At 41.1% G+C, this 139,354-nt stretch overlaps 14 protein-coding genes, 1 long non-coding RNA gene, 1 other non-coding gene and 2 pseudogenes across 31 annotated transcripts; 13 read left to right on the top strand and 5 right to left on the bottom strand.

The window, feature by feature from the left end:
• Window positions 1-15,148: 15,148 nt before the first annotated feature.
• Window positions 15,149-15,914, top strand: LOC115672046 (basic leucine zipper 8-like). The gene has a single exon (XM_030593799.2). It carries the CDS (start codon window positions 15,238-15,240, stop codon window positions 15,724-15,726), a length of 489 nt encoding a protein of 162 aa, XP_030449659.1. The 5' UTR covers window positions 15,149-15,237; the 3' UTR covers window positions 15,727-15,914.
• A 2,535-nt stretch (window positions 15,915-18,449) lies between these two features.
• On the top strand, window positions 18,450-20,214 carry LOC115672112 (uncharacterized). Of its 2 annotated transcripts, none has more exons than XM_056309501.1 (2): window positions 18,450-18,696; window positions 19,925-20,214. In XM_056309501.1, exon 1 carries the CDS (start codon window positions 18,504-18,506, stop codon window positions 18,648-18,650), a length of 147 nt encoding a protein of 48 aa, XP_056165476.1. In that variant the 5' UTR covers window positions 18,450-18,503; the 3' UTR covers window positions 18,651-18,696; window positions 19,925-20,214. The 2 variants fall into 2 exon arrangements, with proteins under 2 accessions (XP_056165476.1, XP_030449745.1); XM_030593885.2 differs by having other exon boundaries at window positions 18,454-18,668.
• A 630-nt stretch (window positions 20,215-20,844) lies between these two features.
• LOC115672111 (serotonin N-acetyltransferase 2, chloroplastic) lies at window positions 20,845-21,796 on the bottom strand. The gene has a single exon (XM_030593884.2). The coding sequence runs from the start codon at window positions 21,687-21,689 to the stop codon at window positions 21,063-21,065; it is 627 nt and encodes a 208-aa protein (XP_030449744.1). The 5' UTR covers window positions 21,690-21,796; the 3' UTR covers window positions 20,845-21,062.
• Window positions 21,797-39,780: 17,984 nt separating this feature from the next.
• Window positions 39,781-40,587, top strand: LOC130137668 (uncharacterized). Its single transcript, XR_008816032.1, has 3 exons — window positions 39,781-40,090; window positions 40,176-40,246; window positions 40,334-40,587. It is a non-coding gene; the product is annotated as an uncharacterized LOC130137668 (long non-coding RNA).
• A 5,227-nt stretch (window positions 40,588-45,814) lies between these two features.
• On the top strand, window positions 45,815-51,316 carry LOC115671944 (ASC1-like protein). Of its 2 annotated transcripts, XM_030593644.2 has the most exons (7): window positions 45,815-45,962; window positions 46,829-47,055; window positions 47,159-47,314; window positions 47,633-47,818; window positions 48,875-49,059; window positions 50,196-50,237; window positions 50,993-51,316. In XM_030593644.2, exons 1-6 carry the CDS (start codon window positions 45,825-45,827, stop codon window positions 50,225-50,227), a joined length of 924 nt encoding a protein of 307 aa, XP_030449504.1. In that variant the 5' UTR covers window positions 45,815-45,824; the 3' UTR covers window positions 50,228-50,237; window positions 50,993-51,316. The 2 variants fall into 2 exon arrangements, 1 of the variants encoding a protein (XP_030449504.1); XR_004004662.2 differs by lacking the exons at window positions 50,196-50,237; window positions 50,993-51,316 and adding an exon at window positions 48,297-48,430 and having other exon boundaries at window positions 48,875-49,008.
• Window positions 51,317-53,097: 1,781 nt separating this feature from the next.
• LOC115672057 (uncharacterized) lies at window positions 53,098-55,528 on the top strand. Of its 2 annotated transcripts, none has more exons than XM_030593815.2 (2): window positions 53,098-53,253; window positions 54,320-55,528. In XM_030593815.2, exon 2 carries the CDS (start codon window positions 54,328-54,330, stop codon window positions 55,141-55,143), a length of 816 nt encoding a protein of 271 aa, XP_030449675.1. In that variant the 5' UTR covers window positions 53,098-53,253; window positions 54,320-54,327; the 3' UTR covers window positions 55,144-55,528. The 2 variants fall into 2 exon arrangements, with proteins under 2 accessions (XP_030449675.1, XP_030449674.1); XM_030593814.2 differs by having other exon boundaries at window positions 54,302-55,528.
• Window positions 55,529-57,353: 1,825 nt separating this feature from the next.
• On the top strand, window positions 57,354-60,691 carry LOC115671768 (peroxidase 11-like). The gene is made up of 4 exons (XM_030593404.2): window positions 57,354-57,654; window positions 58,092-58,283; window positions 58,849-59,014; window positions 60,065-60,691. The coding sequence occupies exons 1-4, from the start codon at window positions 57,415-57,417 to the stop codon at window positions 60,502-60,504; spliced, it is 1,038 nt and encodes a 345-aa protein (XP_030449264.1). The 5' UTR covers window positions 57,354-57,414; the 3' UTR covers window positions 60,505-60,691.
• Window positions 60,692-74,507: 13,816 nt separating this feature from the next.
• Window positions 74,508-82,003, top strand: LOC115671929 (inorganic pyrophosphatase TTM2). The gene is made up of 12 exons (XM_056309499.1): window positions 74,508-74,669; window positions 75,785-76,145; window positions 77,174-77,288; window positions 77,749-77,944; window positions 78,031-78,144; window positions 78,283-78,456; window positions 78,786-78,980; window positions 79,553-79,675; window positions 79,742-79,863; window positions 80,724-80,847; window positions 80,936-81,208; window positions 81,413-82,003. The coding sequence occupies exons 2-12, from the start codon at window positions 75,809-75,811 to the stop codon at window positions 81,626-81,628; spliced, it is 1,989 nt and encodes a 662-aa protein (XP_056165474.1). The 5' UTR covers window positions 74,508-74,669; window positions 75,785-75,808; the 3' UTR covers window positions 81,629-82,003.
• A 2,879-nt stretch (window positions 82,004-84,882) lies between these two features.
• Window positions 84,883-87,380, top strand: LOC115671949 (F-box/FBD/LRR-repeat protein At1g13570). 4 transcript variants are annotated; one of them, XM_030593652.2, is made up of 4 exons: window positions 84,883-85,031; window positions 85,642-86,483; window positions 86,650-86,808; window positions 86,894-87,380. In XM_030593652.2, the coding sequence occupies exons 2-4, from the start codon at window positions 85,674-85,676 to the stop codon at window positions 87,185-87,187; spliced, it is 1,263 nt and encodes a 420-aa protein (XP_030449512.1). In that variant the 5' UTR covers window positions 84,883-85,031; window positions 85,642-85,673; the 3' UTR covers window positions 87,188-87,380. The 4 variants fall into 4 exon arrangements, with proteins under 4 accessions (XP_030449512.1, XP_030449517.1, XP_030449518.1 ...); XM_030593657.2 differs by lacking the exon at window positions 84,883-85,031 and adding an exon at window positions 85,038-85,296; XM_030593658.2 differs by lacking the exon at window positions 84,883-85,031 and adding an exon at window positions 85,038-85,375.
• Window positions 87,381-87,516: 136 nt separating this feature from the next.
• On the bottom strand, window positions 87,517-91,183 carry LOC115671948 (protein NSP-INTERACTING KINASE 2-like). The gene is made up of 11 exons (XM_030593651.2): window positions 90,806-91,183; window positions 90,582-90,711; window positions 90,368-90,439; window positions 90,121-90,264; window positions 89,913-89,984; window positions 89,741-89,800; window positions 89,562-89,653; window positions 89,198-89,347; window positions 88,750-89,091; window positions 88,248-88,627; window positions 87,517-88,020 (listed from the first exon to the last, which is right to left on the bottom strand). The coding sequence occupies exons 1-11, from the start codon at window positions 90,906-90,908 to the stop codon at window positions 87,697-87,699; spliced, it is 1,869 nt and encodes a 622-aa protein (XP_030449511.1). The 5' UTR covers window positions 90,909-91,183; the 3' UTR covers window positions 87,517-87,696.
• Window positions 91,184-94,623: 3,440 nt separating this feature from the next.
• On the bottom strand, window positions 94,624-94,695 carry TRNAH-GUG (transfer RNA histidin (anticodon GUG)). Its single transcript has one exon. It is a non-coding gene; the product is annotated as a tRNA-His (tRNA).
• An 827-nt stretch (window positions 94,696-95,522) lies between these two features.
• Window positions 95,523-98,603, bottom strand: LOC115671951 (S-adenosylmethionine decarboxylase proenzyme). Of its 6 annotated transcripts, none has more exons than XM_056309972.1 (3): window positions 98,465-98,603; window positions 97,075-97,224; window positions 95,523-96,916 (listed from the first exon to the last, which is right to left on the bottom strand). In XM_056309972.1, exon 3 carries the CDS (start codon window positions 96,733-96,735, stop codon window positions 95,689-95,691), a length of 1,047 nt encoding a protein of 348 aa, XP_056165947.1. In that variant the 5' UTR covers window positions 96,736-96,916; window positions 97,075-97,224; window positions 98,465-98,603; the 3' UTR covers window positions 95,523-95,688. The 6 variants fall into 6 exon arrangements, with proteins under 6 accessions (XP_056165947.1, XP_030449520.1, XP_030449521.1 ...); XM_030593660.2 differs by having other exon boundaries at window positions 98,300-98,591; XM_030593661.2 differs by having other exon boundaries at window positions 97,075-97,219; window positions 98,300-98,591.
• Window positions 98,604-102,059: 3,456 nt separating this feature from the next.
• LOC115672125 (pentatricopeptide repeat-containing protein At2g01390) lies at window positions 102,060-107,746 on the top strand. 5 transcript variants are annotated; one of them, XM_056310203.1, is made up of 4 exons: window positions 102,060-102,901; window positions 103,409-104,427; window positions 104,551-104,832; window positions 107,607-107,746. In XM_056310203.1, the coding sequence occupies exons 1-2, from the start codon at window positions 102,124-102,126 to the stop codon at window positions 104,410-104,412; spliced, it is 1,782 nt and encodes a 593-aa protein (XP_056166178.1). In that variant the 5' UTR covers window positions 102,060-102,123; the 3' UTR covers window positions 104,413-104,427; window positions 104,551-104,832; window positions 107,607-107,746. The 5 variants fall into 5 exon arrangements, with proteins under 5 accessions (XP_056166178.1, XP_056166181.1, XP_056166180.1 ...); XM_056310206.1 differs by lacking the exon at window positions 107,607-107,746 and adding an exon at window positions 107,007-107,055; XM_056310205.1 differs by lacking the exon at window positions 107,607-107,746 and adding an exon at window positions 106,077-107,055.
• On the top strand, window positions 107,476-109,182 carry LOC115672126 (uncharacterized). Its single transcript, XM_030593905.2, has 2 exons — window positions 107,476-107,906; window positions 108,231-109,182. Exons 1-2 carry the CDS (start codon window positions 107,575-107,577, stop codon window positions 109,084-109,086), a joined length of 1,188 nt encoding a protein of 395 aa, XP_030449765.1. The 5' UTR covers window positions 107,476-107,574; the 3' UTR covers window positions 109,087-109,182.
• Window positions 109,183-110,284: 1,102 nt separating this feature from the next.
• On the top strand, window positions 110,285-112,041 carry LOC115672101 (uncharacterized). The gene is made up of 2 exons (XM_030593870.2): window positions 110,285-110,678; window positions 110,968-112,041. The coding sequence occupies exons 1-2, from the start codon at window positions 110,359-110,361 to the stop codon at window positions 111,818-111,820; spliced, it is 1,173 nt and encodes a 390-aa protein (XP_030449730.1). The 5' UTR covers window positions 110,285-110,358; the 3' UTR covers window positions 111,821-112,041.
• A 96-nt stretch (window positions 112,042-112,137) lies between these two features.
• Window positions 112,138-114,020, bottom strand: LOC115671847 (uncharacterized mitochondrial protein AtMg00810-like). Its single transcript, XM_030593499.1, has 3 exons — window positions 113,716-114,020; window positions 112,273-112,433; window positions 112,138-112,154 (listed from the first exon to the last, which is right to left on the bottom strand). Exons 1-3 carry the CDS (start codon window positions 114,018-114,020, stop codon window positions 112,138-112,140), a joined length of 483 nt encoding a protein of 160 aa, XP_030449359.1.
• A 942-nt stretch (window positions 114,021-114,962) lies between these two features.
• Window positions 114,963-116,942, top strand: LOC115671848 (uncharacterized; annotated as a pseudogene).
• Window positions 116,943-124,024: 7,082 nt separating this feature from the next.
• Window positions 124,025-126,925, top strand: LOC115672102 (uncharacterized; annotated as a pseudogene).
• The last annotated feature ends 12,429 nt before the right edge of the window (window positions 126,926-139,354 follow it).

Raw genomic sequence — 139,354 nt, 5'->3', positions numbered from 1 at the left:
GACAGAGAGAGAGAAAATACTAGAGAACTTCAAGGAACGTGAAGGGGTTCGCAATGAATCTTTTGATGTAGTAAGGTGGTAGTCTTTTGGCTCTGCCTTCGGGCACGCGGTTTGGCATCTTGGTTCTCGTTTTGCCGTGCCTAAAGCGTCCATAATCTCTCTCTCTCTCTCTCTCTCTCTCTCTCTCTCTCTCTCTCTCTCTCTCTCTCTCTCTCTCTCTCTCTCTCAGAAGCTCTCACAGAAGCATCGTAGCAATTTTTCTATTTCTCAATTTGTGGTTAGTTTTCTGTGAAATGGGTCTGGCTATAGTTTTTTATTTCATTTTTCCCTTTTATTTACCTCCTTCGCTGTATTTTCTCTCCCCGCGTTGAGACGAAAGCGAGACACACAACACGAATTTGTGAATCGCACATTCACACATGAAGCGATATATCATCTAAAGAGGAAGCAATTTCTTCGTATCTGAGCTAGATGAGGCACGAAATTTCTGATTACCTTAAATGCATATAAAAAACCACGTAGATCATCTTCTAGATTTTATGTTGACATTATCGCACGATACATTGTGGCATCATCTTGTCAATTACAGCTTAAGATTGAAAGAAATGTACTTAGGTCAAATTAAACGAAAGTTTATTACATTATTTATGAGATTCTCAGCTAAAGTTTTACATGTTCAGTGTAATTATATTTAGCGTGGAATAAGTTATAATCGAGAATGAACTAGCATACCGTAAATTTCATGATCATTTTAGTATGATAATGAAAGAATGGAATTTAGGTTATGTGAGGAAGAGTAAACGGTGCGGCTCTCTTATTGGTGTATTCATAATAAAAAATGATGAAGTGATATTTAAACATGAGTTATATTGGTGTACTAACTTGTTTGTTTGGCTATAAAGATCACAAGAAAAAGAATAATAGCATCACCCAACATATACTTTTATGTCCGAAAAGGAAACTTTCCTAATTCAAATAGGTTACCTAATTTGAGTTGGTTTCTACTTCAAGTGGTTTTCTAGTTTGAATAGGTTGGGGTAGGGTAGGGTCGAGCCGGGCCGAGCATTTTGACACCCCTAGTACTCACGTTAGCAGGAGTAGCGTGAATCTGAATGGGCGTAATCAATCTAGCACTGGTATTGTTGTCTATTGGAGTTTTGACAAGAGGGGGCATCTTAAAAAGGATTGTCTTGAACCGAAGAACAAAAAGGGTAAGAAAATATGAATTAAGTCTAAAGATGATGTTGCAGCTATATTTAACTATAATTCGAATTGTGCTGATTATGTCTTATTTGTCACTGAGGATTTGTTGTTTGATGGATAGATAATGGATTCTAGTTTTTCATGCTATACCAAATAATAACTAGTTTATTACTTATCAGTGCATGGAAAATGGTAAAGTGCAGTTGGGGAATAATGCTGAGTGTGATGTTGTGGGTGTTGACAATATTAGAATCCTAATGCATAATGGTATCGTGAGGACATTAACTAGAGTGAGTCATGTTTCAGAGTTGAAGAAGAACCTTATTTCCAGGAGTGTAATGGATTCAGCTGGATGTTGATATACTTCAAAAGGTGGAAATCTGAAGGTCGTTCAAGGTGCTCTAATGATAATAAGAGGAACCAAGCACAATGGCCTATATGAACTTCCAGGGAAGACAACAACAGATTTCGCCACGAAGACGTTGGATGCATCTACCACAGTTTGAATTGTAGTATGTGCGTTTGGGGCACATTGCCAAGAGAAGCCTGAAGATTTTGAGTGAAAGGAACTTGTTGTGTGTGATGTGGTTGAGGAACTGAATGTATGCCGGTGTTGTGATTTAGATCAACTGCGGAAATTGCAGTTTAGTTCGACTGTTGGAGAAACAATGGGGATTACAGAGTTGATTCATTTGGATGATTGTAGGTTGTCACGATTTTTTTGGAGGAAGAGTGTTCGATTTATGCTAAAAATTGTAAATCACTACTCGAGAAAAACCTAGGTATTTGTGTTGAGGCACAAATATGATGTTGTTGTTGAGATCAAGCAGTTGAGGTCTTTGATTCAAAAGGAAGACTGGTAAAACGATCAAGCATGTGCTAACTGACAGTAGTATGGAGTTCTGCTCGAAGCTGTTAAACAAATTCTGCATGAAGGAACGTATATTGAAACACTGGACTAATGCTTGTGAACCACAGTGAGTTGTAGAGTTGATGAGCAGAATATTACTAGAGACGGCCCATAAAATGCCATGTAGTGCCAGTATAGCGAGGACATTCCTGACGGATGCATTTAGTATGGTGAGCCTGATTAATAGATCCCCATCAACTGAATTGGATGTCGGACTGTCGAGGAAGTATAGTCAGATAACGTTGCTGAAAATTCTGTTATTAAAACATTTGGTTACCCGTGTTATATTCGAGTGAGTGATGGTAAGCTCAATAGGAGGGTAGGAAAGTACATATTCTTAGGCTATGCACAAGGTGAGAGAGGCAATAGATTGTGGTTTCCAAAATTAAATTCACATATTATCAGCAGAGAAGTTACATATGACGAGTCTCCAATACTTCTAGATAAGAATGCTTATGGTAGTATTTATACAGATTTAAAGGGTGTTTAGCTCAAGGTGGAGTTGCAACTAGAAACTCATAAGGTAGTTAGTATTAGCAGAGTAACCGAAATGGATGATACTTACAACGAAGTGGAGCCTGTAGAGCCAACGGTTGCTGTAGTTACTGAGTTTGACAGATATGAATACAAGGATGATATTATTTTATTTATGGTTAAGGAGGTTGTGTCGAAAAAATTTTATGGAGTAGCTAAAAGTATAGGTAGAATTGTTATTCTGATGATGTCCACAATTATGGCAGAGTTCAAGCGAGCTTTGAAGACTTCTGTGGTGGTTGAATCCATGAGGAGGGGGGGGGGGGGGGGGTGCTGCTATTGGAGAATAGTAAAAAAGCAAAACAATTGTGACTCGACTCAAATGTTGAGCCAAGGTGGAAATTGTTGAGAATATATCTCGAGTTTGAGCTCGAAAGTTAACTTTCCTAGTTCAAATACGTTTCCTAATTTTAGTTGGTTTATACTTTAAGTGGTTTCCTAGTTTGAATAGAATTCCTAATTTAAGGTCTTCATGACTTGAGTGTGATTACAATCTCTGTTGTATCGCTTGATTTATAATGAAATTCAGTGCTGCTTTCCCCATAAATGTAGGTTACACGGACAGAACTACGTAAATATGGTGTTCGATTAATTTCTTTGTTCAATTTACTTTATTGTTCGATCGCTTATTTTCCATAACACAACTAATATTATCATTTTCAACTTTTCAAATAGGAACATAAATTCATAATTTCTAAGGCGACCACATCTAGACATGGCCACGATTCAGGAACCGCCGATTCCGATTCGGAACCGGCGGTTCCGGTTCGTGGCCATGTATGAACCGGCGGTTCCGGGCTGATTCCGGTTCCGGCCGGTTCCGGTTAGTAATTTAAAAATTAATAAAATAAATTGTAAAATAAAAATTGCAGGCCTGGTCCTCCGTCGGTCGTCGCTCGGGCTTCGCGGCCTCGGCCACGGTGGCGGAGGCGGGGTTCAAGGCGGCGAGGAGATGAAGCGGGAGACGGGGCGGCAGCTAGGGGGAGAAGGAGGGGGCCGAGAGGGGGACGGGGACGGGGACGGGGAGGAGGAGCGAGGGGTCCTCCTCCTCCGGGGGCTGGGTGGAGTCGGGAGGAGGGGAGGAGGAGGGGGCGTCAGCGTCGGCAGCTGCGGCCATGGGTGGTGGCGGCAGCGGCGGGGGTCAGATCTGGGGAGACGGGGGGCGGGCGGAGGAGAAAAGGGAAGGAGGCGCAGGGTAGCGAGGGGGGAGGAGGAGGGGGCATCGGCGTTGGCGGCTGCGGCCATGGGCGGGGGCGACGGCGGCAGGGGTCAGATCTGGGAAGACGGGGGGCGGGTGGAGGAGAAAAGGGGAGGACTGGAGGAGGCGCAGGAGAGAGGGGGGAAGGAGGGATTTGGAGGAGGACTGGAGGAGGTGGGCGTGGATGGGGGTGGGGGTGGGAACGTGGGGCTTCAGTAGCAATTTTTTTTTGTTTTTTTGAACCGGGCCCGGAACCGCCAGTTCCGGGCCAGTTCCAAAATTATTGGAACCGGAACCAGGCCCGTAGGTCATGGGCCGATTTTGGTTCCGAACCGCGGGCCTGGTCAACGAGCCGGTCCCGGGCCGGTTCCGGGCCAAAACCGGCGCGTGGCCATGTCTAACCACGTCACCCTATTGCTATAGTATTCTCATTGTCTTTTGATATATAGATACAGTGTTGCGATATATATTGCAATTGGAATACAAATTAAAAATATTATTCAAATCATCTAATATAAAAATATAATTTAAAGTAAAATATTTAATAGTACATTTAAAACTAAGAATGTAATTAGTAAAGTGTGAAATTAGAAATAAATCGAAACAATTAAATAAAGCCTCTTCTTCATTGTTTAATTCCACTTAATTTAATATATTCTTTAATATTTTCCTAGAGAAAATAGTTATCTTTGATTAAATTAAAATTAGTAAAGTATAGATTCGAGAACAAAAAAATCATAATTATAAATTCCTCGAGAAACCACATCACCAATGTACTATTGACTTCCCTTTCATCTTAATATATAGAAGAGAAAAGTGCACTGAAAGTCATAAAATTTATCACGAAAGTGCAATTGAGTTTTAAGACTTTCAAGAAGTGTAATTAAGTCCTAAAATTTGTCACAAAAGTGCAATCGAGTCTTAAAACTTTCAAAAAGTGTAATTAAGTCCTAAAACTTGTCACAAAAGTGCAATCGGGTCTTAAAACTTTCAAAAAGTATAGTCAATGGAATAATTTGATTGCACCAATTCGACAAGTTTTAGAACTTGATTATACTTTGAAAGTTTAGGACTTGATTGCATATTTTGAAAAATTTAAGACTAAATTGCACTTTCGTGACAAGTTTTAGAACTTCGAATGCACTTATCCCAATATAGAATGTGACAATTTGACAGTTTGATAAAGATAGTGTGGAAAAACATGTGTATCATAGTGAAGTTGTGCAGTAATTGAAGACAACACCACCAACAACAATAATTATTGTTATTTACAAAAATCGTCATCATACTAATACTTGAATTCTGACCATGTATTACATTCCGTTACAATTGGGCCCTCCAAACTTATCTCCGACAACAATTTAGGGACAAAAGTCAATTTTTCGTCCAAAAATACAAAAAAGAATATGCATCACCTGTAAATCGACACGTGGTGCCTACGTGTACCATTTTCTAACAAAATACACTTTTGGTGCTAGTACTTGGTGAGCCATATAAGATGATGTGTGGCGATTTAATAGTGAGAATGGAAGAAATTTGTAACAGGTGTCGTTTTTGTTCTACGGGTGAACAGATGGAATTTTTTGGAAATTTGAAGCATTGTGTTATTCTTGTAAAAGGTGCAAAAGGTCGGGTTTTTTTTAGAACGTTTAATAGGTTACATTATTTTTATCCCAGGTGTAAAAGGGTGGACTTTTTTTATAAATTTTTTTGCTACTTTTTTATATACATTAAGGTACACTTTATTGTTCCAAATTGTGAGATTTACGAACTCAACAAATCTCCTTAGCACGAAACACAATTATCATAGTTTTTTTTTTTCGTCCTACTTTAACTTTCCTCTCTCATTCTCATTCTCTCTCCCACATTTTTACTCTGCCTCTAAGTGTAAGAGTCAAACTTCACACTTAAAATTAAATGTCCATAGATTACCACTAGGCCGTGTGTCCAGTGAGTGATCAAACAGAGTTAAAAGGAAGTATAAATCCTCTTGTTTATAAACTCATGCTCGGTCATTTTGGTATATAGCAATTAATGACATGCTTCGTGAGCAAATCTGTTAACTAGTTTGTATTTTGTGCATTTGCTTCCTTATGTGGCATGCTCGTGGGCTCGCGGTGATTGGCTCATTTATCAATCGGTGGATTGAGCAGTTGTGACTCAAATTGAATATTCCGTCGCAAGTATGAGACCCTTATGATAAAGCCAATAGGGGTAATTACGTTGATCAATCCTCCCCCACCTTGTTTTTTTAATGACTCCGTTTGTTTCACTGAAAATAAATATTTTAGAAAAATATTTTTTTTAAAATGATTGATTGTATCATTTGAAATAATTAATTTATGAAAAATATTTTTATTATGAAAAATAATTTATATCTAAATATTTTCATTGGCGATAGATATATTTCTTCGTTTATTCATTTTTATAGCGATACAAGCGATCACTTTTATAAAAATATTTTCTAAATAATTCATTATTGTGAAACAACCGCATCTTAGAAAGAGAGAGAGAGAGAGAAAATGATATACTTTTCCAAGGTTGGGCCGGACTTCCCTTGCCATATGTAGACATGCTTTTGTCGGCCCACACTCCCCAATTGACAAGTTAATTTTTTTTTTGGTCGAAATTGACAAGTTAATTTGAGTGCCATATATATAGGGTAGGTCATTTAGAACAAATGAAACTTAATTAGCACATTTGACATAAGCATATCGAATTCGACCAATATCATTAGGTTGCAACAATAATATGGGCTAAAAAACGTTTGGATGCAAAGATTTTGACCATGAAAAATAACTAGGGCAGGCCATTAAAAAGCTCCGCAAAATGATTTTTGATGTATCCCTCAGTAAATAATTCGCGACTGCTCATGATGTCACTGCAATCTACAAAATCAATTAGCAAAATCTAACTCCCGCCACAACGATCATCTTTCTGATATATACAAGATAGGTCATGATAAGGTCCAGACCCGCTTGATTTGTGCTTTGGCTCGTACATACCCTGCATGCCGCGAAGGCCGTGACCAGGTCGAGTGGCGCGTCTGTTAAAAAAAAAGTCGTTAACCAATTGCAAGCTCGCTTTGTTCCGAGTGTGAGATCAATTTAGGGCACTAGGAATCGAAGAGAAGACAACCACGACAACTTTTTGATGACCGAACCAACCTTAATAATCAAACAAGCGCAACGGGACGAGGTGATGAGAGAGACGTGGACGTTCATTTTGTCCTGAATTATTCAAACTGATGGGGACTGATCGGTATGGGCACTTCCGCTTGGTTTCATTGCTCATCAGCGATCTTACAGTATGGATCCGTTCCACGCATGCTCAGTCTAAAGCATCAAATCATTTTATTAATGAGTTCTTACTTTGCAAAAGTTACCTGGGTTCTGCTCTTTGTAGCGATTTTCTGCGAGTAAACAATACTTAGGGTGCGCATGAATACCATTCTGTGCCCGGGCGCTATTTCTGAACAGAAATGATTTTTTTTGATTCTGTGCCCGGAAACAATTTCTGAGTATTTGAAGGCGTTTGATAAATGTCCAAAATTTCTATTCCTAGAGTAGAAAAGAACAGAAATGCGTTTGGTAACTACACAAAATTTCTGTTCCCAAATAATATTTTGAATTGTTTAAATTTTTTTTTTTTTTTACTTTCTTCTTTGGCCATGGCCGGTCGCCGGTCGCCGGCGACCGGCCACAGCCCCGGGCCGGCGAGGGCGTCACGGACCTCGCCGGCCGCCGGGAGGCGAGGGTCGCCCTCGCCGCCCGGGCGAGGCGGCCTCGCCCGGAGACGGCGAGGCTCGGCCTCGCCCGGATCCGGCGAGGCCGAGCCTCGCCGTCGCGACCCACGGCGAAGCCGACCTCGCCGTAGGTTGCGACGGCGAGGCTCGGCCTCGCCGATCCGGGCGAGGCCGAGCCTCGCCGTCTCGGGCGAGGCCGACCTCGCCGTCGCGACCGACGGCGAGGCTCGGCCTCGCCAGGATCCGGGCGAGGCCGAGCCTCGCCAGCCTCGGGCGAGGCCGACCTCGCCGTCGCGACCGACGGCGAGGCTCGGCCTCGCTCGATCCGGGCGAGGCCGCCTCGCCCGAGCCGCGAGGGTCCAGCCTCGCCCTCGCCGGCGAGGGCGACCCTCGCCTCCGCCGGCGGCCCGGCGAGGGCCGTGACGCCCTCGCCGGCCCTGGGCTGTGGCCGGACGCCGGTCGCCGGCGGCCGGCTCAGCCAAGAACAACACCACAAAATAAGAAAAGAAAAAAAAGAAAAAGAAGAAAAAAACTGATTCTCAAAATTGTGCCGAGAAACAAGAAGCAACTTTTTTTTACTTCTTGTTTCTCTTCCAAAACCGTTTCTCGGCACAAATTTTTGCAAAAATGTGCCGAGGAACAAAAAGTTTACCAAACGCATTTCTGTTCCCAAACTATTTCTGGTAACAAAAGAACAGAAATTTTCACTATTTGGCACGTTACCAAACGGGCCCTTAATTGCTTGCAGTTCTATCATGATGACCAAATCGAGACAGTGTAAAAAGAGTGCTTGTATTATATTAGCTCGTGGATTAGATTACAATCTGAGAAGTGCAACGGAAAATCAAGTTTGGAAGGAATGAAATTTAAGTACCTAAGATTTCAAGTTTGGATCTTGAAAAAAACATGACCAAATGAAACTAAACTAAACAAATCTTATTTGAAACTACCTCATGTTCTCATTAGATAAGTAAGTTTGTGAGATTAGGCTTCGAAAAGATGAAGGACAGAGATGAGAACGGAGTCGTCTAGACTTCAAATTAGCTTGCTGGCCTTCAAGCATTTACTTAATCAAGAAAAACGATACGAATATATACTGTTAACGCGTTTCGTAACCAGTTAAATAACTAGAAAAACCGGCTAGTCTAGTTCGGAGCACTGGTCAAAGGTTCAAGTCCTTGAACTCCCTCTCAAACTCACTAATTGCTCGTGGCATCTGGTTCACACAACTTTCTAACACAAGAACAAGAGCTATGTCCATCACCACGTAGAGCCGAGTCTCACGTGCGAAACGAACCGACTTACTTCCAAACGGTTTAAATTGTTAGAAGAAACAGATAATTCAATTTCATCGAGAGATCTTTGAGTCTTTTGGTGATATGGCTTAGCTCATGCATGTAGCTAGAGAACTCACACACAGGATACAGCCATAGCCGCAGCCGCAGCCACACATGCATGCATGGTAGCAAGAGGCGAGTCGTCTACAAGATAAACAAAAAGACTTTTGAATGCACAAAAGGCAACTTTAACATCCACATCGTGAGTGGACGCCGTTCTTTATCAACCAAAGTAAGCTTATGCAAACATGCGTGCAACCCGAATATGCTAAACAAATCGAACCACCCACCTAGAATATTTAACTGAATGATTATCTGCATTGACATAAGCCAAAAAGGTAAAGGCTATCTTGATACCTATCCTATGATACAACCAAACATCATATATTCCTCGCATCTTCGAGGAAAAAATTATTTTCATGTATAAATGTGAGGTATCAACATGTCAGCAGTGATTATTAACACATAAATCGCATGAAGGATTTTGTGTGTGTTAGACTTGATAAGTACATATATATATATTTACACTATTTCTCGACGTGTTTTTCTAGTGACGGATGACGGAATGAATATTTTATTATAGTATTTAACAGATCCCATAAAAAATGCTTTTCGCATCACAAATCATAATATAAACATTGGAAAACAAGAATGGTGGTGGTATGCCTATCCTCTTCGAGCCATTGGCTGCACGATGCGACGGCATCATGGAATATAAAGTCTAATAATGACCGGAGAAAAAGGAAGAAGAAAGTTGTTTGTGTATGCGTGGGTGTAGCTCAGTGGGACGCATGAAGTGGAGACACCGCTCACATGGTACGGACACTACAGTTCGATGCATACCCATGTTGGGGCTAATTCCGATCGTGGGAAAGCTCGGGAAGTGGCGTGAATGGAGACGGCATTGTGGGGGTCAGCGAGCGTCAATGATTCTTAGAATGCTTGTGGCAACCTAAGACGAAACTAAACTGAGCAGGAACAGGTGATGAAGCAAAAGCTTCCATGGTTTTCGCAAGTTACTGTTTTGATCTTAGAAACCCAATGACTTTGACTTGTTTTGGGACGTATATATGTGTGTACATTAGAGTTCGATATCATTCTACTAGCATTGCAAATGCATCGGTTAGCGATAGAGATGCTAGCCCGGTTTGCCATGCCTGTTTTGAGCCTTTCCCGGCCCCCAAAACATACGGCATTAGTCACACCTAAAAAATTATATAGGGTTCCGTTGCAAACGTTGAGATTAAATAAAAGTCAAATTGTAAGTGCGGTATGATTTGGAACAAAGTAAACTCGAGTTACTCTAAACTTAATGCTATTAGTACTCGTTATTTTGGAGTCGATTATAAGACAAAATTTATACATGACGAGGTCCCCGATCTGAGCTAAAGAAAAAGCGGTCACTTTCAAATGTATTGTGCATAATCAGTGAAATGTTGACTTGTTTTTGAAAGGACTAGTCCGAGTAGTGACTGAGAGATGGATTACTCCTGAATATGCTCATCATGTCGTAAATTGAATGTATCTATAGTCAAAAGATCGATGAATGTGGCCAAAAAGAAAGAAATAGATTTAGCAAATAGTGTTGTCCAATGTCCATATGCATATATATACATTATAGAAGTTATATGATCTGTGCTATGTACAATCAAAACCCATGTATACTTCACTCACTTGTCGGAAAAAGTGTCAAAAAAGTCATAAACCTATTGCATTTGTGTCAATTTAGTCCTAAATTTTTTAATGGTGTCAATTTAGTTATAAACTTTTAATCAATTTGCCAATTCAATCCTTCCGGCTAATTTTAGCCGGATATTGCTAACATGGACGCCGCCCGGCTTACGTGGCACGACCGGCGCTGACATTGACAGCTTTTAATAATATTTTAATAATTTTCTATTTTTATTTATTTATTTTCTTTTTCCTTTTCTTTTTTGTTTCCATTCCCTTCCTCCTTCCCGCCGATCACCGAGCCTCGCCAGCCATAGGCGAGACTCACCCTTGCCGAATGGCCACGAGGGTGGCCTCGTGCTTGGCTGGCAAGGTTGGCCTTCACCGTCCCTAGCGAGGCCAGTGACCAGCGAGGTCACCTCATTTGCCCTGATCTCTGGCCGGTCCCCGAGGTTCGGCGACCGGTTGGAGGAAGGAGGAATGGAATGGAAAAAAAAGAAAAAAATTAATTCCAAAAAAATATTAAAATATTATTAAAAGTTATCTGCGTCAGTGCCGATCGTGCCACGTAGGCCGGCTGGCGTTCACGTCAACAATATCCGATCAAAATTAGTTGGAAAGATTGAATTGGCTCTAGGTCAACATATTTAGCATTAAAATGACAACATTAAAAGATTTAAAATTAAATTAGTACCAATATAATAAATTTTAAATTTTTTTTGACACTTTTCACCTGTCTCGTCTTAAAGGCAATACATAAATGGAGGCTCGTACAATTTTCCAGTATTTGAAGTCAGCGTTTCAAGCAATTACGTCTATCAGATCATGTTTCTCTCCTCACGTGTGGCTGCTAAATTCAGTCTCCCTCCGTACTCATATGTCGCCGCGCCATTTCCATGCTGCTTCTTTCCTGTCTGACTGGAGCATGGTGGTCTTTGCATATATTGGGGGAAAAAGTGGTGGGATAGTACCCCAAAGAACAGTGTCTCCCATAAAACTTATCTTCCGCGACATTGGAAATTCCATTAATTCCCATCGAGTGTACAGATATCGGTTCAACGAATGCCGCGTGATCGATGGAAAAGCAGAGACTCATGCTTCTGGAAGTGACGTCGAAAGGGCACTTGGTTAAGGGATAAGTAGAAGGACTTGTTTCTTGAAGACGAAGTTGATTGTGAATTAAGATATGGACTCCTATTGAATCAAAAGTTATCAATTCCGAGTATGTTCAGTGCAGCTCACCATTAGTCAATCATGTCGCCCATAAGTGTCTAAAGTAGGATGGATATTGCGATAAGAATCTTACAAATTTTCTTTCTTTATTTGGACTTTTGACTCATCTAATATTCATAAATAAGATATACTCCTGCGCAATTTTTAATCCCCTCTCTCTCTCTCTTTGTTGGAGCCAAATCTAGCTCGTTGACATGGGCGAGCTTGATCTAGCATCGTGATCAACGCCGATGAGTTCTAAAGCGAGAAACTAAGAGAGATATAGAGAGGGAGATGATGGGGGATCGTCGGCTTATACTTGATAAATGATTAAGATGAACTTGATCTACATAATTTATAGGTGGTGCAATATTTATTCTCATTATATGATGTTGAATGAGTCCAAATCCACCCGACATCTTTCTCTTCTTTTGAGAGTCCATCTCTATGAACTCATATTAGAGTTGCTTCACATGTGAGAAAACGTGAGACCAGTGCAAAGTGGGGGAGGCTGAAAATGTCACCAACTTCGACATCTTACACTCACCTAAAAGAAATACTAGTAATAATATAATTATATTAAATAGAATAGGATACCATCCTGGTGCGCACGTCTCCAAGACGTTTTGTCCTCCACCTAATAATTAATTTAGCATATTGGATTTATAGGAATTTTCTTTTCTCCTTTTCCTTTTCCTCTTATTGCATGCATGTATGCATATAATCTCATCTCATCTCAAAAATTAAAAAAATGGGAATTGAATTATTTTTGCGCTTTTCATAATAGGTTGTCATAGCTCATCTCGATCAGATGAGGAAAATATATAAAAAAAAATAGAAAACTTGCCACATCCGTCAATTTGACATAGGCATAAGTGGTTACATACTGTCCAATGAGAAAATATGCCTGAAGTAAATTCATCGAGCTCTGCTAGCATAATAGTCTTTGGGCCACTGTGAAAGTAATAGCATATTGTAAGCTACAAATTTTTGAAGTAGTGGACCTCATAACAATTTATAATTATTTGTTTTCTTGTGACCCAAAACAGGCTGTTAAACTCACAGTGGAATAAGGATAGTCACTTAATCATCTCTCAAATCCCACATGACTATAACGTGCTTACAATCTAAGTCCATTACGAAAAGCATTTTGGATGCCGCCATTGAAATACCCTTTATGGCTATATTTTCAGCTATTCCGTCCATTTCATAAAGTATTCTGCCTAGTTTAACGACAGCTACCCATTATTCGGGAGATCCATTACTCTAGATGTACTCGGAAAAAGAACTATCTCAAACATCCTATTACTTTCCGTGAGAATTTCTGGTGGAGCGGTGAAATGCATGGATATCAATAAAACTCATTTGACAGAATAATCTCTTTGTAAAGTCATCAATTGCCTAGATTAAACTAAACCGCAATGATTACATCAAACTATGTAATGTCTAATAAAACTATAAAATAATGGTCATGTGTATATATCATTTTTAATCCTAGTAATATTAGTATTTAAGGAGATTGCGCTCGACGGCGAAGGCACGGTGGAGAGTGACCTAAACTCCCGCTTTGTTAGTGCGGGACTGCTCATCAATCTCTTCATAATTAAATTTGGTGCGACATATGCGTTTGCAAGTTGCTGCGTGCCCTTCTGCAAGCTCCATGGTTGGTGAGATACATTAAAGTAACATCCTATGGATCTTAATGAGGGAAAAGGGTAGACAAATTGCTCAATAATTTAATTGAAATCAAGAGATTAGTGATTTTAATCGATAGTGTCGCCCAACATTAATATCGACCGAGGGCAATGAAAAAACGACATGTTTAAAATATGCATGGAAGTTAGGTATGTGATGGAAACAATTGAATCTACCGAGGTCAATATGCACCTTCACTTTTGCCCTAGTAGTCTTAACTGAAGTGCCCCGTGACTAGGCTTGTAGTTATAAATCAACGATGTTACCATCAAATGCGAATTCTATATTGCAAGAGTCGCCCTTCAAGCTGACCTAGCTTCATTGTGTCGTCATGGTTCGCTCCTGTTACTAGTTCTACATCAAAGTTCTACATCTCTCTCTCTCTCTCTCTCTCTCTCTCTCTCTCTCTCTCTCTCTCTCTCTCTCTCTCTAGATATTAATAATTTATACAAAGCAAACCGCATGCACAAGGAGCATCATATGTACGAAGAAATGGTGATGGAAGTGGCTGGGCCCGTGTCTCGGCATGACCAGATTCAATTGGCAAAAATCCTGAAAATACTAGACTTGGTTACATATAAAACGATCACAAGGGCATGACCCTATTGTCAGTGTCAGTTATTTGTCCGGGCCAGAGTAATGCCAGGTGCACAAATTTACTAAGTGGTGCTCTATAGTTTGATTGTTTTATAGATTTTGGTTTCACTGTATATAGAACTAAACTGTTTGGGATTTGTCGTTTGCTCCGTCATACAATACTCCTTTTTATGAATTGTATGAATTTTACGTTGTACATCAGAACGTAACTCATGCCAATTAGTGTTAAAGATACCAAAATTAAATGTACAAAAGCTTACATGCCACTAATTTGATGTATATTTACACAAACCCCGAAAAAAACCCTAATTTACTCTCCCCCTTCACCTCCATTGCTCGTTACGCCTTAGTCTAACTCCCGAGTTCCGAAATTGGCACAAATGATCGCGGGTATGGCGTCATTTTCCATGGACAACCTTAAGTTTGTGGTCGGACACCATGGGACCTCGACGCTGTGGTTGGTGACCCCGAGTCTAAGGTTTAGTTGTCCTGCAAGAGAGGAGGAGCTGCAACGGGGAGGCGGTGGCTGGAGGAGGTGACGCTGACGGTGGTTCTAGACATGCCGCGGTGGTGGATATTACGGTGGGCATTAGAAAGAGGAAGAGGGAAATGATAGATGGAGAAAGATAACATAAATATAAGTACTTAAAAAAATCCCAACCCTTCAAAATTATTGAGACCGATGTGTCCACCTTATGGAAGGGTTAAATTTATACTAATTTACTCCCTAAATTTAGAGAATCTATATCCACCATTGATACGGTCATCGAGGATACTCTTTTGTAATGCAAAAGCAAATGAGTGATCAAAGGGCTACATATATTCTTGTGCCCTATTCTTTATGAAGATTTTGAATATCTACATATCCATATACATCACTTCAAAACGAACTTTTAGAAATCCTTTCTTATACTATACCAAGCATTATTGCTAGATTTTAGTATCAGCTCACGTAAGCGCATGATACACAGTTTCTCCATGTCCGAAACTTGTCCGCTCTCTCCACTTTGATTGCCTTCTCATCTTCATCTTCATCCTATAAAAAGCCTTCATTTCTCGTCCTATTCTCCCCCTACACTTCACCATCCTCGATCTCGTGCACCTTCTAAAACCATAAAAGAAAAGATCCGTCGATATGGTTCCACGTGAAGCAATCACCGAAATGACACATAACCCTAATCACGCTCCTTTCACCATCATGCAAAACAACGCACCATCGTCAGTATCGCCCTTCGACTTCGGTAGACTCTTCGCCGAAATACCAAACCCTCAGCGGATCCTCCAACAAGTGACGCTATCCGCCAAGACGGCGGCCACCTCATGCCTCAGCAGCACCTCCGACGAGGCTGACAACCGCCAGCTCCGGCTCATCGACGAGAGGCGGCGGCGGCGGATGATATCAAACCGGGAGTCGGCACGGCGGTCACGCATGCGGAAGCAGAGGCACCTGGACGAGCTGTGGTCGCAGGTCTTGAGGCTCCGTGGCGAGAACCAGAGCCTCGTCGAGCGACTGAACGAGGCCACGGAGCGCCACGAGAGGGCCGTCCGGGAGAACGCGAGGCTCCGGGAGGAGGTGTCTGATCTGCGGCAGCTGCTGAGGGATGTGAGGTTCGATAGCCCTTGAGACGACGCCAGTGGTGGCAGTAGAGATCTGGAAGAGGTCGTGTGCAATAACGAGAGTTAGTCCATGTGAGGGATGAATTATCCTCAAAATAAACTGATGAGCGCAACAACGTGTTCCTTGAGTTGCTTCGCTGAGAGTCATGGATTTTGATTAGCTTTTCAACGCTAAGAATGATCTTATGTGAGTTATATTATATTGTCGGGAAAAATCGCCATATGAAAAATAATGGGGTTAATACTATGAAAAACCCCAAACTGGTACACCTGTGATAATTTTATCCCAAATTAATTTTTTGATCACGAAAAACCCCAAACTGGTACACTTATGACAAATTTACTCTAAACTAATTTTTTGATCACCAAAAATCCCGAACTGGTACGTATATGACAAATTTACCCTTTGGTAGTTTCCATTAAATTGAATTAATATCACAAAAAATTATAAACTGGTAAGCCTGTAACAAACGGAGGATAAAACATAAAATTGGTACATCCGTCAATTGCCGCGTGTTATCTAATAAAGCAATTTGACAGTAGAATTTAACGGAAATAAACTGAAGGTAAATTTGTAACAGGTGTAATAATTTGAGGTTTTTAGTGGTCAAAAAATTAATGTAGGGTAAAATTGTCACGGACGTATAAGTTTGGGATTTTTGGTGGTATTAACCCAAAATAAAATTCAGGGTATTACATACGAGAATCATTTACCTTTGAAGTGTTTATTACAAGTTTTACTTGTCCTGTTTAGCAAATGAATTTGTATGAAGTTGATAAAATCTTGATTGCCTTTGGACATTTCCTTATATCACCTCGTCATTCGTTCATATTTTAGAGCAACCCTTTTCTAGCTCTCTTCGCCGCGTCAAATGAAGAGAAGAAAATGCGCAAGAAGATAACGATATTCCAACACAACATGTTTAAGAACACATTTGTTGTTGACCTAATTATGTGCGTCCGATGGCTACACATCCTTGTTAATCATCATGAGACCCACCGGGCATATGCCTATGATAGCACATCATATCCACATGGAATATGCATGGATGATGCAAACATCGGATCATGATCGAGAACATCCACATTTTCTAAAAACGGAAGCGAATGCGAATGATGACAACATATCCATCCATGAAATCCATAAGAGGGACTAATCAATATGGCCATCATCGCCAAGAGTCGAGTAGTGAGAGAGAGCAGCAGCAGCAGGTGGTGGTGGAGGTGCTGTTGGTAGTGGCTCATCATTCAATAATTTCTACTGCTGGAAATTGTGTCTCTATCCACTAAAACACTCAGAGAGAGAGAGAGAGAGAGAGAGAGAGAGAGTCTCTGTTGCTGTGTTCTTTTGGCTTTCTGCGAGAAAACGAAGGCCTGCCAAACTTGGTCCAGCCATTGTTCTTTCTGAGGTGGTGTTGTTGTTGTTGTCACCTTGTCCAGATATTGCGCAGCACAATACACTTATGCTTCAGGTGTTGCTTGAACAGTAAGTACCTAAGCTCTCTCTTTTCAGGAAACATCAGCACCACCACCACCACCACTTCTTTTTTCCTTTCATGATGCAACTGCAACCTGCAATAGCAACAGGAAACGCATGGCATCCTACGTACAGTTCCCTGTACATAGGACAATATCGGGATTATCTACTGGAGCTAGTGTGTTCGAAAAATTAGGTCTAGAATACATAGCTCATCTTATCTAGATGGCTCAATATTTTCAGACAAGCAAGGTATCGTGATTTTAAGTCAAAAGTTTAGGAAAATGAACTACTGATAACTATATATATATTTTAAATTTAATTTGGGTTATCCTTTTTTTCACTTCTCATTTGGCTAAAACACTCTCTTCAACAGTGTAACTGGCCGTATTATCTCTCGCTTTTTCCTCCTTAGAATGTTATATCCCACACAGTCAAATGTGGGGCCCATTTGGGATCCTTTTTTTAGGGATATTATAAAACTTGTTAGCAATTGAGTCTTAAAACTTTTAAAAGGTGCAATCGAGTCCTAAAACTTTCAAAAAGTATAACCAAGTTCTAAAACTTGTCGTGAAAGTGAAATCGAGTTCCAAAACTTTGAAAAAGTGTGATTAACGGAAGAACTTGATTGAACCAATTTGACAAGTTTTGAGTCTTAATTACTTTTTTTTTTAAAGTTTTAGGACTCAATTACACTTTCGTGATAAGTTTTAGAATTTCCAATGCACTTATCCCTTTTTTATTTGTGTCTTCTTTTTCTTCCATTTTCCTTCTTCTTGTTCTCGCTTGTGTCGAAGCCTATCGCCGGCACTTCTTCATCTTCGTCCTCTGAGACCTCCATGCACACCAACGCTCGGGTGGTTTCACAAAACCTCACGAATTTGCTCTCTACCTCGTCGTCGCCTCTCACGAAACCTCGGCACGTCTGGCAGAAACCACTCCCTATGTCGGCACGAGCTTCCTCGACATGGATAGCTTGATCTCGTCCCTCAGCTTCTCATCCGGCACGGTCCACGACATCTGTTACCGGCACTCCTCCTCACACGCCGCGTTGAACTCTGGAGACACACCCTTACAGCCTCCGGGGACCGTATGAAACTTTATAACAGCATTTAAAAAATAATAATAATAAACAGTCGGGCTTTGTCCGAACCGTTTCTACTCGGGCCAGGCCCAAAAGAGCCAGGTCCATCTGTTCGGGTCGGACCGGGCCCAATCCGCAATCTGCTGCCATCGATCGATCCTCCTTCCTGCTTTGACATTCGTTGCAGAACACCCCTTCCGTCGTCATCCTTCCAAATTCCCCGATGCCGATGATGGGCGTGAGCTTTCAGTGCGTGATGGATTTGGCGGTCGCGGGGATCTCCCTGGTGGTCGGCCTGGGTTTCTTCGCGTTCGTCGCCGCCGTTCTCTGCTCCGCCGCGTTCTTGAACAACGTCAAGGACGTCTCCTGACCCGATGAATTGTCCCAGGTTCGCATAATTCCGCTCGAAACTCGCGGTGAATTGGGCTCGAGGCATGTGCTGTAGTTTTGGGTTCTTTCCGTCTTCTGGGTCTGCAATTGTGGTGCTTCTCCCTCACAGAGCGCTTGAAATTATCCGGAAATTTGTCTTCTTTCTTTTCTCAGAGAGAGAGAGAGAGATGCTATAAGTGATGATGATCTGTGGGGAAAGAAAAAGGGACTGCTTTAGGTAGTTCATACTCTCAATGGAGCATACTTGAAACTAGATGATCCAATTAGCATTTGAGAAATGAGAAATCTGTGGTTTGCTGACCTACGTTTGCTTTCATTAGCTGCATCTTGGTACTGGTTTTACTGCAAATTCCAGTGATCCTAGCACCGTGTCACCGGCCTGACCCGCCCTGAATCCTTTTTCTTTTCTCCTTCGCCTACGCGAGCTGGTTCGACGAGGTAATTTTCTGGTTCTGTGAACATGTAGGCTCCTTGAGGCATCTCTAGATTGGTTGACCACTCTCTAGACTAAATTAAGACAGCTAATTTTCCGGGTCCTGCGAACCTCAATTAAAGGAGTGTGCATACACCGGATAGTATTGTTTCCGAGAACCGAGCAGAAGGGTCCTCTAAATTCATCTTCAGATGCAGTGGGTGGCTCCGGAAGCCATCTCCCCTTTTGAGAGAATAAGAACGGATTACGAGTTTTGATGTGAAATCAAAGGAACACACTTCTATTTTGGCACTATAAGTGGCATCAGCTTGAATGGGGCATATGCATCAAAAGTGAAGATTGTTGGGAACCTCGAATTATTGCTCTGTTTTCACCAAATTTGCTGCATTTTTATTGCTTACCGGGTAAATTATTGTGTCATCATATGACAAGTGGAGAAGCTATTTAGATCAATTCAACCGCACATAAATTCAATGTCTTCGATTGGACGCCATTGTATGTCATTTCAGATCCATTGTTAGGTTTCTCTTTCTCTTTCTTTTTAACGTATACAGGTGCGAGTAGCTTGAGGAAAGGGTTGATTTAAGCGACATCTGAAACATGCTTTTGTTAAAAACTAAAAAAGGCCTGTTAATTGGGTTCGACCTCATTTCTTGATGGCATGCATAACTTGTGTCAACATTATGAAGTCCCTTATCCTTTTCTTTCTGTGTGATTGACTGCTGAAGTCTTCAAGTTATGCTAAAATTATAGCATATATACTTAAAGTCAGCCATACTGATGCAAGAAACTAACTCTTTCTCCGATTTGATTATGTTTAGATATTTGAATGGAGCCACGTGGGAACAACATCCAAAGAGATTTCCTGTGCTTCAAATTGGAAGCAGTAGGCTATTTTGATATCAAGCCTCATGTGTTCGGATAGCTCATGGACAATGGACGCTCTTTTCATGCATCCAACGTAGAAAAGCTTGTGAGAAACTGAGTTTTGAGTTTCTGATGAAGTTTTGTTGATTATGCTGAACAAAATAGCCTTGCCAGCAAACCCTCTCGTGTTGTATTATATCAGTTGGAAAAAAATTCGTACTTCATCATTCTTTTTTTCCTCAAAGAGATTGCAGAGAGTATTTCCGGTTGTTTACATTGCAGTGAGTTGGTCGGCTCGGACACCTCCGTCTTCATAGCTTAGGACTTCAAGAAGTCCAGCTACACGAATGGTTGTGCGGCTAGTCCAGGTTCTTGAGTCATTGGTTCAAGGCGACCAAAACTTCATTAGGGGTTCAGGGATTGAAATCATTCATATGATTTGCACATTTGGTTTTCCTTGCTCATAACCTGCCTCGGTGATTGGCACTAGCTTATGTTGCAGAGTGTCGAGGATTGTCTTTCTTCATCTACCAGTTACCTCTTATTCCATAATGGTCAAACTCGAGACCATGCAAATCTAAATGAGTCCTCTCATATTTAGAGCAGCCTCTTCTCCTGAAAGTAAGATCATTCGGATTCTCAGTTGCTGTTTTCTCTGCTGAAACGCCAGAGTGATCGTATCCTCACATATTTTTACCAAGTGATCCTTTATACCTCAATTCTATGATCTTGCGTACTTCCCGTCTTCGGGCCAGAACAAGAGAAGACAGTACCTTTCAGAATGGACCGGGAAGCGAGATCGATACTTCTCGAATTCTCGAATCAGTCTAGGTACGGTTTGCTGCGAGCAATGCGACGGATCAATAGAGTTCACTTAAAATCAATGTCAAGGAATACGTTGTTTCATCTTGCATAAGGAAGGATGTAACTACCTTAGCCCGGTCAGTTACAGTTTCTCAAAAACGGGAAAGAAAAAAAACAACGGTCCTAAACTAAATTAACGGTAACATAAACAAAAACGAAAAGTCATTCTCGGACCGTTTTACTTTCAATAATGTTTGGTATCAATCACGTTCCCTTTGATTCTGAAGACTACTTTTTCTTCTTCTGCTTCCGCGAGTACACCATCCCTCGGATCCCATCCGGATCCGCCACAAAGCCCAGCGGCCGGTAGAACCCGAGCACTCGGGGCTCCGAGTACAGGGCGATGTTGCCGATCCCTCGGTCCAGCAGGTCGCCAACCAGCCTCTCCATGACGGCCTTCCCGAGCCCGATCCCCTGGAACGACGGGTCCACCACCACGTCCCATATAATGGCGTTGAACACGCCGTCGCCGGTCGCCCTCGCGAAGGCCACCGGCTTCTCCGTCCTCCGGTGCTGCACCCACACCAGGGCGTCCGTGTGCTCCAGCGCCACCCTGATCTTCCCCGGATCGCGCCGCGGGAACCCGACGGCCACGAACACCGCGTTGAGCCGGTCCAGGTCGAGGGACGCAGGGTCGCGGTGGAGGGCGAAGCCCCAGGACTCGAGCTCGGCGTCGGAGATGGAGAGGGTGGTGGCGGGGAAGGTGGCCGAGGAGGAGGAGGAGGAGGAGGCGGAGGAGGCCGTTATGGAGAGGGAGTGGGGGTGGTGGTGGCGGGAGGTGGTGGCGGTGCGGAGGTGGAGGGAGGTGGGGAGAGGGGCGGAGGTGGTGCCACGTAGGAGCATCTTGAGAGACATTGGATGTGGGAAGTTGTTGGGGAGTATTGTGATGTTGTGATTTTTGTGAAATGTGTGTGGCTGACACTACATCCAGGTGAGGGATACCCAGTGCAGTGTCCTTCCATCTTTTCTAGTTTAGGAGCCAAACATCTACTGGAAACCATTTTAAAGAGTCAAATTGCAATGATATGGAAGTGCGAATACAAATATTAAAAATAAATTAGGTTAATATCACGAAAAATCTCAAACTAGTACATCTGTGATAGTTTTACTAAAAACTAATTTTTTGACTACCAAAAACCCCAAACTTATACATTTGTGACTAATTTACTCCCAATTTATTTCCGTTAAATTTTACTATCAAATTGCTTTGTTAAATGACACGCAATAGTTAACTGATGTATCAGTTTTATGTTTTACCCTCCATTTATCACAGGTTTATCAGTTTGTGATTTTTTGTTGTATTGATTCAATTTAACGGAAACCAAAGGAGGGTAAATTTATCACAAATGTATCAGTTTAGGGTTTTTAGTGGTCAAAATATTAGTTTTGGGTAAATTTGTCACAGATATACCAGTTTGGGGTTTTTGGTGGTATTAACCCAATAAAATTTAGACTCCGTTTGTTTCATGAAAGATTAATAATTATTCTCAAACTTTTATCGTTGTCATCGCTTACAAAAATGAGTCAATAAGAAATATTTCCGTTATTAACAACTCATACTTAAACTTTTTGTTTCTGATAATGAGCATATTTTCCATTATCTCTTTTCTTAAGAAATATAAATGATAAAAATTAGGATATATTTTTCCAAAACGTTAATTTTCTGTTAAACAAATGGAGCGTTAGATTATCGTGAAAATTTTATGATATTTAATCATATATATTTTGAATGTGATATTTTTGCGATTTTGTAGGTTTTCTAACTAGAGGTCTGCATTGCATTAATTTGGAATAAAGGTTGTGTTACAAACTTAATGTGATTATCATTTAATTAGGCTCCATTTGTTTAGTGAAAAACATTTTCCTCATATTCAGGTGTTTGGTTCGTTTAGGAAAATAAGTCAACGGAAAATATTTTCCAACCAAAACTTAAATTCAAGAAAATGATTTCCTTTCTAAAAAATCAGAAATCATTTTCCAAAATATGACTAAAAATCAGCGCTAGGACCAGAAACTCTGTGCTTGAGCACAAGAACCTCAACCCTTGTCTTAGGCCGCCCTTGGCAATGGGGCTGGGTCCCTAGCTTAGGTCCAGGTCCATCGAGGCCGAACCCAGGACTCCGGCACCCTGGCTCGGGGCCATCTAAGTTGCGCCCGAGTCCATTGAAGCTAAGATTGGGACACCGAAGCCCGTGCCCGGTAGTATCGAGGCCAAGCCTAGGTCCTTGACACCCATGCCCGTGTCCATCGAATCTAAAAAGTTTTACAAAAATTTCGTATTTTTTTATTTTTTCTTTCTTTTTCTGTTTCCTTTTTCCTCAGCTGATCGCCTGGCCTCAGCGACTAGCCATAGGCGCGAGCCGGCCTTGGGCAAGACTCGAGCTCGCCAAGTCTCGGCGAGGTCGAGCTCAAGCCTCGAGCAAGGCTCCACCTCGCTAGCGACCTCGAGCTCGCCAAATCCCGGCGAGGCTCAACCTTGCCCAAGGTTGGCCCTCACCAATGGCCTATCGCTGGCTATCACTGAGGCTCGACAACCAGCGAGGGAGGAAGAAGGACAAAGAAAAAGAAAAAGAAAATAAAATAATTATTAAAAAATTATAAATTTTATCCACATCGGACGGTTGGCGTCAATGTCAGCAATTTCCAATCAAATGAGATTTTCCTTACCAAACAATGGAAAAAAAATTTCAGTTCATTTTCAGGTCTTAGCCGAACATCGAAAAATATTGTCATTATGCTGAAAAATGACTTTTCGAAAAATATTTTCTACAAATGTTACATTTCCCGCGGAGCCTTAGTGTTTGGTATTTTTTTACTAACGAAACTATTTTGGCAGGTTGTGAGTACCTTACGGGTATTCGACTATTTTAGTCGTTTTAGTGAGCCGAGACTGCGATTTCGTATTAAAATCAGTGGTAGGTTGCGGATCGATTTGGGGAATAACAGAAAGTCAAGGGAACGGGCTCGGGACTAGGTCAGCCGTCCCAGACCAGTCCCCACTTCCATCCCTAAGAAGGCGTGATATCATGGTTTTACTCACTTGAGATGGTGCTCATTTTTTATAAGCTTTCTTTGCCGTTTAGGCTCGTGTACTTAGCCTATATTATATGGAAACTCATGGTTTGATCTTGTGCTATACAACTAGACACCTTCTCAAGAAGTCATCCAACTCGATAATGCTCCTAAATACACTCATTGAGGTCTGATTCTAAATTTTGTCTTTACACCGAAAGTTGCAACTTATGAGTTACTTTCGGTTTCACATATGTGATGTAAAGTTATTCCCTTCATATTTAATGTGTTATTCAGCTCATTCTTATCCCTTGGCATTTTATAAACCTATTAAGACTTATACCTTGTCCAACCCCTTTTATCCCAATGATATTTTCGCACCCTCATCGGATAGTTGAACAAGCCACTCAACTCCGCATGGTTCATTTCCAAACCACACAAAAGGTGGTCCTACTTGAGTACCTTACCGTGGCAATCTCTAATCTAACTCTCTGAGGTATTATATAGTAGCTTTAGTCAATCCTGTGCTAAGATTTATGATAATCACTTTTCCTAGAGGCACTGTTCTTACTTGAACACGTTTAATATTGAAGTTCCACCTTTGCATATATAACCTTTGGACATTGGATAGGTACATGAAACGTAATCTTATATTGAATAATCAGAAGTATCTACATGAGGCATATGCTGCCTCAAGGATCGAACATATATATTGAATAAATCAGCATTAGGTAAGCATGTTTTGTCCTTAGTAACTATAAAACAGAAGTATACACATCTGGCAAAACACATGAGCGTCGTAACTTGTCAGCCCTAGAAAAGGACAATAAAAAAGCAATAATTTGTGTCAATATCATAGGGGAGCTCATAGATATCAAATCCTAGTCTTAGTTTTCAACATGTCACCCACATCGTTTACTAATCGAATTATGGTAAGATTTCTTAATGTATCTAACTCTGTTCAGTCAGTTATTATAAAATATATTAAACAAGCACACACGGTTTCGTATTTATACGCAATTATGCATTTCGCTCCAATATTTAACATGAATGATGTAAAGTGTAATAAATTGGCAACTTAAACTTTGGTCTTCCTCTTTGGTTTTTCTCCTAATTTTGACCAACGAGTTTCTTTTCTTCCTCCTATGGAGTCGGGCCTTCGGTTAAATCACGTAAATCTCTCGTGTTGTTTCTCTGTATTTATATGTTATCGATTTGGCATGACACTATAAGGTACCAAATGGTCCAAAAAGAGCAATAGAAGTCGAAAACATAGCTAGCAGTTCCTCTCTAGTTGGTTGTTTATTTCCCGATATAATCTCATATGTGATCATGAAAGATTAGGGTCCTCTCGATTTAGGCAGCAAACTATTAATATATTCAAATTATCCCATTGAAAAATTGAGATTTACAACTTTAAATTCAAGGGCTGACATGTATCTTTTTTCTAATCGTTATTTCTCTTTTTCTTCCTTTTCCCCCTTTTCTTCCTTTATTTTTACCCTAATCGAGCTGCGCTAGGTCATCTCTCACGTCAGCGCATCGGAGTATCACACCTCGGCTCCTCTAATTGATGGGCTAAAACAAAACCGGTCCTTTCACATGTATCTAATCGATGGCCGGGGGGCACAACCACCATCATTTGCTTCAAATGCACGGCGTAGTGAGTCAAATAAAGATACACGACATTCAAATCAAACGTTTGATCAATAAGCCAAATGAAAATATTGACATTAACAAGCTAAAATAATCATGTTTTTCAAGGGTGCAACATGACTATAATTAATTAGGAAAAAATTGTCATTTTTTTAAGGGAAAAATCCACAAAAAATCCCAAACTATGCTTATTGTGACATATTAAGATAAAAAAACCTCAAACTATGTCCATTATGACACATTTACCCTAAACTTTTTTTTGTAACATAAAAAATCCCAAACTTATACCAATGCGACCCATTTACCCTCAATTAAGATTCCATCGAACGATTTTTGAATCAAAATGACGTCATTTTATTTCACTTAAATCATGTGAGCGCCATGTCATCAATGTTTGCTTTCCGGCGTCAATGTAGACAGATTTTTAACTATCCTTGTTGGTGGAATTTTGACAGAGAATAAATGTATCACACATGTATAAATTTAGATTTTTGGTGTCGTTGAAAAAAGTTTAAGATAAATGCCTCGTAATGGGTATAGTTGGGGATTTTCAGTGTCTTCTATCTTTTTTCTTTTTTTTTGTAATTCCATGTACTCGGGGTCCTTTCCACGTGGGCCACGGGCAAGTATTCACTATTCATATGAATTATTATAGGTGCTCTCAGAGTGCTACGTCAATGTGCGCCAATACCATTATAATCGCGACACCTGGATAGGAAAAAAAAAACAAGACGACAGTAATTGCGACAGTAAGTGCTACGTCTGCTCTTCTCCCGCATTCGTTCTTCTCATTCCTCTCGGCTCGTGAAGTTCATGGTCATGGGGGAGAGGGTCTCAACCTGGAGGACGCACTCCCGTTACTCTCTACTCTCTCCTTTTTTGCCTTCTCTCCATCCTCATCTTCAAAATAATCCCAGAAAGCTAAACCAGAAACAGATTATCTATTCACAAATTCACCTGTTGTCCGCTGAATCGAAGTCATGGCGCACAGCAGCCTCTCTCTTTCTCTCTAGCCCACTTCCCTCACCGCAACCCCTTCTTTTCCCTCCTTGTTCTTCCTTTCCCTCCAGATGGGTCTCTTCGTCGCTTGATTCACTTACGGCCCTTTTCTTTTGTTGCCTTTTTCATACCGTTTTCATTAACTCCGTCCAATTTGACTAACGGAAAATGTTGACGTGGCTTTTTTATTATAATTTTCTCTATCCTACGTGGCAATGATGTGGCTAAAACGACGTTATTTTGGTCCAAATATAGTTTTAATAAAAAATTTATCTAAATTCAATTTAAAAAATAAGCTAGATTTAAAAATATAATTTAAAAAAAAGGAAAGGGGGAGAGACTAGGCAGGGAGGGCTTCAAGCCCTTGCCACCATCGCTGAAAGGGCCGGCGAGGGCCTGTACGCCCAGGGTCAGCCCTCGCCTAGACCTGGCCAAGGGCCGCCATTGGCGGGTATCTTGTCGACGCTTGAAAGATTGAGATAGAAGTTTTAATAACAAGGAGGTGGGACCCTCGCTTTGGCTAGTAAGATTTGAAAATGAAGGTAGAAGAAAAAAGTTGGAAATCATAAGTTAATAAAGTAAGGATTCCCACTTTGAAGCTTGAAGGCTTTTAAAGATTCGATGTTCAGCCAAGAGAAAGGGGAACGCATTTAGTAAACTACACACGAGTTACCAAGAGATAATGTTGATTAACCAAGGTTAAAATAATGATGACTTTGAGTTTAAAAGACAAATGGTGAAGATCGGAGGGGGATATGACCAAAAAAATCACACGTGGCCATATTTGATTTGCTTGAAAAAATAACCAAGGTTAAAGTAATAAATCACCTTAGGTTAAAAACATTAGGTGTCAAGGAGAGATATAGGTGTTCCAACTGTTATGTTACAAATGGCTCTAATAAGAGTAGTTAGGATACAAGTAGCAGAATAAGAATAACTAAAAAGGAGATATTTTGACGAAATGAAAGAGAGCTTATTTTCGACCAAGTAAAATGAATGAGTCATCAAAGTATTAATCGGCAAAAGTTAAAAGAGATGATGCAATATATGATATCATTGTTAGCTAAACTTGGTAAAATGGGTCTTAAACCCATATACGACCCATTTAAAAAATAAATTGGTCATATATGGATCACTTCAATTTTTAAGAGCTTACATTAAATGGGTTTTAAAATTTTAACCCTAAAATAAATGGATCTAATTGGGTTGAGTTTAGAACCCACTTCCAACCCACTTGGCCCACACACACTCTCTCCCTCTTTAGCCTTATAATAATAATTTTTAAAAAAATCGAAATTATAATTATTTTTCTTTTTATTGTTTTCTTTTCTTTTATTTTCTTTTCTTTTTCCTTAATTTTCGGCCGGCGACCGGCCACAGGCAAGGAATGAGCTCGCCAGCCTCGCCTGTGGCCAGTTGCTGACCGTAACCGTGGCCGGCAACGGTCGAAAATGAAGGAAAGGGAAAATAAAAAATAATTAAAAATTCGATTTTTTGAAAAATAAAATATAAAAATAAAAAATATTAAAAGGAGTGCAAGGAGAAAAATAAAATAAGATTTTTTATACCAAATGGCAGAAATATTTTCTTGTTCATTTCAAGTTTCAACTAAACACCGGAAAATATTGTTATTTTCCAAGAAAATGACTTCATGGAAAACATTTTCTAGAAATGTCACATTTTTTGCGAAATAAATGGAGCCTCAATTTTTTATAAAAATTATAAAAATTGTCCACTAAATTTAGTATTGCATGGAAATGTTTTAGTAATATAAGATTTTTTTAAAAAGATCATAAGTAACAAGTTTTCCTAGATTGGATAAAATACAGAAGTGTTTTAGCAATATGAGTAAAATGGGGTATGAGTTGAGAAATTACATTACAAATAAAATAGTCATAAACGGGTTAATGAGTCAATTTGGGTCGGACCATTTATGACTCGACCCAAACCTGACCTACACCCATTTGACAGGTTTATAGTTAGCCATGTTCAACGTCACAAATTAAAGGCTTGTGGTTTAAAATACTTGGTAGAAATCGAAAAAAGGCGAGTACCAAACTTGAAGAGAGACCAAAGGTTCATTCCAAAGTAGATATTTTGTTAAATTACCAAGATATCTAGGAAAATGGTACGTAAACATGGAAACTGGTGTCCGTTCTAAATACCGATAAGTCCGAAAATATTTTGAACCCACTAAAATTATTAGGGAATAACATTGAAGAGTAAAAAAATCTCAATTTAGTAAATTTGAAACTTGAAAATCATCAAATAAGTAATTTGGAGCATACAGCCCTTTTCTACAATTATTATGGCGGTGAATTAATTATCGTCATCACACGATTAACATCTATCAATTTAATTCTAACACATTGGAGGGTGATTTCAATCGCAGAAATCATCCTTCGCACCTTCTGTATCTCACAAAATTAACAACCTATATGCCATTCAAAATTCCAAGCTAAATAATGCTTAACTTTATATCCTAAATATTATTATGAAAATGCCGAATGTGACTTGTTTCGCCTCCAATTATCAACCTTTAACTCGTCATTTCGAGAAGCCAACACCACCACCGAACTCGCCGCCCTCAGACCAGCTAGATCCGGAAGTTTCGCCACGAACAGCCATCAAATGCCTCCTCATCTGCCACATCTCAGCTTCATCCGCCATGTGTAAGCTACTGGACGCTATTTGACTTGATTTTGAAACTCAAGCTGGTCACCTTGAGTTTAGGGGATGTTAGAGACAATTAGGGATTTCTGTAAGATAATTTTCTTTGTTAGAGATATTTTGATAATTCTGTTAATTATCCATATCTCTCAAAATTGGGGAAAATTACTAAAAAAGTTATAAACTCATTGCAATTGTACCAATTTATCCGTAAACTTTTTTTTTTTCAATTAAGTCTGAAACCTTTTGCACTTGTGCCAATTCAGTCCATCCGGCTAATTTTGGCCGGCTGGCACTGACGTGGATAATTTTTAATAATATTTTTTTTTCTGAATTTTTATATTAATTTTTATATTTTCCTTTTTCCTTTTCTTTTTTTCCCCATGATGGCCGGTGAGGCCTGAGGGTCGCGAGCGAGGTCAACCTCGCCCGCGGCCATGCCTCATGATTTGGGCGCGAGGCCACCCTTGCCATGGCCTCCGTAGGCGAGGCCGACTTCGCCCGTGGCTGGCGAGGCCCTGGCTACGCGAGCGAAGGTGGCTATGGCCTTGCCCAGATCTGGGCGAGGCCGGGTGAGGGCCGCGACCCTCATCGGCCACCATTTGAAAAAAAGAAAAGAAAAGAATGACAACTTTAAGTCTGGGAAAATGAATGTAAGACGGTGTATGGTTGCTATCCACAAAAATAAACAAAGCATCTTCTGTGGAGGACAACTTTAAGTCCAAAGCATGGTTTTAGACACGATAGACCATTTGGTAATGGAGAGTAGTTGAGATAGAATCAAGAGTTTAAGGAGCATAAGTTATTTGCAATTGGACTTTGAGGGCGTTCAACAGATGGGGATCAAAGAGCGCCATGTTGAAATTGAGGAAAAGAGTTGCAAACATTGTGCCGGCATTGAGGATGATTTCCACTGTTCCTATGCAGGCATGCTGATACTCGACAAATCTGGTATTAAGGAGGGTCATACGGGCTGCTACGGGAGGACCCTTCCTGCCATGGATAGGTAGAGCAAGATGAACTGCTCTAAAATGAAGATGTGTATAACCTCGAGAATGCCACTATTGCACAAACTTAGGAGGTATCTGAAGCTTTACAAAATGCTCTTGTTGGGTAGCAGGAATTGGATGCTGATCAAAGTGGGTGGATTGAACATATTCCTTGACATCCTTGAGAGTATGCTGAATAAGCTTCTCAATAGAATGGATAGGTGAAAAGGAGAGTGATTTGGCAAAAGCAGAATATGGATTTATCAAAGGAAGCTGAGTGCTTGAAATCTTGTCATCTTCACTGAGGTAGGTAACCTCATAAAGATAATCAAGCTTAGAAGCATTGGACTTGCGGAAAGCAGGCAGGGAGATCTAGTGAAAAAGGGGCATCAACAATAATAGGCTGGTGTTCAGTCATGGTAGAAATTTAAATCTTCTCCTAACAACTATAACTCATCATGGAATGATGATCTTGGTCGGATCTCAGTGATAAATGGCTCTGATACCAAAATGGATTGGTTAAGAAGAACAAGTGAGACAAGTATGCTATCCCCAAACTATCGACTTGCTTCGCCATTTAGGGGGACTGCCTTTTAGTCCCCAAACTTACTTCTCAAACTGAACATTTAAGTTTCAGATTTTCTAATCCACAGTTTCCACATTGTGGCAAGTGAAGAGCATACTTAACCATATCACCTTATCGAACCAACAACAAGATCCTAATCAGAAGAGATCATTCTAAGAGAAGATGAGGAGAATTTAGAAAGTCATGGCTTTAGAACACAACCTGATTTTATTTATGGGCCTAGGTCTGCCCTCTTATTACACAATACATTACCTTATATAGGCCCAGACTGATGTGGTCACCAAAGCATTGGATTCCCACTTACATAGTACGAGCATCTTTTAAAGTAGATGCATTGACACACATATAATTAACGCCACTTGCATAGTACACACATATAATCCATGCCACATACATTGCATACACACTTTTCACATGCCTACTTTATTGCGGAATCCCTCTTCCATGTTGTCAGCAAAGTTGTCTGAGCTGTCTCCATTATTTTACTGCCGATAAGCTCGAATAAGGCTATCAATTACCCACTGGGATAGGAATTGATCAGCAACTGGATCATCAGGGATTCCTGACATGGATGTAGACGGGCCATCGGTTCTTTGTCTCTTGGGTGGTGAATGGTAGGTCATTTGTGGCTGTGGCCAAAAAGACCAGTCCTGGAAAGTAGTAGAGGCTAGCTATAACCTATGTAGCAGCGACACGCTCCGACACTCGGTCAATGCCTCTAACATGTGAATCCGGAATCTCGACATGTGATTCCGACACACATGGGGTCAATTTTATAAATTTTAAAAAAATTAGGGGTCAAAATGTAAATTTATAAAAAAAAATAAAAAAAAGAAAGAAAGAAAAAAGTGGACGAAAAAGGGGTCAAACACGCATGGGTCTTTCTGTTCTTTTTACAACTTCTTCGCTTGACTCGACAACCTCCCCCTCTCAAATTCTCTTCTTCATGTTTCTTTCCGTTGACTGACGACCACCACGAGGCTCTCTCCACGCCGCTTGCCACCGCAGCCAGGTACATCTCTCTCTGTTTCTTCCCCTAATCATATTACTCTTCTTCGTTCAACCTCTGGTTCTTCGCTGTCTGCCCTAGGGCTCCGTGACTTGTTTTGCTTGTTGTTGGGTTGCCTCGGTGAGATCCGTTGGAAATTTTCTTAGTGATTTTTTCTGACTTCCCTAAGATCGTGTGGCTTCTCTTGGCCGTGTTTCATGAAAACCCTTATGGCCCTCTGAGATTCGATCGTCTCAGCTTAGCTAGCGAAAATTGAATTCTTTGTGTCGTATCACGTGTGCACGGGGATGCGATTGTTATGTTGGCTAAGAGTTTAAGAATCTTTGAGAGAGCTTTACTGCTAAGGTCCTTCCTTTATATTTTATGTTAAACTGGCGACTAGATTGTTATCGTTGTTGAATTATTCCTGATCAAGAGAAGGTAATTGTCATCTTGTCAGCTAACTGGAACTATGTGTTTGTATCGTCTCATATTCCCATTAATACTTTTCCCATTGTTATTAGTGCTTGCAAACGCATCCTAGCATAAATCGTCAACTTGCTTACAGAGCTGGTTTATGCTTTGCTTTTCCCTCCTCAACTTTCGGTCAATTAGATTGTGTTTTGGGCAAGCAACACAAACCTTTTCACAATTATACAAGCTTAAATGCACATTATGATCCTTGGATGGTGCATGAAACACATTACATTGTGGCTGATTATGTGATCTGCAATTGGGCTAGTTATCACCAAACTTCTATAAATTGTGGAGGTTTGGGATACTTAATGTGGATGACTTCAAATGAGAAAGGATGGATGGTGGTTCCCTTGTGGAGAAATTTATATGGCATGAAATTTTTAACTTAATTGTATCGGCTGTTTTTAGAGACCTAGCCTACTTATCTCAACTTGCTTTGTTTGTGTTCATGCCTGCTGTTGAGAAGAAGTGGAACATGGTAGAAATATTTCATCTCTATGTGGTGTACATATTAAATTTATAGTTATTGTGATTGTATTTTTTGTAGAATGACTTCAAGCATGGGTAGTAGCACTTCTTGTACACAAGTGCCTACATCTACCAATGAAGATTTAAATAAACCACTATTAAGGTATATCACTAAGCTAGCTACTCATAGCGATGCGGGGGAAATTTTGTATTGGAAATGCAATTTTGCAAAAAAGATTTTAGGAGTTCATATACGAAAGTGAGAACCCATTTATTGATGATAAGTGGAAAAGGAATTGGAAAATACGGAAAAGTAGAAAAAAAAAGATCTTTTGGAGATGGAAAGATTAGATGAAGAGGTCAATACTAGATTAGCGAGTCTTGCGCCTAAAAATGTAGCTTTGCCCCCTTCTAGTTTTTCAATTAGTGGTGGTAGTAATGGTAGTGGTGGGATGGATTCATACTCCAAAAAAAGGAAGATTGGAAGTAGGAGTGGGGGATCTCTTGAAAAGGCATTCAACATGACTCAATGGGAATATTTAGATTATGAGATTGTCAGGATGTTTTATTCGACGGGCTTGCCGTTTAACCTAACAATAAACCCTTACTTTCAATTCGCTTTTACTTATGCTATTAATCATAATATTGCGGGGTATGTACCACCGAAATAAAATTTGCTGAGGACCACTTTGTTGCAAAAAGAGAAGGCAAATATTGATAGATTGTGTGCACCTATTAGAGACATATGGAGGGAGAAGGGTGTAAGTATTGTGAGTGATGGATGGAGTGACTCACAAAGGAGATCACTTATTAATTTTATGGCGGTGTCAGATGGAGAACCTATGTTTATAAAGTCGGTTGATTGTTCGGGAGAAACAAAGGATATGCATTTCATTTTTAACTTATTCAAAGAAGTAATCAATGAAATTAGGCATGAGAATGTGGGCCAAGTAATTACGGATAATGCTTTGAATTGTAAGGTCGCGGGACAACTCATTGAGCAAGAATTTCCATCTATTATTTGGACGCTTTGTGTGGTGCACACTCTTAATCTAGTTTTGAAGAATATTTGTGCCGCAAAGAATACGGAGACCAATCATGAAGTTTATGAGGAATGTAGTTGGATTTTCGAGATTGTTTCGGAAGTTCTGCAAATCAAACATTTCATCATGAATCATTCCATACGGTTAGTAATATACAATGAGTTTGTTAACTTGAAGTTGTTTTCTGTAGCGGATACACGTTTTGCTTCGATGATTGTGATGCTTAGGAGGTTTAAGTTAATAAAAAGTGGTCTTCAAAGCATGATTATTTGTGACAAATGGAATATCTATCGACATGATAATCAAGGGAGGGCTAAGTTTGTCAAGGAGAAAGTGTTAGATGATTTTTTGTGGATTCAATTGATTATATACTTTCTTTCACGGCTCCTATTTATGACATGCTTAGAATTTGTGACACCGACAAGCCTTGTCTTCACTTAGTTTATGACATGTGGGATTCAATGATTGAAAAAGTGAAGAGAGTTAGATATAAGCACAAAGTGAAAAGGCTAGATGAGGAGTCTACATTTTATGAGGCGGTCCATTCAATTCTTGTGAATCGTTGGACTAAAAACAACACTCCACTTCATTACTTGACACATGCCTTGAATCCTAGGTAAGTTCTAAAATTGTATGAGATTACTACTTTATTAGTTTTTCTTTCTTTGACATGATAATATAATACTCCTCTTACTTATTATGATTTTCTATTTTTATTTTATTTTATTTTTTAAAATAAGGTACTATAGTGATAAATGGCTCAATGAAGATCCTTCTCGAGTTTATCCATACAAGGATAATGAGATCATCCAAGAAAGAAAAAAATGCATTAGGAAATACTTTCCTAACTTGGATGAGTGCAACAAGATGAATTTGGAGTATGTAGATTTTGCATGCAAAAATAGGGAGTTTAGAGAATTTGATTTCATTCAAAATCGGTATTCTATGAATCCTAAGGCTTGGTGGGTTCTTCATGGTGGAAGTGCGCCTATACTTCAAAGCATAGCCTTAAAGCTTCTTGCACAACCTTCTTCTTCATCATGTGCCGAGAGGAATTGAAGTACTTACTCCTTCGTGCACTCGGTGAGGAGAAATAAAATGACTTCAAAACGTGTAGAAGACTTGGTTTTTATTCATAGCAACCTACGTCTTCTATCAAGAAAAAGCCCACAATATGCAGAATGAGAGACCAAGATGTGGGATATTGGTGGAGATGCATTTGACACGTTTGAAGATGTTTGAGTGCTTGAAGTTGTGAGTCTTTCACTTGATGAGCTGGAGATGGAGTCTGTTATTTTTTCATAAGTGGATAATGTAGATGAATGACTTGTTATATTTGATGGTGAAATGTGGATTGTTTTTTATTTTTTGACTTATTGTTAAATGTTAAATTTAATGGTGGAATGTGGATTGCTTGTTTTTTCTCTCTCCAAGTTTTATGGATTATTGGAATGGAATGTAGTTGAATTTGTCAAATTGAAACAATGAATGATATTAACAAATGGTGGATTAATGTTATTAGTATAAATTCATTCTATGCTCTTTTTGTATTATTTATTTATTTGTGGATTTGAATCAAATTAATTTGATTAAAATAATCATAAAAATGATAATTTAGCATGTATATATAAAAATATATATTTAATTTACAACGTGTCGGAATTCTCTATTTTTTGAGAAATGATGTGTCGCATGTCACGTGTCGGTGCTACATAGGCTATAACTGTGTGGGAGGACATGAGGAATATGGGTCCTGAGCTAGTGGTCTACCCCGTTGGTCTTGGGAAGAAGAGGGAATATCTTGGAAATATGCGGCAGGTTCGTCATCTTCATCATCAACGAGATCATCTTCATGATATTCTTTGAGGGCTTGTCAAATTTTAAAACTTTGTCCAGGGAATTGTGGGTTTCAGTGGTGACATATGATACTATCGTGGGGCCATATCTCTGGAGGGATTATCCTGTTGTGTCGGCATAGAATTCTCTGAAGCTCCTGATATTCTTGTGAAAGCTGGCGAACACGAGCATGGAGAGTCTTGTGTGTTTCATCTAGAGCTGGTTGTGGTTTAAAAGTCGAAACACCTACTTGCGCCGGTGTTTTGTGGAGGTCTCCATTGGGCCTTAAGAACATCCATGGTCTATGAAATAAAACAATGGTATATAATTCTAGATTGGGTCTGGAAGCCCTGAATTGTCCCTGAAAAAATGTTTTCCAAGCTTCCAAAGGTTTGAACCATGCAAGCAATTCACCCAGATGTTGAAAAGGGGAGTCCCCTTGAATGATGTTGCCAATAATGAGGGGCATCTTTGTTGTGGGAAATTCAAAGGCTATGGTATGCAAATTTAACAAATATCAGAAAAACCATTTGAGTTCCTCAAGAAATGGATCATCTAGGGAAATAGTAAGAAAATATAAGAATAGGTACTTTGGATGCAATCCTAAAGGTCTTAAACATAATCTTTCATACATGTTGAAAACCTTCCGTTGATATACCCACAAAATATCGATCATGCTTTCAGCAAAAACATTTCCTTGGATCAAGTCTGGAATTTCAGGGGGAGGTATTCTCGACTTGGCCATGTAGGCAACATTGGTTGGGCCTTGATGCATCCACTAGTTATCCTTAGGGGTGAGCATGATGGACCGCCCAAACCGGGACCAGACCGGACTGGCCGGTTTGGTCCGGTTCTCGGGAGTATCGGTCCGATTCCCGGTTCCTAAAAGTGGAACCGGTTTCCGAGCGGTCCGGTTCCCGGTTCTAGGGTGGGAACCGGACCGGACCGGACCCATAAATATATATTTATATTTTTGGTCAGAAAATATAGATTTATTTACTTTTTAAAAATTTTGAAAAAATAAAAAGCCTAAATATATTTAGGCTTTTACCAGTTACCTCTGCGGCAAAAGACTAAAAGTCCCTTCTGCTTCCCATATAGAAAATACACGATCTAATGCTCTGAGATTCAAAACTAGAAGCCCTAATCTATTATCCCCAATTTACTCTCACCTTTACCTCTGAGGCTTTGCCAAATTCCTCACTCAGTTTGCCTCTCTCGCTTCGTCACTTGAAGCCTAGAACGTCTTTCTCTCTCGTGACCTCGCTCACGCCTCGCTCGACGCCTCGCTCGACGCCTTTCCCTCTTGCGGCCTCGCTAGTCACCTCAAGCCTCGCTCGATGTTGACGCCTTTCCTTTTTACCTTAAGCCTCGTTCGACGTCAACGCCTTTCCCTCTTGCTGCCTCGCCTCATGCCTCGCTCAACATCTACGCCTTTCCCTCTTGCCTGACGCCTCGCTCTACGTCGACAGCGCTTAGTCTCCGACGGACAGCCCTTGATTTCCTATAATCGGTAAGTTTTTCTCGCTCGACTTTCTATTGAAGTGAGGGTTTGCGTATAATTATTCTTGGGGTCAAGCTGTGGCATTCTTCTTTAAGATTTGCTCATTTAAATTCTACGAATGTGATTGAATTTGTTTTTTTATATGGAAAAGTGAAGTCCCATGGATTTTTTGGTCTGTTTGCTTTGCTTGTGCTCTGTGACTTTGTTTTGCATAAATTTGGTTATCAATGGCTCAGACCTAGTTCAGGAGGTTTTCTTGTATAGAGACAGAAGAAGATAGAAAAACAGGACACGATCGAGAATATACACTAAAAATCTAGTTTTTTTTCCCACTGTATCCATTTATTATGGAAAGCTTTACCCCACAACAATTGTTTTCAAATATGCAACGGTGTATAACATGAACTTATGCGTTCTACCAAAAAAAAAGAAGAATTTTATGGTACTTTTGAAATGAAATTAAGAAACAATACATGCCCTTACATCGACATATGCGACTCCAATCCGCAAACTGGGATGTGTTGAGTCAAGTCAATCCATCCTCTATTAGAGATCAAGTTAAGAACCTTAGATACGGCAAAGATTTATAAACTCTGTGATTTACCTACATATTTAGCAATCGCCCTGCTGAGGACATGCCTTATGCGCAAACATAGGAATAGATGTAATAGCGCTCTCTATTCTAAGGCAAAGTAGCTAAGGATTGAACCTAAAAATATGAAAAAGTACAGCTAAAAATTGTGTAAACCGACCTTATCTCTAACACGAGCAAAGGCCTCTTCAGCCTGTTTCTTGAAGATATGTGGACTTGTTGTGTATCTAATGGTACAATTATTACTGAATTTGGTGGGTGTTCTGGTTTGATGGCTCCAATTATGTTTTACTTGATTCAGGAAATCTATTTAAATGTCAATGGAAGTGGACAAATCCAATGATTTTATGAAGCCAGTAATTGACTCACTAGAAGATGAAGGTGAAGAAGACTTCGTAGAGGGATCCGACACAAACAAGGTATCTAATACTTGTCCTTCTGGTAAACAAAAATCAGTAGCCTGGCTTCATTTTCGTAAAGGAAAAACTGAAAATGGGAAAACTGAGATGTTTTGCAATTATTGTGGGGCACACTATACGTACAGTGTTGCTAATGGTACTTCTGCTATGTTGAAGCACTTGAAACGGTGCAACAAGTATCCTTGCAATATAGATAAGAAGCAAAAATTGTTTGTTGCATGTAGAGTAGATAGGACTCAAATGACAAGGGGGCATACCAGTACCGGTAGTGCTAATGTCTTATCGACATGGACATTTGATCAGGATCGTTGTAGGCAAATGCTTGTTCAGATGATCATAATGGATGAACAACCTTTTTCGATGGTTGAGCGTGTCGGATTTCGTGATTTTATTAATCAGTTACAACTTCTCTTCAATCACATCTCACGATTTACGGTGGCTAGAGATTGCATGAAGTTGTATCTTTGTGAAAAAACAAGTTTGAAGACTTACTTTCGCAAGCTTAAGTCTAGGGTCGCACTCACAACCGATACAAGGAGTTCCATTCAGAATTTGAACTATCTATGTCTCGCTGCACATTTTATTGATGACGATTGGAAATTGCACAAAAGAATCATCAATTTTGTGGTGATGCCTAGTCATAAGGGGAAGGATATTGGGAAAATGGTTGAGAAATGCATCTACTAGTGGGGAATAGAGAAAAAAGTATCCACAATCACTGTGGATAATGCTAGTTCGAATGATGTTGCCATTGGTTTTTTGAAAGAAAAATTATCAAGAGATAGGCTATTGATCTTAGATGATGATGTTCTACACATGAGATGCACGGCTCATATTTTAAACTTGATTGTGAGGGATGGATTGACCGAGGTACGTGATTCTATTGCACGTATTCGAAACGTGGTTAGGTATGTGAGAGATTCTCCCATGAGAGCTAAAACATTCCAAGATTGCATTGAAAGTGCAAGAATCACTTACAAGGGTTCAGTTTGTCTTGATATTATAACTAGGTGGAACTCCACTTACCTCATGTTAGACACCACCTTAAAGTTCAGAAAAGCTTTTGAAAGAATGGAAGAGGAAGATTTTTCTTTCTTAACCGAGCTTGATTATGAAACTCCTAAACATGAAGATTGGGAAAATGCCAAAATTCTTTCCATATTTTTGAAGAAGTTTTATGATGCCACCAACAAGATGTCCGGGACTTTGTATGTCACTTCGAATGATTATTTCAACGAGATAGCTACTTTATATAAAACTCTGAAACAAGCGGAGAAGGCTTTGGATCCTAGGGTGAAAGCTATGGGTGCGAAGATGAAGGATAAGTTTGACAAATATTATGAGAGTTTCGAAAAAGTAAATATGATGGTGTTGATTGTGGTAATATTGGATCTAAGAAAAAAGATGAATTATGTGCGGTATTGTTTTAGACTAATCTATGATGATAGTGCGAAAGTTGATGAGATGTCTGATAAGGTGAGGATTGCCCTGGAACGTTTGTTTCATTTTTATGAAAAATCTTTTCTTGGTTCTAGCGACGGAAATTTGGGTGGTCAACTTTCCATTGATACTGTTAGTAGTTGGGATCCTGATAGTCACGAGGAGGGTGACAAGGATGAGCTTGATTTGGTTGTGGATTTTGATTCGGAAAAGGCATACGAATTCTTTCTTTACGAGGAGAAAAAAGTGTCCGCAGGTAATTTATCTGAGCTTGATAAGTATCTTAAAGCCGAACGTGACGAAGGTCGTGATCTTGACCTTTTGGTGTGGTGGAAAACTGCTGGCCAAAAGTTTAAAATCCTCTCTTTGATGGCTCGGGATATTTTGTCTATTCCTGTGACAACCGTTGCTTCGGAGTCAACTTTCAGTACATCCGGTTGTGTGCTTGATGGCTTTCGAAGTTCCTTGACTCCTAAAGTGGTAGAAGCTTTGATTTGCACTCAAGATTGGTTGAGAGTGGCTACCATGCAGATTAATGTTGAAGAGTGCATCGAGAATGCAGAAAGGTTTGAGTGGGGTAAGTCTAAATATATCTTTTTATCTTGTAATTCTTTCGTATATCTAACAAGTGAATGCTTTATTTAATATTTTGTTTTTGTTAGATATGGACAATGTTCACTTGGAGCTTACCGGTAAATAGAGTTTGCAAGTTGAAGTGGAAGAAATATATGTGGTGAGTTTTCCATTAATTATTTGAGTTCGATTACTGATAATTCTAGTTTAAAACTAATGTTCAGTAATCATATCCAATATATTGCAGGACTATCAACAAGTTTAGTCGTGGTTTTTTGGGCTCTTGGCTTTGATCATATTTTGCTTACTTAATCAAAGAATCTGTTCTTCCAAGGGTATACAACCGTGAGTGATTCAGTGAGATTTGTGGAGTTTGGCAGTTTAATGTTGAACGTCTTTCCCTTGCTCTTATTGTAGAATTTGATTTCGTTTTTTACTCCTCAGAGAGTTTGTTCTAGATTAGTTATGACTATGTTTTCTTTATTGTTTGTATTGGTGATATGGTGATTAGGCTGATGCTTTAAGCGTGTTGGGAGGAGTTCCAATTGGGATAATTGTTCAACGTTCCTCTGGTTATGTATCTAATTCACCTGCATCTAGTTCTGTTAGGCTAAGTTCCGGCATCAACCTTGGATACTAGCCGTCAAAGCTTTACTACATAAAGTTTCAATTCATTCAAATAAGTGATTGGTTTCATTGGAACCGGATCGGACCGGACCGATGGCCCGGTCCGGTCCACGGTCCCAGGACTAGTTGGTGTCCTAAAAATTGGGAACCGGTCCTCTCGGTCCGGTTCCCGGTTCTTGGGTGGGACCGGATCGGATCGGGAACCGCACACCCCTAGCTATCCTGGAGACATACATATTGAAGGAAGCTACTGCAGGATTTGGTCTGGATAAAAAATTAGTAAGCACGTTCTTTTTCCCCGCAATGTGCTTGATTTCAAAAGAATATTTTGAAAACCATTCCACCCAATCTGAGAAGTTGAGGATGTTGAACTATCTTCTACTTGAATTTTAACATTTGAGGAAAGGAAGACATGTCCATTTCCACAAGGAAATAATGAGATGGAATTCGAATTTCTTAATTCCATACTTAACGGACAAAATTTCTTTGAAGGTGGAGTGATAATGAATTTTTGCTTGAGAAAATCTTTCCACTTTTGTGTCCATAGATTCTTCTTTTGCCATCTGCCTATTCTTCAAAGAGAATTGCCCGCATCAATTTGAAGAATTCTCTTGCCATCAGACGGAATTTGTAGCGGGAGCAGAGATTGTAACTTCTATTTAAGTGACTGAGCTGCCTTGGTTTGTGAGGATCCTAAGGAGGTGGATCTTTCTATAACATTTTCTGTAAAGGATGCATATACCTAGTAATTTTTTGAACAAAATCTCTCGGATAATTGACGATTCCAAGGAATTGCTAGACTTGTTTGTGAGAAAGATTCTCACCTGGAAATTTGAGTAGTTCCTTGGCAATATGGTCACTTGGTTGAACAGCACCATCTTTGAGCTGCATGCCTAAGAATTCTATCTCTATTTGGGCAATCTTCATCTTTTTTTGAGAGAGCATGATGCCATGTTGCTTAACTATGTCAGCAAACTGAGAGAGAAGATAGCAGTAAGATGTCTCATCCTCACTGTAAAATAGGACGTCGTCAATGTAAATTAGAGAATTCGAACTGATATGATGGAAAATTCTGCACATGACCTTTTGGAAGATTGAAGGGGTTGTCTTTAATCCAAATGGAAGGACTTTCCACTTGAAGTGTTGTCTTCGGATGCAAAAATATATTTTATGTCTATCTTCCGGATGAATCCCTAGTTGCCAGAATCCTACCTTCAAGTCGAACTTGGAGTAGACCTTTCCATTGGACAGACTATAGAATAGAGTTTTCCTGTTAGGCAAAGGGAACTTGTTATCTAGAAGGAACAGGTTTAAAGGCTGGTAATTGATGACCAGCCTCTTTTTTCCCATGAACTTGTTCAGCACATTTTTCCACATAAAAAGCTTCGCATGCCCATTGGGAATTTGTGGGCTCAATTAGACCTTGCTGGACTAAGTTTGTGCATTCCGTCCAAGCGAGCTGAAGACCTACAGGGTTCATCCCTTTGTGGCTCACTTTAGTAAGATTAATATTTTCATTCTTCTTGAAAGGCAACTTAATGAAGAAGTCTTCATTTTTTCACAAATGATGCTGACATTTGGTGAGAAACTCTGTATGAGTTTCAGCTCATGATTCCAGGAGAAGCTGAAGGATGGGGTCTAAATGTTCTGGCTGGATGAGATAGAGTCTTATAGTTTCCACAAACTCTCGAAATTGAGAGTGAAATTTAATCCATTTGGCATGATTTTAAGACTAGGAAGTCAAGTCAAAATGTCCCAACCAATGATGAGGTCTTGGTCAGGAGATGGAGAACCGAGGACCCTAGAAACAATGGAGCAATGTGGGAAGAATTGGATTTTGATAGGTTTACTCCTCACCCTGGTGGCAAATGTGTTTCCTGATGCAAAGGTAAAATATTGTGTGTGGGGTTGCCAATATTTATCAAGGAGAAGCATGGGATCAAGGATGTGTGAATCTGCACCGGTATCCATGAGTGCTATTAGGGAAATAGGTTTAGCATATTTAGACGGAAAGATCTGAAGAGGAACATATGGTTTGAAAGAAATGGAGCTTTTCTTGGACATCTGGATTGATGGGGTTGTTCGTAGTTGGGATGGAGATGAATCTTCAAAGAAAAACATGCCGTCCGGAGTCTGATTCTTCATCGCCGCTGGTGTCTGAAAGAGTTTGGATGACACAAATTGTTTTTACTGAAGGTTCATCTTCAAGGGAGAAGAGAGATTCGAGATCATCTTCTTCAATAGAGATTCCAATCTTGTGGCGGATGGAATCCACAAGATTTATGCTTTTCTTCTTTGCCTGAGGACAATTCTTTGCAAAATGTCATTTACCTCCACGTATAGGGTCCGTTTGGTTCAACTTTGCAAATGAGACTTGGGGGAATACAAATACCTTTAGGTTAAAACTCCTTGGGAAAATGTAAATGGAGTTTGGTAAAAAATCCTTTATAAAGCTACTTTAGGCCAAGTATTGTTTGGCAAATTTTTTTTGTAAAGGGCTTTGGGAATTTCCTTTTTTATTAGAAAAAAACTTACCCTACCTCTCGCCGGAGCCGACGAAGGCCTACGGCCGCCAGCGAGCTAGATCTGGCGCTGGCAGCTGTCACCCGAGGTCTGGCGACCCTCGGCGACCCAGATCTGCTGCAGGCGGCCATCACCTGGGTCGCTCGACCTCAGGCGGCGCGACCCAGGTCTGTGGTGCCTGGGCGGTCGCGCGACCTCAGGCAGCCGTCGACTGGGTCGTGCGACCTCGCCGGCCCCATCCGGTGTTGGCCACCCTCGCACAAAAGATGAACAGTAACAAGATAGGCGAAACCGGAATAAGTCAAAATAAATGAGGGTAGTTTGGGGGCAAAAAAGTTGGTTTCAGCATTTCCAATGCTGGCTTTCGGTCGAATGCCCATTGGGAATGCTTGCCAATCGGTTCAGCTTTTCCCCAAGGAGCCATAAAACATCTATCTTTCTTCTTTCTTTTTCCATCTCGTCTGCTGCCTTTGTGCCACTTACTCTTGCTGAAGAATTTCCATTTGCCCTTCCTTTTCTGATGGATGGAATATCTTTTGAAATGTTTCTTTTTCTTGGTTGAGCAGTCATAAGAGTCCTTATGGCCGCATTTGATTTGGCGTCCTGATTTCTTGCAAGCCTTATCGAGCATCCGATTGTTTTCTATGAATTCCTTGAATGCCTTTCTACGGAGGCACAGTTCATCTAAGGCAATATGGATAGCCTGCTGAATTTCACTGAGGAAGGCATCTGAAGTGCACCGATTACGGTTTTGGAAGTATTTGTCCACCGTGTTAGAGATCTGTGAATGGATGGATCCTAGGAATACCGGCTTAAGGGCTGGATCTCCACCAAGTGCACATTGGAAGTGTTGATTGAGATCATTTCTCTGGTAAGAGCAGCATTTGCGCTCAGAGAACTCCTTTCGCTTTTGTTCCAGGAGATCTTCGACACTTCCTATAAAAAAATAGGTGCATTATGCGGATGACTTGGTCAAAGTCTTGAGCTAGAAAAGTGTTTTGATTTTCTGGAGGAAGATTTAGCTACCAATATAGTAAACTGCCCGTAAATCTGGCAATAACCTCTAAAAGTATGTGGAACTGATCATTATTTGGATCGGTCGCTTTTGCACTCATCCATGCATGAAACTCTTGTAATCTACCATGTCACTTGTGATAAGGAATATCATCAAGTGTAAAGGTGAGACCACCAGTAGTCTTGTTTTCCGAGGCTACATCCGGGAAAGTAGCCTCAGGGACATCATCATCTTCTGTGGTTGCATCATGAAGCTGATCGGAGCTTCTCGTATCATAGGAACATTCTTACAATTAACAACTTCTCCGGAAGATGTTGTTCCTGTGTCCTATTTCTCGATTAATTTTATAAAATTTATGGAGTAAGTTTACGTTAAAATAGAAAACCCTCGCATTTTCCTAAACGCTTTTATTATGTACAACTTATTGAACGTAAAATTCAACCGATCAACTAGGTTAGATAGTCAATTCGAAAACAAAAGGGAAGCGAGATGCGTATAAAGCGGGACACGCTAGCCAAATTGTCGCGGCCTCTTCTTCCCGTGTTCCGACTTGAGAGCAGCAGGCTCGAGCTCAATGGCGTTGCGCAAATCTCGACTTAGTCTCGTGTCCGCACTAATTTGAAAATGAAAGGGGAGAGAGATGCATATAAAGCGCGACATGATACCCAGCTAGTTTTTTCTATTTACATTTTCTGGATAAGTTTCTGAGCAGAAAAACACGTTTGGTAATTACACAAAATTTCTAATCTCGGGATAGAAAAAGAACAGAAAAGCATATGATACAACCCTAAAAATTATGACGTGAAACTTTTTTTAGTTTTTTAATAATTTTCTAATATTTTTTGAATTTTTCTTTTTTTTCTCTTTTATTTTTTCCTTCCTTCTTCTTTCTCCTTTAGTCGGTCACCGGGCCTTGGCGATGGCCGAAGACAAGGGCTGATGAGGTCGATGTCACCGGCCCCCCGGTGAGGCCGAGATGGGCAAGGCTCGACCTCGCCTAGCCACAGTGAGGCTTGACCTCGCCACATTGCCAAGGCCCAACAACAACCGGCTAGAGGCAAGGACCGTAATCTATTTCCTCTTATTTCCGTAATCTATTTCCCGGCCAATTTTTTTTTTGTTTTTTATTTTGGAGAATATAAAAATTAACTTGAGACTCCAAAGCAGTGGCAGTTTCGAGATAAGCGCGGCGATTCGGGGGCAATTTCTCCGAACCCGAATAAAAACAATGGGGGAATTCCAACTTCCACTTCTTGATCCCCATCCAATGGATCCGCCCCCCGCTCTTTCTCTCTCTCTCTTTCTCTTTCTCTGATCCATTGACCGGAAAAGAGTTCTCAGATTTCAACGCAGCACGCACGCACGCAGGGAGAAGCCATCGCCCATCTCCGCCGCCACCACCACCACCACCATCACCGTCTCCGAAACGCATTGCCTCTGCGTCGTGATTCGTCGTTGTCGGAGTTGACTCAGTGACACGGCGGCGGGGCGGCTGGAAGTTTTTTTTTTTTTTCTTTTCCTTTGCCGGAATTGAATCGGGTGGGGGGTGGGGGTGCTGGGGTGGGGGAGAGGCATGGAGTACGTGGAGCAGCTGAGGCGGGGTGATTGGGAGGGAGAGTCGTATCCCGAGTACGGCGATTTCGCCGTCCTCCCCTTCTTCGCTCTCTTCTTCCCCTTCGTCAGGTTCTTCCTCGACCGGTTCGTCTTCGAGGTGAGGTTCTCCTCCTCCTCCTCTCTTTTGCGTATGGTTCGATTGATTCGGCTCTGCTGGATTAATGCCGTTCTTCGGCCGGCCTCGCGTGATCGCGAGCCCTGTGACTTCGAGTCGAGCTGGTGAGTGGCTTGTTTTTGGGGTTGGAGTACGGAGTAGTAGCGTGTGTTGTGGATGGTTCGTGTGGGGAGGGCATCACCGGGGGGGTCGAGCTCCTCTGTGCGATCCGTTAATCATGCCTCGACTAGGCCTCGGCTGGAAGAGCGTTAGATAACATCAACGGATGTGTCACGTGCTTTTGTGCGGCGCAGAGATGGCTGCTTGTAATGTTTGATTGCTGCTACTTGTTGTCGTCCTTGCTGTGTTCCGACTTGGGCGTTGACTCGCTCAAGAGGCTGAATTTCATGAGTCGACTTTTTGTTGGGATGCTGGGTTGTACCTGAAAGTTGGTAGCAGTTCTCGGAGGCTGCTGTGTTATTTTCCTCTTGCAACTGACGTACACTTGCTCTGGCATTGCTGTTTTGTGGCTCCTGGGTGGGAATTGGATTTATGTGATTGCTGATAATCGCTTCGGTTGTGCAAACTGAACCATTCTTTGGACACCATTTGACTTGAGTTTGCTTTTTTTTTTTTTTTGTGGTCTGTAGAGAGGGGTTTGGGGGTTGGAGGAATCCGGCATTAGTTTGTTAAATGAATAATGAGTATATCAGTCTCTCTACTAAATTGGGTTTTTTTAGCATTTTACATGCTGAAAATGCTATTAACTGATGCTCTCGATGGCATTATAGCCTTCTTTTCTGCGCTTTGATAAGTTAGCCTGCTTTCTAAATCTCTGTGCTTCATCTGAAAAATTGATGATGTTGCAGACAGTTGGTAGACGGTTGATTTTGTTGAAGGGGCAGCAAATGAAGGATATAGAGTCGGATGGCAGAAAGAAGATACGAAAATTCAAGGAGTCGGCATGGAAATGTGTTTACTTTCTTTCAGCCGAGATTCTGGCTCTATACGTAACCTATGATGAACCTTGGTTCACTAATACTAGATACTTTTGGGTAGGACCAGGAGATCAGGTTTGGCCTGACCAGAAGATTAAGTGAGTTCCATGTGTGTCATACTGAAATGCTAATGGGTTTAATCTTGTTTTCCTCCAGAAAGTACGCTTATTGGTTTAATGACCTTTCTTTTTGAAATTTCAGATTGAAATTGAAGGGGGTGTACATGTATGCTGCTGGATTTTACACATACTCCATATTTGCTTTGGTTTTCTGGGAAACACGAAGATCCGACTTTGGAGTGTCAATGAGTCATCATGTCGCGACTGTGATTCTAATTGTGCTATCTTACATATTTAGGTATGTTTTAAGATTTGCTGCAGAGTTCACTCTTTATTTTGTGTAAATTGACAGAAAGAGAGTAGTAGAAGGCTTGTCTTATTTGGTAATTTAGATGCATTGGGTACCCGTGGATAGCAAGGCGAGGTTCTTGCTTCAGGAGAACATTTCATAGTTTTTTTCTAAAAATTTTCTTTCTTAGTTCTTTAGATGCATTAGGCACCTGTTACAGAGAGCATGCTTCTTGGTTCATTCTATAAGAAAGCCATTTCTACGCTTTATTGAAATTAAGCTCTCATGTGACAGTTCTCTCTTTTTCTCCATATTTATCCCATGCAGGTTTGCCCGAGTGGGTTCGGTTGTATTAGCTCTTCACGATGCCAGTGATATTTTTCTGGAAGTAGGGAAGATGTCCAAGTACAGTGGGGCAGAGATGATTGCCAGTGGCGCATTTATACTCTTTGTTTTGTCTTGGATCATTTTGCGTCTTATTTATTACCCATTTTGGATCATTTGGAGTACAAGGTAAACATTTATCACCTAGCGTGCTCATGGTTTGCTTTATCTTTTGCAAGATCTTAGCGTGTTCCATCATTTTCCATACCCACAATTCATGAGTCTTTTGAATCTGAGACGTAAGTAACAAATTGGATTAGTCACCTATAGAGTGATCATGTTTATATGTATGGTTGATTGTTTTCAGGTTTGATTTTGAAGTTCTGTAGAATAATCGATACATATCCTTCCCTGTTGTGAAAATTTTATAAGCCAAATAGAAATAATCAGTGAGTGCGGATGTAAGTCCTGTTGTAAAGTTGCACTCGCACTTGCTAGAAAGAAACACACGCTGGTCATTTGACTCAATAGAATACTCAGCAACTCTAATTCACTGACTAAATTCCTAGCTTGTACTACTAGAATGACAAGCTAAGAGCTATGTCCAATTACTTGGGGCAATGAGCTATTCTATTGCAAGAATATTTCATAGTTCAAAATCTTTCAGAGACTACAGGATAAGGGGGGAGGCACATGATGGGACGTGCTGACAATGAAACTTATTGCACATGATTACTCAACCACTCGACTTTGATCCCTGCTGACGTTGTTTGTTATGCTATTCCTAGTTTCTTCTAAAAGGTACCAACTTTGTATATTCTTAAAGTGCAAAGCTTTCAGTATCTTCCTTCTTGAAAATTCTCATGGTCTTGACTCCCACCATATACTTGCCATCTTTCTTTAGAAGATGGCTACACTCCAATGCTGCATGGTCCAAACTTCAAAATCTGTGTGCATCTTATCAAAGCGGAACAATGGTTCTGATGTCCTTTTTTCTGTCTAACATAGAAGAAAATGAAGGCTGCTTCATGGTAATCGTGCTAATCTCAGTGAATCTTTGGCATTCTTAGATGGTGATCGACATACATCGTAGTGGAAAACCATCACTTCTTAGCGTAGAATTTAGCTTTCCTAGGTATAATCAATTATAAGCTTTTAGCCATTCACGAGACTGCCTTTTGATATGCTGCTACCTCCTGTACAGGAGTTAATATCTGACTTTTTGTTTTCTTTTGTAAATGACAGCTACGAGGTTCTCTTGACATTGGATAAAGAGAAACACCCGGTGGATGGCCCAATCTATTATTATGTGTTCAATAGTCTTCTAATTTGCTTGCTTGTTCTTCATGTCTATTGGTGGGTATTGATATTCCGGATGCTTGTGAAGCAAATTCAAGCCAGAGGGCAGGTCACTGATGATGTCAGATCTGGTGAGTCGAAGTGTGGGCCTTTTTAACGATTTCAATAATGAATATGCTTTATAATCATTTCCTCAGTGGAACTCCTGATTTCTGCCTTCTGTTTCACAACTTTCACAACTTTTAGTCTTCCTTGGTCTAATATTAAAAATGCCACTGATGGAAGAAAGAGAATAACCTGCTTTACCGTATCATCTCCTCCGTGAACTTTCAAGAATATTATCCCAAAGTCTCTCTCTGGAGAAATATCTCCACACTACCCCTTGTTTCATTTTCTGTTTCATTATGACAAAATTACCAATCTGATGGAAAACTAATAATCAGTATGTATTGATAGAGTTTGAAATGGAAGCCATGATCTTCAAAGGCAATTTTATGGAAAACATTGTCATAATTCAATGCATGAGATTCATAATTAAGATATTAGAGTGCATGAAATGATAAGAGCGCATTGGGGAATTGGAGGACAAAAAAGGATGGGCTTTTCTATGTCAGTTTTGATCTTCAAAAAGCATCATAATTTTGTGTTTTCTATGCTAAAAATTTTCTTTTGACGAAAAGTAAATCTAAGTTTTCTCAGGGTAAAAGGCACATAAAGCATATCTGGAAAATTCTCAAGCCAAAATTACTTATTCCATGGGAAAAGTTTTATTTTCTCAAAAGATTGCATTAATTGAATATTCATTAGTCCAAGCAAAATTTTGGGGCAGCTACAGACCCATAACATCCTTATGGCACACTGAGTGGATTTCCATCTTTTCACCAGTTGTCATAATTGATTTATACACCGTAAGGGTCTTGTTTATCAGGAAAACTTTTACAGAGATCTACTTAGGTGGTATCACGACACATTGCCACTCCCTTCTTGATGCAATCAAACGGAACTTTCATTAGATTTCCTTTTCTTTCTCCTTGTCTTTGGTTACTGTTAGCTGATTTGGAACTTGTAAATTGACACCATTACAAGTTGTGGAAATGCTGTAGGCGCAACGGGGGGTCATCTTCCTTAATTTCACTGCAGAGTGTTTTAGTATGATATGAAGTTTAAGGAACCATTATTTGCAAAGCCTATGCTTCTTATTTTTGTGGCTCTTACAAAAGGCTTAGGTGCTTATGCTGCCTCTCTCAAAAGTTTTCATTCTTTGCAGATTCTGAAGATGAAGATGGACATGAAGATTGATTAAGTAACGGTAAGCTGCCGCAGCATCCAAAGATCACTGCAAAAACCATTTGGATGCTTAGTGTGCAAGTTAAAATCACATAAAAATTATGAACTTGTATATGCGTTGGAATGGTCATAAATGTCAAATTTGTGGACTACAACAACTTGGTTTGACGTTTGGGACGACTGGATTTTCTTTCTAGAAGCATTAAGCTCTAATGTGAGTGGGAATGCTGTAGACCCTCTTTTCTTATTTTGGCCACTGAATGCTATAGACATTAGCTGCATGTGGTTATAGGATATGACGACTGGAGAATAGGATAAAATAGGTGAAGAAATCTCCATGTTTCTTATGTCACGTGCACTGATTGAGAAATCTTGGATAAGAGACAGGGTATCAGTATTTACTATCCTATGTTATGTTTGGTTGGTTAGATATGACTGAGTTTAAAATAAAAGAAATTGACATAATATAACTTGTAAAAAAAAAGTCCCCAAAGAAATATTCAGCAGAACATATTAGTCTCAGATTTCAGATTTATGAAAGTGTCTCTACATGTTAAGTTGCTGCTAAATACAGGCACATGATGAGCTCATAGGATTTCCTTTTGAAATTCTATATAACATCAAATGGGACGATTTGTTCTTGAAATGTATAGTTTTTTTCTGGGGTAAGCCCTCGTACGATAATGGCTCGGTCTGTTTCTAGAATGTGAATTGTTTCAGGGCATTGTGTTTACCAGTCATTCAGGAATGGTGGCTAATGATTTTCTTGTTTCACAGATGGGAAACAGCAGCCTAGTTTAGGTACTTGATATGTTCATTTGCTGATACCAGGCGCCTCTGCGTAAAGTTGATTTTTGCAACCCGAAGGGATGCACGAATTCATTTAGGCCTGACACAGAAGCATTTTTTCAGAGAATTTATTTGAATTGTCCACCAGAGAGCTTGATTCTTGGCCATTTCTCTCTTTTAACCAAAACTTGATTCTTGACTTGGATACAACTCTCTCATCTGTATCATTGAATAAAGTGGATTCTTGAGGAACTGAATTCTTGTTGATGCAATTCCAGCAATAGAAAAAGGAAGAATTACTTGTTGATACAATTTGTCTAGCTGTTCATTGCTTTGAAACCTTGTATGGAATCTAGGCTGAGATGTTCCCTGAAGAATCTCTCTCTCTCTGAGCTTTTGGTTTTGAACTTATTGAGTAATCTCTTTTAGAGATGATCATTGGACGGTCTCGGGATAGATCTAAATATTTGCGCAAGGCTGCTCGTAAGAATTTCTACATGCGGATCTTCGGGTCATGGGTTTTCACTAAATGCCCTTGTCCACGCCCGCTCAAAAAGCCCTTGCGCCCGTACGACTCGACTCGGGTCGAGCCTAGAGCAGCACGATCATGCAGTGCGCTTTTTTCCATTGAAAGTTTTGGTTGACTGTAATTCCCTTGGAACTGAAATGAATGTGCATTTGCGACCGCGCATGACCCCGGTTAAGTATGCAAAAGGAGAGTCGCAAATTTCTCCAAAACCATCCATGTGAAATCTTTCACTCAATGAATCCGAACCCTATTATTTCCCCCAACTTATGTCGCGCTCTAGCCCTCTCCAATTAGATCTGGCAATTTTTAGCAAGACCTATCTGCATGATTATACATCCGACACATCGCACGCGATTTAAGCATGTTCTTGTCAAGCCTAATTATGTGCCTTCATAAACGAGTAATAGATACACCGTGCGCGGATCCATGCTTTTGATTCGTTCACGACACATTCAAACGAATTTTTATATAGAATAATATGTCATTTGTGTCGATGCTCCGCAAATACATTTTCTCACGTTAACGATAAACCTATTGTGTTGATACCATCAACGAACGTGTCGTGTCCGTGCCAAGCCAAAGCCTGAGACGACTTGATTACGAGACGACACGACTATGACCCGACATAGAGACATGAATTAGATAGAGGATCAATGTATATCGAGACTAGAGTAGAGCAAGAACCGTTGAATCGGGGGCAAGTCGGATCGGGTCAGATCCGGGTCGATCGAGTACCAAATTGTGGGCTTTTCACTTTCAACTATGGACTGGGCTTTAACCCAGCCCATGATTGTACGATAACGGTAGAGAAAAGAAAGGGGTGAATTCCTTAAAAAACCTCAAACTTTATGGTCAGTCCCAAATCTGTCACGAACTTTTTTTTATCTAAAAAAAAACCCCAAACTTTAAGTTCAGTCCCAAATCTGTCCCGAATTTTGTTTTGTGTAAAAAAATAAGCAAATTTCAATTTATTTTAAAAAATATACCCCCGTGATTTAATCCCAACTTGATGTGGCACTTCTACGTCGATAACAAATCCACATCGGCAAAGTAATGGGGCAATAGGTACAGACCAATATCCAATTTCCATTTCGATAACAAATCCAACCTAATAAAAATTGACAAAACCGTTTTAGTAGATGAAAGTTAAGGACGATAACAAATCCACCCCATTTTTTTTTTAATTTAAAGAAAAATCCAATTTTTTGGTTCAATCCAAATTTGTCCCGAACTTTTCTTTGTCTTAAAAAAAGCCCCATTACTTTATTAATGTAGATTCTTTATTGACGTGAAAGTACCACGTCAAGTTGGAATCGGATCACGGGAGTATATTTTTGAAAATAAATTGAATTTTGATGATTTTTTTTACACAAAAAAAAATTTTGGGGCAGATTTAGGTTAGACTTAAAGTTTGGGACTTTTTCTGAGATAAAAAAAAGTTTGGATAGATTTTGGATTGGACCTAAAGTTTGAGATTTTTTGTGAGATAAAAAGAATTCGGGACAGATTTTGGGACTTTAACTAAAGTTGGGTTTTTTTGTGGGATTAAGCCGAAAAGAAAGTTGTCTTCTTTCTGAGTTTTTCGTGACCAAGAAGACAACTTTAACGTTTGCGATTTGCATCCCAGTCGCCATTTGAGAGCTTCTGGGGACGACACTCCAAGCTCAAGCAAATTCCTCTCTCGCTCACTGACTTTGCTTGCTTTCTTCAACTGTCGGAGGTACCTTCAACCCCTCTCTCGTGTTCGACTTCTGTTTTGGGTTGTTCTCCGTTTCCTGCGAAATTGCTTAGCTTGGGCGGTGCTTCCATGGTAGAACTAGTTTCGGCTGGTGGCGGGTTTGTACGAATTTGGTTTGGTTTAGCTCGAGCATCGCAAATTTGTCTCCCCATACTGTAATATCATTTGGGTCGACCCTGCATTTGCTGCCGGCTTTCGCTGATGCTGTTGACTGTGGCGGCTTTCGTTAATGGGTCTAGTTCTTCTGGTCTGCCTTGATGTTGTTGTGGATGTGTGAATGAACGAGGAATCTTCGAGTTAATCGGTCTCTTGGATGTTCCTCTCATTCTCTGTAATTCGTCTTCTGTGGTTATTATCTGTTCAAGAGAAGATGTCATTTATAATGTATATTTCTTTCTTTTGCCCATAGTTAAGTAGGCGAAAATGAGAAAAAGAAGAAGAGAGGTTATAGTTTTTCTTGTATGCATGATGCACCGCACGGTTTTGCTCCCATGGTATGATTCATTCTTTGCCCAAGAATGATGTTGCTCGCTGACGATTCTAGCAAGTGCCGTAAAACTTGAATTGCTTTAGAAGTCCCTCGTTTTTTGCTCTCTTTCATGTAGGAATTGGTGCTGCTGTCTCCTACTCTGTTATGTTGGGATAAGTACTTCCTTTCGTTGCCTAAATGACTTGCAAGTTGCGACCATGGATGGATATTGCATGATTCGCACACAATAATAGGTGATGTTGTTTGAAGTTTGTGATTTTTTGTGGTTTATGACACTGCATTCAAGGGCATTGGTGAGCATTGAATTGATTGATTGATGACATTGACATTATATGGTCCCCAGGTTAAGAAGAATGTTTAAGTCAAGCATAATCAAACATATAGACTCAGGATATAGGTGTAGGAACTCTAATTTGGTAAATTTGATGTTTGGTATGGTGACTATGGCCTGACATTTTGTTGTGGTCTTCTTCTCTTTACTATAGAGAACCCACAAATTGGGGTAAGACTTGAGAATGTGATTATGTGGTAATTGTTCAGGTTGCGCAACTTGGGCAGGTATAACCATGGAAGATGTCCTTACTGAGATACCTCCACCATCAAGGTTTTTCCAGGAAGACCTCAACAACTTTATATCTCCATCGCCACCCCTTCCTACTCCTTTCTTCGTGTTCTCAAATCCTAAACTTGATGGACCTCTTCGCCCATCTCTCCTGATTGTTGCCTTATCTTCTCCATCTCTCTTCATCTTTGACCAAATACCTTCGAAAAATCTAATTGGAACTGTTATCATCCCCGAGATTGCCTTGTCTGGCATCTCAGTTGAACCTTCTCGTGGAGATAAGTCCTGCAACATCTATGCTATCAGTGATGATGCTGATAATTCAATACTACTGGTCACTGTTCAGTGTCCTGTAGCTGCAGAAAGATGTCACCTCGTTGCAAAGATGTTGATCGGTCAATCTATTATTGCTGAGAGGGTTCTAATTTTTGCTTCAATTCAAAGCCAGAACTTCAGAGGGAAGCTCTCACCGGATGAAACCTTTGCATTCAAGCTGGAGACATCACCTGAAAGAAGTAGTGCAGATCATGGTTCTGGAGATTCATCTTTGCTAAAGGGCTTAGACTACTTTCCATCAGGAAGTATGATAGATGGCTTGGCTGCTGCTCTGTTGGGACGATGTGAGATGATGAATATCAGAGGGGCGCTCTGTGTTTCATGGCCTGAATTTGATGGCTCTGTCATTGCCATGATAAAATCTATCCTGCACAGGAGTGTGTTGCCTCACTTTAGATTCCGCTTAAATTGTGATGGAGTGGAGCTGTTATCAAGGTCTACTCTTTACAAAGACCAGCCATGTGATCCTGAATTGTATACCTGACACCTTCTCACTATAAAATTGAAGTAGAGATCAAAAAAGGAGGAAAGGAAAATCCAAGCGACAGCCAAACACGAGCAATGAAAACTACAAAAAATGCTACTATGGTAGGCTGGTTCCTCTCTCTTTACTTCCAAAAAAGTACAGTTGTAATGTTAATTGTCTTTGGCATTGGAATGTTGTGTCAAGTGCTTTAATATTTGACCGATGTGTCAAGTTGTGTTTCTTTCTTGTATGGCCTACAGAAGTTAGAAGGGGTAATACTACGGGGTTAGACTTTATGCTAGAGGATGCCTCTTAGCAGGAAACTCTTCCTACACTTTTATAACTTGAATGTGTTCTCTTTCCTTCAACAGATATATCAAAGTTGAATCTGTTAACTTTTGCATCTGTTGGAATTGGTTTTGGTTCTTTTATTTCAGAAGGATGAGGTTTCTGATGTGATATCGCTTGGTAAAGGATAGCTGTCTCATATAATCTATTCTCGATCATTTGGAGTTCATAATTTTCATTTCTTGGGAACATATCGTGTGGGTTCATATTCATTCTATTACTGACACGGTAGACAGAATCAACCCCAATACAAAAACATGCAAAGTCCATGTCTTTTCAAGTGCAGCCCAATGCAGTGTTTAGGCTTCATGTTTCTTAAAATTGCTATTAGTTCATTAGAATGGGTTAGATTATATCTACTTGTCTTGCACATGGCCTTTGAAATGTAAAGCTAGGCTTTGCGGGAGGCGACTGTAAATTAGATTTGCGTGTGCTTTGGAGTGTACTTCTCTTTTTTATTTCGACCAAAGCATTTGGATTTTTTTTTTACCTGCTTTAGGTTCATGTCAATGTGAGTATTGGTTCATGTCCAAAAAAAAACGAGAAGAAGAACTTCGCTCTCAAAGGAAAGGGTGGAAATTAGATGATTGAACTTTATTTTGTGAGATTCTTAAGCATCGCTTTGATGCCCAGTCACTCCAGTTTTCTGCGATAAAAGATATAGATGACTTAAAACCCTTTGACTATGCGGAGGATGGGTTGGGGTCTGATCATCTCTACCTCTTGTGTTACTTAGCCCCCATGTTTTACCTTCATCTCGTGAATTTTGTGTACTGTTGTTGTGTTAATGTTAATCTTCATGTTCAAAATGGTCGTTCATCTAGATATGAGTCATTCCTACTTGGTTTCTTGTTTCTTCCATATTTGTGTGATAGCCTTGCTTTATGTCAAGCCAAAATGAACAAGAGTGTTGCATCCACCATTGTTTAATCAGTCGGTCAAACAATATCCCCTGTTGATATTGCTTGGAGAACACACAAACATATGTGAATTCTACCAGCTTCAAGTTTCTTAACTGCACACCTGAATCCTGCTATGTGTCACGGAAAATGTTGACAGGTGATATTACTTCTTAGGGCGTTGTAACTTGGTACGCTTTTGAGACCATCTGATTCCCATTTTCCCCTCAGCAATGACTTTCGCGCTTGAAAACAGCTAGAATCGGTTTAGACAATATACTCTCTTTTTTTCAAATGGATACTTCGAATCATGAAGTCGAAACTGCTTGCGGGTGTAGTGCATGTATTTAGCATCGTGCAGATCGGGCTGTAGGGGTGGGCTGGCCAACATCAGATGGAACGTCGGATGTGAGTGTCCTTTTGGTTAGCATTTAGAGGGATGGACTCGTTGGTTGTCCTTGTACCTCCGGCCTGCATTAGTTTGAGAAGTTGTCACGTTGATTTATTTTAATAGGCAGTGTCGAAAAGAACAACCCCCATTGCGCACTTGAATCCATCAAACACAAATTATTTACATATTGCTATTCATCTCTTATATGTTTTATATTGACGATCACATTGAATCATCTCGATACCTATTGGTCGAATTATGGAAATAACCCGCAATCCAATGTGCCCCAAATCGAAGGGTTTTCGATGATCGTGTGTAAAGCTCGGTGCTATGAGCAGATTCTTACAAGCATTTGCTTATGTTCTTTGGTGGCTTGCCTACATTTATCTTTTCAAGTAACATGTATGCAGAGACCACTCTCTCTTTCTCTCTCTCTCTCTCTCTCTCTGCATGGTTTTTGGGTCACAACCAACCGGGCCAAATATTAGTTGCATCCTCTCTTGACTCGAAACATTTTCTCAAATGGTTACTCAACGCACAAACGCGGAGTCCAACATGCTTTTCGCTTATATATCTCTCATAGCCACACCCATCGTCCTCCACCCTCTCTACTAAAAGTCCCCACCGCGAAGTACCAGACCATTACAGACGATGGCAACTTCATCGCCTCGTTCGATACCCCGATTTTCCCAGTTCGTGGCCCTCTTTCTCTTACTTGGCTTCGGCAAAACATCTCGCGCCGGTGACCCTCCGTTGACGCTGGACTACTACAAGTCGTCATGTCCGTCGGTGCTCGAGATCGTGAGGAAGGAGATGGAATGCGCCGTGCTCTCCAATCCTCGCAACGCCGCGTTCATCATTCTGTTGCATTTCCATGACTGCTTCGTTCAGGTTCATTTTCATTTTGTATGGTACCTTCACGTATGCTGTACTAGCCAGTAGCCATCTTTGCAAGCTTGCTAAGATTTGAACTTTGAAGACACAATTGGGATATCTAAATTAGATTTCGTGGGGACCGATGTGTCTATATATCTTCGTAAATATATCTCTGATTCTGCCCCATGAATGGTTAATTTTCAAGAAGGGCTGCTACCAATTTCATTTCCACAAATCAAATTCACCATGCACATGCAAAAATGTGTTAGTACTAATTGTGCACCGAGAAGAAAGATTTGAATCGGTGACACACGATCAATAAGTCTAGAACTCGAGCTAGGAACCACAATTAGAATCACATGAAGCTAAACAAAAGTTAAACTAGTGGATTAGAACCTGTAAACTCATGATCGATCCTTCTTTTTCCCTAACGATTAAGATGACAAGCGCAGGGATGCGACGGGTCGGTTTTGCTGGACGACACTATCACACTCCAAGGAGAGAAGAAAGCTCCCACCAACATACACTCTCTCGGAGGGTTCAGGATCATCGACCGCATCAAGAACATGCTCGAATCCGAGTGCCCCGGAGTCGTCTCCTGCGCCGACATACTCACTGTTGCCGCGAGAGATGCGACGCTTCTGGTATGTCCACGAACTTCGTCTCTTTTAAAGCATAAAAGCATAGACTACTCGTTTTCTTCTTTCATGTCCTTGTGCCATCGCTGGTCGTGGTGTTAAAACTTACGACAGAGACCAGAGTACTTACATGCACTTTTTTCTGTTGGGTTGGATTTATCATGACCTTCGAAATACCATTCATTCGATCTATGATGTAACTAGCCATAGAGACCGGAAAATTCTCCAAAAAGTCCTGAGCCTATTATATGTAAGTCAATTCGGTTTTAAACCTTTCAATTGTGTCAATTTAATTCTAAATATTTTAACGATTTGCCAATGTAGTTATTCCGGCCAAATATCCAAATAATAGGTTTATGACTAAATTGACAAATTTTCAAAGAGTTTAAATCTCAATTGACACAATTGGCAAATCGTCAAAAGGTTTAGGACTCAATTAGCACAATTGAAAGGTTTAAAACTGAATTGACTGTCGTACAATAGGTTTATGACTTTTTGGATAATTATCTCATATGAGGAGACTAAGTTCTAACGCGATCAGTAACGTGGTAAACTTTCGAATTCCGCCCAGGTCGGTGGACCTTATTGGGATGTTCCCTTGGGAAGAAAGGACTCGAGGACGGCGAGCTACGACCTCGCCGCCACCAACCTCCCGACAGCCGATGAGAGCCTTCCGTCCATTGTCACCAAGTTCCTCTACCAAGGCCTCTCCGTCACCGACATGGTCGCTCTCGCCGGTAAATTAACTAAGCTGATGAATGTCCTTATCATACGATTAAATTACGTGCTCTTTTAACAATTTTAATGTGCCATGATATTGGTAACTTCTCATGTTTCGGATGAATATGCTCACACCTAAATAATAGATTCCAACTCCAAACTGCAGAGCGATGTTGTTATTGAATGCGACAATCGTGCAAGCTAAAATTGCCTAGAACGTCTTATTCTCTTGTCAAAATCAAATTCTGAAAAAGAATAATGTCCCCTTATAATTATAATGTAATTTTAACATTTTCATTTGGCCACGCCCACGAAAGAACAGAAATATCAATTGTACATAAACTGTTGAATTTGTTTGGTCCTAATTGAATTCTAGCTTCCTCCGGGTAATAAAATATTAAAAAGAATCACGACAAGTGGAAGCTTGAGGATAAGCTTTAGTGGTGATCGGTCCCCGGTTGGTTGGTCTTAGGACCGGATTACCGTTCCGGTCCGGTCCAATGAAACTGACCACTTAGGATTTAGTTTACATTTTACTAATTTTTGTTAATGAAGTTCACGTAGAGTTTAGTTCACATTTTATTAATTTTTGTTAATGAATTTATTGTCAATGAAGTTTACTTAGGATTTAGTTCACATTTTATTAATTTTTTTTGAAAAAAAATATATATGTAGTCGGTCCGGTTTGGTCCGATTCTAGGAACCAGACCGTCCGGATACCGGTTCCACTTTTAGAAACCGGACCCAACCTGCAAGTTCGGTCCGGTCCAGTTCGGGCGGTTCGTTTTGTACACCCATAATAAGCTTGCCTTAGGTAGTGTGTGGATCTATTCAAAATTAAATTTTCATTTTATTATCTAAAATTGTATCATCATACAAAAGGGGAAGCTAAAAGGCGATATGAGGTTATTTCTCCTGTTCATGTTTTTGGATAGACGAAAAGAAAGATGAATTATCACGCAACTTCTTTGACATGCTCTTAACCTAATTTAACACACCACACCAATCAAGTACGAATGATAAATTTCAGCCACTTTCCCAAATTGATGGATGTGTATAATCGATAGGGGCTCACACGGTCGGGATGGCGCGGTGCGAGAATTTCCGGGCGCGGATCTACGGGGACTTCGAAGCCACGTCCGAGAAGAGTCCAGCCTCGGAGGCGTACCTCGGCCACTTGAAGTCGATCTGCCCCCCGGTAGGGGGAGGGAATAACACCGTCGCGCCCCTGGATTACGTCACCCCCAACCTGTTCGACAATTCCATCTACCACTTGCTCCTGCAGGGGGAGGGCCTGCTCAACTCAGACCAGGAGATGTACTCGAGCATCCTGGCGGTGCAGACGAGGGACATCGTGAGGAAGTACGCGGCCGACCCGATCGCCTTCTTTGTGCAGTTCTCGGAGTCGATGGTGAGGCTGGGGAACATCACGAACCCGGAGAGCTTCGCCAATGGGGAAGTGAGGAAGAACTGTAGATTCATCAATACATGGGCTCCGGAGATTTGAGGAATCGATTGTTACTTGTTCTCCCTCTATTCTATTCCAATCACAACAATGATCATGCAATAGTGAAAAAGGAAAGGCAAACGGAAGGCCTTGTGTCAATGTGGGAAATCATGGGAATCGCACCGTTTTGGATTTCCTTCCTTTTGTTTTTTTGGATTTATCGAATTGATGCTTGAAAAGTCGTCAATTGTGGCTTTGACGTTTCCACGTCAATTAGAGAAAAGGGTCCATGCGAAGAACATGTGTTTTTTTTTGGATGTGGGGCTGCTTGGAAAAAAGGGTCATGAATGTGTTGACTAAGATTCTCCGTGAATTATTTCGTGGAGGATCGGTCGGTGATTGGTTGGTGATGATAAGGTTGTCCAAAACATGATAACTTCACCGGAAAGGGCAAAAGAGTTTCCAGGGAAATTTCGTTGACAGATTGATTGTCAGTTAACTATTGCTTTTTCTGGATATTTGTTAAATCGAGAAAATTATCTAAAAAGTATTAAATTTATCATATTTTTGTCAATCCAATTCTAAATTTTTTAATTTTTTTAATTAAGTTATAAACATTTTCACATTTTATCAATTGAATCCATCCGGTCAATTTTAGTCAGAAATCGCTGATGTGGACGCCAACCGTCCTACGTGGCACTGCCAGCGCCAACGTGGATAATTTTTAATAATATTTTAAAATATTTTTTTTCGAGTTTTTCTCTTTCTCTTTCTCTTTCTTTTGCTTCCTTCTTCCTCCTCTATCCGATTACTCGGTGACCAACCAAAGGCGAGGCCCGGCAAAGTGGCCGGCCTTTGGCGAAGCACACCACCGCCAGTGATGGACAAGGGCAACCTAACCGGCCTTTGACTCTGGCCGATCGTCGGCCATCAACAACGGTTGGCAATCGGCTAGAGGAGGAAGATGAAAGAAACAAAAAAAGAGAGAGAAAAGAAAAAGAAAAAAAGGGAAATAATAATAAATTCAAAAATATTAAAATATTATTAAAAATTCTCCACGTCAGCGCCGACCGTCCTACGTGGCACGGTCGATGTCCCCATCAGCAATTTCCGGCCAAAATTAGCCGGATAAATTCAATTGGCAAAATGTGAACATATTTAAGACTCAATTGGCAAAATTGAAAGGTTTAAGACTGAATTGGCAAAAGTGAATAGGTTTAGGACTTTTTGGATTAATAAGTAATATTTTGATTTCATAGTATGTATTTCAAATATATAAGCAACAAAAATCAATCCTTGATTACACATAACATAATCATATTGCATTAGAAACTGCAAACTTTCCTTAATCAATTGATTAACAAATATCCAAGGGGCATTTTTTTTAACATTTCACTTTATTATTGAAACCTATTTATAAGGCAACGAGATAAGAGACATCTAAGCAGATATATTTGTACATATGGATCACACTTATTTATATACTCAGAGCCTATCTGGTATGTCTGTTTTAAAACCAAGAAACTAGTTTTCGCCTTTTTCATCATAGTAAAAAAGAAAAAAGCTATTGAGGTTTACAAAATTATGAAAAGGATTTCTTCAAAAAATGCTGTCGGAACACTTGTTAAGCAATTAAAGAAGGAAATATTGCAATTTCCCGATGTATTGACTGCCCTCGTGCTATGGACTATTATTACTTTGAAAATTGAATACTTTCTCATTAACCTTATTAAATAGGACAGTTATTAGATATACTTTTTTAATTAGCTACTTATCAAGTGTCTTTAAGCAATTGTTAACAAATTCCGTGCATATTGAATGGTTCTTGATAATTTTCCTAATGAAAAGATAATGCTCTCAATATCTGGTTGGTGGTAAATCCTAGACCGACCCTAGACCGGCAATGTGGGGCCTAGTTCCCTCGAGAAACGGTCCGGTCCTCGGTCCCGAAAAGTGGGAACCGGCCAATATGAGCCTCCATAAATAATTTGTAATTTTTTTTAATTTCAACCATCAACTAAAGCTAAAAACTATAGAGTTTCATTCATGATATTCTATTCTATAGCTCTACTAGAGGGACGGATTTGCTATTATCATCTCATGGCTTTTGTCGCATGCCAATTAAGTGGCCGAATCAAAAGGTATCCATCAATTGAATTTTGATACTTTGTTCATATATTGTGCCACTCATGATGCCACACAACACACGAAGCACACTTCATCCACAATTTATTACTTTCAATGTTGAATTTCTTAAATAATGTATAAATTTCTGCTTCCTCTTTGTCTCACTCCTCACTATAAGTGCTATCTTCTTGCTCCAACAAACGAATCTCTTCATTAATAATGCACCTATATTGATTTTAATCATCTTCACCAATCACTAATTTATCGCTTCTTTAATTCTGTTCTCTTGGTTTTTGGTCAATGCAAGGGGATCTCGCCATAATTGATTTGAGTGGAGAACATTTAACATCGAAGCCGATCTTGTCGACTAAGGTTAATTGGCATCAGCTTTAAAGTGAATTGCTTACGAGGAAATAGAATATGACAATGAATTATGTACGTCGCTTAGATGCTTATCTTTACATTACACGAGTAGCTTTTTTGGTACGAATCACCCTTTTAGATAGCAGCAGCATCCCATGACTCGTGATTGCAAATTTCTCATTTGCTTTTGGCTTCCCACTTGGTGTGTAACTTTGTCTCTCAAAGATTACGGATGAGCACCGGTTCAGGGTCTACTCGAGAACAGAACTGAACCGTCCTGGTAGGTTCTGATCCAATTCCATCGGTCCCTTGTTCCAATGGAATTGGTATTGTGCGGGTGGGTTTTCGATTATGGGTGTTGAAGCCACTCACCCATCCGAGAACCAGCAGTTTAGGCTGCGAATGGTAACCATTCTGTTTCAGAAATCAATTTCTAGCCAGAAATTGATTTTTCTATTTCTGTTTCTGGAGGAGTTTCTTAGCAAAAAAAAACGTTTGATAACGACACAAAATTTCTGTTCCAGAAACAGAAATTTATTTGATAACGGCACAAAATTTCTTCTTCTCGGGTGGTCGACGGGCGGTGGATGGTGGCGGGAGGAGGGTGGGTGGCGGCGGGAGACGGTGGCCGTTGGTGGGAGGCGGGCGGCGGCGGGAAGACGATGGCCGACGGTGGGAGATGGTGGCCGATGGACGGCGAGCGGCAGCCAACGGTGGCCGGCGGTGGGAGGTGGGTGGCGGCCAAAAGAGGGCGATCGGCGGCGAGAGACGGTGGCCGGTGGACGGCAGCCCACGGCGGCTGGCGAGAGATCGTGGTCGGTGGACGGCGGGCGGCGGCTGGCGATGGGAGGAGGGCGACCGATGGTGGGAGATGGTGGCCGGTGGACGGCAGCTGGCGGTGGGAGGTGGGCGGCGGTGGCGAGAGGAGAGAGGCCGGGGGTGGAAGGAGGGTGGCGGCGGGAGGCAATGGCGGCCGGCGGCCAACGGCGGCCGGCGGTGGGAGGTGGGCGGCGGCGGTGGCCGGAGGAGGGAGGTCGGGGGTGGGAGGAGAGTGGCGGCGGGAGATGGTGGTTGGTGGTGGGTGGCGGCCGTAGGCCACCGGTAGGGGGAGGAGGGTAGACGGCGGCAGGAGACGGTGACCGGCGGCGGCGGCCAGCGACGGGTAGCGGCGGTATGTGGGCGGCGGCAGCCGGCGAAGGGCGGCGGGTGAGCGACCGGCTAATAGTGAGGGAAAGTGATGAGAAGAACAAAAAAACTTTGTTTCTCATTTTTGTTCCAGAAATAAAGAAGCTAAAAATTTTAACTTCTGATTTCTGTTCCAAACCTATTTCTGGAACAAAAATTTGTTCCAGAAATAGAAATTGGAATTTTGTTACCAAACAGATTTCTGTTCCAAACCTATTTCTGGAACATAAATAGAGAAACAGAATGGTTACCATTCGCAGCCTTAGAACCTATTTTTTTAAAACCAAAACCTATTACTTTCTTATTTGTCAGATCCGAGCCTCTCTTTTCTCATTTCTCACCCTCGCACTCTACTCTCTAACATCAAATAGAGCAGATATATAGCACATCATTCTTTCAAAAAATATATGAAGTAACATTTGGCATCATTTTTTTTTTAAATACTCCATTGTAGGAAGATTCCCCTTAAATTTTTATTTAAACTATCGTCAAGTGATTAACTATGTTATTTGTTTTACTTTCAAGTGGCTAGAATTTAGAGCAATTTTTTTTATGGATGAATGAGGAATGAAGTTTTATAATTCATGTTTTATATTACGTGTTTTGAAATTTTTATTGTTTTTTTTTAATTGTGCATGTTCATCTTTTTTGGATTGTTGCTTTTAATGTATAGGGATTTCTGTTGTTCAGTTTTTAATTTGAACAGTTTTATTGCTTATACTATTTAGCTGTGACCGCTATTTGTCTCGGTTGTAAAAAAAATGGAACTTAAAAAAATTGGAACTGGACCGAACCGACACGGTCGGTTGTAGGACTAACAAGGTAGGTTCCATTGTTCCAAAAACTGAAAATCGATCCTATTAGGATAGGTTATAAGTTCAAGGTCCAGAGTCTATCAACTTTAGAACTGATCACCCTTAATTGGCAGTGTCCTCCTTGTCCGGGCAATGGCCTTTATTGTGGGTCTGACCAAAAATATACAAATGACTGTCGTCGATACTAAATTTGAGGAAAAGCGCACGAATTAATGTCTGACTCTTTTGACTAGCTCTTTTCCGACATAGCGTCGTGGACATCTGGTAGCGTTCAAGTGCATTAAACCTTTAAGATAATTTAATGCACATGTAGATCTTTCAAATTGCACTAACCAAGTGGACCCAACTCGTGATACTTTTCAAGGAAAATCTCTATATACCTCGTTCATGGGATTTAATGCACATGTAGATCTTTCAAATTGCACTAACGTAGGGTAAATTTGTCGTGACAAAATTACCCTACGTTAGTTTCCATTAAATTACGTGCTCTTTTAACAATTGTAATGTACCATGATATTGGTAACTTCTCATGTTTCGGATGAATATGTTGACACCTAAATAATAGATTCCACCTCCAAACTGCAGAACGATGTTGTTATTGAATGCGACAATCGTGCAAGCTAAAATTGCCTAGAACGTCTTATTCTCTTGTCAAAATCAAATTCTGAAAAAGAATAATGTCCCCTTATAATTATAATGTAATTTTAATATTTTCATTTAGCCACGCCCACGAAAGAACAGAAATATCGATTGTACATAAACTGTTGAATTTGTTTGGTCCTAATTGAATTCTAGCTTCCTCCGGGTAATAAAATATTAAAAAGAATCACGACAAGTGGAAGCTTGAGGATAAGCTTTAGTGGTGATCGGTCCCCGGTTGGTTGGTCCTAGGACTGGAATACCGATCTGGTCCAGTTCCGGTCCGGTCCAATGGAACCGGTCATTTAGGATTTAGTTTACATTTTACTAATTTTTGTTAATGAAGTTCACGTAGAGTTTAGTTCACATTTTATTAATTTTTGTTAATGAATTTATTGTCAATGAAGTTCACTTAGGGTTTAGTTCACATTTTACTAATTTTTTTTAAGAAAAAAATATGTAGTCAGTCCGGTTTGGTACGATTCTAGGAACCGGACCGCCCGGACATTGGTTCCACTTTTAGGAACCGGACCAAATCGGCAAGTTCGGTCCGGTCTGGGCGATTTTGGGTTTGGGCAGTTCGTTTTGCACACCCATAATAAGCTTGCCTTAGGTAGTGTGTGGATTTATTCAAAATTAAATTTTCATTTTATTATCTAAAATTGTATCATTATACAAAAGGGGAAGCTAAAAGGCGATATGAGGTTATTTCTCCTGTTCATGTTTTTGGATAGACGAAAAGAAAGATGAATTATCACGCAACTTCTTTGACATGCTCTAACCTAATTTAACACACCACACCAATCATGTACAAATGATAAATTTCAGCCACTTTCCCAAATTGATGGATGTGTATAATCGATAGGGGCTCACACGGTTGGGATAGCACGATGCGAGAATTTCCGGGCGCAGATCTACAGGGACTTTGAAGCCTCGTCTGAGAAGAGTCTGGCCTTGGAGGCGTAGCTCGGCCACTTGAAGTTGATCTGCCCCCAATAGGGGAGGGAATAACACCGTCGCACCCCTGGATTACGTCACCCCCAACCTATTCGACAATTCCATCTACCGCTTGCTCCTGCAGGGGGAGGGCCTGCTCAACTCGGACCAGGAGATGTACTCGAGCATCCTGGCAGTGCAGACAAGGGAAATCGTGAGGAAGTACGCGGCCGACCCGATCGCCTTCTTTGTGCAGTTCTCGGAGTCGATGGTGAGGATGGGGAACATCACGAACCCGGAGAGCTTCGCCAATGGGGAAGTGAGGAAGAACTGTAGATTCATCAATACATGGGCACCGGAGATTTGAGGAATCCTCCCTCTATTCTATTCCAATCAATCGCAACAATGGTCATGCAAATAATGAAAAGGAAAGGCAAATGGGAGGCCTTGTGTGAATGTGGGAAATCATGGGAATCGCACCTTTTTGGATTTCCTTCCTATCTTCTTTTGGATTTGCCGACTTGATGCTTTGGAAAGTTGTCAATTGTGGCTTGACCTTTCGACATCAATTAGAGAAAAGGGCCCATGACAAGAACATTTTTTGTTTTGTATGTGGGGTTGCTGGAAAAAGGTCGTGAATGTGTTGACTAAGATTCTTCGTGGATGATTTCGTGGAGGAATGGCATTGCTCGGTCGGTGATTGGTTGGTGATGATAAGGTTGTCCAAACGTGATAACTTCACCCCGGAAAGGGCAGAAGAGTTTCCAGGGAAATTTCGTTGACAGATCGATTGTCAGTTAACTGTTGCTTTTTCTGGATATTTGTTAAATCAAGAAAATTATCTAAAATGTATTAAATTTATTATATTTTTATCAATTCAGTTCTAAATTTTTTAATTTTTTCAATTGAGTCATAATCCTTTTCACATTTTATCAATTGAATCAATCCAGCCAATTTTAGTCAGAAATCGCTGATGTAGACGCCAATCGTCCTACGTGGCACGGCCAGCGCTGACGTAGACAATTTTTAATAATATTTTTAAAAAAAAATTTCGAGTTTTTCTCTTTCTCTTTCTCTTTCTTTTCCTTCCTTCTTCCTCCTCTATCCGATTACTCGGTGACCAACCAGAGGCGAGGCCCGACAAAGTCGCTAGCCTTTGGCGAAAATCACCCCCGCCAGCGATGGGCGAAGGCAACCTCACCGGCCTTCGCCTCTGGCCGATCGTCGGCCATCAGCAACGGTTGGCAACCGGCTAGAGGAGGAAGATGAAAGAAACAAAAAAAGAGAGAAAAGAAAAAGAAAAAAGGGAAATAATAATAATAAATTCAAAAATATTAAAATATTATTAAAAATTCTCCACGTCAGCGCCGACCGTCCTACGTGGCACGGTCGATGTCCCCATCAGCAATTTCCGGCCAAAATTAGCCAGATAAATTCAATTGGCAAAATGTGAAGATTTTTAAGACTCAATTGATAAAATTGAAAGGTTTAAAACTGAATTGGCAAAAATGAATAGGTTTAGAACTTTTTGGATTAATAAGTAATATTTTGATTTCATAGTATGTATTTCAAATATATAAGCAACAAAAATCGATCCTTGATTACACATAACATAATCATATTGCATTAGAAACTGCAAACTTTCCTTAATCAATTGATTAACAAATATCCAAGGGGCATTTTTTTTTAACATTTCACTTTATTATTGAAACCTATTTATAAGGCAACGAGATAAGAGACATCTAAGCAGATATATTTGTACATATGGATCACACTTATTTATATACTCAGAGCCAATCCGGTATGTCTGTTTTAAAACCAAGAAACTAGTTTTCGCCTTTTCATCATAGTAAAAAAGAAAAAAGCTATTGAGGTTCACAAAATTATGAAAAGGATTTCTTCAAAAAATGCTATCGGAACACTTGTTAAGCAATTAAAGAAGGAAATATTGCAATTCCCCGATGTATTGACTGCCCTTGTGCTATGGACTATTATCACTTTGAAAATCGAATATTTTCTCATTAACCATATTAAATAGGACAGTTATTAGATATACTTTTTTAATTAGCTACTTATCAAGTGTCTTTAAGCAATTGTTAACAAATTCCGTGAATATTGAATGGTTCTTGATAATTTTCCTAATGAAAAGATAATGCTCTCAATATCTGGTTGGTGGTAAATCCTAAACCGACCCTAGACCGGCAATGTGGGGCCTAGTTCCCTCGAGAAACGGTCCGGTCCTCAGTCCCGAAAAGTGGGAACCGGTCAATATGAGCCTCTATAAATAATTTGTAATTTTTTTTAATTTCAACCATCAACTAAAGCTAAAAACTTTAGAGTTTCATTCATGATATTCTATTCTATAGCTCTACTAAAGGGACGGATTTGCTATTATCATCTCATGGCTTTTGTCGCATGCCAATTAAGTGGCCGAATCAAAAGGTATCCATCAATTGAATTTTGATACTTTGTTCATATATTGTGCCACTCATGATGCCACACAACACACGAAGCACACTTCATCCACAATTTATTACTTTCAATGTTAAATTTCTTAAATAATGTATAAATTTCTGCTTCCTCTTTGTCTCACTCCTCACTATAAGTGCTATCTTCTTGCTCCAACAAACGAATCTCTTCATTAATAATGCACCTATGTTGATTTTAATCATCTTCACCAATCACTGATTTATTGCTTCTTTAATTGTGTCCTTTTCGTTTTTGGTCAATGCAAGTGGATCTCGCCATAATTGATTTGAGTGGAGAACATTTAACATCGACGCCAATCTTGTAAACTAAGGTTAATTGGCATCGGCTTTAAAAGTGAATTGCTCACGAGGAAATAGAATATGACAATGAATTATGTACGTCGCTTAGATGCTGATCTTTACATTACATGAGTAGCTTTTTTGGTACGAATCACCCTTTCGGATAGCAGCAGCATCCTCGTGACTAGCGGTTGCAAATTTCTCATTTGCTTTTGGCTTCCCACTTGGTGTGTAACTTTGTCTCTCAAAGATTACGGATGAGCACCGGTTCAGGGTCTACTCGGGAACAGGAATTGAACCGTCCTGGTAGGTTCTAATCCAATTCCATCGGTCCCTTGTTCCAACGGAATTGGTACTGTGCAGGTGGGTTTTCGATTATGGGTGTTGAAGCCACTCACCCATCCGAGAACCGGCAGTTTACAACCTGTTTAAAAACCAAAACCTGTTACTTTCTTATTTGTCAGATCCGAGCCTCTCTTTTCTCATTTCTCACCCTCGCACTCTACTCTCTGACATCAAATAGAGCAGATATATAGCACATCATTCTTTCAAAAAATATATGAAGTGACATTTGGCATCATTTTTTTTTGAAATACTCCATTGTAGGAAGATTCCCCTTAAATTTTTATTTAAACTATCGTCAAGTGATTAACTATGTTATTTGTTTTGCTTTCAAGTGGCTAGAATTTAGAGCAATTTTTTTTTATGGATGAATGAGGAATGAAGTTTTATAATTCATGTTTTATATTACGTGTTTTGAAATTTTTTATTGTTTTTTTTTAATTGTGCATGTTCATCTTTTTTGGATTGTTGCTTTTAATGTATGGGGATTTCTGTTGTTCAGTTTTTAATTTGAACAGTTTTATTGCTTATACTATTTAGCTGTGACCGCTATTTGTCTCGGTTGTAAAAAAAATGGAACTTAAAAAAATTGGAACTGGACCGAACCGACATGGTCGGTTTTAGGACTAACAAGGTAGGTTCCATTGTTCCAAAAACTGAAAATCGATCCTATTAGGATAGGTTATAAGTTCAAGGTCTAGAATCTATCAACTTTAGAACTGATCACCCTTAATTGGCGGTGTTCTCCTTGTTCGGGCAATGGCCTTTATTGTGGGTCTGACAAAAAATATACAAATGACTGTTGTCGATACTAAATTTGAGGAAAAGCGCACGAATTAATGTCCGACTCTTTTGACGGGCTCTTTTCCGACATAGCGTCGTGGATACGAGCGTTGAGGACATCTGGTAGCGTTCAAGTGCAATAAACCTTTAAGATAATTTAATGCACATGTAGATCTTTCAAATTGCACTAACCAAGTGGACCCAACTCGTGATACTTTTCAAGGCAAATCTCTCTATACCTCGTTCGTGGGATTTATTTGCTAATTAAGAAGTTCTACGGATAGATAGAATCGTTCTAGTTGCACGAGATATCCTGATAATTTTACGAAGCAGATTAAGATGCGAGTCGAAACTCTCGTGATGAGTGGCTCACACATGGAGCTATTCGAACTTGAGGGTGTCGTGAGGAATCAAACTTGTGTCTTGAGCTTGTGAAGGAGAGGACAGGTTTAACATGATATGCAACAGACAATTCTCTTTTGGATCTGTACGTTTTGGCGCATTCGGGCGTTCGTTTGCCTTGCCCGTCCACGAATATGGGATTGAATGAAGAAAGCATGATGATGCATATGCACGCAATTGGCCTCACTTCATTCTTTTTTCACGTGGTTGATGCATTTGTAAGCCTATGTCAATGCGTTTCTCGAGCAATGTCTTGCTAATATTTGTTGGGATGTAGTTCATATTCCCCATAAAAAAGAAGGCACATGGGTTCCCGCTAATTATTGTAGAATCCTCTATTGGATGTAACTTTATTTTTAGAGTGAATCGGGATAAAATCTCGCATCTCGATTTCTCTTTTTAGCATTTATTCTTTATTTCGTTATGTTTGTGCGCCTAATCCTAATATCTTAGTGCGTTGCCCATGTCAAAACCACACAATCTTCTTTGTCCGGTAAAGATCGGATAAGATTAGTGCATGTAAGGGTTTGGGATTCATGTGAGGATGCACGTAGATAGTCTCGATGTGATCAAAGTGTATCGTTACAGATGTCAGTCATGTGCGACTGATCATTGAATTCGCGATACACATATGACATGTTTGCATTACATGCGTTTAATGCGACAAAACGACTCTAAAGTGACTATCTAGCATAAGTACACGTCTTATGCATTCATTGGGAATGCTTTGCCATCCATGCGATGCTATAGGATCGGCTCCTTTACATATATATACACGCATCGCGTGATTGAAACCGCATATCCATGTGCATGGGCCACGTCACGTGAGATGCACACGAATGCTCTCGGATCGCGTGTGATCTTTCATATCGAAATTCGAACAACAAATTTAATCATCTTTTCGTGTCGCCGTGCATGTCGATCCAGGGGTATGCGACAAGGTCAAGTCACGGGACATGTTTTGCTATCAAACGATGCCATATCCCTCCGGAAAAAGATCGATCCGAACACTGGTTCAGGATTCAAAACGCTAGATCAGAAGAAGAAAGTATAGTTGAGGGAGGATGATTTGTGATAGAGAATGGGACAAATACCGGGACACATAAAAAAAAAAATTTCCCCCCGTACCAAAGTCAGTGAATACCACGGGTTTAAAAGATCTTATAGTGAATTTAGAGATTGCCTACTAAAAGTAATTAATGGCGGTGGGATTCGAACTCAGGCACGATGCGGGGACACAAAAGATTTTACTTGGGCCAAATCCTCGTCCCTGAGTGTGCTCCTTCTAGGAATGACATTTTAACAACGATTTTTAATAATTATTTTGGTACTTGCGATCCGTGCGGGACAAGTACGCGCCGTGGACTTATGCGACCTCTCAACGATAGTCCAATTGAATTTTCCAAGAAATTTTTTTTTAAAAAAATCACACTAACAATTGCCACTTCACATTTATCAAGAACATCCATCGTTCAATTTTGAGTTAACGTTACAAAAAATCTCAAATTGATATATTTATGATAAATTTATCATTAATTAATTTTTGGGAAAAAACCACCAAAAATCCCAAACTTTCCCACTTGTGACACATTTACCCCGAACTTTTTTTTGTGATACCAAAAACCCCAAACTTTGTTATTTGTGACACATTTACCCCGATATACATTGTCCATGGGCATTTTCGTCTTTTTAGCTTTTTCTTTTTCTTTTTACTTTTTTTTTCTTTCCGGCGAGGGCCCCTCGCCGGATCCGGCGAGGGGGGCCCTCGCCGGCGTCGGCGAGGCGAGCCTCGCCCTCGCCCGGGCGAGCGAGGGCGAGGAGGGCGAGGCTCGCCCGACGCCGGCGAGCCTCGCCTCGCCCGGGCGAGCGAGGGCGAGGCTCGCCGCTGCCGGGCGAGCCTCGCCCGGCCCGGGCGAGGAGGCGAGGCTCGCCGGCGCCGGGCGAGCCTCGCCCGGCCCGGGCGAGGAGGGCGAGGCTCGCCCTCGCCCGGGCGAGCGAGGGCGAGGCTCGCCGCGTCGGCGAGCCTCGCCTCGCCCGGGCGAGGAGGCGAGGCTCGCCTCGCCCGGGCGAGCGAGGGCGAGGCTCGCCGGCGTCGGCGAGCCTCGCCCTCGCCCCGGGCGAGGAGGGCGAGGCTCGCCTCGCCCGGGCGAGCGAGGGCGAGGCTCGCCGGCGCGGGCGAGGCTCGCCTCGCGGGCGAGGCGAGGGCGAGCCTCGCCCGACGCCGGCGAGCCTCGCCCGTCGCTCGCCGCGAGGGCGAGCCTCGCCCTCCTCGCCCGTGCGAGGGCGAGGCTCGCCCGACGCCGGCGAGGCTCGCCCGCTCGCTCGCGGAGGGCGAGCCTCGCCGGCGTCGGGCGGGCTCGCCTCGCCTGGGCGAGCGAGGGCGAGCCTCGCCGAGCCGGCGAGGGCGGCGGCCTCGCCGGATCGGCGAGGGCGGCCTCGCCCGACGCCAAGGGCCCCTCGCCGGGATCCGCGAGGGCCCTCGCCGGAAAGAAAAAAAAAGTAAAAAGAAAAAGAAAAAGCTAAAAAGACGAAAATGCCCATGGACAATGTATATCGGGGTAAATGTGTCACAAATAACAAAGTTTTGGGTTTTTGATGTCACAAAAAAAAGTTCGGGGTAAATGTGTCACAAGTGGGAAAGTTTGGGGTTTTTGGTGGTTTTTTCCCTTAATTTTTTGATCACTAAAAATCTCAAATTGGTACACCTATAACAAATACCAAAAACTTTCAAACTGACACATTTGTGATAAATTTACCCTCTGTTAGTTTCCGTTAAATTGGATTAATGCCCCGAAAAATAATAAACCGGTACACCTGTGACAAACGGAGGTAAAACGCACAAATCGGTTGACCTGTCAACCGCCACGTGTCATTCAACTCAGCAATTTGACGGTAAAATTTAACGAAAACTAATGAGATGGTAAATTCGTCACAGATATACCGATTTGAAGGTTTTTTGTGGTCAAAAAATTGATTTGGGTAAATTTCTCACATATGTATCGGTTTGGGGTGGAATTAACCCTTTAACTTCTCTATAATTTATTACACGAACTTTATATATTGGGGTTTTGTAGATTATTCCCACGACCACTGCTTCGAGGTACACGTTAAATAAAATATAAATAAACTTCAAATAAATAAAATAAAATATGGATAATACCACGAAAAATCCTAAACTTGTACACCTTTGATAACTTTAAGCAAAATTAATTTTTTGACCACAGAAAACTCTAAATTGGTACACATGTAATAAATTTACCCAAAACTAATATTTTGACCAGTAAAAATCTCAAACCGGTACATTTGTGACAAATTTACCCTCCATTAATTTTCGTTAAATTAAATTGATACCACAAGAAATCACAAATAAATACACATGTGACATGTGACAAATGGAGAGTAAAACATAAAACTTATACATCAGTTAACTGTCACGTGTTATTTAACAAAATAATTTTAATAGTAAAATTTAACGAAAATAAATCGAGGGTAAATTTATTATAATTGTATTAGTTTGGGGTTTGAAGTTTTTTGTGATATTAATTTAATAAAATATGTATGATTACGCGGAATTTGTTTTTCAAAAACCGACCTGCTTTTGCCTTCTCTCCTCTCTCTCTCCACAGGCTCTCTCTAGAGAGAGAGAGAGAGAGAGAGTATGTCCGAGTGAGCTTGCGAAATCCTCTGGAAATCAAATCCCCCACAAAAAATCTCCCTTCTCCTTCCCAAAGCGAGGGCGGAAATCATCACAGCCACCGTCGCCGCCGCCGCCGCCGCCGCCATTGTGGTCCGAGTCGGAGCTCGGTTCGCCGGGAATTGCCATCGACTCGTTCCTCCTCCTCCCCGGCTTGGCTCGGCTCGCTCGGTGAGTGGCCGGCGTACCCGCGAGCTTCCCCCCGGCGACTCGGTAACCGGGCTGCTCCCCTGGTTTATCCGGAATCGCGCGGCGCATTGGGGTCGGCTTTGCGATCGGTTTTGTTTCCGTTCGGTGATCGATGTTGGAGCGAGTTCTTTCTTCGTGTGTTGTGGCGATCCGATTCGATATCTGCCGGGTCGGTTGCCCGCGTCTCGTTGGGCGGCGGATCGGACCGAGTGGTTGCGTCGGAGGTTGCGACCTCGGTTTCGGTGGATTCCGTGTGTGCGTGTGTGAATGTTGCCCTGCTGAGGTTTCTTTCGGTTTGGAGTAGTTCTCGCGGCAGTGATCGTCAGCTGGTGTCGAGCGTTTTTAGCCACTCGGAGTCTCGGAGGAGCTGATCGTGTTTTTTTTTTTTTTCTTTTGTTAGACCGTGTTAGATGTTCGGATTGTGCTCTGTTTTCTTAGACCTGTTTTGTTGTTTGATTCTATTGAGAAAGTTGAAAATTACCGCTTTGGACAAGTTGCATTAAGTGTTTGTGCCGTCTCGTCAACTCTCTGAACCTCTCTTTTCCTTACATCTATGTTCGCTTATGTCCCCAATGTCTCCATTGACTTGTTTGGTCTGCGAACTACCACTGCTAAAGGTGAAACATAGGCGTCTTTTGCGGTTGGTGCTTGCAAGATGACTTTTTTTTAGTACAACTCAATCTAATTTAACAGAATCTGACTTAAATCAACATTTTTGCGGTAGTCTGCTGATGTTTTTCCTTTTTTTTTTGTTTTTTTGTAGTTAATGAAGTGCTTGGTGATCACATCTTTGTACCGCATGTAGTGGTCTCTGCAACCGATATTCTTTCCTCCATTTTCATCTGTTGTACTTTAAGATTTGTGCTATGCAACAGCAACCTTTGCTGAAATTTTGTAGGAAATTTATGTTGCTCTGACCTGCCTTTCAGATGATTTGTTTTCCCTCTCGTCATAACTTTCATTCCATCAGCTTTTTCTTCGATTGAACATATGGCGTTTGATAAGCATTCTCTTGTAGATTCTTGTTGAGAAGCATAATTTTGTGCCATTCCACGACTATAAATATTTTCACTGTACTTATTAATGGCTTTTTTCAGTTGTGGAGTTAGGATAATTGCAAAATGACTCAAGATGGTTCTAGTGTTGAATCACACCAACGAAAGCAAGGACTATTGAAAGATCAGGTCAGATTAGTTAAGAGGAAGGACTGTGATCGCCACGGGATAGTTCCAATCCAAGATCCTTTGTCATTTGAGAAAGGTTTCTTCATAGTAGTTCGTGCATGCCAATTACTAGCTCAGAAGAATGAAGGAATTATATTGGTGGGCTTGGCTGGTCCCTCTGGTGCTGGAAAGACTGTATTTACAGAAAAGATTCTGAACTTTATGCCAAGCATATCTGTTATATCATTGGACAACTACAATGACTCTAGTCGAATTGTTGATGGCAATTTCGATGGTAAATAAAATTTTTCCTTTCTTTTTCCCTTCTTCTGCAGCTTTTGAGTAGGGCATGTTTTCACTCTGTGCATGGCCACTATTATGACCAGTGATCTCAGTCACTACAACATCTTTGACACTTATAATCCAGTGTGTGAAATTCTACTCCCTATTGGCTTACATTAATGGATTTTAAGTAATTCCTCAAATTGATATAGAAGATGGGAGTCACGCACAGTTTTTGAAATTGTTGACTGGTAAATGTACCTCAGCATCATGCTTTATGTTGCTTCATATTGCTCATCATCTTGAGATTTGTGTGAAAGGAAATTACAGTCATCATGCATTATGCTTGAAGAGTTTTGGCGAATTGGTTTATTTATGCAGTTAACGAGATTATTTTGACAATATCTGTCCTCAGTGGAGAAAATCTGAGAACAAACTAAGTATTTAAAAGACAATAGTTTTGAAGAAGCACATTAGTTGACCCAGAATTATTTAGTTATTCCTAGTATGTTTTCAAACCGACGACTGGGCAATATGGTTTGGGAAAACTGATAGCAATCACTTTGAAGCACTATGTTTGAGCATTCTTAGAGATGAAAAGGGGAATCCCCAGTGCATGAGGCTTCTTGCTTTGTGAGGGCTGGGGGAGGGTCATCTATTATGACCTATCACTTAAACAACACCCCCCCCTCCCAAAAAAAAAAAAGAGAAACAAAAAAATCAAAAAAAGAAAGAAATCTACGTGCACAAATTTCTTTGATCATTGACTTCAATAAACTCATGATTTGAATTGAGTGATTACTAGCTTTTGGTGTACAGGACATTTTACTATAATAAGGAGACTAAGAAGAAGGGTAATGGTAAGGCTGATCAAAGGGGGTGCTGCTTGCTTGTATAAGCTGTCAATTGTTATTGGAGTTTTTTAGTTTTCTCAAAGCTGTGAACAACCCAACATCTCTATTGTGACTTGAAATTGTAACACACTAGTCTGTTCATTATAGCTCCCTTTCTAAAGATGAATAGTGCATTCTTTTTGTACAGATCCACGCATAACAGACTATGAGACTCTGCTCAGGAATGTCGACGAGTTAAAAGCAGGGAAACCAATCCAAGTACCTATTTATGACTTCAAGAGTAGCTCCCGCACGGGATACAGGTGGAGTGATCCTCACTACTAATTAAGATGGCTTCTGAGTTTATATATGCCATTCCATAGAAGAAACTTTGGGGAATCAGTTCTTCTAAGCATTCATGTTTTGTGCAAGTGCTTAACATGGCCAATGACTGACGGAGCTCTGAATTTTTGGTGCATGACATAGTTATATCTTCATATTGATGCTTTCACTTGTAGTCCACAATGCATTTTCTCTCTTGATTCATTGCCTTCTAGGTGAAAAAGTAGATATCCCTTGCTGTCGTCATGGTCTGATGATGATAAAATGTCGTTTCTGTAGTTCTGCTTTCTTTCAGCTGCGGCGTCTTGTTGTAGCACTTTATTTCATAACTTTTTATTGTTTGCGTTTCCTTTAATCATTTCTTCCTCTTCTATGCAAACCTTCTCAAACACAACCTACACCTACTTTATAAGTCATTCTCATATGGAGTAATTTTGACAGGACTCTTGAAGTTCCGAGTTCCAGAATTGTTATTATTGAGGGAATCTACGCACTGAATGAAAAATTGAGACCTTTACTGGATCTTCATATATCAGTCACTGGTGGAGTTCATTTTGACCTTGTCAAGCGGGTTTTGAGGGATATACAGCGGGCTGGTCAAGAACCAGAAGAGATAATCCACCAAATATCTGAAACGGTTTGCTTTTTCCATGTCGTTATAGACTTGGGTATTTGACCACATACACGTCTGCAACACTTCTTGATGATATTTGTGATTGACAGGTATATCCAATGTACAAAGCCTTCATTGAGCCTGACCTTCAAACAGCACACATTAAAATAATCAACAAGTTCAACCCATTCACGGGATTCCAGAATCCTACTTACATATTGAAGGTATGGCATCTTACTTATTTGTTTGTTATTTGACGACAGGTTTGTTGGCTACTCTTTGCTTCTCCTTGTTCTGGAGGTGGTCACTACTGGTAATTTTCAAATTTGAGATACCATATCATGTATATGCTGCTGTTATAGTCATCGAGGGATGTAGCGGTTGATCAAATCAAGCCTGTGATGTCTGAAGAACATGCTGAAACTTCCGAGCAGACATACGATATCTATCTTCTACCCCCAGGTGAAGATCCAGAATCTTGCCAATCATATTTGAGGATGCGGAATAAAGATGGAAAGTACAGTCTCATGTTTGAGGTTTGTATTTAAGGTTGAGAGCTCTACTTTCATTATTATATTATTGAGCTTCAGCTACTGGTACCATCAGCAAGAGAATATGTTTCGTGACTGTTTGTTTACTTATATGAAATAGAAAGTTTAAGTTGAGTCATTGGATGACTCCAGTGTCATTTGGGGCATCTGCTTTGAGCTCTGGGGCTTGTGAATTTCAGGCATTGAGCTTTCAAAACATGACTGCTTCTGTCTCTTTGATATTAATTTTTCTTTGAGATATGTACTAATTAAAGTTCACTCCTCATTGGCAGCTATATTGACATGGTACTTTATCTGATAATTTTTTTTTTCAGGAATGGGTGACTGACAACCCTTTTGTGATATCACCTAGAATAACGTTTGAAGTGAGTGTCCGCCTCCTAGGTGGGTTGATGGCCTTGGGATACACAATAGCAACAATTCTCAAGAGAAGCAGCCATGTGTTCTCTGATGATAGGGTGACTGTGAAGATTGATTGGCTAGAACAATTGAACCGTCAGTATATTCAGGTAACTTTGTATATCCTGACACGAGCCATTGTTCTCTTTGAGTGCTTTCGCACGTACAACATTGTGCAAGCTTGTATGTGCTCTAATTGTTTGTCTTGTCCTTTGTCCTTTCTCACAATGTTGATTATTGGATGAGAGTTTCAATATCTTTTTTTTTTCCGACTGAGTTATGGTATCTTTTTTGGAGAGTCCTTGGTTTAAATGTCCACTTGCGGCAGTTTGTTTGATGCGATTGTGTATTCTTTTCCAGAATTGTAATTATGAGTACTCACAGACGAAGCCATTAAAATTGAACAGTTGTACAAAAAAAGTTGCTTGAGATTTTCCTTGGAACGAAACTGAAGTATTCAATCTGATTTAACAGTATCTCTAGATCACTATACCCGCCAAGAACTTAGATATCTACTAGTGAAATTTTCAAGACAAGTAGAATGTTCTAGGGCTCTATGCGGATCTGGCGAATTTAAGAGATGGGGTCATGTGGAGTGTTCATATTCAATAGATTGTCTGCATCTGTCGAATTTTTTTTTTCCTTTTGATATTCGGACTGATACTGTAGGCATTTGTAAAAGGTACAAGGAAGAGATCGCCAAGTTGTTCAAAGTGTTGCCGAGCAGCTTGGGTTGGAAGGGTCATATGTTGCCCGCACGTATATTGAACAAATACAACTGGAAAAGCTTGTTAATGAGGTCATGGTATGGCAGCTTCCCAAGTTCACAATATTGTTTCATGTAAATGTCTGCTAACCTAGGCATTTATAGGCACTGCCAGAAGACTTAAAGACAAAACTTAGCCTAGATGAGGATCTTGTTGCAAGTCCAAAAGAAGCCCTTTCTCGAGCATCTGCTGATAGGGTAGCTATGAGAAGTAAGCATCTGAAGAGGTGCAATAGTCTGATCCTTTAATTTTTTTAACTTTTAATCTTTTAATCTTCTCCAGTATAAGCTCCTTGCGTCCTCAGAAATGGTTGCGTTTTAAAGTCATATAATCTTCTGAGTAAACTCGTGCTTGACAAATTCTCCTTGTATGCATTTCCACGTGATTAAAGATCTGGGTAGTGCTTCGTAAAGAGGCATCCTGGATAACCCCGTTGATAGTAAACTCTTTATCCAAATATCACATATCTATCTGATTGATAGCTGAATGCTTTTCTGATTGTTGTCCAATGTGTATTACAAGTTTAGGAGTTAAGGAATAATTTCATGTGCATGCTCAGGGCTCCAGTTTGATAGGACAGTATAACGTTTCCCGAATTTTTGGATTGATTATCAGGAAACGTGTAACAGAGAAAGAGGGAAAGATTGCAGATCGCAATGTGATACGATAGGATGTGCGCGATAGATGTAATTTCTTTCATTGACCAATTTCATTGATCGTCCATCTTAGATTAGTAAATTAGTACATAATTCCACGTTAAGTGGGTGTTGCTGCTGTATTTAAATTAAGTAACATCTTTAAGCTTTCTTTTCCAAAGGAAGAGACTTGAGTAATAGCGTTGTGCGACAGTTTTTGCCTAATTATCTTTTCGGACATCATATTTACATGAAGTACTCCGGAATCAGATGCAATGATTTACATGACATTCCCATACATTCTGCACAAATTGGTTAGATCAGCTGAGATCTGTTTTCAAGGAGGAGAAACATGGTTGAATTTATGTGGCATGGATAAAGTAGACATTTACAAAATTGCCCTTCCGTTATCCTTTGTAAATATTGGAATGACGTAAAATTCTATGGGCAGCGGTATGTCACACTCATATTCAACCCAAAGGGACAAGAATTTGTCGAAGCTTGCTGGCTTTGCTATCAGCAATCCAAGATATGATGATAGAATCTCGGGTGCATCCACAACACTACCTAACCAGGTGACTTGTCTGGAAATGTTGTTCTCTTTTGATTGTTGTAAAGCCTTAATTTATACTGATCTCGTTGATTTGCCTTGTCTCCTTACAGGGTATCATTACTCAGCTTTCAGATCAAATTTCCTGCCTGAATGACAGAATGGATGATTTTACCACCCGTATTGAAGAATTGAATTCCAAGTTGACAATAAAGAAGAGTTCCTTGAGCCAACAAAATATGGCCCTCAATCCTGAGGGTTGCAATGGATCAGCTCCAACTTCTTATTTTATTTCTGGTTTGGGAAACGGTTCTTTGACTGGATCCATGATGCCCAATTCCTCGTCATCCTCCCAACTTGCTAAGGAGTCTCCTTTGATGGAAGAGGTAGACTTTATCTTGTCTATGTGTCTTCTGCTATAGTTTACTGTCTCTTTCTTTGTTGGTATTTTGACCGTTACTATATTACTGAATGAACAAGCATGTGCAAGTTTTCTGCCATCCACTATATCCTAGAATTTGAGATGGAGAGTTAGTTAATCTTCTTCTTCATCATGTTTTCTGATTATGCCCCTGTTATGCCTTGATTAGATATCAACAGTTGCACGTGGGCAGAGACAAATCATGCATCAGCTCGACAACCTCAGTAATCTTCTCCGCGAGACCTTAGGGGAGAGATCCCAGCATCTAACCACGAGCAGGAAAAGTGTGCTTGACACAGACCGGGTGAAAATTCCTCTTATTTGCACCCTGGCTTTCGGCGGTTTAGGAATCCTTGTGTTCAAGGGTCTTTCAAATAGAATTTGATCTTCATTTTTGCATCTCTAATTGATTCTTTCCTATAGAAAATTTCAAAGTCCTGTTCTAACGTAGAGTTCAAGTGGCCATGCAGCCCGTCCTTCTGTTCTGTCCTGGAAAGCAGTCGCTCTGGGAACGGAGGGTGTCCTGATCTTGAAGTTCCTTGTTGCAAAAACAGAAGGTTGGTCTAGCAAATTTTTGTGTCCATCTGGCGGGAGTTTTTCATTCTCTCTCTTCTTCCCCCTTTCAGGAGAAGTAGCGATAGTTTACTTGCTATTTAAGTTGACATTCTGAAAGCGATCAATACAACAAGTGATAGTCCATAAATTCCTTGAATTGTTCTATGAGATGATAGCTGGAATATACAGGGAGTCCATTGTGCAATCTCATGCCTGACCGATTGAGCTATATCATCTTACATAATGTGAAGGTTCCAATTTTGCTATCATGAATTGCTGTTAGTTCAAGAGTGAATTTCTAAACAATGAAAGCTTTTCATTCATGGTGACTTTTAGATCTTTTTTGCCTTCATGTTATAAAGCTGAAAGAAGGCAAGGAGTGGGCATGAGGATCGCACATGATATAAGAAACTATAATTTTCCATTGTTTTATAGAGATAAGAATCACGTTCAAATGTAAGCCATAAATCTTCATATGCCATTTCATATATTATTGCAATGTGAAGTCCAAACTGTACTTTCGATCATTTTGAAACTATCAAAATATAGCGTATCTATTCAAAGAACTCCAAAATGCATCATTTGATAGATAAATATTAAAAAAAATGATTAAGTCGATCAATACATGTCAAATGGCAGATTTGTTAATGAATCGATATATTCCCCTAGAAATGTTAGAGATTAGTGATTCACTTAATAAGCACGTATTGTTTAGACCTCAAATTGATCGTACGAATCGAAAATTGATCAATTCTAATAATTATGATTTTGGACTTCAGTTTGTTTTTAGGGACTGGCTTCTCCATCAAGCTCGTCCATCAATAGTTAAAAGGGATAAGTGTATTGGAATTCGTAAAACTCATCACAAAAGTGTAATTGAATTCTAAATCTTTTGAAAAGTGCAATCAAGTCCTAAAATTTGTTAAATTGGTCTAATCAAGTCGTTCCGTTGATTACATTTTGTGAATATTTTAGGACTTGATGGCACTTTTGTGATAAGTTATAAGACTTGATTACACTTTTTAAAATTTTTAGGACTTGGTTGCACGTTCATGATAAATTTTAAGATTTGATTGCACTTTTTTAAAATTTTAGAACTCAATTATACTTTCATAACAAGTTTTAGAACTTTCAGTGCACTTATTCCTAATTAAAATAATGAAATATATAACTACTTAGCCGTTATTCTCATATATAACATATTATTGTAACAATATAATTGATCAAAGTTGTGAAATTGTAATACAGTTGGTTGATAATATCCAATTACTAAAGGCAAACAACTAAGTGATAATCTTGACTAAAAGCTAGGAAAAGATAGAATATCAAGATGAAATTCAACAAAAAAATGAGACAGACGGGAAAAACATCTCTCTCTTCTCTTTTCTTTTCTTTTCTTCGTTTTCAAAATAATAACGAGTTAAGCGCTCTTTTGGTCTCATAACTCATGACAAAATTGCAAGTGAATCTTCCAACCTTTTTCTCTACAATCAACATTTCTAATTTACTTGATTTATGCAATAGAGTGTTTTAGGAACAGCTTATATAACCGCTTCTCCTCCTTCAGGCAACCCCTCTATATGACTATTGATCAAAAACCTTTCCCCACTTTCAACATTTTATTAACTTTGGACATGATCTTGCCAATGTGGGAAAACACTTAAGGGGTTATTGGTACGAGAGGTGTCATATTATATCGGTTATGGTGCACGTGTGAGTTACAGTCAAGAAGTCTGACGTCAAAGAATTGGTATGGTGGTGTAGAACAACTAATATATTATAGTTGTCTCATAACTCGGTATTTTAATTTTAAATGAATATGAGTTCAATTAGATATGTTAACGAGTTTAAATTTGGGCTCGCTTTGGTATTGGACTTCTACAACACGCTCTCAACTAATGCTGATAGTTGATTGGTATGAATATTTAAGGAATCTCATGACCAATTTTCGAACAGTTCAATCTAGTGAAGGAGACTTATGGAAAGAAGACCAAGTTTGATGTCTCATAAGAATATCTAAATTAATTGGGAGGGGGGAGGGGGAGGTAGACCTAACACGGAGTTCACACATGATGAAAAGATTGTTGAGACACACATACGAGTTGTGTTGCAAAAGTCAATTCGAGAACCGGTGTGGTGTGGAGTAATTAATAAATATTTTAGTTGTCTCGTAACTTATCAGTTTAAACTTTTGAATAAAGACAATAAATTTCTACTGCACGCTTCCAACAACATCAGCAGCAAATAAGAAACTTACCTGATCCGGATAAGCATAACCTCCAAGTCCAAGGGTTGGTTTGGTGACCCATGTCATTGGTGGAGCATCGGCCCCGTCCTCTTCCTCTACTTGTCTCTACTATTTGTCTCTCTCTCTCTCTCTTATGCGCATGCCACGTCAGCTCCACCTAGCAATTAGGCCGTGTCGGGAGTGTGCCAAGTAAGCGCCACGCCAAAGGAACTTTGAGGATCAAAAGGAGAGTTAATCGCATTATACTTTGTAAAAGAAGGTCCTGATCCGGGGATTAACTTAAGGGATAACAACATAAATAGTTTTTGAATTTTGACCTAATGTGCAATGTGATCCTTGAATTTTAACCTAATGTTCAATGTGATTCCTGAACTTTTAATTTGTTCAATGTGGTCCCTGAATTTTTTATACATCTTCAATTTAGTTCCTGAACTATATGTAAATATTCAATGTTGTCCTTCCATTAATTCAAGTTAATGGACAATGCTGAACATTTTCATAAAAGTCCAGAGACTAAATTAATCATATATCAAAAATCCATGATCCACTTTGAACAAATTGAAAGTTCAGGAATCACGGCGCACATTAAGCTACAGTTCAGGGATTACGTCGAATAAATCGAAAGTTCATGGAAGTTCAAAGACCGTTCATAGCATTTCCTCTTTTAACTTAATCCTCAAGTTAATTAAGTGGTTTTGTGGGCCAGGCTTATCACACTGGAGAACTGGAGAACTTTACCTTGGTTGTGCTGGGCTTGGACATCATGGCCATCAGTTTCTGTCCGAACAGAAACGAAGTCTGGTCTGGTCTGCACCGGACCGGGACCTTCTTACCCGAGGTATTAACATAATAATATGATGAAACCCAAAACTGAAAACGTATCAGGCGAGGAAGCTCTCTGTTCCTTTCGGCGACGGACTTCTGAGAGCGACGTTCCGTTACAGGAGACCGACGTGGGCAGAGTCAAGGTACCGTACCGCTTTCGGTATTCCTTTCGTGCTCTGCATTTCCGCTCGATTTGGTCCTCCGTCTTTTCGATTTCTGTTTCTTTTTTCTCGCTCGGTTTTCTCGGCCGGTTCGTGGTCGGTGTTGCGGGTTCGTGTGCGTCGTTTCGGCTCTGATCACGGCAGAGATCGCGGGAATTTTTGTGCACCTCGCGAGTGATCGTTGCCCTTTCATGGGTCCCTGCGAGTTCCGAGAAATGGATTGCCCGTCGTAATCGCTGATCATTGGTCTTCTGCTTTGGCCGGGTAGTGTTTGTTTTTCCAATGCTTTCCGGGCACCGAAAGTTTGAACATTTGGATTCTGGGTGCACGGTTTTCGGGAGAAGTATGAATGGGGTTTCCTGATCCTTCTTTCTTTTTTGGTTTTCTTGGATGCTCTCGTGAAAGTAGGGAGTCTGGTCGATCTACTTGAATGTGGAGTCATAGGATTTACAATGTTGATGTTCGTTCTGGTGAAACTTTTCTGCCGATTAAGTTGCTTAAGTTTCCTTTGATGTTGTTAAATGAAGCTGAGAGGATCTGTCTTTGATGTTGAAGTATATCTTTTCAGGTCTTTAGCTTATGATTTTTTTTTGAAATTTTTGGGTATAGGGTTCTTGTTGAAATCTTGCTGGGTATGACTCATGGATGATCTCATAAGCGATCTGCCGCAGAGTATTCTGGAAAGCATCCTCACTCGACTGCCGATTAGGGATGCTGTGAAGACTAGCATTTTGTCTAGGAAATGGAGGTACAAATGGGCTTCGATTACTGAACTTGTATTTGACAACGAATGCGTGAGCTCGTCACATGACGAGAACGTAGTTGAGGGGAGTCTCGTGAAATTCATTACACGGGCTTTGTTTCTCCATCAAGGGCCGATCCATAAGTTTCAGGTCTCCACGCGCTACTTGCAGAGCTGCCCCGATATCGATCAATGGATACTTTTCCTTTCGCGCATTAGTGATGTCAGAGAATTGATTCTTAAGTTAGGGGAGGATGAATGGGTACGGATACCCTCGTGTCTTTTTTGTTGTAAGAAGTTGACTCATTTGGAGCTATCTTGTTGTGAGTTGGATCCACCCCCTCGTTTTGAGGGATTCTTGTATTTGAGGAGCCTCAGTCTTCATCGGGTCTTGGTTGCTGCCGATGCTATTGAGAACCTCATTTGGAATTGTCCTCTTCTTGAAAATTTGGCATTATCATACTTTGATGACGGTCTTGCTATTACCATCCGTGCTCCAAATCTTAAGTACTTGTATCTGGAGGGCGATTTTACAGACATCTTCCTTGAAAATACTCCTCTCCTCCTTAGCCTGTCAGTAGTTATGTACATGACTGACGACGTGGCTGAACACTTTGAGCTTGAGCAAAGTTTGAATTGCAACTTTGTGAAGTGTCTTGGTCGTGCACCTCGTCTTGAAAGTCTCACAGGACGTGCTTATTTCGCAAAGGTACTACCTATTCTACTAATTTTGTTTTTGTGTCATGTCTATTCGAGCTCTAGCTTGCAGATTGAAGCGAGTTTAATATGTATACACGGGAATGATCACTTTCTTGTTTTTTCTCTGTAAGTGACTTTGCATTCTAACTTGTATTTGTTTTTTGCATGTCTCAAAGTATTTGAGTATAGGTGGTGATCCTGGATCACTCCCCATCACATTTGATCATCTAAAAATCATTGAGTTGTTTGAGGTGAGCTTCGAAGACATGACAGAGGTTCTTGTGCTTCTGCGGTTGATAACAGGTTCTCCTAATTTAGAAGAATTTCTCATTTCGGTGAGTGATCGAGTTCTTTCTAGTTGTTAGTCTTTGCACAGCATGCAGCACCTGTGTATCCTATCTCCTCTTTTGTTCTTTTTAGGTGGTTGCGAGCACATCACCTGCAGAAGCGCCTGATTCTTCAGATATTTGGGAGAGGGAATGCCGTGCGGATTGGACATTCAAACAATTGAAAGTAGTAAAGATGACTGATGTAAATGGCGTACCACATGAGATGGACCTCATAAAATTCTTGCTTCGCAACTCTCCGGCGCTCAAGACGATGACTATAAGCCCTTCTACATATTTTAAGCATGATAGAATGGATATGCTTATTCAGCTGTTGAGGTTTCGCCGGGCTTCGTCTCAAGCGGAAATCATATTTATTCAAGAATGAGCTTTAAACTATGTCTTGTACATTCGACACAGTTACTTAATGTTGGTTTGTTTTTTCTCTGAGAAGATTGGGTTTCTGCTTGGATCCATTCTTGTCTGATCATTAGATATTCTTTGCATTCCTTGTATAAAGTGAATAAGCACTTCAAACTTTCTAATTACATGACTTGGAATCAATTTTTTTATTCTTTTCAGAGAGTTTCTTCTGATAGGTTGCATCCTAAGTCAAAATCTATACACAGGTTATGATGTCTTTCGCCTCTATAGCCCTTCTGTTTTGGGGGTCGGGTGGCATGGGCTGGAGAAATTTTTTCCCTTTGCTAGAAACAATTGAGAATCGATCTGTGATGCTTAATCTGATCATGCAGTCCACGGATCAGAATCTATACAGCGAAACATTAGTACACTCTTAGCATTGATTTTAATGTTGCTATACATGACTTAGTTATGATCATGTTATTCATATTCCTTCCATTCTTCCATAGCTCTTCGCCATCTTGAGTTACTTCTTCACCTTGGTCCTGAAAGCTCCATCGCCTGTATGAGCAAAGAGGAGTCATCGGTGAGATCGGAGTAACGCTCGGAGGAGGAGAACTCGTTTGCTGCTCTGCACCTCGTTGAATCAGCTCTCTGAGAAGCTTCCCACTTCTCCACGAGACCATCGCCTTCCAACATCCTGACAACTTCGGACATCTTGGGCCGATGAGTTGGAAGGTATTGGGTACACAAAAGAGTTACTTGGACCATTTCTTCAAGCTCGATCCGATCATAATTGTCCTTGAGGTCCTTGTCTACTAGCATCTCTATCTTCTTTTCCTGGTGAATCTTCCTAACCTGCAGTTAGAGCCTCTGGATTAGCATAGGAAAGAGGTGAGACAGAAATTCATCGGCCACGCGACCAGATTAAGAGCCAAAGACGGCCTTTTGAGCTTAACCATCATAACGCCAACCTCGTGCAATTGTCAGACTTGCTTGTCGGCATTTCTTACCTTCCGAAATCATAAGGAGATCTAACAGTATAGAGCATACAGTCACCAGGGGTGCTTTAAAATTTTACTCACCCAATCAAGCGTGGCCCCTCTCTGGTTCGCTGCTTTACCAAACTCAAGAGCTCTCAGGCCAGTAATCAGTTCGAGCAGAAGGATTCCAAACCCGAAAACATCAGTTTTCTCAGAGGACTGCCCGCTCAACAGGTACTCTGGAGCAATGTGCCCTGCGGTGCCCCTCACGGCGGTGGTCACGTGGGAATCCCGATGATCCAAGATCTTTGCCAATCCAAAGTCTCCTACCACAGCTTCGCAGTACACGTCTAGCAATATATTTGCGGCCTTAACATCCCTATGTATAATTTTGGGGTCACATTGCTCATGCAGGTACAAAAGCCCCCTTGCTGCACCAAGTGCAATTCTTTTCCTTGTGCTCCAATCCAAGGTTGGTTTGGCTGCAAGACAACAAAAGTGTCATACATGCGAGATTCTAGGGTTTGGTTGATCTCCACAATTTATTTTTTCACATACATTCATCGAAGAATATTTAACAGGCTAATGAGTGTGAGTGTGATACCTTTGAGACGAGAAGCAACGCTGCCGTTGGACATGTAGGGGTATACGAGAAGCCTCTCTGTTGTGGCCATACAAAACCCATAGAGCCGGAGAAGGTTGCGGTGCACCGCTAGGCTGATCATCTTGAGTTCTGTCTGGAACTGGATCTCGCCTCCGATGGCATTGACATTTCTCAGTCTCTTGATCGCAACCACCATCCCATCCCTGAGGCACCCTTTGTACACGTTCCCTGAACCACCCTTTCCAATCAAGTTCTTGCTGCTGAAATTGTTTGTCGCATTCGCAAGTTCCCTGAAGTGAAACTTCTTCAAGTTTCCCAAGTTGATTTCTTCGTGATGTTGATCTGTAATTCAGAGAGAACGAAAGTTCAGGATTGGTGATCATGTTGACATCAGTTGGTCGATGCCATTAGCAAGTTATTGTTCCTAATCATTAGATGCATTACGAACCATTTACGTCGAAGAAGATCTGCTGGTTGTGCCTTCGCCTCCACCAGAAAAGGAAGCCGAATCCGAAGATGAGTAGGGAGATGCAACTAAGGGTTGAACCAACGGCCAAGGCTACTTTGTGGCTTTTGGGTCTCCCAGAAGGCTGAGAATCTTAACATGTGAAAGAAGAAAAATATATGTTAGCACTATGCGAAATCTAATGGTCAATAATATTCTGAGTTTTATGCCAAACGGATGTAATCTAAAGACAGTTGAAGCAAGCATAGTTCAACAGGAGAAGGTTATCATGGAAGCTGAAATAAAATCTTAACGGCAGATATAAAAAGCTAAATAATCTTGCTAAAACAGGGTATAAAATCCTTACTTAGTGAATTGTTCCCACTAAACATAATTGGTGTCGGTGGAGTCCGGAAACACTCCTCGCGTCTGCCGCCGCACATTGGATTCTCCAGAAGACTTTTTCCAGTAAAAGAAAAGGAGTATTAGTAATGCAAACATGTCTCTTATGAGCTCTTTACACAGTTGAAGACGTAAGCGGCTTACTTGAATGTTTTCGCGTGCAATTTAGGCATCGGACCGCTCAAATTGTTGTAAGATAGATCCCTAGAATTCCAGAGATTAAATTACCATGAGCTTCTTCTTTTCTCGTAATTCTAGCAGAATGAAAGATCCGGATTCTAAATTAGAAGGACTGATCGGTGTTTCGGAAACTTACAAAAGAGCAAGCTGGGTCATGTTAGTGAAGGATGCTGGAATTGCCCCCGACAGGTTATTATGGTTCATTCTCCTAGTCAACAACACAAAGTTCAGACACAATTCAGAAAACATGTCTTAATGACTCCATAACAGTGCTAGTCTCTCTAATCTCTCTCTTCTCCATCTCTTTCATTGTTTTTTTGCGGTTTGATCTGAAATCTACTCACAGTTGTAGGAGGTTCTTGAGATGGGACAGCTCGCTAGGAATTTCACCAGAGAAGGAGTTGTTGGAAACGTCGAGCATTTCGAGTTTCTGGAGCTTGCCAAGCTCGGAAGGAATATATCCTGAAATGTCGTTGCTCTGAAGGCGCCTGCAGAAAAAATAATTGCACCAACACCCTTATCAGAACATTATATTTCCAACAGGAAGCTTGCAAATGAGATTCTCGTCCCGAGCAACGGTTGATCACTCACAAATTCTTAAGATTAATCAAGTTCCCAATGCTAGGCGAAAGCGTTCCAGATAAGTTCTGGCTCGGAATTTCTCTGCATCAAAAGACCATCCTTTTTCTTCAGTAAAACTCGAAACTTTTTTCCTAGTGCAAATATCTGATATCACGAACTTGGACAAGTTCGGTTCTATTTTTTTTTGGTAAATAAGTTTGGCTCTTTAGCTAGCGCTACTTACAGAGAAGTGACGAAACTAGCATCACATACGATCATATTCCAGGTACAAGGATCGACCGCGTTCTCGTCCCAATTGTTCAGAAGGTCGTGAGGATCCACTAGCGAACGCTTTATGTCCATCAAAGCTTGAACTACGCAGCAACAGGAAGAGATCATTTCTAGAGCCACAGGTTAAGAAAAGATGAACATGATGCAGGACTTATTGGAGCATGTGTCCTGATTTACCTTCATTATTGACTCCTTTAGGAGAGATCAACCCATGCACACTAGCCCACAAGCCGAGCAAAACTGCGCAGCACAGAGAGGAATTCGCTCTCTTCACTCCCATCCGAGCAGAGTCCAAAGGAAATAACAGACGCCAAGAACCTAGAAACACAGCTTCAGGTTATTGTCTTGATCTGGTACTACTTAGGAAAATGGGTGAGGTCTCCTTAGGACAAACAATTCTTGCCTTTGCTCCTCTTGCTTATGTTATTATATCATCAGGAAAGCAAAAAAATGAATCCACTTGTTCAGCTCTTGTTGGGACTCAAGAGCCAAGAAAGAATCAGATGTGTTTGGCAGTGAATGACTTGAAGGGCACCACCGTGCCTGCCACTAGTTCAAAAAAGCAAAAGAGAGAGAATATTAATAAAGCAAAGCTACTCTACAATTAAACAAAATCTAGATAATCTCTCAAAAGATGGATACAGGAAAAAAATTCCTTCAATCATGCATATGTTTAGAAAAGGCGTTGTTCCATCAGACTATACAGTATAGTAAAGCAGGTGGAAAGTTGAATTATACCCTTCAAATGGGTGGGTCGGGTCAGATCGAAAATGGTTCGACTCAAATTGATCCATTTAATCCGTTTTGACCTATTTAAATGTAATACAAATCTAGTGACTCGTACCCAATCCGACTCATATTGTTAAAACATTTCCATAAATAACCCAAATTTAAGAAAACTCATACCCAAATTGAGGTGAGAGCACGAAACGAGAGATTGAAGAGAAAATCATAGATGTGTGTTAAGGCTAAGTAAGTTGCGAATCCATTTAATAGCCATATTATTTTGGATTTTACTATTCTAAATTCATTTATAACTCATTTACTAACTCAACCTATCGAATGTGGGTTAAAAAATTGGCCTTTGACCCATTTTAACAGGTCTACGTGAAAGTATCAAGCTATTTTAAGTCGGTTTGATTTTTTTCCCGAGAGAACAAAAAAGGTTTTTATTGATCATAATAATATTGTTAGTCCCCAAACTTTTGATGTGCGATGTCTTGCATGTGCTTTCAATTGATTCAATTTGATTTCCGAACTTTTGTCCTACATATAATGTCATCCATAAAGCTTTCAATTAATTAAATTAGATTCCCGAGCCACTTCAAAATGTTCAATGACATCAACCAGTTAAAGAAAGCACTCCAAGTGGGGACAAACCCACTAATTCAACACAAACAATAAAATCTTACTCCCCAACCTTTCAACTAGGTTTAGTGAAATGGAGAGCCAACAAATGATCGATCCGTATACCTCAAGAGGAAACCCCCAGAATTTTCCTATCTCTGTCGTGTTGCTTTCTTTGTTCTACTTGTCTTTATGGGGACTCTTTAGTGAGGATTAATCTTAACATAGCCATTGAAGAGGGCCAATTGAATGATTAACTGAAGTAAAAGTTAGAGGCTTAAAGCGAATGATTCATATTACAAATAGTTTAGACCGATTTCAGCCATCGCATCGTGCGAACTTCATCTGGAACTAACATGATCTAGAGTTCATATGGATCGAGAGCATCCACGTAACCCGGCGATTGAACAGTCCAATGACAAAAGGCTTGTACTGTGACTATCAGGAATCCAAAATTCTCGGGTCATGAAACTATAGTGCAAAAATCATTAGGTGAAAAGGGTGAGAATCCCGAGACAGGGGAGCTCGAGATTGGTGAAGCAATGGCCTCTCGTGAGATCTTTGCCTCCTCAATTATTTCAAAGCTTTCTTCTTTCTCTCGCCCTCCCCACCCACTGAGATTAATCTTAGTTGGACGGCATTATGGATTCTATCCTAACACATATCCAACGTCCCCTCAGACGATCCGACTGTGAGATTGTCCAACCAACAATGCATTAACTTATTCAAAAGCAAAGGAGGCAGAAATTTCAAAAAAGCAAGAGAGCTTTTTTAAAGCTTCTCTCGTGCGATATAGTATCCTAAAAAAGTTGGTCAATTCTTCAGGTAGGTGACTCCCCATGGGAACAAGTATATAATGGAACAATTGCGTTGACCGCCGTAGTTGTTGATGGCGTGATTGAACAAGCTCGTCAGTTTTGATTTTGAATTTTAGTGTGCTGACAAAAGTTGAGAAACAAAAAAAAGTCTGTAATTGACTGACTTCATCGTGTCATTACATTGGAAGGAACCGCACATGATGAAAAAAATGGTTCCCACAAGATTCCATGTTAACAATGTTTGATGAGCCATAGGTAGATTTCCCTCAAAGGAAACAAATGAACACACATTCTAGGGATACTTGCATCATGTGCGCGTGTGTATGGATAAGTATCGGGGCACCATTTCGATAACCGACTAAAATGGCGGTGGCAATCGAACTTGAAACCGTGGTTTTAAAGGAAATGGTGTGTCTATGGAATCGTACGGGTCCATGACTCTCTACGAGGATGGCTCTAAAGGAATCGGCGACGGTGGGGTTCAAATTTGGATCCTCTCACTACCGGAGAATGGTCGAGTGGCTTAATCACTGTGCTGAACCCTGCAATGGGTTCAATGGGACAACGATATATCATCATGGAAGCAATCGCAAGGGACCCTCTCCCTCTCCCTCTCCCTTCAAAGAGGCAACAATCTTGACGAGCTTAGTGTAAGTGAATGCACGTGCAATGCAGATCCCATGCATCGCCACCACCACCATCATCATCATCATCATCATCGTGCACTATATGTCCCCGTTGATTCCACAGGGTAATGCCCTTCCTTGGACCACAAAGATAATCATCATTAGGTCAAACTGAAGTAGTCCGACACGTACAAAGGATTATCATTTGTGGGTAGACCCAAAGAGAATCATCGTTCCAGAGAGAACTTCTAGTGGCCCTAACTTTTTGTTTTAACCTGAGATTCTATATTTGAAGTATGTGATTGTGCTCAAGAAGCATTTCTTATTATGCATACAAGTCATCCCTTTTAATCAAGCCACTCGAGTAGATCTTGTCCGCTCATGGCGATGGACTTCAATCAGGGCATGCTTGTGGACCAAAGAAGGTCTAGAGAATTTCTTCTTTTTAGGTGCTGAATTTCGATGATATGTAGTCCATATGCATAATAGGAGGCGAATTACTGTTTGTCACTGTGAACAACACACGTCTCTTTTGCGATTAAACTAACAAATGAATCGGGTTGATCTCATAAGTCAGTCTCTTTTGTTAGTGCCCGACATTATTATAGTGAAAAGAAGTAACAAAGAGATGGGGAAGTGGAGGGCAAACTTCTTTTCCCTTAGCTCAGAAGCACTTACTAGTGCTGCAATTGGGGCCATGCAAGTAGTTTAAACATAGACAGTGATCGAAATTATTATATAAATGAAGAGACGGAGAATATATTTCTTCGACGGCCAAAGCCAATAAGATCAGGATCATCATCATCATCAATTAGGTGGATTCTTTATTCCCCTTAGAAATCAAGCAAAGGGGGATGTGCCTCTTTTCAGCCCATCACACTAGTCGATAACCAACCCTTTCTGGTTCGATTCCATTACAGCATGTCCCAACCGTTCCTTCCCATTGCAACTTTTAGATTGTGCTCTGATTGCCAATCAGTGTTGGAGCACCCAAAAAGTCAGGTCAAAAGTAGAAGTGGGTCGAACTGGGGGTTGACCAAAGCCCTCTCTACTTGCAACACTACTTTTGCGCCGCTTGCGTGTTGACCATTCTGTGTCTTCTTCCAGCGATTTGTGTGTTCAGCACAAGTTAAGGAAAAAAATAAACGAGGAGAGGGCAGTTAAAAACGTTAAAAGCGGGAAAAGAGGAAAAATACAGTTTGTTTGTGGCTGCTGGGATTCGAGCCCAGGTCTCTACGGCCACAACGTAGAATTCTTACCACTAAACTACAGCCACAAGTTGATGTTGGGGCTCTGAAAAGATTTTATTTGTTGAAATACCCAAATATAACGTTGTCACTAAGCAGAAAGTTTGCTTGCCCGCATATATTCATTAGCTTGTGATGATGCCATGCCAGGCCGCGAAAATTGAAGTTATGTAGGAAATGATAATGTTCCGAGACGGTCACGCAATCCTTTCATGATGTTGGGCGTCGGTGACATTGGCGTTGTGGTGGGATCGATGGTAAAGGCTAAAGAGATCGAGAGAAGGGGCGAGACCCGAGGTCGATCCCCCGAGACTAGCAATAAAAATATCATCGGACCTAGCTAGAGACTCCGATTTCACAGAATCAATTGTCAGAAACCACAATATCCTCATGGTATGTTCCTATGTTGTAGAGCCATCATCATTCAGCATGTATGCATCACCTCAATAAAGAAAATTGGACCTTTTTCTGAAACACTCTCTCCACTGCGGTAGGCGTGACAGAACGAAAAGGCATTATCAGGACATTTTTGGGGTCCTTTGGCCTTTGGTTTGACGCTCAAGACATACAGGCTTAGCTTCGGCTTAACTAGGCTAGTGTGGTTAAGCGCTCTGTCCTGTGGCTATTTACTGCATACACTCATCTTTGCTCGATCATGGATATGACCTTTTTGGTTAGGAGAGAAGAAAAACACCAATAGGCGAAGCACCAACTTCAGCGCAACGAACTCCTGTACACTATCGAGAAGGTCATGTCAATGAGCTGCCCAGAGTAATGCACGTTTCAAAAGTCAGACCAGAGACAACAGGACAGATAGCATCTCAGTTTCCTGCCACACCAACATATACCAAATTGGTAAATTTTGTCCATGATATTCCAACAATGAAAGAGAAGCATGATGAGCAACACAGTAACGCCAAAATATCCAGTAGGCTTGACAAGTATGAAGTGACTTTGTTTGACTAAGAAATGCAAACATAAAGTAGAACAGGAACCATCCCCGTTCCTCCCTCCAGCAGTGTTCAGATTTTAGACATCAATGTAATAGGCCGTGCGAAGCGACCGGTCATCGCAAACCGCTGGTACATGATGGAACCGCCTGCTCCCAGCTCTTCAAGGCACCGCTCTCCACTGCGGTACCCCTTAACATTCAGAGAACAGTTTTCCTCGAGTGACTTAGCCGCAACATCAGCATGCACCGCCACGGAGAACTCCTTTGGTCGGAAACAAGCCAGTACCCTCCCAATCAACTGATTGAAATCGATATCGTTTGGGTCATAGCCCACTGCCTCAAAGCTGGCATAGCTAAACCCGTCTTCTGGTGTGACATGAATGGTGGACGTTGCAGAGCCTTCAACAGCATTCATGGAATAACCACAAGGTTCGAATTCGAAAGCACAAATCTTGGAATTGGGAAGAATCTTTCTGATTCCAGATTCGATGGTCATAGCAGCTGCACTGCCCGTTTGGAATTTGAAGAACACAGAAGACGACTCCTTGTTCAACCTGGTCATGCACATCTCCATGGTGTAAACAGGGGAAACAGACTCGACTTCATCTGCCGAAGCAGAATACACGTGCCATCTTTTGGTTTTGTCAAATCCGCCCAACAGATAGGCCTTGCTTCCTGAGCCAAGCTTTCCAAAATAACGGTCAAGGACATAAACTTCTTCACTGAAGTTACGGTGAGGATATGGCTGAGCTCCAGGGCATAGAAAACAACCGCGAGTGTACTTTGCAGATCTTACAGTGAGGGAAAGAGAGCACGCCAAATTCAAGATGGGTGGAATGGACCGAAGTAGCTTTGTCGTACCACAGGTTTTAATGATAATCTTATAGGGGAAGACGAAGAGGCTAGACTCTGAAAGCACGTAGGAATCGACATAGTCACTAGAGAGTGACGAGACTATGGTACATTCGGCTGGTTTTAGAATCTCATCCAACTGAGCCCTAGAGAGCGACCGGAGACCTCTCCCATCTGGATCAACAAAAAGTCCAGGCTCGTAGAAAGATATTTCTAGCCTCTTTTCATAACCTTCAAAGCCAATTGCAGAAACTTCCAGATCCATTGCTGTAACAAGGACGCCCCAGCTTGCAGAGAGATTGAAGTTGCAGAGAGGGGGAAGAGAGGAGCAGAAAGACTTTTTCTTGGAGGAGAAGAAAAATTTAAATTATTTTGAGATTAGAAAATTGACCACCTCAAGTGGTCGAGATGCCAAACGGGGGATGTCAGGATGGTTTGCGCACGCACTGCATGGAGAAGAAAATGACGTGTTTGTCAACGTTCAGTATCAATTAACAAAATATTAATGATGAACAAAGCCCCAGAAAATGTTGAAATTAATGTAAGGCTCTCCACAATTTTAAATACTTCTGACCAATGTATTTGCAATTGAATTACAACATACGTTGGAGTAAGCAGCTGATCGGAACTTCCTGATGCCGCCATTGGGTCTGACGTCTTCAATGCTGTAACCAAGAGGAGCTTCATAGAATGAAGATTTACTACTAGACATCTTCTTGCCACCTTTCGACTCCATTAGATCATCGAGTCTTTTCTGATCAAAGAAATGAAGCATTATTCAAGTATTGGACACTGTAGTTATAAAGGCACAATCAAAAGAATGGATCATGGGAACTTCAAACTTTCAAGAATGCAGAGAACTTAAAAACAGAATACTGTTCTTAATTTCAGCCACAGCTAATTTTTTACTACAAGGGAAAGATATTAAAACCCTCGAAATCTTATCAATCAACCTCAATTAATTTTCAGTAGCCAAAAAAGAAAGACCTCAAATAATTCCTGTAAAGTATCTCCAAGTTTTCTTAATTTAAGCAAAAACAGCGTGAAACGAAAATCAACAAATCTAGTGAAGTTTTCGGTTTCAACAGACAAGCCATGATAGAGCCTATATGCACACAAGATATTTACCCGCGACACACAGAAGAAAGCATTTTCGAATAATCATTCGAAAACTCTGTCTAAATAGCTTCAGAGACCGCACGGCAGTCAAATAAACAAAGCAAGGATAAAGTATGCGCAAGACAAGATACCAGCTGAATGGAAGACGTTGTGGAAATGAAAGCACAAGAAAAGAGCAGGCAATAGAATGAAAATATTAGAACCACTCCCAAGGAAACATAACATGGAAAAAGAAAAGAAAGGGTACATTTGCATCAAATCGCCCTGATTACCACGAAGAACGGAACACTTAATAACTGCAGATTCGATCAACATCTCGTAAACTAATCCCCGCTGAGCTGAGGTCGGATTAGTTGGAAGCAAATGCATATAATTACAACAGAAGATTTCGAATTTTCGGTACCAACCAACAAAGAACCAACGACGCTCTTCAAGGCCAATCCTTTCCTAGCCCGGACAAATCCTCAAAGCCACTGGACACGCATAAAGATTTCCCCAGAGCCTCCCACATACACCCATGTCATCATAGATCTCAAACAACGCAAGGGCAGAGGAACGAAGCTCAAAACACATAGCGACTCCCCCAGACGGCATAACAACAGAGCCAAGAAACAAAACAAAAGTGAAACAGAACAAGCATCGACAATCGCCCAGCATCACGGGGCGAGATCGGATCTTGAATCCACCAAAGCAAACGAAAGAACACGCACCAAATCGAAACCCCAGCAGCGGTCGATCAAACGGGACTTCCCCCTGCAAACCCAAGAACCGCGAAGAGCGCGAATTCCACAGAGCAAGAAACGTCACAAACGTGAGGACGCTGGGTTTAACGCGACCCACCACGACAGATCGACGCAGGAGAGAGGAAGACGTACGGATTGGAAGTTCTGGGCGGCGAGCAAGAGCGAGAGAGCGGGCGAGCGGGCGGGCGATGAAGGGTAGGGACAGATGGCCGAATCTGATTCTGGGGTCGTGTGTGGGAAGAGGCGAGGAGGTTGGTCGCGTTGGGTCGTCGATGGATGCGTTTCTTGTTTTCTTTTCTTTATAGTTTCCTAGGATGAGAGCGTTTTACGTGGGAATGACGAGGATGGGTGGTCCGCCACCCCTGTCGCCTTAAAAGACTTCCCCGGTCGGAGAAATTCTTGATCTCTGGTCCCCTCTTTTTTATTAATATCACGAAAAATTTCAAATCAATTTATTTATGATAATTTTATTTTAAATTAATATTTTGATTATCAAAAATCTCAAATCGGTATATTTATGATAAATTTGCCCTCATTTTATTTCTGTTAAATTTTATTATCAAATTATTTTGTTAAATGACACGCGACGGTTAACTGATATACCAGTTTTATGTTTTATCCTCCATTTGTCACAGGTGTACCAGTTTGTGATTTTTTGTAATATTAATTCAATTTAACAGAAACTAACGGAGGGTAAATTTATCATAAATGTACCGGTTTGGGATTTTTGATGGTCAAAATATTAGTTTTGAGTAAATTTATCACAGGTATATCGGTTTGGGGTTTTTTGTGATAAAAATAGTTTTTGATAAAATTATTACAGGTGTACTAATTTAGAGTTTTTTGTAGTATTAACCCTTTGGTTTAAAAGTACGATGTAAATTAGGAAGCATCTAGACAGAGTAATAGACAGATAGCGTTGAAATGCACCATTAAAAATCCAATGTAAAAATGGAAACTGATTTACATACTTACCATTTAAAATGTATTTGTACTCCAACCCTACAAAACCCAAGAAGAAGCCTAAATCAATGTAATTCATAAATATGCCCCGCTCGTAACCACCCTTCGCGGCCAGCCATGGCCGCGAGCTAAGGCCCCCCCCCCCCCCCCCCCATGGATCTTCAGCTCGCGACTGTCATGACCACTCGAGCTCTTTCATGGTTGGGAGCCTAAGTCTCGAGCTTGAGCGGTCAGGATCGTGAGCTTCGAGCTTGAGAAGTCATGGCGACGGTGAATTTCGGAGTCAGATCTAACCATAGTAATTGCAAGCTTTGCGTTCAATGGGCCATGCCCACAATATTGGCCGGCAAAATAAAAAAGTTAGGGGAAGGATTATTGTGGAAAAAAGGAAAAGTTTTTTGAGAAAGGATAAGTACACCACCCGTGACATCATCTCAAAAATATCGGATGGGACATGTAGAGGTATATATATATATCAGGGTTAATACCACGAAAAATCCTAAACTGGTACATTTGTGACACATTTACCCCAAATTATTTTTTTGACCATAAAAAACCCAAATTGGTACACCTGTGACAATTTTACCCCGAATATATCACAAAAAACCCCAAACTGATACACATGTGACAATTTTACCCAAACTAATTTTTAATATTATTTTTTTGAATTTTTTGAATTTTTCTTTTTCTTTTCTTTTTTTTCTTCACTTCAACCTCGGCGGTCGGCCGCGGTCCGGCTGACCGACTGCAGGCGAAGCCGGCGAGGGCCACCTCGCAGCCGCCGGGCGAGGGCCGTCCTCGCCGGACGCCGGCGAGGCAACCCTCGCCCGACGCAGCGCGAGGGTCGCCCTCGCCGATCCGGCGAGGGCGCCCTCTCTGAGCCGGGCGAGGATCGCCCTTGCCTGGGTGGGCGAGGACACCTCGCCGAGCGCGCGAGGCACCACTCACCGACGCAGCGAGGGCGACCCTCGCCTCGACGCCGGGCGAGGGCGGCCCTCGCCGGCTTCCGCCTCTGGCCGATCGCCGGACCGGCGACCGGCCAGAGGTTGAAGATAAAGAAAAAAAAAAAAAAAGGAAACTAAATAAAAATTCGAAAAAAATAAAAAATAATATTAAAATTTTAATTCAGGGTAAAATTGTCACATATGTACCAGTTTGGGATTTTTTGTGGTAAGTTCAGGGTAAAATTGTCACAGATGTACCAGTTTGGGGTTTTTGATGGTCAAAAAAATAGTTCGGGGTAAAATTGTCACAGGTGTACCAGTTTGGGGTTTTTTATGGTCAAAAAAATAGTTTGGGGTAAATGTGTCACAAGTGTACCAGTTTAGGGTTTTTCGTGGTATTAACCCTATATATCAGGAACAAAATAGTTTATATGTAAGCCAACTTCATGATTACGCAGACCAACTTTGCGTTTATATTTAATTCTCTTGATTAACTAACTTATCACTAAAGTATGCGCACACAAAATATCTATGATAACCGTAACAAATATACATAATATTTCACGATCATGTAAAAATGCTATAATGGATAAGGATAATGATATAAATATAGGGTTAATACCTTCAAAAACCCCAAATTGATTCGCGTGTGACAATTTTACTCTGAACTGTTTTTTTATCACCAAAAACCCCAAACTGGTATACCTGTAACAATTTTACCCCGAACATATCATAAAAAAATCCCAAACTGATACACTTGTGACAATTTTACCCTGAGCATACTACAAAAAACTCCAAACTGGTACATATGTGATAATTTTACCCGAACTAAAATTTTAATATTATTTTTTATTTTTTCGAATTTTTATTAATTTTTTTGTTTTTTTTTCTTTTCTTTTTCTTCATCTTCAACCTTTGCCCGGTCGCCAGTCCGGCGACCGGCTAGAGGCGGAAGCCGGCGCTACCCTCACCGTTGCCCTCGCCAGATCTGGCGACGGTAGCCCTCGCTTGAGTCGGGCGAGGGCTTTCATCGAATTTGGTGAGGGCGGTCCTCGCCGGCATCGGGCGAGAGCTGTGCTCGCCCGCCCAAGTGAGGGCGAGGGCGAGGGCGGCCCTCGCCCACGCCGGCGAGATCAAGCCTCGCTAGCGGTCGGCGGGGCCGACCTCGCCGGCGACCAGCCAGAGGTTGAAGATGAAGAAAAAAAAAAGAAAAGAAAAGAAAAGAAAAAATAAAAAAATTCAAAATAATACAAATTAATATTAAAAAATTATTAGCTCGGGTTAAAATTGTCACAGGTGTACCAGTTTGGGGTTTTTCATGGTAAAAAAAATAGTTTAGGGTAAATTTGTCACGGATTTACCAGTTTGGAGTAAAATTGTCACAGGTGTACTAGTTTGGAGTTTTTGGTAGTAAAAAAAAAAGTTTGGGGTAAAATTGTTACAGATGTATCAGTTTTGAGTTTTTGGTGGTAAAAAAAAAAGTTTCGAGGTAAAATTGTTACGCGCGTACCAGTTTGGGATTTTTGGTGGTATTAACCCATAAATATAATATGTAATATGATTCATAAATTTTTAATTTATTCAATGTGTTCTGTGGACTTTCGGTAAATGTTCAATGTAATCCCCGAATATATATTGAAAGTGTTGAATGTAGCCTCTGAACTTGAATTGATAGAAAAATTATATTGAATATTTTTATATAATTCGGGGACTAAATTAAACATGCACAAAAAATTTAGAGACTATATTAAATAAATTAAAAATTAAATACTCCAAATCAGTCATGTATGTTATGATTTCCTTCAAAATCCCTCTCGCTCGTGTTCGTGTTCGTGTTCGTGTCCCGTCGTCGTCCTCACTCGCCCTCTTAACGCATTCACTGCGATGCGCAGCTTCTTGAAATCTCTTGCCGACATCTCAAGAACAGCTCTTCCTCGTCCGATCCCCGGCGCCGGTCGCTCCCTCCTTCGCTCCACAGTATCGACCAAATGCCTCCACTCCTCGCATCGACCCGCAAGACCGGGTCGCGCCAGGCGTCCCCGCGTGGCGGCGGAGGAGCCCGCGGCCGAGCCCATCGCCGCCCGCCGGAATGTGGACCCGGAGGCGTACATGAGGGACAAGATCGCCCGCATCTACAGGATCCTCAAGTACTCCACCTGGGACTCTGCCCGGGACCAGCTTCGGAGGCTGCCCATGAAGTGGGACTCGTACACGGTCAACCGGGTGCTGAAGACCCACCCGCCCATGGAGAAGGCCTGGCTATTCTTCAACTGGGCATCCGAGTTGAGGGGCTTCAAGCACGACCAGTACACCCACACGACGATGCTCGACATCTTCGGGGAGGCGGGGAGGGTCGCGTCGATGGAGCACGTGTTCGAGCAGATGGTGGGCAAGGGGATCAAGGTCGATGCGGTTACGCACACGTCGCGGATGCATTGGCATTCGAGGGCCGGGGACGTCGGTAGGGCGATGGAGATTTGGGGGGAGATGAAGGAGAAGGGGTGTCGTCCTACTGTTGTGTCGTACACTGCTTATATGAAGATTTTGTTCGATAACGATAAGGTGAAGGAGGCTACTGATGTTTATAAGGAGATGGTCGGACGCGGTTGTTCTCCGACTTGTCACACTTACACTGTTTTGATGGAGTATCTTGTGGGTTGTGGTAAGTGCGATTGGACTGTGTTTATGATGCCCTCGTCGTGTTTGCTTCATTGCCTCTGTGCATTCTTTTAAATCAGTCATTCATGTTTGTGGCGACGGAGAACGTATGTGCATCGTGAGCTGACTTGTCTAGGATTTCCTCACAGAAATCTCATCAACAACCATACTTTTGGTAGCTTGACCCAATGATGTTGCATTGTTGCGTACAATTTCCTATTTTCTGATTCGCTAAATTCTGGTATCCTATCGTCTTACAGGTGAAAACTTCTTTGAATTTTTCCTGTCATTAGTTAAGAGTGTCATATTGGAGTTCAATGCCTAGGAAATACCATGTAATTAACTTTGACTGCTTCCGCTATCATTATTGCTGTGCTATGGCACATTTTTAGTTTCTGTCTAACTTCTCCCTTAGGAGCCTCTTCCTGTGCATTCTTGTGAAGGTTTGAGCTTTGTTTGCTGGGATTTATGGCTTTATAAGAAATAAATCATCTCATTTTGATCATTTCAGGAAAACATGAAGTAGCTCTTGAGATATTTAACAACATGCAAGAAGCTGGTGTTTCACCCGATAAAGCGATGTGCAATATATTGATCGAGAAATGTTGCAGAGCAGGGGAAGTAACTATGATTATGAAAATTCTTCTCTTCATGAAAGAAAACTATCTCGTCCTTCGTCGTCCTGTTTTTCAGGAAGCAATGGAATTCTTGAATAGTGCTGGTGAGAGTGGTGAACTTCTATGGCAAGTCAATCGTCATTTCTCTGATGAATGTGTGATAAAAGAAGGGCCAGCTGAATCCTTGGTAGATGCTTTTGTTTCTTCCGAAAATGGGATTCTGTTGCTTTTGTTGAAGAAGCAAAGTCTCATTGCTATTGATTATCTACTCGCTTTGATGGAGGGTAAGAATATGCACTTGGATGCGGCTATTACCTCCACCATAATTGAAGAAAACTGTAGACGATGTAGAGTAGATGGTGCTTTGTTGGCATTTCAATACAGTAAGAAGCTGGGGATTACTATTGAGAAAGATGCATTTCTTTCACTTGTAGGTTGCTTAATTAGATCGAATGAGTGGGGGAGGATGGCATTAGTAGATGCCATTGAGGAAATGATAAGAGCTGGACATTCTCCAGGTTCCTATCTAGCTTCACTTCTAATCTATCGACTAGGCCGTGCTAGAAGACCTACGTATGCTGTGAAGGTCTTCAATCTATTGCCACAGGATCTTAAAACCGTTGCCTCTTATACTGCTCTGGTGGGTGTATACTTCTGTGCTGGGGCTGCTGATAAAGCACTTAAAGTGTACAAAAGCATGAGAAAGAAAGGAATCCGTCCAGCATCAGGAACTTATGATTTACTGTTAGCTGGTCTAAGAAAAAGTGGAAGAGATTTCGAAGTGGAGTTATTCAAGAAGGAAAGGAAGAGTTGGTTAAACGATGTTCATGCAGAAGATAGTGTCTCCACAGAGGAAAGAATATGTGACGTTCTGTTTGCTCGTGATGCTATTTCCTGACATCCTACTTGAAAGGTGCAAATTCTTATTTCACTTGTTTCTTAAGAAGTTCAGAGAATGATGTACTGCTTCTGTCGTAGGACCCTTACTTCGCTTGATTGCATGTGGGGCATTGCTAATTGTTTCATCTGTGTAAAGATTTATATGCAGCTCACTCCCTCACAGAGCAGATACCAGCTTCCAAAGGAGGATGGGTCAATGATGGTAACATGATGGGTCCCAAATGCTTTGGCTCACCCATGCTAGAATGGGCCCTGTCTAAGTACTTGTTGGCTGTTCATGCATACCGAACATAGCTTCGATCCATGACCTTGAAGACACTCCAACTGCTTGCATAAACAACTGACAGTCGTTGCAACAAGAATCTCGGCCACCACCCTGTTCCCTTGGCTCTGGGGATTGTGGAGCTATATAACAAAGGTATGGCCCCATTTATGGATATTTATAAAAGGGCATAATATTTAAGATTAAATATATCTTATTGGATTTACTATTGAAATATATTTGTAAATGGGTCATATCATTTTAAAATATGTTTGAAGATATACCTTTATCTATTTTTTCAAGTTTAGACTCAATTTTATTGAATTGTAGATAAAAAAGACAAGTCGTGTTACAAAACTTAAACTTTTTGAGCTTTGTCCTTAATCATGTTTTTGAAATATTAAATTTAATGCATTCATTCATTCACTTTAATTTTTCGATGTGTCGAATCAAATTATATAAATAAAATAGATTATAATGTGAATTAATAATAGTTTATTGATAAATGGCCTGTTTGGTAAAGGTGAAAACCGAGTACTGAAAATCTAAGTATTGAATAAGTTTTAGTAATCTTTACTGAATCAGTTTTAATAAATATGAAAGGATGAATATGCTTGGTGTGCCGCGTATATTGGGCACGATGAATCGAATCCCTGTGTCAAAAGAAAAAGTATATGTTGTTGCATTGCAATTGTTTCTGTTCACTCATTAATTTGGTCAGTTCATATGATCTGTAAATGATAGGCACCTGGTTGTGTGGAAAGCAATTTCCTCGCTTTAACTCGCTTAAAGAATAAAACTCGACATCGTCTTCATTTTGTCTGTAAATTAGGATGCCCGATAATGCATTATCTTATGGTTGTTTAGTAACTTATAGCCTCTGTTCTGGAATAACGAGTACCTAGTCAACTTTATCAGTGTCTAACCAAAAGAAAAAAAAAAACTTTATCAGTGCGGAGCCATTCGTCTTTGAAATTAGGATATACAGGAGATGCAGAGTACTCTTCTTGTGCATGGTTTTGAATGAATTGTTAGGGTTGTAGAGCTCAGGTTTCAGGGTTTTGTGCAGGGATTAAATTTAAGACACAAATGGTGCATGATTCAAATCTGTTGAACTGTGCCTATCAAATGGACTCATGAAAACTTACTATTAATGGCATTTGGAAGTAGTAATTAGAATGACTATAATATTCTAATTTTGAAGTCGAGGAAATGAGGAAGACGACTATTCAGCCGTTTGACATTAAAAACCATAGTCTTGAACTGCTGGAAGGAACATAAAGATTTGCTGGTATGCATTCCAATTCACTTGCATTTTGAGGTTTCTTTCCATAGGAAAGCACATGCCAATTCGAGGAAAGAGGATGTGGCCTCCTTCTTATGGTTCCGATACCGCGCAGATGTAGATCCATTACCCCTTCGTCCCAACAACCCATATCAACAATTCATGATCTATCCTTATGACATTGGCTCCAGCCCGGGTTGGTTTAGTGCGCAATCTATCCAGTGATATGGGCGTCCACCAATATTCTTTGATTGAAAAGGCTGGTCAGTTAAAGAAAAACCCCCTATGAAATTTTAGTTGGAAAAAGCATGGCGATTGTCAGCGGAGCGGGTGCCTTCCAAACTTTAACTTCCCAACCACGGAGCCATGAGCTCCGAGGCAGTGGTCGTAGGGAAATGGTACCGTTCATTCATGTTGGTGAAAGGATGGATCATTAGGAGATTGGGTGAGTAGGTCATTGTACTACAAGATGGCACTCAAGCGAAGACGGGAATAGATTTACACTTGCGAGAACACTGGTAGCAAATGGAAGAGTGGCTGCAGAACTTGTCGTGCAAAACATGGTCGTTTTGGTGGCCGGGAAGGAAGCTGTGGATGATGCTGGCGTGGTCGATGGTGTGATATGGTTTTGGCGTGTTGGTGATAGGGGAAGAGAAAACAAAGGAAGGTTGAGCTTGGCCATTGTTGAGAGGATGAAGTGGAAGGAGAAGAGGGTGGGTTGGGCTAGTGGAGATGAGAAGCAAGTGAGAGTGAAGAGAGTGGAAGAGTATGGTGTTGTGGGTGAATGGAAGAGGATTGCATGTAATGTATTGGTGGAGAGGCTTGTGTTGACAAGGATGGATGGGACTGTGATGCTTGCTAATGATTTCAAGCCACCCTTGTCAACCAAGGACTAAATGGGAAGGACAAGGATCGACTGATATCACAATGAACAGTTTTATAAGATTTTCTAGGACTTTACCTTTTTAAATTTTATGAAAGTTATCTCAATCTGACATAGTTTGTTTGATCATGCTATTTCATTTGTATATATCATTTTTTGCAGGAAGAAGGGTTCCTCATTTTGTTACCCTCCAAAGAAAAAAGGATTCCACTTTCCTTAGCTGTCCACAATCTATCACATTTGTCTTAAAATTATTGGTACGTACAGTCTGAATGCTGATAAGGGTAGGTTTTGAATTAGACTAATTAGTACAATTCAACGATCGATCCGGGTGCTGGAATTTGATTGGAGGCATACGCTCATTAGTCATTTGTTTGTAACCAGCTTTGTCGCTCAAATGATAAATAAAAAGCATCAAAAGAAAAGTAAAAAGGAAACGAGGAAGCGGAATTGATGATTACTTCTCCTGATAGGAGTAGAAAGACTTTTCCAAATGTCAGGGTGGATTCAGGAGAGCCATCTGTCTCTCTGTTTCTGCATAGGAATAGTCTGTCAACAACAAGAGAAGAGATGGTCAAAGGGGTGACTGGTCAACAATGGATATGGTTAGCTTGTATGTGATGTCTACGGCATTTGAATTCAATCATCTTCTGCAATATAAATACCGGGCGTTTGCGTACTAAAGTAATAATGTTTACGTTTGTTTACTGCTGGGGATTAAGCGAAGAAGATGTACGTCACAAGGCCTCTCTCTCTGCTCAGGAAATTCCCGAATGCCCTGTCGTCTCCTCCGGAAGGCCCGAACTCGGGCTATTTGGTGATCGTAGACGAAGAAGCCGTGAATACTTGCTGTTTTGGGCGGTGCGAAGATACCTGGATCTATGAACTTCCCTTCCCTCAGGACAAGCACCTCACTATCGAATACAGGACCAGCGGAGGAGCTGGCCACAACCACTCGAGCTCAACGACTTACAGAGACGATGTAGTCTTGATTCCGGTTCTGAATCAGCCTCTGTCATCCAACCGTTATTACGCAATTCAGCCACATGGGAGGCATAAAGGGTACGAATCAAAATCACTACCTGAAAACATTTCCTCTGTCCCGTGCTGTTCACGTTTAGTTATGGACAGCATATAACGATAGAAATGTTCCAACACTGACTTGAAAGAAAGAATTTTCCTCAACTTACTGGGAAGAGAAAGAAAAAGTCGTCTTCTTCTTCATTTCATTACGTAGTTTTGATCTATTATCTCGTGGATCATGTCATGATGTAATGAAGCAAAGATAAAATTTACCATATAAAAAGGAAAACAAAGGTACAATTTTCAGTGCAGTGTATGGTGAAGTTATTTCCATTGACTTGTCTTGCGAATTGCCTTTTGTAGGGAAGCATATGCAAATTCAAAGCAAGAGGACATGCCCTCCTTCTTATGTTTCCACTTGGTTAGAGATGCAGATCCGGCGCCGCTTCATCCCGACGACCCATATCAACATTTCGTGATTTATCCCTATGAAACTATGTTCGACTCAGGCCGGTTCTACGCCAGATCCGTTGCACAAGATGGATACCCTCCAAGATTCTTGGAGAGAAAGGGCTGGAAGATTTATTGGAAGACCTCAAAGAGCTTCTACTTGGACGACGCACCAGGGATCGACGGCCCGCGGCGCGAACTCCTTCCAAGCTTTGAGTTCCCAATCGCACAAGGGAGATCCGACGCGGTGGTTGTGGGGAAGTGGTACTGTCCATTCATGTTTGTCATGGATGGGACGGTAGGAGACCAAATAAAGAAGTCCATGTACTATGGGATGTCACTCGAGCAAAGATGGGAACGGATGTACACTCTCGAAAACAATGGTAAAGAAGGCGATAGGGTGACTCTGGATGTGGTTATGCAAAACGAGGTCATCTCTGTGGCCGGGAAGGAAGCCGTGGATGCGAATGTGGCTGATGGGGTGTTGTGGTGTCGAAGTGTTGGTGATATGAGAGGAGAGAACAGAGTTGGGTTGAGCTTGGCCATTGTTGAGAGGATGAAGTGGGAAGAGAAAAGGGTGGGTTGGGTTGATGGAGATGAGAAACACGTGAAGGTGAACAGAGTGGAGGAATTTGGTGGTGTTGGTGAATGGAAGAGGTTCGGGTGTTATGTGTTGGTGGAGAGGTTTGTGTTGAGGAGAATGGATGGGAGTCTAGTGCTCACTTATGATTTCAAGCACACTCATCAACTGAGGAATAAATGGGAATGATGAGAAGGATTGATTGATTTGTCAAAGCTTTGTACACATTGTATGAGTCAAGTAGCAAAATTCTATGTGTTCTGCTCTGCAGTTCTGGTTTCTTCATGTGCTAGCTCTGTTTCAGGTTTCTATTCTAGGCATGACAAAAGACAAGACACATTAAAATCCCAATTCAACAAAAGTGACTCTTATAAGAACTCTAATAACAATTAAGAGCACGAATTACCTTCCATAATCACCATCCAACATGCTATATCATATCACAAGGACTAGCATCTCAACTACGCTCAAGGTTCTCCAACATCGGTTGCTCTCAGGAAAAAATCAACAGTTACATCAAACCAAAGGATGGCCAAGTTAGTGGAAAGCGAGCAGATCAGCGAAATTTTTGCAAAAACTAAACGAAAATCTGCGCAAACGGACATAACCGTCCCGGTCCGACCGCAAAACAAAGTAAGGGCCCCCTCGGACAATAATTCATAAAATTCTGTACTTAGAAAAGGAAAAAAAATCATTTTTTTCAGTTCTGAATTCTAAGAAAAACATCGCACCCCTTCCTTTGCCAATTCCAAAACCACCCGCCACAAAAATCTCCATAACCGTTGTCAGCCACCACAGCGATTCCTTCCGCCGAGAGCAACAAAACCACAACCTCGTCAACAAAGAAAGTCAAATGGAAAGAACAGTTGAATTTCATTCTTCTAGTACAAATTTTCTTCTTTTTTTTTTTAATGAATGGAGTCATCGACTGTCGGGATCAGCAATGTTTGCTGAACTGCTTGTCCAAGACTTTGGGCCGGTGATAATTCACTAGAAAACATAAATTTCTTTATGGGCTATCGTCGTATTCGTTCCTTCACATGTAAAGGCAAAAGGTCAATGAACAGAACTAATAGAAAATGAAAAACCTTATTGACCAAGCAAACATACCATGAGGCTTTCAAGGAGCAGCGAGGAATAAGAAGAGGAGCCAGGTGGAAATAGACTAAGTCGCTCTCTCTAATTAATATTATCTACTCTAGTTCTTGCTTGCTCGCCACAACATCCAATCAATTTAGCGGGGTCACCCGAGCTCATCACGACCGCGCACGGGACTGAGAGAGAAATTTCTGCGCACTTACCCTCGTAATAAAAGTCAACCGGTTTGATCCTGGACATTGCATCCTGACCTTCTTATAAACAGGGGCATTAATTCAAGAAACTAATGTTTCTCACATAAATGAACGTATCTTCAACATTTCAAGACTGCGTATAGAAATACTAAAGTTTTTTTTTTGGAAGATGTATGTGACGCGGCCTCTGTCCGTGTACTGGAAGCACCCCGAGGCCCTCTCGGAGGCTCCGCCGGCGGGGCCGGGCTCTGGATACCTGGTGATTAAGGATGAGGAAGCCCAGAACTTCTGCTGCTTCGGGCTGTGCAAGGACAGCCAGCTCTACGACTTCCCCTTCCCTCAGAACAAGGACCTCACAGTCAGGTACACGGAGAACCACGGCGAGCACACGAGGGTCTACAACGATGGGGTATTCATGATCCCGGTCGTTGGCCTGCCCTTGTCCTCCAATCAGTACTATGCGATTCGGCGTCGCGGGAAGCATAAAGGGTATGATCTTTTTCTAAGTACTTTGAATAGTTTCACTTCCTCTGTCTGTTCTTTAATTAGGTGATGAATATGTTGATAACTGCACATAGGAGAAGTGAATATTATTGGATGGATATTGGGATGGTTTGAAAAAAATCTATGGAAGAACTCGCTTTTGTTCCAATAGTTGAAGTTGCACCTTATCACGTCGCTTGACAAATAAGTTTATTGAAGTTTAGCTGCTTCTTGCATGATTTATTTAAGTGTATCTCAAGAAGTCTAAATCATTCTATCTCGAATGGCCATGTAGGGAAGCGCACGCTAATTCGACAGAAGAAGACAAAGGCACCTGCTTGTGCTTCCACTACGTTAAAGACAAGAAACCCAGGCCGTTGGATCCTGACGACATGTACCAGCAGTTTGTGATCTACCCGCGCGAGACTATATGCGGGTTTGGTGGCTTCCACGCGAAATCCGTTGCCCCGGATGGGTACCCTCCGAGTTTCCTGAGGAGGAAAGGCTGGACCCTCCATGGCAAAACGCCCAGGAACTTCTTCTTGGATGACGACGCGCCAGGAGTCAACGACTCTCAGAGGTCAAGGCTCCCGAGCCTTGACTTCTCGATTGACAGGAAGAGCTCAGACCCGGTGGTGGTGGGGAAGTGGTACTGCCCGTTCATGTTCATCAAGGACGGAAAGGTCGGGGACCAGATCAAGACATCTGCGTTCTACGAGATGACGCTGCAACAGAGGTGGGAACAGGTCCATGCCTGTGACAATTATGCCAATGAAGGCAATGCCGTGGAAGTGGATGTGCTTGTTCAGAAGGAGGCCATCGCAGTGTTTGGTGAGGAAGCTGGGGAGGGCAATGTGAGCGATGGAGTGATGTGGTTTAGGAGTAGGACAGGAGTGATAGGAGTAAGCATGGCGATTGTGGAGAGGATGAGATGGGAGGAAGAGAGGGTGGGTTGGGTGAAGGAGGGAGAGAAGAGAGTGAGGGTGAAGAGAGTGGCGGAGTTCATCCAGAGCGGGTTGAGCCAGGGTTGGAAGAGGTTTGGTTGTTATGTGTTGGTGGAGAGTTTTGTGCTGAAGAGAATGGATGGGACTTTGATGTTGGCTTATGACTTCAAGCACACTCACCGAGTGAGGAGCAAATGGGAGTGACAGATTTTCTCTATCAGTGTTCTGTTTTTTGTTGGTTTGATCGTGCTATTTCTGATTGGTGTACATTAAAGGCCAGCTAAGTTCTTATGCTAGACATACTGGGTTTGTGCTTGTTTCTTCAAGTGTTGTTCATCCGTTTACGCTGTAAAATATATTATTGTAATTATTATCATCGCGACGATATGATTTTTATCCTAATAAAAGTATCTGCTCTAGCTTGTGATTGCTTTCGTGATGGCTAAACATCCAATCATTTTCGCGGGGTCAACTGAGCTGATAACGACTGTCCACGTAACCGAGAGAGAAATTTTGATCCTTCACGTTGCAAACCCACCTTTTTATTAGTAGTAGCATTAATTCAAGAAACTAATGTTTCTCACACAAATGAACCAATCTTCAAAACTTTAAGACTACGTACTAAAATACTGAAGTTTATTTTTTAGAAAATGTACCTGACGCGGCCTCTGTCCATGAATCGGTAGCACCCACAAGGCCCTTGCGAAGTTTCCACCAGCGGGGCCGGGCTCTGGATACCTGGTGATCCAGGATGAGGAAGCCCACTGCTGCTGCTTCAGGCTGTGCAAGGACAGGCAGCTCTACCAATTCCCCTTCCCTGAGAACAAGGAACTCAACGTCCGGTGCACTGAGAACCATGGCGAGCACACGAGGTTCTACAACGATGGGGGTATTCATGATCCCAGTCGTCAGCCAACCCTTGTCCTCCAATCAGTGCTACGTGATTCGGTGTCGCGGGAAGCATAAAGGGTATGATCTTTCTAAGTACTTTAAATAGTTTCACATCCTGTGTCTGTTCTTGAGTTAGGTGATGAATATGCTGATATCTGCAAATAGGACAAGGAGATATTATTGGATGGATAATGTGGGGATGTGAAAAACCTTATGCAAGAACTAGCTTTGGTTGCAATAGTTGAAATTTCAGCTTATCACGTCACTTAGCAAATAGGTTTTGGTAAAAGTTTAGCTATGTTTAAAAGATAATTATGTATAGAAGAGAGATAAACGAAGAGAAGAGGGACACTCAATCGTTAACGCGGTTAAGACGACCAAGAGTATAATTGCTTAGAAGCTTACATCCACGGTGTTAAATCCCCAATTCATCTTATTTGTTTGGGAGAGGATTCATTATCCTTTGATAGAGAGTAATACAATGGGTTACAGTCATTAATTTGGTAACTATAGCCATCGCACAACCCAGCATGATCTCCTACTATATTGAGGTTAGGATGATATGGCATCCTTATCGTTCCAACACTGCCCCTCCAAATCTGGAGCGAAGACATCCTTAGCGATTAGCTTGGATATCATATTCAAGGAAAACACGTTTAGAGAGAGCCTTGGTGAATACGTTTGCAAGTTGCTCATCACTACGGACATAGGGAGTTTCAATTGTCTTGTCTTGAACCTTCTCACAAACAAAGTGATAGTCGACTTCTATATGTTTCGTCCGTTCATGGAAAATTGGAGACTTAGGAGTTCTAAACCCCAATTCTTGAACAAACAATCGAAGCAAAACCATTTCACTTGTAGTTGAGGCCATGGTTCTGTATGTAGCATTTGCACCGGAACTTGCCACAACAATCTATTTTTTACTTTTTCAAGTCACTAAGTTGCCACCTACAACGGTGCAAAAGCATGTAGTTGATTTTCTGTCCGTAGGACTCCCAGCCGAATCTGCATCAGTGTACCCTATGATACTATGACCATGTTTCTTCATCAAAATACCCCGACCTGGACTAGACTTTAGGTACCGAAGTATGCGATCCACAAGCGCCATATGTCCTTCACTAGGAGCATGCATGAATTAGCTTACATAACCGACAACGTAAGTAATATTTGGACAGGTAATAGTTAAGTAGATCAGCCGTCCAACCAACCTTTGAAACCGACCATTATCGGGTAATGGGGTGACATTATCCGCAAACTTACTGTTATACTTAATGGGAGACTCTGCAGGAGCAACTCCAAGTTTCCCAGTTTCTTTTAACAAGTCAAGAGTATATTTCCTATGAGAGATGAATAATCCCTTACTAGAGTAAGCCACCTCTATACCAAGAAAATAGCACAGATTTCCTAGATCCTTGATGTGAAATTTCACATTCAAGTGTCGCTTGAGAGCCTCGATTTCATGAAAATTATCACCAATAATAATTATATCATCCATGTAGATAAGGACAGCCATCGTTCCTTTGGCACTTCACTTCACAAATAAGGAGGGATTCGAATCACACTTTTTGAAACCCACACTTTCAAGAGCGGAACTTAATTTTCCATACCAAGCGCGTGGCGAGTGTTTGAGATCGTAGATGGTTTTATTAAGCTTGCAAATTGCATTTGATTGATTTCTGAAGGATGTCCAAGAGGAATGTTCATATGAAATTCTTCTTCTAGTTCACCTTGTACGAACGTGTTTTTAATATCCATTTGAAAGAGTGGCCAATCACAATTTACTGCTATAGACATCGGTACTCTCACCAAATTCATTTTTGCTACGGGAGCAAACGTTTCATTGTAGTCCTCACCATATGTTTGAGTGTAGCCCTTGACAACAGGTCTTGCCTTGTGACGTTGAATGGAACCATCACTCTTGTATTTAATTTTATACACCCATTTGCAGCCAACGGCATGCTTTCCTTTAGATAAGGTAACGATATCCCAAGTTCGATTTTTATCGAGTGCTTATAGCTCTTTTTTCATAGCATCTCGCCACACTTTAGAACTTCGGGCTTCAAGAAAGGTAGCGGGTTCTTTCTGAGTATCGACAATTGATAAAAAAGCATAGAAGGCAAGCGAAACTTTATCATAGCAAATATAATTAGGTATAGAAAATCGAGCATAATGATAAGTGGTGAAGTCACAAAGTCTAGTAGATGACTGCGAAATTCGAGTGGTCCTACGAATAGGAGCGGGAGCGGCAAAAGTATAGGCTCTTCTGTCTCAACAATTTCATCCACTTGCTTCAGAGAAAGATCACTATCATTGATGTTATCAATTAAGGCGAAACTTAATTGATTAGGCGATTGCTCAGTATGAGCAAGTTCTCCTATTGCAACTCAAAGACACGGGATCCATTATCTAGCTTTTTCAATGAATGGCGTCATCGACATTTCGATCACGATCAGCAATGGTTGCTGAACTGCTTGTCCAAGACTTTGGACCGGTGAAATTCACTAGAGAACATAGATAATATCTAATCGAAAATGCACTTGTAGTGCATGAAAACTATGGGCTATCGTCGTATTCGTTCCTTCAAACACATGCAAAGACAAAAAGGTCATGAACAAAACTAATCGAAAATGTGCTTGGAATTTTCGAGGACCGGCGAGGATAAGAAAAGGAGCCGAGTCGAAGAAGACGAGTCAGCAGGTGACGATATGATAGACATCCTAATACAAATATGATATCTGAATTGCGACCCCACCTTCTTATAAATGGGGGCATTACTTTAAGAAACTCTTGTTTCTCACACAAATGAACAAATCTTCGACATCTCAAGACTACGTAACGAAATACTGAAGTTCTTATTTTTCTTTTTTTGAAGATCTATGTGACGCGCCCTCTATCCATGTACCGGAAGCGCCTCGAGGCCCTCTCCAAGGCTCCACCGGCGGGGCCGGGCTCTGGATACCTGGTGATCCAGGACGAGGAAGCCCAGAACTTCTCTTGCTTCGGGCTGTGCAAGGACCGTGAGCTCTACGACTTCCCCTTCCCTCAGAACAAGGACCTCACTGTCCGGTACACGGATTTCCAAAGTGACAGCGAGGGCGGCATGAGCACGGTACTCTCCAATGATGAGGTGATGATCCCAGTCGTCGGCCAGCCCTTATCCTCCAATCAGTACTATGTGATTCGGCGTCGCGGGAAGCATAAAGGGTATGATCTTTCTGACTACTTTGAATAGTTTCACCTCCTGTCTGTTCTTGAATTAAGTGATGATTATGTTGATATTTATAAATAGGACAGGGGAATATCATTGGATGGATGATGTGGGGGTGAGAAAAAATCTGTGCTAGAACTCGCTTTTGTTGCAATAGTTGAAGTTGCGTCTTATCACGTCACTTAGCAAATTGGTTCCACTAGAAGTTTAGCTGCTTATTGCATGATTTATATTTATGGCATTTCTCTGGAAGTCTAAATCATTCTTTCTTGAATGGCCGCGTAGGGAAGCGCATGCTAATTCGACAGAAGAAGACAAAGGCACCTACTCGTGCTTCCGATACGTTCGAGACAGGAAACCGAGCCCTTTGGATCCCGACGACATACACCAGCAGTTCGTGATCTACCGGAGTGAGATTATGTGCGGGTTCGGCGGCTTCCACGCAAAGTCCGTTGCCCCAGATGGGTACCCTCCGAGATTCCTGAAGAGGAAAGGCTGGACCCTCCATGGCAAAACGCCCAAGAATTTCTCCTTGGAAGATGACGCGCGGGGAGTCAACGATGTGAAGAGGTCAAAGCTCCCGAGCCTTGACTTCCCGATCCATAGGAAGAGATCGGACCCGATGGTGGTGGGAAAGTGGTACTGCCCATTCATGTTTGTCAAGGACGGGGAGGTTGGGGACCAGATCAAGACGTCGGCATTTTACTAGGTGACGCTGCAACAGAGATGGGAACAGGTCCATGAGTGTGACAATTATACTGATGAAGGCAATGGCGTGGTAGTGGATGTGCTTGTTCGGTAGGAGGCCATCACCGTCTTTGGTGAGGAAGCTGCAGAGGGCAATGTGAGTGATGGAGTGATGTGGTTTAGGAGTAAGAGAGGAGCGATAGGACTGAGCATGGTGATTGTGGAGAGGATGAGGTGGGAGGAAGAGAGAGTGGGTTGGGTGAAGGAGGGAGAGAAGAGAGTGAGGGTGAAGAGAGTGGAGGAGTTCATCAAGAGCGAGTCAAGCGAGGGTTGGAAGAGGTTTGGTTGTTATGTGTTGGTGGAGAGGTTTGTGCTGAAGAGAATGGATGGTACTTTGGTGTTGGCTTATGACTTCATGCACACTCACCAAGTGAGGAGCAAATGGGATCCTCATCCTCTTACATGGTCTGATGTTTTGTCTGATTTGTTAGCGCTTCATCCTTGCTCTTTCTGACTGGGGTCCATTAAAGCCCAGCTAAGTTCTTATGCAGGACATATTGGGTTTGTAATTGTCCTTCAAATGTTGTCCATTCGTGTGTTCAGTAACATATATTATCGTCATTATTTCCCGTGGATATTAAAGCAAGGTGTGAGACTTTTTGTATCAGCATTACTTCTTTTTCTTTTTTTTTATTATATTCTAAGAGCACAGGCATGGAGATCCGTTTATCTGGAGGCCCTTGCAACATCGTGCAACCACCATGAACCGATTAAGTTCAGATATTTGACCTATGCAGATTATCCTAACATAGAGCGGTTTGCATAAAGTTGAGAAAATTCAAAGGGAGACTTCTAGTTTTTTTTTTTTTTTGGGGGTCAGAGACCTCTAGTTTACATGGTAAAAATCTTTCAACTCTCAAACCAAGTGCGCCAACCCTGAAATTATTGCATGTCCTCTTCATCCATGCCTTGAACCAATGACCTATAGTTTCTGGGGCTGGATGGCCAAACATTTAAGTGAGTGCGCACGCTAGAAGGCATGAATAAGAAAGCCAAAAAGCAAACAACGACCTACGCTACTTGTGAATGAAATTGTGCTCGTGTTAGATCATAAAAAAGAAAAGCATAAGCTAGTGCAAGCTTGGGGAAAATTGTCCAAAAAGCCATAGATCTATTGCATGGCGGCCAATTTAATCCTAAATCTTTCAATTGTACCAATTTAATCCTATACCATTTGACAATTTGTCAATTTAGCCCTAAACCTTTCAATTGTGTCAATTTAATCCTAAACATTTTTACAATTTACAAATTTAGTCAATTCGGCCAATTTTGACCGGAACTCACTGACATAGTAATCTAGTTAGCGCCGGCTGGTGCTAATATGAACAATTTTTTTACATTTTTCTAAATTTTTCTAAATTTTTTTAAATGAATTGTCTTTTTCGTTCCTTCTTCCTTTGGCTGGTTGGTGGACCTCGACAATGATCGGTGACAAGCCAAAGGCAAGGATTGGCGAGGCCCGAGGCCGACGAGGCTTGATAATCGCCAGATTTGGCGAGGCCAACCTTTCAGACAAATTTCAAAAAAAATGTAAAAAATTATTTATGTTAGCGCCGATTATGCCATGTAGGACGGCCGACATCCACATCGCATTTGCTCGTAGTTAGAGATTGAGAGAGAAGGACCTGCGCTTCCTTAGATCGGCACATTCTCTCGCTTGAATGACCTGGAAAGGTTGAAGGAACGATCTTGCTAGTTCGTCTTCCATTTAGGGCTCAAAGAACCTTCCACAGATCGTGGCTTGCTCTTGCTCGCAGGAAACGAGTTTGCTCTAATTGCATGAACGACCCAGATGTCGGGCGATGGTGCGCTGTACGAGGAGAGGACAAGAGGGCCGCGTACACGAGGTCATAGTTCGGTGCCCGCAAAATACCGGGGTCACAGGTGCAGCTCAAAATCGTAGAATGAGATATGAAAATTATCAATTTGTTTGGTGTTGCAATAAAAATCTAGTAGTGTTATTAAGATCGTTTAATGTTATTAATAAATTTTTGAAATGTCGAATTTAAGCTACCATGTGTGCAACTTAGAGCTTGGGGCACATTATGAAAATCTTTACCGAGAAAACACAAAGCCCTTCCCTGAAATTAAGCAAAGAAACACCTTTTTTGGTTGTTATGAGTATCTTAGCATCACCGTAAAATGAAAGAAAGAGAATCGTTTCAAGCTTTGTCTTAATCTTATGTTAGTCGCGTAATTAAATCTTCAAACTTTTATTTTGTGCAATTGAATACTTTGATTTGCATGATTTGTGTGATTACCTAATTTCATCGCTAATATACTCAACCACACTAATAATATGGCTACTCGAGTAAAAACTTTTAATCCTCATTATTAGTGCTTTTTCGAATATGACCACTCTTAAAGAATATAACATAGAACTGGTGGGCACATATTAGTACCAATGGTTATATTTGGATGTAACACATCTGAAACACTCAAGAAATTATATGTAACCGACGCATGTATCAAGTGTGATTGCATTGACATTAAAATTAAAATTGACATAATTATCTTGAAAAAACCAATAACAAGTTTCAAGCGAGTATGCAAAAAGGACAGGCCTGTTTAGAACAATCTTTTGTTACATTAGTAGTGGACCCAACATTAAAATTACTTTTAGTTACTTAAGTTGTGGCTATTCAACTTTATCTTTTATTGTACAAAAAGTATTTGAAAATTTTATAGCTTTTGCATATTGATATTTATATGCATAATTATACATAACATTTTAACAATTTTTGCATAAGCTAAATGAAATTCTACGTAGATGGACAATCGTACATCACTCTCCCCGTCCTATCGCAAAACAAAAGTAAGGCGAGAGAATATTATAAACTTTAGGAGTGCTATGTCAGTGCTCCAGTATCATTAAAATTGTGACATCTAAATAGGAAAAACAAAAAAAAAAAGTAATATAAAAGAAAGTCAGGATTTAAAGTGGCTTCCGCGCTTTTCCGTTTCTTCTCTTACCTATGCTGCCTTACTTCCTCTTTTTTCACTTTCAAATCTTCTTCTTCTTCTTGCTAGTGAAGTTCATGGTCATGGTGGAGGAGCTCAACTTCGACAACGAGCTAGCCCTTCACTACGCCATGGAGAATTTCAGCTGGGAGATGGTCAAGGCGCTGCTTGAGCTCGAGGCTGCCAACGTGAAATGCCTCGTGAGGCCGACAGGGAAGACCTGACTCCATGGCGTAGCCTAGAAAGTGACCCTTGATGGGGTGGTGGTCCTCCTCGTCTTTTTTCTGTATTCGTTGATTAATACGTGCAAAATCATAACACCGTAAGTTGGAATTCATAATTGAGGGGGAAAAAGGTTTTTTTTTTGTTGAATCAATTTGTTCAATCTTCCTTTTAATTGATTATTTCTCTGTAACCTACTTTTTTTGGTCGAAAGTAAATATTGCATTCATATCTCAAGATGATACATTAGAAGTTCAAAACAAAGCAAACCCCAAACAACAAAGTAGAACAACAAAACACAAACTGCTATGATAAGCACCTTTTCATCTTACAAGAATGGAATGAATTTGTCTCGACATCAAAACATAACGAATGGCAGAGGTCAATCACTGAATCTCATATCTTGCACACATCGTTATCTCCTTCTCCAATAGAAATGGCTTGCTCAATGGGCTATGCTTGCCTAATATCTCCTTCTCCAATAGTAACGGCTTGCCCAATAGGCTATGCATGCCTAGTTCAGCGTCCTCAATACTATCACCGTACGGAGACACCAAAAATAGGTTGAACATGCTCCCAAATCTAAATCAGGATCGAGGGAGATTGGACGAGCTCATAAATATCTCTAAGGAACTCTCAAATCTAGATAAGGAGATTCCAAAGTTCAAGAAGTCGTATAATTGCTTCCACTGCAACAAGAACTCACTGTATTTCTCCTCAATTTTGTTGGACTTCTTGGTCTGAATGATCTGAAGCAGCGGGTTGATTACTATCGATGGAAGCGGAATAGAGTGAGAGAAGAGAGAGAGGGAAAGTATCGGAGTAGAGAGGAGTGGAGGACAGAGAATAACGGAAAAGAAAAGACGTCGGCATTCTACGAAATGACGCTGCAACAAAGATGGGAACGGGTCCTTTCGTGTGAGAATTATGCCAGTGAAGGCAATGTTGCGGAAGCGAATGTGCTTGTTCAGAAGGAGGCATCACAGTGTTTGGTGTGGAAGCTGGGGAGGGCAACGTGAGTGATGGAAGGATGTGGTGTAGGAGTAAGAGAGGAGCGATAGGATTGAGCATGGCCATTGTGGAGATTGGAGAGGATGAGGTGGGAGGAAGAGATAGTGGGTTGGGTGAAGGAGGGAGAGAAGAGGGTGATGGTGTTGAGAGTGGAGGAGTTCATCAAGAACGGGTTGAGCGAGGATTGGAAGAGCTTTGGTTATTTTGTGTTGATGGAGAGGTCTGTGCTGAAGAGGATGGATGGGACTTTGGTGTTGGCTCATGACTTCATGCATAGAGGTGTCGGGTGTCAAAACCAAACAATATACCCGAACCTGAACACGAACCAACCCGATCAGACCCAAAGTTTTGGGTATTTTCGGGCTGGGTCAACTTCATGTTCGGGTATTAGCTAAGCAAATGGGTATCTCGATGATTTCGGTTCGGTTCGTGTTTATATTCGGTTCCTATTCATAAACACAAACCGAACCGAAACACATATATTTTTATTTTTAAGACCAAAATACATTTCACTTTGTAGCACTGTTGTTCAACTTCGTCCTCCTCCGAAACGTGAAATTGTCCGCCGTCATCAACTTCGTCCTCCTCTGGAACGTGAAATTGTCTGCCATCATCAACTTCGTCCTCCTTGGCAACTCTGCCTCTGTCCTCCAATTGAAAGTCATTCTTTCACCTGCAGTTTTCCCAAACGGAGGTGGTTGTTCGCATCTGGTAAGAGAACTCTCATGAGAGAATTTTCAGCGAAACTCTCAAGTAGCACTAAATGGTGACTATATTGGGACATATGTAGCTAAATACGTAAACTATATATGAATTTCTTTACACCTGCGATGATTTCGGGGACATGTCTGGAGCTTTGGTGATTTCGGGACATCCTCCCATCGATTCGAAGCCAGCGGGCTGCGGAGGGAGCTTGAGAGTGTGGCAGCGATTTGGGGACGAACCACTGTTGTGACTTTCTAGAATTCATTATTCGAAACACGAAACCCGGCTCGGCCTAGCCTGGCCCGACCCGACCCGACCCGACCCGGTCCGATCATGTGGCTATATCATGTTCGGGTCTTATCTCAGGTCGGGCTGAGCACACATATCTAGTATTTCGAGTCGGTTCGGGTATCATGAAAATCCAACCCGACCCGATCCATTGACACCCCTAAATCATCCCCATGTGAGGAGCAAATGGGAGTGACAAAAATTCCTTATTAATGTTTTGTTTTTTGTGAGTTTAATCTTTGCTGTTTCTGACAGGTGTGCATGAAAGCCCACCTAAGACCTTAAGGTTTGTACTTGTTCCTTCAAGTGTTGTTCATTGGTCTATGCTGTAAAATATATTATCGTAATTATTCCGATCAATAAAAAGCAAGAAGTGAGAATTTTTGTATAGCTTTTATTGTTATCTGTTGAGTATGTCTTAAATTCTATTTCGGCTACTCGACCCAAATTGAGTTTCAATACCCGTACTAAAAATTTTGTGGCGACCTGACTTGAGAAAAATAATTGGAGGTTTAGTGTTGTTAGCATAGGGCTTGGGATGTTAGGCTTGGGTGTAATATTTTTTTTAAGTTATTAAGTTTAAGAAGTAGATACAGAAAGAGTCTTAAGGTTTTTTAGTCACCTGTTGTAATCCTTGAATTTGTAAAGTGGATTTTGCTTTTTCTCTCCCTATGGTTTTTCCCACAAAAGTTTTTCAGATAAATTTTTGCGTTCTTTATTCTTCTCAGTTTTTATTTAGTTGTAACTTTCACATTGGTCATAACATTATCCATTAACATTATCCATGTCCATATTCAATGGAGAAATGTAAGTAAGAAGAATGGGTAAGAATTGAAGGTTTTAAAGTGATACGAGATTACATTTAGTTGAATTTCAAGAATGCTTTCTTAAAAACCTAAAGGTTCGGCCACTGTAGACCATATACAATCAACTTGAAATTGTAATGCATTCGTTTTATTTTTTTATTTTTTGATATTTCAAGGACATACGAGTGGAGATGAGGCTATTTTTTAGGCTCATGCAACACCCTATGAGCACCATGAACTGATTAAGTTCGAACACTTGGCATATGTAGATCACCCTAACCTAGAGTAGTTTGCAAATAGTTGGTAAGATTCAAAAGGAGAACCTCCAATTTTTGAGTTAGAAGCTAACACCCTAGCCAATCCCGCCAAGTCTGGAACTATTGTACACACTCTTCATCCATGCCTTGAACCAAAGACCTACAGTTTCCAGGGCGCAATGGCCAAACATTTGAGTGAGTGCGTATGCTAGAAGCATCGATAAGTAAACCAAAAGGCAAGCAGTGACCTATGATACTAATGAATGAAATTCTACTCGTGTTAGATCATTAAAGAGAGAAGCATAAGCTAGTGCAAGTTTGCAAGGGACTTGGACATGCAGGTTGAGTAGTTGTACCCTCAAATAGCTTTCTAACAATTCCATAAAATTGAGCAAAAAACATATCGGTTTTTTATCAGCCGAAAAATATCATTCTCAAGGACAAATAAAAAAAAAAACATCTTTTATTGTTGTTACGAGGATCCCATCGTCTCTGTAAAATGAAAGAAAGAGAATCATTTCAAGCTTTGTCTTAATCTTATGACAGATGTGTAATTAAAATCTCAAACTTTTGATTTATGCAATTGAGTATATTAACTTGCATGATTTATGTGATTTCTATATTTCATCATTAATATACTTAATTGCACTAATCTGGCTACTCACGTGAAAACTTATAATCCCCATCGTCAATGATTTCTCGAAAAATGACCGATCTTAAAGAATATAACACAGAATTGGTAGGCCCATATTTGTAACAAATGGTAAATTTGTAAGAAATATATTGGAAGAAAGTGAAATTTATTAGAATAGTTGAATTTTCCTTCTTCTTGTATGAATTTTCGTTTTCTTTTTCAATGAATGGCGTCATCGACAGTCGATCACAATCCGCAATGGTTGCTGAACTGCTTGTACAAGACTTTGGACCGGTGACATTCACTAGAGAACGTAGAAAATATCTAATCGAAAATGTACTTGGAATCGGTGAAAACTATGGGCTATCTCGTCCAAGACAAAAAGACCGGTGAAATTCGTTCCTTCACATGCAATGACAAAAAGGCAAAGAACAAAACTAATCGAAAATGTGCTTGGACAATTCGAGGACAAGCGACGATAAGAAAAGGACCCAGATATGGTATACATCCCATCGAAAATATCTACTCTTAGTTCATGAACTTCCAATCAATTTCTGACATTGCAACCTCACCTTCTTGTGAATCGGGGCATTACTTCAAGAAACTCATGTTCTCACACAAACGAACAAATCTTTGACATTTCAAGACTACGTACTGAAGTACTGAAGTTCTTTTTTTTCTTGTTTTGAAGATGTATGTGACGCGGCCTCTTTCCATGTACCGGAAGCACCGCAAGGCCCTCTCGGAGGCTCCGCAGGCTGGGCCGGGCTCTGGATACCTGGTGATCCAGGACGAGGAAGCCCAGAACTTCTTCTGCTTCGGGCTGTGCGAGGACAGCAAACTCTACGACTTCCCCTTCGCACAGAACAAGGACCTCACCATCACATACACGGAGATCCACCCACGCGGCCAGGGCATAACCTACCACGATGAGGTGTATATGATCCCAGTCATCGGCAAGCCCTTGTCCTCTAATCACTACTATGCAATTCGGCGTCTCGGGAAACATATAGGGTATGATCTTTCTAAGTGCATTGAATATTTTTCACTTCCTTTGTCTGTTCTTTAATTAGGTGATGAATATATTGATAACTGCAGATAGGACCAGGGAATATTGTTGGGTGGATAATTGGAGGGGGGGTTGAAAAAATCTATGTAAGAGCTCGCTTTTGTTGCAATAATTCAAGTAACACCTTATCACATTGCTTCGCAAATAAGAATTAGTAAAGTTTAGCTGCTTATTGCACCACTTAATTTCATGGCATATGTCAAGAAGGGGAAAATGGTCAAAAAAGTCCTAAACTTATTTCATTGGTGCCAATTTAGTCATAAATCTTTTTTTTGTGCAAATTTAGTCCTAAACCTTTTAAACTAGTGCCAATTCAGTCATTCCATCTAATTTTGGCCGGATTTTGCTGACGTGAATACCGGTCAGTCTCGTGGCACGGCCGATGCTGACGTGGATAATTTTTAATATTTTTTCGATTTTTTAATTTTTTTTCTTTTTTTCTTTCTTCCTCCCTTTGCCGGTGACTGACCACTGGCTAGGCCAGGTGAGGCCCGAGCGAGCCCCGGTGAGGGTTGCCCTTGCCAAATTTAGCTTGGGCGAGGCTGACCCCCACTTGTGCGAAGGTGAGCCCCTCACCGGATTTAGTGAGGGTCGAGTCTCGCCGGCAATGGCAAGGCAATGGCAAGGGGTCGAGCCTTGCACCGGCAAGCAAGGCTCAACCTCGCTAGAGGCCCCCTGGACTCCAGCGAGCCTTGCGATGGCCAGCGAGGCTCGCCGTCGTCGTCGCTGGCGAGGGCGAGCCTCACCAGAGGCCCCTTAGCCTCCAGCCGGTCACTGGACCGGCGACTGGCTAGAGGAAGAAGAAATGAAAAAATAAATAAATAAAAAAATCGAAAAATATTAAAATATAATTAAAAGTTATCTATGTCATCGCCGGCGGTGCCACGTAGACCAGCCGGCATCCAAATCAGCAAAATCCGACTAAAATTAGCCGAAATGACTAAATTGGCACAAAAACAAAAGGTTTAGAACTGAATTGGTATCAAAAAAAGGTTTATGACTGAATATGTACAAATGCAAAAAGTTTTAGGACTTTTCTATCACTTTTCCTTGTCAAGAAGTCTAAATCATTCTACCGTGAATGCCTATGTAGGGAAGCGCACGCTAATTCGACAAAAGAAGACGAAGACACCTATTTGTGCTTCCACTACGTTAATGACAAGAAATCGAGCCCGTTGGATCCCGACGACATGTACCAGCAGTTCGTGATCTACCGGCTGGGGTTTGGCCGCTTCATTTCGTTGCCCTGGACGGGGTACCCTCCGAGTTTCCTGAGGAGGAAAGGCTGGGGCCTCCATGGCGAAACACCTAGGAACTTCTTCTTGGACGATGACGCGCCGGGAGTTAACGACATGAAGAGGTCAAAGCTCGCAAGCCTTGGCTTTCCGATTGATAGGAAGAGCTCGAACCCGGTGGTGGTGGGGAAGTGGTACTGCCCATTCATGTTCGTCAAGGACAGGGAGGTCAGGGACCAGATCAAGACGTCGGCGTTCTACAAAATGTAACTCCCTGGTCCGCCACTGTATACATATTGTCCACTTTGGGCCTCACTGGAGCCTCACGATTTTGTTCCTCTAGGCTTCATCCATATACACGTATTTACAGATATAGAACCCTGAACCTTATAAGCCAGTCCAGGACTCTCTCATAGGCGATGTGGGACAAGAGAGGCTCCCTCCTTCCTTACTCACGTTCGAGGATCAAGGCGCGGATGCACCGCCATCCCTCCTTCCCGTACACAGCCGCCTGGGCCGTCATACTCTCCACCCCTTACAGGCACAACACCCTTGTTGTGGTCCCATACGCGGTCGGGAGTCGGCTCCGATACCACCTGTAACGCCCCGAGTCCGTCACTGTACAAATAATGTCCACTTGGGGCCCTCACGGTTTTGTTCCTCTGAGCTTCGCCCAGAAAACACGTATGTACAGATAGAGAAGCCCGAACCTTATAAGTCAGTCTAGGGCTCCCTCTTAGGCGATGTGAGACAAGAGAGACTCCCACCTTCCCTGTGCACGTCCGAGGACCGAGGTGCGGACGCACCGCCGCCTGGGCCGTCACACGAGATGACGCCGCAATAGAGGTGGGAACAAGTCCATGTGCGTGACAATCCAGCCAGTGAAGGCAATGTTGTGGAAGGGGATGTGCTTGTTCAGAAGGAGGCCATCGCAGTGTTTGGTGAGGAAGCTGGGGAGGGCAATGTGAGTGATGGAGTGATGTGGTTTAGGAGTAGGACAAGAGTGATAAGACTGAGCATAGCGATTGTGGAGAGGAGAGGTGGGAGGAAGAGAGAGTGGGTTGGGTGAAGGAGGGAGAGAAGAGGGTGAGGGTGAAGAGAGCGGAGGAGTTCATCAAGAGCGGGTTGAGCCAGGGTTGGAATAGCCTTGGTTGTTATGTGTTGGTGGAGAGTTTTGTGCTGAAGAGAATGAATGGGACTTTGGTGTATGCTTATGACTTCAAGGACACTCACCAAGTTAGGTGCAAATGGGAGTGAGATTTTCTCATCAGCGTACTTTTTGTGGGTTTTGTTGGAAGCGAGTGTCGGGTTAATCGACTAACCTGTTCGATGCACTACAAACAAAATTTCCAGGATCGTACGTTGAATCACCAGCAAATGATGAATGAATCTACTTCACGTTGGTCCGAATACAATCACAGGGAAAGTATTCTTGTTCCACAGCGTTAATGCTGATTGTCTTTTCAAAGTAGATACGGAATCCTTATTCGTCGAGAGAGAGAGTTCGGAATTTCTCTTGTATATTGTTCATCTACCGAGGAAGTTATCTTAACTTCCATTAAGAAACTCTCCTCGCACCTCTTCAAAAGGTGTCTCTCAGACACACCTCTTATTAGAGCAAATGGTGTCCCTTGGACACACACATCATGGGCGGACCGACGAAATATAACATCTCCCACTCGCACATGATGGGCTTGATGATGCTCTATCAAGAACAAAAGGCATTCAACATTCATCTACCTTAGAAATAATTCATACTGGCAAGAAAGCCGTGCGACTAGTGATGTTGACACCTAAATTTTAACTAGTCATTTAGGAACAATTGCATAGAAAATTAGGGATTAATGTTTTAACCCCTAAACAAAAAATATTAAAATTGCATAGCATATAGTTTAAGTTCATATAGGTTAGTTGCATTCCGCATCGGACCGGCGGTGGCGAGAAAGCTGAAAATTCATCGCGTAAACCGAGCTCAAGCACTCGGTTCACTCAAGGGATTGGGGGCCAAAATTCACAAGTCTAAAAAGTTTTGGTTGTTTTAATTTGAGCTTAAATCAGCCCGAATTAATTTAGCCCATTTGGAATTAAAATAAAATTAAATGATAAAGCCTAAGTCTAAGCCCATTAGGGCCAGGAAACCCGGTTAATTAACCTAGGGTTGCAATATAAATACGTCGTTATGCGTCATAATCAGGGGGGCTCGGATAATTTTTAGAGATCAGAATTTTCAGAGAGAGCGAGAAACACGCGTGAGATTAAGAGTAAGAAGAGAAGACGGCCACACGTGCAACGCCGTTATCGCCCATGCCGTCCTGCCATCGCTACCACGCCGCTCCTGAGCTGGGGTCACAACGCCGCCATCTTGCTGCTGCTCTTCTACGACGCCCCTGTACAGCGGCTATTTCCTTGTTGTGTCTCTACCACAACACTGACGCCTAGATCAACAAGCTGCTACACGTATTATGACGATGAAGCCATCGTGATCCTGCGCCGAGAAACTCGCAGCTGCTCCTTCCCGTGATCGACGACGTTGCTGCCCTTGCGCACACCAAGCGCCCCTTTGTGCTCTCCATGATAAATTGTTCTTCTGCCTTTGTGGGTTTAAAGAAAATTCCAAGCGGTGGTCAAAAGAGCTTTAGTGGAAGTTGGATTAAAGAATTCACTTGGAGGTCTTCTCTTGGGGAGACGTACGAAGTGGAGAAAAAAAAAATCACAATTGGTTTTCTTTTGAGAACCGACACAGAGAATAACGACGCCCACAGGAGTTCTTTTTCCATGATACGTTGAGGAAAAAGTTCTCTCTTTTCCTCATCCACTTCTCAATTCGTGCGCTTGTTTCACCGATATTTGCAGATTCTTGGTCGTGTTCAACAACACCAACGTAGCCCCCACTGAGTAGAGAGTCTACACGACCAAGGCATCATCACGCTCAGCCTTGCCGTGCACCACCGCTTTCGGTCACCGTCCCGATCCGCAATCCTGAGTCCGATCCAAGTTCGAATTGGAAATATCCACAAATTAGGTAAGATTCTCATCTATAGTCTTAGAATATTTTGGTGGATAGCTATATATCTTAGGATAATTTTGTGATATCCGCAATATTCGAAAACACCTAAAAATTAGGAATCATTCCTAATTTAGCAACGTATCTGAACGACTATCCGACCTTATCCCTAAGGTACGATACGCGGTGATAAGGAAAATCGTTATCTTATCCATAATCACTTGGATACGATAATAGATTTTATTCGCTTTCCAAATTCGAACAATCAACTTTCTGTCGATATCTATAGCCTTATGGATATGACCGTTAGTTTGATTTCTTTGCCTTATCTGAATTTGAAAAAATCTTGCGGATTGCGTGAATTGTTTGAATGTGATTGTTATCTTCGTTTGATTGTTTTCCTTTTAAATAAAGAAAATGCAAAAATTTGTTAGTTAGGATTTAAATTAGAAATTTTGCATGCTTAGGGGATCTTAAATATATCGAAAAGAATAAGATAATTATTTGATTTAAATTGGGATTTAGGGTAGCATATTTCCTAGTTTAAATTAGAAATTGTTTTAATCTTTGTGGATTATTTAGGATATTTAGATTTCGAATTTCCATGAAAATCCCAAAAAAATAAGTCACTTTAGGACATATTAAGATAGATTGCATGTTAATTTAGACATTTTTTTTATTTCGAATTTCATTGGAAAAATACCAAAAATAAATCATTTGCCCGTCATTAGAATTAGGTCACGTCGTCGCATGACACGTAGTTTGCATGTTAGGCTGCATTAATCGTGTGTTAATTTTTGCACGTCATTACATATATGTTAGCTTTCATTTAAATAAGTGAAAATCCAAAAAATATTGAGTGAACTGCTTGTTAATTAGAAATCATATTAGGATTGATGATGTGATTTTCTAGTTAACAATGCAGATGCTTACGTTGCTTCGAGGTAAGTAATTCTCCCAATCTTGCAATTTATTTAATGTTTTGATTATTGGGTGTTACTTTGGTGGTTTGCGCACCCGCATGATCACCTCACATGTTAGTGACTAAGTTAAAATAGATCCAGACTGCATGCATAAACATTTTTTGAAAAGAAAAGGTACCGAAAAGGCATTAGACTAGATCTAGCGTAATCAAGTCCCCGAGCTTAGAATCTCTGGTTCGTAGGAATAAAACATATCTCCTTATGTTTTATTTAGGTTTCTAATCGACCTACCACAAATAGATTAGTGGCGACTCCAAGCATGAAAACTTTTGCATGTTAAAAACTTAAACCCTAAGTCGCGAATTGGTAGGGCTTGGGAGCGCCCGAGTTAAGCTTAGACTTAATAATCCATTTACCTGAAGAAATTTTAGGTCGCGACAAGTGAGTACATCTACACTTGGGAGCTCTAATTATGCACATGTTAGGAACAACATAATGGCTACAACCCAAAAAATAAATAAACAATTGATGTCTCACGGTGCCACAGACATATTTTGTTACATCAGTCCAAGTATACCTATCCCTTAAAGGCTATACTTGACTTTTCTCATGAACACCATGTATTTACAATTATTTCCGAAGCCATTGAAGGTGAAATAATTTGTCGACTAGTAAACACGTGTGATAGATGTAAAACAACAATAGTCTTCCTTCACACTCATGTCTCTCTCTATTTCGGAACAACTACTTTCCTAGACACGTCCCATAAAGTCATATCTATTCATGACCGCTTGTAACATGCTAAAGTAGCAACATTGATCTTCTACTTCGAGAATATAGTCAGAAGTAACATAGGGCACAAAGTAAGGTAAATTATAAATTACCTTAAGGACTCACACGCTTGAGGTGATTGCTCGTGTGAGTGAGCCAATCATTGCCTGGTGACATACCTTTCAACAATATATGTGTGTTTGTGCTAGTCTCATAACATTGTACTAATTGATAAAACATCAATTCATTAACAAACAAGTACAATACATATACACACATAATCCAGTGATTCTCAACAATATTACATATCATAATCACTTCTATGTAATCCTAGAGACATCCTGTGGGTCAAGAACACGTCTCTTGGAACAGCCTTCGTAAATGGATCAACAACCATCCTGTTAGTTGAAATATATTGCAGGACTACTTTCTCCTGCGCTATTATATCTCTGATGAAGTTATTCTTTATGTCAATGTGCTTCGTCCTACCATGGTACTTGGGATCTTTCACATAGGCAATGGCTGCTAGATTATCGCAATATACTTTCACTGGTCTTGGGACATCAGTGATAATGACTAAATTTTCCAAGAAACATTTTAGCCATACTGCTTCTTGCACTGCAGCAGAACATGCAATAAATTCTGCCTCAATCGTAGATAAAGCTATGCATGTATGTTTCTTGCTATTCCAAGAAATTGCACCATCATTAAGCAAGAATGCATATCCAAACGTCGATTTACGCTCATCTAGGTCTCCTCCCCAATCAGTATCAGAGTATCCTAATAAGCGTAGATCACTCCCTTGATAGCAAAGTCGATAGTCCATAGTGCCTTTCAAGTATCTTAGGATCCTCTTAACTGCTTTCCAGTGTGCTGGACCAGGATTTGATTGATATCGGCTCACTAACCCCACAGCATGACATATGTCGGGTCGAGTACACATCATAGCATACATCAAACTTCCGACAGCACTAGCATAATGAACATTTACCATTTCTTTCTTTTCGTTTGGAATCTTAGGACACATTTTAGTACTCAGGCCTTCGCCTTGCATGACAGGGGTATCGATGGGATTACAATGCTGCATATTGAAGCGTTCAAGAATCTTCATTATATAAGACTCTTGTGACATAGCAAGGAGTTTCTTTGATCGATCTCTTTCAATCTTAACTCCCAATATATATGCATCTTCTCCCATGTCCTTCATTTCAAAATTAGAAGACAACCATTCTTTTATGGTTATAACCAAACCCTTGTCATTCCCAGCCAATAGAATATCGTCCATATAAAGAGATAAAATCATAAATTTATCCTCGGACCGTTTGATATACACACAGTGATCCTCTTCGATCATCATGAACCCAAAAGAAGTTATGGCTCAATGAAAACGAAAATACCACTGTCTAGACGATTGCTTAAGGCCATAAATTGAGCGATGAAGTTTGCAAACTTTACGCTCTTGACCTTCAGCAATGAAACCTATCGGTTGCTTCATACAGATTTCTTCATCTAGTTCTCCATTAAGAAATGCTGTCTTTACATCCATTTGGTGTAATTCTAGGTCCAAATGTGCAACAATGGCTAGGATAAGGCATATGGAGGCAAACCTTACAACTGGTGAAAAAGTTTCCTCATAGTCTATACCCTCTTGTTGAGTATAGCCTTTCGCCACAAGGCGAGCCTTATATTTTTCAATGGATCCATCCGCCCTTCGCTTAATCTTGAAAACCTATTTGTTTCCAATAGCCTTGCGATCAGATGGTAGATCAACCAAGTCCCAGACGTGGTTTGTCCTCATAGACTCAATTTCGTCTTCCAAAGCTTTTCTCCATTTTTCTTTGTCAGAAGATGAGAGAGTCTCTTGAACTGGTTTAGGCTCCGCATCGTCTTGTGGAGCAATCATAAATGCTTCCCCTTCAATCTCAAATCGACAACGGGGAATACTTTTACGATTACTTTTACGCAACTGAACTTCTTGAGAATTCAGATCGCCAGGCGACGCTACACTCCCACTAGGTCTTATATGTTGAGGTAAATTTGTTTTTCCCTCAATAACATTAGTGGGTGTGTTATCGGGATCTTCCATCTCATGTAATTGGAAGTCTTTATCGATCTCACCTCTACTAGGAAAATCATTCTCCATGAACGTGACATCTCGTGACTCCATTTCAGTCACACTTCCATCAGCTTGTTCACCTATGAACACGTATCCTTTGGAGTGTTTAGAGTATCTAATAAAGATACACTTCTTCCCTTTTCATCACAAAGAGCCTTGAATTGCTCAGATAGATACTCTCGTTCGCGATCAGTTCTCAATGCCTTTATTGTTTTGTTCAACTGATTCTCTACCAAAGCTATAAACCGCATAAAGCAATCCAATGCTTCGGATTTATGGGAGATCAGAAAAACATAACCGAAACGTGTAAAGTCATCTATGAAAGTGATGAAATATGAGGCTCCATGCCTTGCCCTCACATTTAATGGACCACAAATGTCAGAATGTATAAGTTGCAATGAAAGTTCAGTTCTGGTTCCTTTACCAAATGGTTTTCTAGTTGTTTTTCCCGCTAAACAATGTTCACATACGGATAGTTCTACATTAGCGAGTGACCCCAAAAGGCATTTTCTTGCTAATCATTTCATTCTTTGTAACCCAATATGACCCAGTCTAGCATGCCAAGTACTTGCATCAATCTCCACATTACTAGAAGATGCAATTAAAGAAAAACAACCATCAACATTAACTTTGTACACATCATAGTCAATGTCTAACACCATAAAACCATTCAATACATAACCAGAACCATAATAAACTGTTCCAAACAAAATGTCAATATAATCACCATGAAAATTAAATACATAACCTAAGCTAAGAAGAACAACTACAGAGACCAAGTTTCGCCGAATATCTGGAGCATAGAGGACATCATGTAGGAATAGGTTTCGATCACTACGAAAGGTTAATTTACATGTGCTGATACCCTTCACTTCAACTCTTGAGTTTTTTCCAACATATATCCATCTTCTTTCAGGCTGTATCCGACGATACTCCACAAATGCTTCTCGGTCTCTAGCTACATGGTCTGTTGCTCCTGAGTCTACGGTCCACATTGGATGAGATTCAGCAAGCATTACAGTGCTAGAAACAAAAGCATTACTCAAAGTAATGGAGTAATGTGGTACCTTTTTCGGCTCAGTGCATTCACGAGCGAAGTGGCCCAGTTTGCCACAATTGTAGCACATCATCTTGGCCTTGTCCTTCTTCCCGCCGCGCTTCTTGCATCAAAAAGTCTTGGCTCTCTTGGGTGCCTGATTAGTCTCTTTTCCTTTGTTGTTGAATTTATGGTTCCTCGTGCACTTAAAGCCCGAAGCTTTGCCCGAACCTGATTCAGCAACATAAACATGGGTGGAGGATTTTGCAGCCTCTAGGCACTCATCTTCTAATTCCAAATGACGCGCAATATCGTCAAAAGTGACGATATTCTCATTGTGCATTATATTGATTTTCATATGTTCCCAGCTGTCAGGAAGAGACCTTATAACAGCCTGAACTTGCTGTTCGTCAGTTAAGGTATGACCTGCCAACTTCAACTCACGTATCATGTTTGACATCTCCCGAAGATGCTGCCTCATCGATAGATTTGAGCGCTTCCGGTATGTGTCAAATTTGATGGTGAGCCTCCTCAACTTAGTGGCAGACGTATCCCCAAACTTATCTTTCAAGGCAACCTACATTGCTTGAGCTTTGTCATAACTTTCAAATTCACACATGAGATCATCTTGCATACAACTCAGCAACGTGATGCGAGCAATGCTATTTTTCTTTTTCCAAGCTTGAAAAGCTTCTTGATCTCTTTTGTGTTGAGCAGAAGTTCCATGCTCAAGTTCATCCATGGTGTGGTTGAGGGTTTCCAAAACCTCTTGCTCCTCAAGGATATATTGAACTTTTCGGTGCCAAATATCATAATTGTCACCGTTCAGCTTCTCACCTTTATTGAGGTCAGCCACAATGGTCTTGCATACAACTCAGCAACGTGATGCGAGCAATGCTATTTTTCTTTTTCCAAGCTTGAAAAGCTTCTTGATCTCTTTTGTGTTGAGCAGAAGTTCCATGCTCAAGTTCATCCATGGTGTGGTTGAGGGTTTCCAAAACCTCTTGCTCCTCAAGGATATATTGAACTTTTCGGTGCCAAATATCATAATTGTCACCGTTCAGCTTCTCACCCTTATTGAGGTCAGCCACAATGGTCTTGGATGTCGAAACCATAATCACTATCTTCTACACATTGACACAATAAACGCAGAATCAATACTAGCACATTTTCCACATAAACACACATATTTTAATTTGCAGCAAAAACAAACTAAATTAATGATAATTCAACAAAAGACACCAAAACGAAAGTTCATGATGTTCCCAATCAGTTTCGGCGTACGATTGTTCTACTATCATTAACATGATTAATTTGTGCAAATTTTAAGTTCTAGGTGAGAATTTCTTCTAATTCTACAAATCTACGAACTCCCACTAGACTAGATAATTCACAAAAAATATTTAAAACAATGATCACATCCTTTCTAGCAATCATATAACATGGCATGATGTAAATCAACAAATAGAACAATCATGCAACAAATATAATCAACAGCGAAATTCATAACGTAATAAAATATAAGAAGCTCTGGCCATTGTTTTAGTATGCTCAAAATTAGGAAATTGCAAACACGTTAAACCATATAAACATGCCATCAATGAATCATGCTCTACGTAATCTTTATGTGGTCATTTACATGTAAGCTAGCTTCTGTATTTCCAAAACCATAGGAAAATACAAGTAAAATGCAATAATACCCCAAAAATACACATATTTAGGGTTCTGTATGCATTTTTATACCTTTAAAAGCTTCAAACATATAAAATAACTATACCACAATGTAGAAAATTTCAATACGAACACAACGGTTCCAACCACAGCCAAATCGGAGCTCCCACGTAAGTGCGCGGCGCGTGTGGCGCATGCGCCTGCCCTATAAGGGCTTCTGAGCCGATCCAACCGATTCGACCGTTGACTGGTCCGACCGGTCCAACCGGTTCGACCGTTGACCTGTCCGACCTGTTGACCGTTGACCGGTCACGGGTCGGGTTAACGTCCGGGTCAGGTCGCGGGTCGGGTCAGCGTCCGGGTCAGGTCGCCTGTCAGGTCGGGTCGCCGATGGCCGGCGAGATGACGTCATCAATGACGTCAGCATGTCGTTACCGACAATTTTGTTGTCGTCATCGATGACGTCAGCACGCGCCGGTTGGCGACGCGCGCATGCCCTTCAAGCGCTGGCAATGCCAGCGCTTTGGGCGCGTGGCTCCCACGCGCCGCGGCTTCTGGCCGCGCGAGTGGGCGCGTCTGGCGTCTTTCGGCGGCGCTCGACCCACCGCTCTGCTCGTCTCGATGAGTTCTTCAATTATATATAATAAAAAATAATTTTCACCGTAAGATTTTTTTCGAAAATCATCCGAACAGAACGGTCGCCCGTAACGTTCAAACCCATTCTTCGTTTCTATTCATGTTCGTCGATTCATCTTGCAATTCCCGAGCAATGAACATGCAGACAGTATGAAGTTCATCATCATGATCTCCATATCAAACAACAAGCGGAAAAAAATCAACGGGAAAACAAGGCAGAGATCATAACCGAGGCTCTGATACCAATGTTGGAAGCAAGTGTCGGGTCAATCGACTAACCTGTTCGATGCACTACGAACAAAATTTCCAAGAACGTACGTTGAATCACCAGCAAACGATGAACGAATCTACTTCACGTTGGTCCGAATACAATCACAGGGAAAGTATTTTTGTTCCACAGCGTTAATGCCGATTGTCTTCTCAAAGTAGATACGGAATCCTTATTCGTCGAGAGAGAGAGTTCTGAATTTCTCTTGTATATTGTTCATCTACCGAGGAAGTTATCTTAACTTCCATTAAGAAACTCTCCTCGCACCTCTTCAAAAGGTATCTCTCAGACACACCTCTTATTAGAGCAATGGTATCCCTCGGACACACACATCATGGGCGGACCGACGAAATATAACAGGTTTAATCTTGCTATTTCTGACTAGTGTCAATTAAAGCCTAGATAAGTTCTTATGCTAGACATTGTTGGGTTTGTGCTTGTTCCTTTAAGTGTTGTTCATCCGTCTATGCTGTAAAATATATAGTTGTAATTATTCCCACCGATATAAAGCAAGGAGTGAGAATTTTTGTATTGGCTTTCAGCTTTTGTTGTTATCTAGGTCCATCCGTGAAGAATAGTGGATGGAGAAATGTAAGTAAGAAGTAGGGGTAAGAATTTCAGGTTTTAAGGTGATACGAGATTACATTTAGTTGTATTTCAATTATGTTACGCATTCGTTTTTTGTTGTTGTTGATATTTTAGGAGCATAGCTATCTGGAAGCCCATGCAACACTCTGCAAGTACCATGAACCTCTTAATTTCGGATATTTGGCCCATGCAACTCGCCCTAACTCAGAGCAGTTTGTAAGTAATTGATGAGATTAGAAGGAAGTACCTTTCGTTTTTGAGTTAGAAGTTAACACCACAACTAATCACGCCAACTTTGGAATTGCTGTACACACTCTTCATCCACGCCACGAAACAAAGACCTATAGTTCTGGGGCACAATGGCCAAACATTTGAGTGGGTGCGTACGCTAGAAGCATCATTAAATAAGCCGAAAAGCAAGCAATGTCTTGCGTTACTAGTGAATGAATGTACTGTTTTTTTTTGTGGAGCAAATGGGAGTAACAGATTTTCTCATCAATGTACTGTTTTTTGTGGGTTTGATCTTGCTTTCTGACTGTGTCCGTTAAAGCCCAGCTAAGTTCTTATGCTCGACATGCAAGGTCTGTGCTTGTTCCTTCAAGTGTTGTTCATCGGGGAAATTACCAATTCAGTCCTCAACCTATTGCATTTGTGTCAATTCAGTCCTAAACCTTTCAATTTGGCCAATTCAGTCCTAAACCTTTTGCAAATCAGCCAATTCAGTTCTTTTGGCCGGCCGGCGCTGACGTAGCCGCCGGCCGGCTGACGTGGCGCGCGGCCGGCGTCCACGTGGCAATTTTTAATATTTTTTTATTATTATTTTCAAATTTTTTTTCTTTTTTCTTTTTTCTTTCTTTTTTTCTTTTCCTTCTCCCCCCTGGCCTATCCGGCCAGGGGGGAGGCTCGCCGGCGAGGGCCCAGCTCCGGCAAGGCAAGCTGGGCCCTCTCCGCCTCGCCGCCGCTGGGCGAGCCTCGCCCAGCTCCGCCCTCGCCGAGATCTGGCGAGGCGGAGCTCGCCTTGGCTGGGCGAGCTCCGCCCTCGCCCAACGGCGGCAAGGGCCCAGCTCGCCTCGCCGGAGCTGGGCCTCACCGGCGAGCCTCCCCCCTGGCCGGACAGGCCAGGGGGAGAAGGAAAAGAAAAAAAAAGAAAAAAGAAAAAAATTCGAAAATAATAATAAAAAAATATTAAAAATTGCCACGTGGACGCCGGCCGGCGCCACGTCAGCCGGCTGGCCAAAAGGACTGAATTGGCTGGTTTGCAAAAGGTTTAGGACTAAATTGGCCAAATTAAAAAGTTTAGGACTGAATTGGCACAAATGCAATAGATTGAGGACTGAATTGGTAATTTCCCCGTTGTTCATCCGTCTGTGCAGTAATATATACTATCGTAATTATTCCCACCGATATAAAGCAGGGAGTGAGAATTTTTGTATTGGCTTTCAGCTTTTGTTGTTATCCATGCATCCGTGAAGAAAAGCCGATGGAGAAATGTAAGTAAGAACTAAGAAGTAAGGTAAGAATTTCTGAGGCGATACGAAATTACATTTACTTGAATTTTAAGCTGTAGGTTCTGCCATCGCAGAACATATACAAGCCATTTGAAGTTGTTGAGCATTCTTTTTTTTCTTTTTCTTTTTTGATATTCCAAGTACACAAGCATAGAGCTGCCGCCATCTGGAAGCCCATCCGACACCCTACAAAACTCTGTTGTGCACGGAAGTGTGGAGGGCCACGGAATCAGGACGCGGAATAGAGTGGAAGAAGAGAATCAATACGAAAAATTTACGTGATTCGATCCGAGTCTCGGAACCTACGTTTATAGGGAGAGCCAACAAATAATCCATTATCAAATCGAAGGAGTATTACAAAGTTCACAATAACTAGCGGTCAAGTATTTCCCGGTCCTATAATTATACCCGAAACTCAAGATGTTTCACCTCACGTAGACACTCAAAATGGATGTAAATATATGCACGATCAAATTCAAAGATGAGGGCTCTCACCTCCTTCCGATGAGGGCTTCTCTCTGCCTCCACCTTCGGCCTCACATTGTGGCCTGTCTCCACCTTGCTCACTAGCTTCCTCTTCTTTATTAAAAGAGAAGCTAACGTGGAGAGAGATGACAAAAGAAGACAAGAATAAGAGGCATGATGAGCCATCATTATTCTTTCTTTTGTCTGGTTCATGATGGCCGAAGAAGAGCAACGTGCTCTTCATTTTCTCCTCCTTCTCGGTCAAAGTCAACAATGATGGCTTCTCCTCTCTTCAGAGAACAAAGTCAAAGAAGCTGCTCATTTTCTTCTTTCTTCTGCGCGTTCACATGGCCTTCGTCGATGAAGACAAAAGGCAAGAAGAAAACACATTTAATGCAAAGTGAGCCGCCGCCACTTTCCTCCATTCATCCATGAAGATGGCCATCACAAGCATTTTTCAATGCATCAAGAGAAAGAAACAAGTCCTTCGGCTCGATCACGCTTTCGCTGCGCCGAAGATTTAATGGCGTGCTTCTTGATATACGGGCTCAAATTCAAGATATATTTTAATAAACTTCATAAATCGATTAAATTCGGACATTTAGCATATGCAAATCATTTTAATTTAGAGCAATTTGCAAGAAGTAGATGAGTTCGAAAGCAAAACCTCCCGTTTTTTAGTCAGAAGCTAACACCCAAACCAATAGCGCCAGCTTTG

Source organism: Syzygium oleosum, unplaced genomic scaffold (assembly GCF_021117445.2).
Source record: "Syzygium oleosum isolate NSW1041296 unplaced genomic scaffold, Sole_v2.1 Sole_v2.03, whole genome shotgun sequence".
In the NCBI taxonomy this organism is placed as follows: Eukaryota; Viridiplantae; Streptophyta; class Magnoliopsida; order Myrtales; family Myrtaceae; genus Syzygium; species Syzygium oleosum.
The sequence above is the reverse complement of the archived record's forward strand: the minus strand, read 5'-3'. Positions and strand labels throughout refer to the sequence as shown.

Excerpts from the sequence above, each read along its gene's own strand:
- LOC115672046 (XM_030593799.2), top strand. The coding sequence starts at position 15,238 with ATGGTTCCACGTGAAGCAATCACCGAAATGACACATAACCCTAATCAC.
- LOC115672112 (XM_056309501.1), top strand. The coding sequence starts at position 18,504 with ATGCCGATGATGGGCGTGAGCTTTCAGTGCGTGATGGATTTGGCGGTC.
- LOC115672111 (XM_030593884.2), bottom strand. The coding sequence starts at position 21,689 with ATGTCTCTCAAGATGCTCCTACGTGGCACCACCTCCGCCCCTCTCCCC.
- LOC115671944 (XM_030593644.2), top strand. The coding sequence starts at position 45,825 with ATGGAGTACGTGGAGCAGCTGAGGCGGGGTGATTGGGAGGGAGAGTCG. Across the intron at positions 45,963-46,828 it reads TCGACCGGTTCGTCTTCGAG|ACAGTTGGTAGACGGTTGAT; the intron begins GTGAGGTTCTCC and ends ATGATGTTGCAG. Across the intron at positions 47,819-48,874 it reads TGGATCATTTGGAGTACAAG|CTACGAGGTTCTCTTGACAT; the intron begins GTAAACATTTAT and ends TGTAAATGACAG.
- LOC115672057 (XM_030593815.2), top strand. The coding sequence starts at position 54,328 with ATGGAAGATGTCCTTACTGAGATACCTCCACCATCAAGGTTTTTCCAG.
- LOC115671768 (XM_030593404.2), top strand. The coding sequence starts at position 57,415 with ATGGCAACTTCATCGCCTCGTTCGATACCCCGATTTTCCCAGTTCGTG. Across the intron at positions 57,655-58,091 it reads TCCATGACTGCTTCGTTCAG|GGATGCGACGGGTCGGTTTT; the intron begins GTTCATTTTCAT and ends TGACAAGCGCAG. Across the intron at positions 58,284-58,848 it reads CGAGAGATGCGACGCTTCTG|GTCGGTGGACCTTATTGGGA; the intron begins GTATGTCCACGA and ends AATTCCGCCCAG.
- LOC115671929 (XM_056309499.1), top strand. The coding sequence starts at position 75,809 with ATGACTCAAGATGGTTCTAGTGTTGAATCACACCAACGAAAGCAAGGA. Across the intron at positions 79,864-80,723 it reads AGAAGTAAGCATCTGAAGAG|CGGTATGTCACACTCATATT; the intron begins GTGCAATAGTCT and ends TTCTATGGGCAG. Across the intron at positions 81,209-81,412 it reads AGTCTCCTTTGATGGAAGAG|ATATCAACAGTTGCACGTGG; the intron begins GTAGACTTTATC and ends TGCCTTGATTAG.
- LOC115671949 (XM_030593652.2), top strand. The coding sequence starts at position 85,674 with ATGGATGATCTCATAAGCGATCTGCCGCAGAGTATTCTGGAAAGCATC. Across the intron at positions 86,484-86,649 it reads GACGTGCTTATTTCGCAAAG|TATTTGAGTATAGGTGGTGA; the intron begins GTACTACCTATT and ends CATGTCTCAAAG. Across the intron at positions 86,809-86,893 it reads TAGAAGAATTTCTCATTTCG|GTGGTTGCGAGCACATCACC; the intron begins GTGAGTGATCGA and ends TGTTCTTTTTAG.
- LOC115671948 (XM_030593651.2), bottom strand. The coding sequence starts at position 90,908 with ATGGGAGTGAAGAGAGCGAATTCCTCTCTGTGCTGCGCAGTTTTGCTC. Across the intron at positions 89,801-89,912 it reads ATGACCCAGCTTGCTCTTTT|GGATCTATCTTACAACAATT; the intron begins GTAAGTTTCCGA and ends CTGGAATTCTAG. Across the intron at positions 89,654-89,740 it reads TTGCACGCGAAAACATTCAA|TCTTCTGGAGAATCCAATGT; the intron begins GTAAGCCGCTTA and ends TACTGGAAAAAG.
- LOC115671951 (XM_056309972.1), bottom strand. The coding sequence starts at position 96,735 with ATGGATCTGGAAGTTTCTGCAATTGGCTTTGAAGGTTATGAAAAGAGG.
- LOC115672125 (XM_056310203.1), top strand. The coding sequence starts at position 102,124 with ATGCGCAGCTTCTTGAAATCTCTTGCCGACATCTCAAGAACAGCTCTT. Across the intron at positions 102,902-103,408 it reads GGAGTATCTTGTGGGTTGTG|GAAAACATGAAGTAGCTCTT; the intron begins GTAAGTGCGATT and ends TGATCATTTCAG.
- LOC115672126 (XM_030593905.2), top strand. The coding sequence starts at position 107,575 with ATGTACGTCACAAGGCCTCTCTCTCTGCTCAGGAAATTCCCGAATGCC. Across the intron at positions 107,907-108,230 it reads CCACATGGGAGGCATAAAGG|GGAAGCATATGCAAATTCAA; the intron begins GTACGAATCAAA and ends TGCCTTTTGTAG.
- LOC115672101 (XM_030593870.2), top strand. The coding sequence starts at position 110,359 with ATGTATGTGACGCGGCCTCTGTCCGTGTACTGGAAGCACCCCGAGGCC. Across the intron at positions 110,679-110,967 it reads CGTCGCGGGAAGCATAAAGG|GGAAGCGCACGCTAATTCGA; the intron begins GTATGATCTTTT and ends ATGGCCATGTAG.
- LOC115671847 (XM_030593499.1), bottom strand. The coding sequence starts at position 114,020 with ATGGCTGTCCTTATCTACATGGATGATATAATTATTATTGGTGATAAT. Across the intron at positions 112,434-113,715 it reads GATAATGGTCGGTTTCAAAG|GGAAGGGGAATTGGTAGAGC; the intron begins GTTGGTTGGACG and ends CCTTGTTCTCAG.